Source organism: Paramisgurnus dabryanus, chromosome 22, assembly GCF_030506205.2.
Source record: "Paramisgurnus dabryanus chromosome 22, PD_genome_1.1, whole genome shotgun sequence".
Taxonomy (NCBI): domain Eukaryota; kingdom Metazoa; phylum Chordata; class Actinopteri; order Cypriniformes; family Cobitidae; genus Paramisgurnus; species Paramisgurnus dabryanus.
This window is the reverse complement of record NC_133358.1, coordinates 24,099,867-24,244,045: the sequence shown is the minus strand read 5'-3', so window position 1 is coordinate 24,244,045 and position 144,179 is coordinate 24,099,867. Positions and strand designations below refer to the sequence as shown.

The 144,179-nt window shown below is 35.9% G+C and overlaps 10 protein-coding genes and 3 long non-coding RNA genes across 16 annotated transcripts; 9 read left to right on the top strand and 4 right to left on the bottom strand.

Moving 5' to 3' along the window:
- Window positions 1-2,210: 2,210 nt before the first annotated feature.
- Window positions 2,211-4,392, bottom strand: ccl32b.3 (chemokine (C-C motif) ligand 32b, duplicate 3). The gene is made up of 3 exons (XM_065259031.2): window positions 4,113-4,392; window positions 3,681-3,798; window positions 2,211-3,502 (listed from the first exon to the last, which is right to left on the bottom strand). Exons 1-3 carry the CDS (start codon window positions 4,171-4,173, stop codon window positions 3,319-3,321), a joined length of 363 nt encoding a protein of 120 aa, XP_065115103.1. The 5' UTR covers window positions 4,174-4,392; the 3' UTR covers window positions 2,211-3,318.
- A 20,665-nt stretch (window positions 4,393-25,057) lies between these two features.
- LOC141281440 (C-C motif chemokine 4-like) lies at window positions 25,058-26,350 on the top strand. Its single transcript, XM_073813206.1, has 4 exons — window positions 25,058-25,327; window positions 25,619-25,739; window positions 25,853-25,925; window positions 26,297-26,350. The coding sequence occupies exons 1-4, from the start codon at window positions 25,249-25,251 to the stop codon at window positions 26,342-26,344; spliced, it is 321 nt and encodes a 106-aa protein (XP_073669307.1). The 5' UTR covers window positions 25,058-25,248; the 3' UTR covers window positions 26,345-26,350.
- Window positions 26,351-28,224: 1,874 nt separating this feature from the next.
- LOC135740571 (uncharacterized) lies at window positions 28,225-31,236 on the top strand. Its single transcript, XR_010529209.2, has 3 exons — window positions 28,225-28,550; window positions 29,371-29,539; window positions 30,888-31,236. It is a non-coding gene; the product is annotated as an uncharacterized lncRNA (long non-coding RNA).
- A 21,583-nt stretch (window positions 31,237-52,819) lies between these two features.
- LOC141281387 (uncharacterized) lies at window positions 52,820-54,517 on the top strand. The gene is made up of 5 exons (XM_073813128.1): window positions 52,820-53,064; window positions 53,152-53,222; window positions 53,338-53,452; window positions 53,560-53,637; window positions 53,765-54,517. The coding sequence occupies exons 1-5, from the start codon at window positions 52,967-52,969 to the stop codon at window positions 53,808-53,810; spliced, it is 408 nt and encodes a 135-aa protein (XP_073669229.1). The 5' UTR covers window positions 52,820-52,966; the 3' UTR covers window positions 53,811-54,517.
- A 3,341-nt stretch (window positions 54,518-57,858) lies between these two features.
- LOC141281424 (uncharacterized) lies at window positions 57,859-67,080 on the bottom strand. Its single transcript, XR_012335749.1, has 2 exons — window positions 66,968-67,080; window positions 57,859-58,117 (listed from the first exon to the last, which is right to left on the bottom strand). It is a non-coding gene; the product is annotated as an uncharacterized lncRNA (long non-coding RNA).
- Window positions 67,081-70,308: 3,228 nt separating this feature from the next.
- On the top strand, window positions 70,309-71,741 carry ccl34b.4 (chemokine (C-C motif) ligand 34b, duplicate 4). Of its 2 annotated transcripts, none has more exons than XM_065259028.2 (4): window positions 70,309-70,467; window positions 71,116-71,242; window positions 71,323-71,390; window positions 71,480-71,741. In XM_065259028.2, the coding sequence occupies exons 1-4, from the start codon at window positions 70,386-70,388 to the stop codon at window positions 71,500-71,502; spliced, it is 300 nt and encodes a 99-aa protein (XP_065115100.1). In that variant the 5' UTR covers window positions 70,309-70,385; the 3' UTR covers window positions 71,503-71,741. The 2 variants fall into 2 exon arrangements, with proteins under 2 accessions (XP_065115100.1, XP_065115101.1); XM_065259029.2 differs by lacking the exon at window positions 70,309-70,467 and adding an exon at window positions 70,646-70,807 and having other exon boundaries at window positions 71,480-71,738.
- A 2,570-nt stretch (window positions 71,742-74,311) lies between these two features.
- On the top strand, window positions 74,312-80,904 carry LOC135740618 (uncharacterized). The gene is made up of 10 exons (XM_065259081.1): window positions 74,312-74,414; window positions 74,566-74,671; window positions 74,774-74,848; window positions 74,965-75,077; window positions 75,365-75,425; window positions 75,708-75,714; window positions 79,026-79,152; window positions 79,741-79,852; window positions 79,960-80,037; window positions 80,167-80,904. The coding sequence occupies exons 1-10, from the start codon at window positions 74,333-74,335 to the stop codon at window positions 80,318-80,320; spliced, it is 915 nt and encodes a 304-aa protein (XP_065115153.1). The 5' UTR covers window positions 74,312-74,332; the 3' UTR covers window positions 80,321-80,904.
- A 4,099-nt stretch (window positions 80,905-85,003) lies between these two features.
- LOC135740640 (uncharacterized) lies at window positions 85,004-86,176 on the bottom strand. The gene is made up of 4 exons (XM_065259099.1): window positions 85,747-86,176; window positions 85,331-85,486; window positions 85,214-85,260; window positions 85,004-85,116 (listed from the first exon to the last, which is right to left on the bottom strand). Exons 1-4 carry the CDS (start codon window positions 86,162-86,164, stop codon window positions 85,039-85,041), a joined length of 699 nt encoding a protein of 232 aa, XP_065115171.1. The 5' UTR covers window positions 86,165-86,176; the 3' UTR covers window positions 85,004-85,038.
- A 1,627-nt stretch (window positions 86,177-87,803) lies between these two features.
- On the bottom strand, window positions 87,804-90,043 carry LOC135740569 (uncharacterized). Its single transcript, XM_065259027.2, has 5 exons — window positions 89,911-90,043; window positions 89,389-89,736; window positions 89,067-89,189; window positions 88,916-88,968; window positions 87,804-88,822 (listed from the first exon to the last, which is right to left on the bottom strand). Exons 1-5 carry the CDS (start codon window positions 89,942-89,944, stop codon window positions 88,748-88,750), a joined length of 633 nt encoding a protein of 210 aa, XP_065115099.1. The 5' UTR covers window positions 89,945-90,043; the 3' UTR covers window positions 87,804-88,747.
- Window positions 90,044-106,237: 16,194 nt separating this feature from the next.
- Window positions 106,238-107,731, top strand: LOC135740568 (uncharacterized). Its single transcript, XR_010529208.1, has 3 exons — window positions 106,238-106,326; window positions 106,414-106,460; window positions 106,664-107,731. It is a non-coding gene; the product is annotated as an uncharacterized lncRNA (long non-coding RNA).
- Window positions 107,732-112,192: 4,461 nt separating this feature from the next.
- LOC135740567 (uncharacterized) lies at window positions 112,193-115,245 on the top strand. Of its 3 annotated transcripts, none has more exons than XM_065259024.1 (6): window positions 112,193-112,332; window positions 112,816-112,871; window positions 113,575-113,865; window positions 113,998-114,039; window positions 114,209-114,250; window positions 114,360-115,245. In XM_065259024.1, exons 1-6 carry the CDS (start codon window positions 112,328-112,330, stop codon window positions 114,569-114,571), a joined length of 648 nt encoding a protein of 215 aa, XP_065115096.1. In that variant the 5' UTR covers window positions 112,193-112,327; the 3' UTR covers window positions 114,572-115,245. The 3 variants fall into 3 exon arrangements, 2 of the variants coding, with proteins under 2 accessions (XP_065115096.1, XP_065115095.1); XR_010529207.1 differs by lacking the exon at window positions 112,193-112,332 and adding an exon at window positions 112,342-112,495; XM_065259023.1 differs by lacking the exon at window positions 112,193-112,332 and adding an exon at window positions 112,342-112,499.
- Window positions 115,246-127,163: 11,918 nt separating this feature from the next.
- Window positions 127,164-129,650, top strand: LOC135740617 (uncharacterized). The gene has a single exon (XM_065259079.1). The coding sequence runs from the start codon at window positions 127,164-127,166 to the stop codon at window positions 129,648-129,650; it is 2,487 nt and encodes an 828-aa protein (XP_065115151.1).
- Window positions 129,651-130,391: 741 nt separating this feature from the next.
- LOC135740616 (uncharacterized) lies at window positions 130,392-131,825 on the top strand. The gene is made up of 2 exons (XM_073813127.1): window positions 130,392-130,435; window positions 130,836-131,825. Exons 1-2 carry the CDS (start codon window positions 130,392-130,394, stop codon window positions 131,653-131,655), a joined length of 864 nt encoding a protein of 287 aa, XP_073669228.1. The 3' UTR covers window positions 131,656-131,825.
- The last annotated feature ends 12,354 nt before the right edge of the window (window positions 131,826-144,179 follow it).

Here is a 144,179-nt window from a genome sequence, read left to right as displayed (position 1 = left end):
ACATAATCAATGGCGGCAGAGAGACTCTTAAAGTATAGAAACATCATTTAATGAAGCCGTTTAGGCAAAGAAATTGAAACTTTAGGGGTTTTGAGCTAGTTTTTTTGCGAGCAGAGGTTTGGCGGTTCTGGGATACAAATGCATGCATATATCTATAACTTCTACCTGAGTAAGCTGGGAGAAAATGATGAAGATCACTCATGTGCACTGGATTATACTGCATCTTTTGGCCTGTGTGAAAGGTCTCTGTATTGATCTACTATAAATGATTGGTATTCATAACCTTCAATGAAAATGATCTCTCTGGGGTCTAAGATATCAAATAGGGCAACCTATGTCCTTATGGTGGTGGTTAAACGGGGTTTTATAACTGCAAACTCTGGATGGATGGATGGATATGCTCTAAAAATGCTGGTTAATTTTTAATCCAACGTTGGGTAAAAAAGGGACAACCCAGGCCGTTGGGATGTAATTTAACCTATGCTGGGTTGTTTTAACCCATTGTTGGGTCAAATACACTCTTTGAATGGATGTGTCAAAAACAACACATCAGTGTTAGTTTAGGAACAACACACTGAATAAGTGGCCCTATAATCCACACATCTCTATCACTATTACTTTTAACACAACTTGTGTTTTATTTCAACACAAAATCAAAATGACACATAATGTATTAAAAGTATTAGTCCATTTTCTTAAAAAAAAAAATCCAGATCATTTACTCACCACCATGTCATCCAAAATGTTGATGTCTTTCTTTGTTCAGTCGAGAAGAAATTGTGTTTTTTGAGGAAAACATTCCAGGATTTTTCTCATTTTAATGGACCACAACACGTTACAGTTTTAATGCAGTTTAAAATTGCAGTTTCAAATGACTCTAAAGGATCTCAAATGAGGCATAAGGGTCTAGCGAAACGATTGTCATTTTTGGCAACCACAACTTCTCGTCTTCCTCGTGTGACGAGCCAGGAGAGGTCAGGGACAATGTATGCGAACTATGCCCCAGTGTTTACAAGTGTGGAGAAAGAGGACCGTTCGGACGTTGTTGTATGAGGAATGATACTTATTAATGTCTTTGTGTCAGTTTATGGTTTAAAATGGTCTGCAAATGTGTGTTTCACATATGTAACACGTGACTTTTCCATGGCATTATGCAATTACATGAGGCTTGTCACACAATCGGAGGAAGACGAGAAGTTGTGGTTTAAAAGTGCATATTTTTATTTTTTCTTGCCAAAAAAGACAATTGTTTTGCTAGATAAGACCCTTATGCCTCGTTTGAGATCGTTTAGAGTCCTTTGAAACTGAAATTTTAAACTGCATTAAAACTGTTAAGTGTTGGGGTCCATTTAAGTCCATTAAAATGAAAAACATCCTGGAATATTTTCCTCAAAAAACATAATTTCTTCTCGACTGAACAAAGAAAGACATCAACATTGTGGATGACATGGTGGTGAGTAAATTATTTGGATTTTTTTAAGAAAATGGACTAATCCTTTAAAAAGCATAACACAAAAGATGTGAAAAAATCAATACATCTTTTCTTTCAAATATATAAAAATTTCTGGGTAATTTAACCCAACGGCTATGTAAAAGTGATCTTATTATAAAAGTTTTGTACTGTATAATCCTACCTTCTGGTATTGTAAAAGAATCTTGCAATGCTAAACTCACCATCACCCATCTACTTTCTTTATTTCTGAGTGTGGCGGCCATATTGTCCCTCTGACGGGGAGCAGGTGTGTTTTCTAGTGCATTATACACACACTGACGAGTACACAGTGAAGCAGCAGGTGTCTAATTTCACCCAGCCTTCCTTCTTCACACACACGCACACACAAAAAATGTACGCACACACACACACACGCTCCAAACACCAGTGAATGCTCCACACAATGCATCCATACCAAACCCATACAACTTTCTTTCACATGGTTAAAGAAGATGTATCATGAGATGGAGACAGACAGGAAAGCAAAAGGCCAATAGCCCTGAGTCATAAAGAAACTCACCACAAACCAAAACAAAAACCATGAGTTGCTTTAACTTCCTGTTCAATATAACGTCTTCTCAGAAACCACTTGAGAAAGGATGTGTTACATAAAGGATTAATTTTGTCACTTTATTGCATAATTGATTCAAACATTAAATCATTATATAACATTGTTGACATTGCATAGCATTCTAAACAGTTGTTATAACACATTTAATACTTCTGTATTACTTGACTGCGGTCAATTAGGATATGATAGTGCTGTTGTGCAATGTCATGCATTATAAACTAGTCGGACTAGGATCTGGTTTGGCTGGGTGCATGATTATGAAGACCCAGTATCAGTTTTAAATCGTCTTAAATTATGACTTTTGACTCCCCAATCCTGAAGATGTATTTACACCCCGTTGTGAAAGTTTTTTTTTTTATAAAAATCTATTAGCCATACAAAATCAACAAAAGATGTTCATCAATATCTTGGCCTATAAGTGTGGTACCAAATAGACCTCTGTTAAGAGATATAAAATAGCATGACACTAGGTAAAGGAGTTTTCTTTGTGAATTTTTTATCATATATCCCCTCCTAGTGGTCAAAATGAAAGCATTTTTGGATATGATTGATAATAAACCTAACAGTCCAAACCCTGCACTATGTTCTGCTTATTTAGGTGGCAGGCCGGAAATGCCGATTGAGATTCAGAGATAATCCATTTTCTGCTTTAAATGAGTCCTCCTAAATTAAAAAGTATTGCAAGTGTACAAAAAACAGACCTGACACAGCGTGACTTTGTAAACCTTTTTTTTTAATACCAAAGTGTCTGCACAGTTCTGCACAAAATAAAATGTATTAACTTATAATATAATTATATATGACATACAATACGTAAAACAAACAAAAAACATTACATAAAACATTAAGGGGCATATTTCCCTAACAGATTTTAGATTAATCAACTAGGCCTTAGTTATAGGACATTTATAGCTTATGAAAAACATCTGTGGTGTGCATCTTGAGACAAAACAATGTCCTTGAAATATGTTAAGATATGGCAAGATGGTTTTAAATTAAGGCAGTTTAAACATGCATTTTAGTCTGGGACTAAGATAAGCCCTGTCTGGAAAACAACCTCTTAATTCCGAAAACATGTAAAAAACATAAAATATATTACTTTCAGATAGTAGAGGGAGAAAACGGAGCAAAAACATCTACAATTTTTAGCATAAAACACTATTTTTTAAATATTTTATATAGGATATTATAATTTTAGGTCAATTTATAAACCAGCTACACAGACCAAACTATACTTAAAAAAATATTATTTTATTTATGTCTTTTTGTTCTTCCTCTGTTTACGGCCTTTTCTACCATTTTTCTTCTGACGTTGGTCCGGCGAGGCTTTTGGGTTTTGTGTTGTCCGCGTTTTCCTTTCATCCACCGTCTTCATGACATTTTTGGCCCAGTCTGACTTTGGATCAAAACATTTTTCTTTCCCCTTTACTGTCATCAAGCTAGAGTAAAAACAAAATGAAACAGAAAGGTAGAAATGAAGCAATCATCAGATTAGAAGGGGAAGCATTTCATTCTGTATGACTTAAATGCCTTCATTTTTAAATCAATGTAAGATCCAGAGCTCCAGGATCTGAGCACTAGTTTTACAATCACGTCTGTTAGTATCTGTTAACTTACACAATGGCATCGATCGGGCAAATTCCTGCTTTCTGGATCCTATAATCCTTCACTCTTCTCATGTGTATTTTGTTGTTATTTGTCTTTAAACAGCAGCTTGAAGAATGTTGGCTTGTTACTGCATGGCAAAAAGAAAAGTCATGTTATGTATTTTTTTTAAACTAAAAAATGTTTTAAAAAGTCACAGTATTATTTATGCATAAATCATGTTGACTTATTTACTGCAAACATTTTTTTTTTCATTTTATATTTTTCTTTCCGTAATTTTTTTATATTGACTCCTGGTCTCATTATGGTCTGTGTGCCTTAACAATAATAATAATATTAAAGTAATAATAATATAATAATAATAATAATAATAATAATAATAATGTATTATCCTCTTACACTTACACCTGGCAACATCAATAGTTCACACAAAGTTAGACTCACCTGCATTGAGACAAATCAGGATAAGCGTCACGCAGAAAGGAAGGCAGATCGTCGGCTTCATTGTAAGTGTGAAGCGAGCGGATAGACACTGACTAAAAACTACTCCTTTCACAACCTAAATATTTCACACTTTCATTTCCTCTGTTCTGACGTGCGCACACACATAGCCCTCAACCCTCAACACAAAAATGGAGAAAGTATATGTGTGTTAAAGTGAGGCGAGCTATCCGATGAGCGGAAAAAGCCGTCACTATTCATCTCCCGGCCTGTGGTCCTCTACCCCCGAAGCCCACCGCAATGTGGGTGCATCGACATGAATTTCGTTGCATTGCAAGAACAAGTGTCCAATAATAGAACAGCACTGTAGACACAGGGGAAGAGTACATGCATTTAAATGTGTGTTGTGGCTGATGTCAATGACTCATAAAACATCCAACAAAAGCTGAAGACACAAAGCAGTAGGCTCTACACCTTCAATATGCTGTACTGTACAATAATTCCTTGCAATAGAAACTTTAAAGCTCTACTGTGTACTTTATTGAGTTAATTCTTAACAAAAACCCATGTTTTCTTTCAAAAGTATGTGCTCATTCATGTGTAATTACTTTCACCCCACTAATCAAAGTATTCTCGTAAGTGTAGAATCTGCTATTTAAAATGCATACCGTCGAAGCGCTCTCTAGCTGAATCCATGTTGTGCCTCCATCTTTGAAATACATTCGCCGACGAGGGACATTCCTGAAATTCAAGCTCCGCCTTTCGCGCTTTCACTCTACACTCACGCTGGCCGATAGATGAAGCCTCCGGAGGTTGCATGTGTAGGCGGTATACGTCATCAAGACAGTCTTATTTCAGAATATTAACAATTATAAAGCTGACAATTATTCTTAGTTAATTGTAAATTGATGTAATATGCGTATGACTTGCAAATGTAATGCTCAGTTGATTTAAATAAACCAGGCTTGATGACGTATGCAGCCTGTGACCTGCGTAGCTGAATCCTTCGGATTTTACAACAACCGCACACCGTGATGAACCTGCGATCTAAAGCTTTGATTTGAAAGCCTGTTGAAGACATATTCTCGAGGACATTAAAACAAATCGCCAAGGAAGCGAAACGGGGATTTTAAACGACAACGTGACAGGAAAAACATCAAGACTAAAGTCACTATTGGAGTTAGTTTTCCAAGATGGGGCTCAAGGGACACTGAAGTTGCACTTTATATCTTCTCCACAGGTAATTCAGCATATTCGTTTACATCTATACAGTCTATGTTGTAAACTTGAAGTTTTATAGTTCCTTGGCTAACTTTAGCATGATTATGCATAACACTTGTTAGTGTAAACATGCATGTGGTTTAATGTGTTCAAACCGACACACGCCGTCTCTCCCCCCATTTATGTAATCTGAGGTACTGAGATAAATGTTTTTCATCTTTTCTGACCTCTAGCACAAACACACGGTGACAGCCCTATTTTTAGCCTTTCATTGATAAAAGTGTCTGATCTGCGCGTCTTTCGTTTCATTTTACAAGCGTGTGAAAGTTGCGCGATTTTTTTTCACCAATATGAGAGAAAGCTCTTACATATACACGGACATGTAACGTTTACTTAAAACATAAGCATTGTACTTTGACATAATATTAGTTCGCGTCCATTTAAACCCGTCATGGTTGCTTTTTGTATGTGATTTTAAGCGGACATATCATGACAATCAGACTTTTTTCATGTTAAACATAAATCTGTGTGCTTTGATGGATCACAGGCAAAGGACATTGCAAATTGTTCATTTTTTTCTCATTGCTTTTGCTATGTTAACCTTGGCATGACACGGCCGGGCCACCGTACGAGTTAAAACGCGTTCCGAATGGGGGGGGCTAGAAAGTAATATTCAGTTGGTTGTCATATAGACGCTCACCGCTAGATGGGAGTAGATCCTACACAGTGGAGCTTTAATGGAATACTGGTTGTAATGGAAATTAATGGAAACTATAAAGTTTTATGTTGGGGTCTACTGGTATGTGTTGGGTTATATTGGTGGGATGTTATCTGGTTAATGGGAACCAACAGAATACAATTAAATTCTGCAGAATAAGAACCAAAACACACTACATGAAATAATTTAGTAATAATTTTAATGGTCTATTGCTTTTCATGATGTTTCTCAATATTACAGTACCTTGACTGTGTTTGATATAAAAGAAGAGGATGTGGTCCAAAAAGTTTCAGGTGTTGCTTTATTTTAGAAATACGAACCAAGCGAACAAAAATAAAAAAACTGTTGCCGATAATATTATACCTTGCTTCTCAATATTACCTTGACTGTGTTTGATATAAAAGAAGAGGATGTGGTCCAAAAAGTTTCTGGTGTTGCTTTATTTTAGAAATACAAAGTAAACAAAAAAAGCTGTTGCCGATCCCAATGTCAGAATGTGTACCACTTGAGTACAGATCTGGTACCATTATTTACCTTTGAGGTACTAGCACTCTTTGGCACCAATATGAGGAACTTTTTAGGTACTTTTTGAAAGGGTGCTGCCCCAGTGACCTACAGACCCTTTTTTTCTTACTGTGTACTTGAGCAAACAAACAAGAGATCTCTTATCTCTTATCATATATATGTTGCTATGATTGGCTGTATTGAATATAACCTATTTGTTTTCAAGCGTTTCAAACTGACAGTAGTGTTTAGACAAAATGCTTTATTTTAAAAATATAAAAAACTAAAAATCTTTCAAATGTCTAAAAGCAAGGCAGACAGACGTCAGATCATCACGCCTGATAAAAAATGAATGATGTCAAGAGATTTTTTTCTGGTTTGATTTGTCACCGTCATCCCAGACCACAGAAACCTGACCTAGCTTTCATTAACCTCACTGACTTTTGCCCTTATACTGTTGTAAAACAGAGATACATGCACAGAAATAGACAAATAGACACTGTTAACTTGACTAAAGGCTTACATAATGCTTTAATTTACATGTATTCATTTCGAAAAGGCTTTTAGCTAAAGCCACTTCCAAATGAGCAAGCGTTTAACCACAAATTTTAAAACGTACCACTACAACTGAATTTGAGACACAATGAACAATGACTTTGTATGGAAAACACTCACGTAACACATTGCCCACCAACCTTTTCAGTGGCCCCCACATTTTCTCACCAATGTCATTCTGTCATCTACCCCACCTGTTCTGAAACCTGACTGTGGAGAGCATCATGCATCGTACACGGGGACGGGCCCTCGCAGAGGAGTTGCTTTCAAATATACAAAATTCTTTATGCATTGAATTTGATTTTTGGAAATGTAATACATTTTAAATGCATTCATTTATTTAAGTGAATTCTGGTTGCAACTGTTGGATTAACAGTAGAGTTAAAGGGAAAGAGTATTAAGGTGTTTAATACGCCTAAACCCACAGTTGTTTCACACTTAGGTTAACAGCATGTGTGAACAAGTTCTATATACATGCTGACACACACACATAGTGTACACTAACCCACACACTAACAGAAAACTTGATATCTCTTTATTGGTGGTCTGTTTTGACTTTCCATTGATATAAACTGTTAAAAAATTGTCCCTTAGCTGTCACTGGGGCAGTACCGTTTCAAAAAGTACATGTTTGCACAGACATTCATATTAGTACTTCTAAGGTACAGAGAAATATACAAAATTGTACAAAACCCTTAGGTTCTGTTTTCGTACATGTATACAAAACATAATATAATGTTGTATCTTTTTGGATAAATTACTGCAACTTTAAGACCTAGGGCCCTATCTTGCACCCAGCGCAATTGACTTTGTCAGTGACGCATGTATCATTCGTATTTTGCACTGGCGCACAGCGGGTTTTTCCCTTTACAGACGCATGTCGGCAAACTAGGGAATGAACTTGCGCTCACTGGGTGGTTCAGCTCAAAAAGGAGGCGGTGTTCCGGCGTTAACCATCCCTGATGCTATTTTGCAGTTTCAAAAAACAATTGCGCCACTGACCAAAAAAGACTAGTCAGTGGCACATTGCGCGTTGTTCATTATGCTATTTTAAGGGCGCATGCTTGACCATAATGTATAGAGTGCACAACGCGCACACACCTTGCTTATCTAATCTACACAGATGCAACAGTTATTTTTGCAAATCATAAATTGTTACAATAAAAAATATTAACACATGAGATAAGAGGAATCATAGTGGTGAGCATTGTGGTGATAGTTGTTATTTATTTTGTGAGGCTTTAAAGGCGTTAAAAAATTCTCATGCAAATAACGATTAAAATATTTTCATAAGTTTATTGTGTGGCTGTATTACGTTTATTTTATGTAAATAATAATTAAAATGTTTTCATAAGAAACCTGAATGTATGTGAACTTGATTTGTAAGTGTAGTTTGGGGTTGGAATGCTTGCGTTTTTTGGCTTTCAGCAGTGAGGGTGGACGCAGCGATGTCCTCTGCTGGCGTCAGGTCCTGTGTAGAGGCAGATCCACCTCCCGTTACACGGCGTGCCCGATTTATGCTGGCAAGCTTGGGATTCCCCCGTCTCCTGACATCATTGTAGCGCTTGCGGCACAACGTCCTGGGGATGCCAGCTGATGAGACAATTGTGTCAATTTCCTCCCACACCTGTTTAACCGACGCTAATTTGGGCGGGTTTCTCCCATCCCCATACAAAACAACTTCTCTGTCTTTGACTGCTCTTACAAGAACGTCGGTCTCCTCGGCTGTGAACCGCTCCTGGTGTGCGCCTGGTAAATCCGTCATAATAATAGCAACCCACCATGGAACTTGCGCACTTGCGTTTAAAGGGAATGTTGCATGACGTTCTGATTGGTTTATTTGACGTTACGCCCAAACCACACCTATGCATAATGAACCTACTTCAGACAAACCCCTTATTGATTTGCGCCTGGCGCAAGAGTTATTTCTCCCGCTGGGAAAATAGCAACAGCGCCCAAGATCCGCCCACAAATCACTTGCGCTTTGCGTTTCGCACTTGCGTTTCAGATCGTTAAAATAGGGCCCCTAGTGTGTACCTTTAAAGGTAGCCTACAGTTGAATGTTGTGTACCCCTTACATTTAACCGGTACAAACCGGTACAAAAAGTTTGGGTTGCGTCAGCTTACTTTTGGGAGCTTTTCCATTGGGTGCAGTACGTAGTACCCGATACTTTTTTTAGTACCACCTCGGTTGGGGTTCCAAGCGATCCGAGCTGATACCAAACGTGATGCGAAAACACTGTAGATCACTGATTGGTCTGAGAGAATCGTCACTACATCGTCATCGATATAATGTAATAGATTAGCTTTACCTTAGTGCTTGCGCTGTCTTGAGCAAACATGTTGTCATCTGTGCTCTGCTATAAGTTCCCAAACTCCCTTTTAGCGATGAAAAACATCCACAGGTTGAGAATCAGGAACACCATACCAGTTTTTTTCATAGCCAGTTTGTGGCGGAACATTTGCGACGAGCACGTCAGCATTATATGCTTAAATGCAACTTCAGTGAGGCTGTGCGGAGTGCTTCAATCATCAACGAACACCACAAACCACTCGGTGAGTAGTACAGTTTTGAAAATGAACGTTAAGTGTTGTTTTAATGACATGTTTGGTGCATGGTCATTGACTTCCATTCTGAAGCAGTCAAGAGACGCTTCTAAACGAGTCAATAAGTCAAGACACGACCCATTGTCAAAATTTCTGTGTCCGTCACTGTAGTTCATCCAAAACAAACCAGAAATGAGACTCAAAGTGTTAAATACCGGAATTATCCTTTAAATTTCACATACAGTACTTACTCTGGGTACACCAAAGATTTATTTTACATCTTAAAAAAAGTCTTGTGAAATGTCCCCTTTAAAGAGTATTTTCTTACAAATAAGGACATCTGAATGTCCTTCAAAATTTTGTCTGTTGATTGTGTCTGTTGTAGCCCACTTACGGGAAGAAACTGTCGACAAAGGATGGTTGAGTATACAACGTTTATTGAATGAGCTCCCAACAAAACGCATACTGTGCACACACAACTAGGCCAAAGTTGTTTGTGAAAGAACACTATATTGTATTGTAAAGCCAGTTATCAATTTACTATTTTAAAATAATTGATCTTATTTTCTAATACACATCTACTGGCATGCACATTGCATAAAGTCGGATTATAACTCGAGAGTTGCTGGTTCAAGTCTCACACCTGGCAGGATGCGACTGAGGTGCCCTTGAGCCCCAATCGCTCCCCGGGTGCTGTAGATATAGCTGCCCACTGCTCCGGCTGTCAGTGTTCACTACTCACTAGGATGGGTTAAATGCAGAGTACACATTTTTGCGTAAAATAAAATGATACATTCACCTATACAGCCTAAATTAACCAAGTGCAAATACATTAAAGATCAGCACAATATATATGTAACAATAAATGCATATTCATGCATTATGAAATAAGATAACTTCGCATTATTATTGCAGACACCATGCACCACAAACATGTTCATCAGTTATTAATAACTGATGATTTTGACATGTAGAGAAGAACATAAAGAACTAAAAGAGAAAATACATTCATGAATATGATTTAAATATTAACCAAGTGCAAATACATTTAACACCAGCACAATATATATATCGAACAATATGTTATTTATGCTATACGTTAAAAAATTTAATATTTCAGGTAAGACAACTCAATTCTTGCAGTTCTTAGTTGTACTCCTTTGTGATGCCGTGTTCAACCCTAATGCTGTTTTTAATGTTGATGTGGAGTTTACGGGACGTGCTGTGGGTTTGACTGGTTTCTTTTTGTTGTCCAAATATTCCACAGCTTTCTTCACCCAATGCTTTTTTGAATCGGAGCAAACTATTTTGTTTTTCACTGTTGTGAATCTGTGAATAGAGTAAAATATTAGTTAATAATTGAAAAAAAAAAGGATAGATTATAGCATCAAAATGTAATAATTGACTCATTTATTGAGTTAGTGAGTCATTAATATGGTTCCAGAAGTATCCTTAAATTGGTATCTTGGTATCAAAATTATGATCAAACTGAACATAATGCTTGAGCAAAATAACACAGATTGTGACTAGTCCAGGTCTACGACAAAAACAAATATCGCAACGTATATATAACTTACACAATGGCATCAACATGGCAGACACCTGCTGTTTGTCGCTTGTAACTTGAAATGTTTTCCTTGCGTAGAACAGTGTTCGATGTTTTAAGACAAGGGCAGGAGGAACGATCATTCCCTAAAAACACCAAAATAAATTTTTCAGTTAAAAATTCAGTTTCAAATATCATCATATATTTCATTCAAACAGTAATAAGAATAGAAAAGAAAATCAGTAATGAAAATATCAACGCAAAACTTCTTACTTTGGCAGTTGGCATCGCCAAGCAGCATTGCTGCCATGCACAGCAGAAGAAATATCGACGCAGACCTCATCTTCTCTCTTTCGAGCTTGATGTGTAATACCTCATAGCCCACCACAACTTGTACTTTTATAAACACTCACAAGGGGGAAAATAATCATCAGAACTTCCTCCCACAGCACTGTCACCTGTATGCATGGAAACAATAGCCACCCCACGTCTACACTTATTTACACGACCACCATCTCACAGTCTTCCGCTATCAATGACAGACACACATCATTTTGATTAAAGGTCCACTATTGATCGAGAGGATGAGGTCACTCTAAGTATAGGCGTACTATACAGCGGAAAGTACCAAGATGTACCACAGTGCAGTGAAACGAATAAGAAATTAGCTTCACACATGACAATGGACAAACAAAGCCTTATTATAGAATAAATTAGCTCTGTTCTTAAGGGGCGCATTGCATTTAAGAAACACACTCGCGGATCAAATGCATATCTTAAATGCACTGTAAATTGCTTGGGATGAAGTTGTCTATCAAATGCATAAATGTAAATGTGGATAAACTCAACGTAAAGCATGCATCTATTTATTTTTTCTTAGATGTTTTTCATCAAATGTCTAAGAAAAAATAAAAAAGACCATAACAAAACAATTCTTGACATGCATTAAGATTATAAAGTTAAATATTTAGCTCAAATAATTTGCATTGAAATGTTTGAAAATATTTGAGGTAACTGTAACTGTCTAAAATCTTTCTAGATTTTTTATTGAATATTTTGCATGAAGGGTTATTGGAACAAGGGTCAAACATTGTTGAGATCTCTTTCTAGAGACTCCGGGTCTTTACTACAAGACTTTATTTACTTTAACATCAATTAAATCTCACTTCCGTCTAAAAGAAACAATTTATAAATTAGAAAGATTTTATATTGATAAAACATAATTGTTACAAAAAGTTCAAAACGATACTGTAACCATGTAAACATTGTAAAAGTGGTCTTTATGTGTTCATTTTGACTTTTAATACTGAAAGTGAACATTGGTTTCCTGTAGCAAAGGTGTGGTTAGTGTTTGAGAGGGGCTGCTGTGTGACAAATTGATTGTGGTCATTCGGTGAAGTGGGGGAAAATACGTATTTAACCTACAGCCTTTTTCCAAGTACAAAGGACACAATTTCTAATAATCAAACCAGGCGATAGGTTATTTGGAAATATTTAATGTGATGGTTATTTGGAAATAATTCATGTGATGATGAATGTTCACCTTCATCTCTGAATGTTGCATCAGCTCTCAAAAAACTAAACTCTTTTAGTTCGACATTAATATGCACTTAGACTAACATTAATAGACTTTCATTTCTTATACTGTATAATGCATCAACAAGGCCTTTAATCCAGAATAAAAAGTGTTTTCTGTTTTCGTTCATCACCTTTTTTAACACTCTAACACCTAACAAGTCTGCAGTGCGTGAGGCGGGTGCATTAACAGCGTAGCATCTTTTCACATGCACATCTACAGAAGCTGGGGAAAGTCATTGTGGTGTACTGCAAAATCACATGACTTTTAGTGTGCCATGTGTAAAGATCCCTCGATGTCTGCCAGGGGCTCTAAGGGCCTTTATGAAACCTTTCCTCGCTGTACTTCTGACTACAACCGTAAGAACAACATATTCATCACCAGAAGAAACAAGCAATAAACAAACAACGATTCAAGCGATCATCTTATAAACTGTTGAAATGATGCGAGGCCTGATACAGTTCAACACCACCACAGATCTGTTATTTCCGGGGGTTTCAATTGCTTGCTTGATGATGGATCCAAAGATAGATATGCTTTATTGACAATTCAAGGGAAATTCTTGTGAAGCAATACACGCAATATGCAGCCAACAGGTGCACACAGTTAAAACTTGACTCATGGAATTAGGAAGGATGTTTTGGACTTCTCATACCTGTAATTTAAAGACTGTCTGATGTTCCTGGCTTATCAAAGTAAAAAAGCACATCAATTTCAATTTCAATTTTATTTTTGCCAAATATTCAAACTACTAACCAAATATTTAGTTGTCAAGAGGGACTGAAATTAACCAAGCCTTCAGGTGTCAAAAATGCTTCATGTTTATTGATGTCTTATTTAACCAAATGTTATTTAATATATTAATTATATTCCATTTTATTTTTATTAGTTTAGTGCACAAAACTAGTTATGTGATCATTTTTAAATGTAGTTATTTAAAATTGCATGGCCTAATATGATACGTACATTTTTTAAGTTGATTTCAAATAAAATTGTGTTGATTTCATACTTAACGATCATAGTTCTTACTTTTAAATATTTATACCTACTGTAAGAAAGAATCAAAAGCAAGCAGACAATGCGTTTCATTGTTTTCAACAGGTTGTCACCATGCTGACACTGAGCCTCCAGAAGAGGGTGGCATACACCAACTACTTGGTAAATAAAACATCACTAGGTGGCGCTAATGGCCTCATAGATGCTGCTATCCAGACATAATAGTGCACAAATCTAATCATCATTCAATGACCACATTTTTAAATGTAAAAAATGGTCAATGATAAAATAATACAGTTTAATTCACTGTGTATGTTTTGTTCTTATGTCTTGTAAGGATTTCCCTAATTTAGGCTGCAGGCAGTGTATACATTACAAAAAGTATTTCTTGTAATTCTGTTTGCTGACACTAATGGCACTAAAACTTAAGGACACACTTTATATTTTGTTGTATATATGTAAGGACACTAAATTAGCCTGTTTTTAAGTATCAATACTGTAATTTCAATATAACATTTAAATTGTGGTAATTTGGTAGTTACAAGCACATTCAAAAGAAACGAAATATTCACATGCAAGTAGAGACAAAATATTTTTTAATAATATCCACCATAGGTGAACAGTTTTTTTGGTAGTAATAAATGTAATACAATATATGTTAAAATACAATTATATAACAACCTAACTGTTTTAGGTCAGTCTGAGTAATAAACTGGTTTAATAGTTTATCAATAATAAAGAAAGGGATGTATTCTTCAATAATGACGACTTGACTGCAAGGTCTTTTTCACTATACATAATCAGGAGGAGCTTTATTTCAGATTAACTTGACAAGTTTAAAGCAAGTATAATACAAGTTTATCATCTGTTACATGGACTGTACATCTACACTTGCTGGGAAATCACCTGACTATTTCATATATTTTATTCTGATGTTGATTTCATTCCTAAATTTGACTGGAAGCCAACGAAGGGACGATAAAACCAGTGTTAAAGACCAGTGTATAAAGACCTTTCATTATGAACCATTATGGGTTTTTTTTACCTAGAATGAGATCTTTTTAGTCTACATACCCCGAGGGTCCCCTTACATGGAAGTCGCCATTTTGTGCCGCCATGTTTCTACAGAAGCCCTAAGCCGTTGGTTGCAATGGGCAACCTCACCACTAGATGCCACAAAAATGTACACACTGCACCTTTAAACTTTTTCCAAGATTTCAAGACACTATCACTTCAGTCTTGGATTTATCCAGGTGAAGAAAATTAGCTGCCATCCACTTCTTTCTATCATTAATACAATCAAAGAGAGGATGTAAGGCCGATTTATCTTCCATTTTTATTTATCAAATAAAGCTGAGTATCATCAGCATAAAGGTGATAGCATACATTATGTTTCTGACAAATCTTCGCCAAAGGAAGCACATAAATAGAAATTAAAACTGGACCCAAAATTGACCCTTGCAGAACCCCACACTTTATTAAAGCAGAAAAGGATGAAACATTTCCTAAGTCAACAGAAAAGGTTCTCTCAGAGAGATATGAACTAAAGCTGTTAAGAACTTCCTCCCACAGCGATTTCAACTGTATTCATAGAAACAGGTCCCCACATCTACACTTGCTTACTAGACCACCATCTCTACCATCTACCCGTCGGCGCTGGTGTGCGTATACTCATAGAAAACAATGTGTTTGGTTTTTTAGAATGACGCTGGGCGGCGCTGAGCTGCGCGTCCGGTGTGCGACCCCCTTTAGACTAGAACCCTGAATGGCTCTAGTGGAAACTTTTATAATAGAAACTGATATATTCATAATAGCCTAACTGTAAATAGAGTTAAAGTTTGTGTGGTTTTCATATTAAGTTTTTCCTAATTGTTTTCTGTAGAAACTAGGTTAACACAATACCTTTGCCTAAAAATTGACGTTTCATTTTTATGTATTTTTTCCCCCACTATTATTATAACACCTTTGGCGCCGTCTGACTCTGGATCAGCATATTTTCTTTTCCTTTCTTGTCAACAAGCAAGAGATAATACAAAAAATGATCAGAAAGGTAGAAATTAGAAGGGGAAAGTGATTAGATGCGACTTTGTTTAAAGATAGAGCACCAGGATCTGAGCACTAGTTTAGTTAGGTTTGATTATCTGTTAAAGATGCAATTTGTAGAATCTGCCGCTAGAGGGTACACTCAAATTAATAACAATGACATACACTCACCTAAAGGATTATTAGGAACACCTGTTCAATTTCTCATTAATGCAATGGTGTAATGGTGTGGGGGATGTTGTTCTTTCTTCACACTTTAGGCCCCTTAGTGCCAATTGGGAGTCGTTTAAATGCCACGGCCTACTTGAGCATTGCTTCTGACCATGTCCATCCCTTTATGACCACCATGTACTGTTTAGAATGGCAATTTTCTCATAATTTACAAGTAGTTGAAAACATTAGAGATATTGTAAGTAATCAGCTGGATACATTTTTTTAACACTGGCCTAGTGGTTTTTTGATATGTTACTGCAAATATCTTACAAATTGTACCTTCAACTTACAAAATAGCACTGATTGGGCAAATTCCTGCTTTCTGGATCCTATAATCCACCATTATCCAGGTATTATTACATCACTTGTTTTCATACAGCACCTTATAGGAACTTGACTTACTTCAGTGTGAAAACAAACAGTGGTCAATAAAAACTGTATTTTTTTTTAACAAACTTCACAATCTATATTTTACAGCATGTACTGTGTGCTTCCGAAAGCACATTGAAACTTTTATCCAAGCATCAGGAATATGAACAAAACATGTGAGACTCACCTGCATTGAGACAAATCAAGTTTAAAGCCACGCAGAAAGAAGGACAGATAGTCGGCTTCATTGAAAATGTGAAGAAAGCAGATAGACACTGACTGATCTTAATATTTCACAATATTTCTCTTCCTCTTATATACGCGCACACGCATGCACAAGCATACAAGAACACACAGACCCCCCAATGCAGAAAATATGTGTGCACAAAAGTGTGTGTCTGTCTTAGAGAGAGAAAGCCTTGATCCAATGAGCAGATAAAGTCATCACTGCAGATTCACAGTCTGAGAGATCATCAGTTGGTTCATCTACATGCAATATAGTTGCACTGCAAGAATACTTTTGACAGCATTGATCTCTTATGACACTAGAAAAAGGGATATGAAAATTATATAAAAAGAGCCATCGAATGAACAGGTTAAGAAAAAACAAAAGAATGTATGCAGCTCACTCATCTCAATAAAAAGACAGAAAGCACTGTTTCTATTTTTTAAGTAGTATTAAATAATAGAAAAACAGTACAGAAATATTGTGTTTTTATGTTAAAATAGCTCTGCAGCCCTCCGACAAGATCAGAAATGGCCTCAAGCCAGTTTGAGACCCCTGATTTAGGAAACACTCGTATCTAATGCTACTTATAACAAGTTGAACATTTAACAATTAAAAGACAAGTCTGAAAGAAGTAAAATTTACTAGTATGAATTTGAGACCCCATGAGAATGACTTTGTATGGAAAACACCCATGTACACACATTGCCCACCAACCTACAGTATTCAGTTAGACTGTGAGGGCCCCCATATTTTCTCACCAAAGATATCCTGTCAGCTAACCCACCTCTTCTGAAACCTGTGGTGAGCGCAGAGGAGTAACACTAAAATGTATCACATTTACATCTGATAGTTATGAATTAAAATATATTGATGATTGTTTGATGACTGGTTGCTACTGTTTAAATGTAGTGAAAAAATAAATACTGTATATGTAGATTCAGTACATATGTATACATCTACAACATACAGCGTCGTGACAGAAGTATCAAATGAACTATATTGAGGGCAAAGAAACAAATCAACAGAAAACCAAATCTAAATCCCCAACTGTTTCTAACATGTATACACGTCACACATTGCAGACTTGTACACTCATTCACTCTAACAGAAAAAAAACGTCATCTCATTGAAGACCTTCTCTCATGTGAGCTTGATGCGTAATACCTCATACAGTAGCTCACCACAACTTTAAACATGAGAACCTTCTCCCACAGCGATAAAAGCAGCCCCCTTAAGCCACATCTACTTTTGTTGAATCTCACAGGAACATTAACAGCCCTCAATCCTCACTTAAAGTACTCCTGTATACAGTACACTGTAAAAAAATTCCGTAGAAATTGCAGCTGGGTTGCCGGTAATTTACCGTAGATTTACATTTATGTTATTTACTGGCAAGAGTTTGTTCAAAGTTAAATGAACATTAAACATTTACAAGTCTTTGTCTTTACAGAGTAAAACTAAAAAAACAGCATCAAGCAAAACATTCTGGGAAACAAAATCTGAAGCAAAAAACAGAAAAAGGTTGATGATGATTTCTGGTTCCCAGAATGCTTTGCATGAGGCTGTTATTGTATAGTTTTATTCTGTAAAGATAAAGACTTGTTGATATTTAAAATGTATTTAACTTTGAACAAACTCTTGCCAGTAAATAACATAAATGTAAATCTACGGTAAATTACCGGCAACCCAGCTGCAATAACATTGTAATTTCTACGGAATTTTTTTACAGTGTAGCTCAGCGGTAAAGCACTGTGTTAAACGCACAAAAGATCATGAACACACATACTTGTGTATCAAAAATGTATACCTTCTATTGCATTGTTAGTCATTTTGAATAAAAGTCATTTTGAAAAAAAATTGATAAATGTAATGTAATGTAAATGTTAAAGACACAGATGACTCATTTCTGCACTTGACCGCAGGTAAAAAACATAATTTATAATAATTTATGGTGTATATATGTCGTTCTGGGAAAGCAACAGTAACTACATCTAGCAGAAAAAAACTTCTAGAATAAGACAGAAAGCTACAAAACTGTAAAAAACATGCTTGTTTATAAATAATCAGATAAGCAGTGACAAACAAAGTCTCAAAAAACTTATCAAACTAAAAAAGCTTTGAGAAATATGCAAACTAAGAATTTGTTATCAAGAAATTAACAAAGCCTGGAAAGGTGAAAATATGACATAGTGACAAATTATAAAATGTAGATTTGATTTTTTAAGTTTTTTAAGTAAATATTTAACATATTCATCAGATTCAATACTGTACTTATTTATAGGTTTAGCTTCCCTGTGGCTGTAATCGTAATTTTTTTTATTTTAAATCATCCATTCTGTGAACATTCTGTGAAAAATAACAGATTTATTGCTTTCATTATTCATGCTGGAACTGAGTCTCCAGCAGATGGCGACATACACCAACTTTCTTGGTAAATACGATCATAAGGGGGTGATATTGAGTCATTTGATATTTTGGTCATCGTTCTGCACAAATTAGAATAATGGGCGTCAGAGCAATTTTTTAAGGTGAGAACATCTGTCATCAAAGTGATAAAAATTACAGTTTATAGTCACACAGTACAGTATGTTCTTATGTTCGTGACTTACTAAAAAAAACACCAGAATATTTCACACACAGCTTTACATAAACGACATTTAAGGAAAAATATGGGTCGAGTGCTTCGAAATTTTAAAAACTATTTTTGTAAATCTGTTTATATTAATGGCAAAAAGTATTTCTTATGCAAAATAAATAATTTCATTTTTTTTTTTTTTATGTAAGAACAGCTAAATTGTATTCCACAAGGCTCCATTTACAGCCCTTACTGTATGTGACACAAAAAATTAAAAATTATGTAAACAAAATTACTGTCACTATACAGTCATTTTTGCAATATGCTGAAACTGTGTTAGAAATAACTTTGTTTAGCCTACTTTTTAATAAGATTCAAGATAATAAACATATGATTTGAAGAACCCATAAATAACTATCTTGGTAACTGTAGTAAATATTGTAAATAATTGTAAAGAACAAGATGCCTCAGATTAAATGTATAGCTTATGCAAAACTTAATACTATGTCCACCTGCGGTCAATACAAATAAATCTATTAGCATGAACAGCCTGATGCCACTGGATGTCTTTTTGTTTCACATAGAGATTTGTATTCGCTATTACAAAAACAATTTTTTATTCTTATTCTTTTAAAACCATTGAGTCATAGTAATAATGCTTATTAAAGGATAATTATGTTGATTACTAAAGCCTTTGGGAAATCTAAAATAAAAAAGTAAAATATTTAAACCTGTGAACACCATTTACACTTTTTCATGTAGGAATATTTCCGTTTTCTTATCATCAGTCTCATCTGTGGTGTAGATGTGCTAACCACTAATCTAAATATCTTTCCAGATGTGTTGGCCTGCCACGTGTAACATGTGTTTGATGTTTAAATGGGTTAATGCACAATTAGGAACTGACAAATAACATTCACAAACATCCTAAATACTGTTACTATTTTACTAACATTGTTAATCGCTAATATTGTTAATAACCTTATCTAATCGACACATTTACAAAGTGTTACCGTAAATTTACTGTCACACACCTGATGACTAATGTTTAAACAATTTAAACACTTTTAAATATCTATAAGGTTAAATAGGGTGTGGGGCCTTATAACTGCAGACACAAGCACAGCATTTATAATGTCTGGATGATTTCATTTCGAATGCGTTGACTTCCTGAGCTGTGGTTTTTTGTCTCGTCTTGCTATCTTTGCATGCATCACCTAAACTTCAGCTGGTTTTCCAAGAACCATTACATCTCGGATGAACACAAGGGTCACTCACTAAGAAAGTCTGGTATGTTATTTTTCCAGAACATCACTTTATTTGGCCATGTGAAGTTAGCGTCATGCTTAAGGGTGTAGCATATTACCCAACAACATGACTGAACACTTTAAATAGCTGAATAAAATATGTAAACCACAGTGTGACCCACACATTCCACTGCTACTGACCTGTACAAGGTGAGATCAAGTAGATGGGGAGAAAAAAAGATAAAGATCAGTGTCCTTTCACAACATAATCATTACATCTTTCATCATCCATGTTTCAAGAAGCACTGCAGAGAAGGTAGACATAGAAGTAAAATTGTTTACAATTATTTAATTTCAGAAATATGTACTGTTCACAACTAAGGTATGTGAACTATGTGATTATTTTTATGTTATTTATCATACTGTAGCAAATGTACAGGCAAGTTTAAATAAGCCAGGAGCAGCCCTTAATCTTTATTAGTTAATTTAAGTAAAGTGGGTTAAAAAAATGGGTTTCTAAAACACAGATTAATTATACAGATTATTAAAAACATGGACCATGGAGACCTGAACTTGAGATTCATTTCAAACCACTTATGTTAATCAGAATGAGATCAAAGTTGCATATAAAACTAAAAATAGAAATGTTAAAAATTATATCTAAAAAGCCTTGTCTGGAAAACTGCCCGGTTGTATAGTAAGTACGCACTGCCAATTGTCATTATTAATTTGTTGGTAACCTTACTTGATTCTGAATAACTTGCCGTTTATCATTTACAAAAAGTCTGTGTAAGAGTTTCCACACTCTAGGATGTGTAATTTTTGTCATGGGTGTCAATAGGCCCTGTCCCAAATGACGCACTTTCGGTCTCGTAGCCTTAAATTGCGCATGCTTGCTCAGTCTACGAGTCCGGAGGGTGTCCCATGTGTCATTTTTACGCTCCGAAGTGTGCTCGTCAGCGCCCCCATTGCCCCCTTGATGCTATCTTCGGCGATGCCCGCACTGCAGCAGACTTCGCGCGCTTAACCAACCTAGAAGTCCTTGTGATTTTCTTTTTTTTTGCTTCTGATGCTTATGCAATGTGTTATGCTATTTAACACATCATTTGTCATTTTAACACATTATGTGCCTTCCTGTGTTGATTTTGTGGTAAAATAAATAAAAGTGACAACACAAGTTGTGGTAAAAGCAACCCAAAATTTCTTGTTTTTAACACATTCGTTTTTAGAGTATTGATGATGTGTCATAAATGAGACAAAATTCTCTTGATATTAGAACAGTGATCACCAACATGGTGCCTGCAGGGAGTCTGTGAGATGCCCGCAAAAGCAAATTTTATTGATAGCTTCAATTTTAAAATGTATTTATAACTTTTTTTAGGGCTCTCAAAAGATTAATCGCGATTAATCGCATACAAAATAAAAGTTTGTTTTTGCATAATATATGTGTGTGTGCTGTGTGTAATTATTTTGTAGTAAACATGTATACACACGCAAGCATGTATTTAAGAAACATTGTATGTATGTATGTATGTATATATCTATGTTAGATTTCAATATATTTTTGTATTCAAATTAAAAATAAATATTCATAAAAAGCATTTTTCTTGAAGATATATATTGTATGTATGTATTTATATATACTTAATAATTACACAAAACACACCCACAAATATATTATGCAAACACACACTTTTATTTTGCATGCAATTAATCGCAATTAATTTTTGACAGCCCTATTTTTTATATTAGCTTATTTGATATCGTCAACTAAAATCAACAAGTAAAACAAAAAAGTTTTGAGTATAGACTATATAAAAAAGTTGCCCTCCAGCCCTGTTTTATCCATTGTGGTAGCCCTTGCTCACAAAAAGGTTGGAGACCCTTGATTTAGAAGTTATTTATTGTTTTTTTGTTTGTTGATTAATCAACACAAGAAAATAATCTTGTGCTATACACTCTTAAAAATAAGGGTATGCCCCCTGGTACGGAGCGATCACACTAGCAAAACCTACTATGCTTTGAGATTAAGCGTACTCGGGTATGGTATAGTATGCATAATGTAAGTACACCCTTCATAACCTTGTCATTTTGTGCAACAGAAAGGTGTTAACGGTTCTTCATGAAACCACACAAGACATTTATTTTTAAGAGCGTAGGAGCAAGAGGATATAGTTGGTATTTTTATTAATCATTTATATAAACATTGAGGGAGTTGTAATTGCTAATTGTGACTCGGGGGTTACCTCCTCTCAGTCTATGTTGGAAACTATGCCTCGGTATAACAGATGAAGCCTTTCCCAATTCTAAATATGTTAAAGCTGTGATGTTGCTACATGCTGTAGAGGAAATAAATGTGAGGACAAACTTTATGTGACACTTTTTGCAACACATTGTCATGTGACCAGGGGGTTTTCCTGTCCTGACTGTGACTAACTCACGAAAGCTATAACGGTCCATTACTAGACATAAAAATAACTCATGCCTGGAATATATTGCACCTGTGGCTAAATTTGTATCCGTCATGGTTCCTTGTTCCATATATGAAGTTGACGGGGAAGTGACAAGATATGTTAGCACCCCTTATAACCTTACAAATAATACTTGATCACCCAAATAAGGTAACATTGTGTAATGTAGACTAAGGGTGGTTGCTATACACTCATTTATTTGTTTACATGTTGTTTTGTTATTTGTAAGGTACTACTTACATGTTTATGTGACCATTTATTCCATATAAGGTATTGAGGCATGTTGTCAAAAAAGGACATAGTTCAAAAGCTTTGATGTATGTATCCATACAAAAATGGCTTAACAGAAATTACCATACCATAAAAATTATTCACTGCTGGGTTTAATATTAAACATTTACTTTTTACTTAATTATTTAAAGCAGAGGCGCTCAACCTTTGTTAGGCCAAGGACCCCTTAATGGATAGAAGGGGACCAGGGACTCCCAGTACATTTATCAACATAACCTTTTGAATTTAATGATTAGAGAAGCTTCATTTTTATCAAGTTTTATTTTTTATTATTAGCCCATTAATGCATTTTTGTTTGAAGCCTAATTTCATTTCTTCAAATATTGTTTGACTTCAAAATAATTTTTTTTTAAGGACACCAGGTAATACCACCACGGACCGCCAAGGACCCTGTATAAAAGAGCCATGTTTTAAAGGTCCAGTTCTTTCTGTGTTTTTGAAGCTTTGATTGTGTTTACAGTGCGCAATATAACGTGTTCATGTTTCATGCGTAAAAAAACGGCCTGATGTCTTTCTTGTTCTATGAAGTTCCTCCTTCAGAAATACGTATCGAGTTCTAATTGTGTAGTTTGTTTAGTGTGTTGTGATTCGATACCAGCTTATCTTGTCGTTAGCTTAGCTGGCGACTGACGTATTCATGTGGGCGTCATTAAAGCAGGATGTAGAGGGCTGCAGTCCAAACCGGCTGTTCGCTACTTTGAAAGGTGAATTCTGTTAAAGAAAATATATCACCTGGCAGTGAAAATATATCGTCTGGCAGTGAAAATATACAGCACGGCAGCAAAAATATATTGCCTGGCAGTGAAAATATACAACACGGCAGTGAAAATATATATATATTTTTTTTTTATTTAACCTTTATTTAACCAGGAAAGAAATCCCATTGAGATTCAGAATCTCTTTTTCAAGGGAGTCCTGGCCAAGACAGCAGAATAAAAGTTTCATAATTAAAAATATACAGCAAATACAGACAACATAAAACAGAGAAAGAGAGAGAAAAAAAATGGCAAATTAACATAATCTCCACATCATCACCAGCAGCACTCAGTATCAGCACATGTGCATATAGTCCTCAAGTAATCCTTAATCCTAATTTTAAACTGCATCAATGTTGGAAGATGTTCTAATTTAAGATATTTCTGCAGTTTGTACCAGGTTGATGGGGCAAAAAATTTAAAGGCACTTTCACCGAAAACAGTTCGCGTTCGGGGAATGTCATACATGATTTGTCCATTAGATCTAAGATTACATTTCCCAGTAGTGACTTTAGGGATCAGGAGAGAACATAAATAAGAAGGCAGTTTATACATTATGGCCTTATAAAGAAAAACATACCAATGCTCCAACCTGCGATTATGCAAAGAAGGCCAACCAACACTCTCATATAAGTTACAGTGATGCGTACGAAAGCTGGAATTAGTTACAAATCTTAGTGCTGCATGGTATACTGAGTCCAGCATTTTCAAAGAAGATTTCTTGGCATATCACCTGGCAGTGAAAATATACAGCACGGCAGTGAAAATATATCGTCAGGCAGTGAAAATATATCGCCAGGCAGTGAAAATATATCGTCTGGCAGTGAAAATGTATTACCTGGCAGTGAACTTTGAGCTTTATCATTTAACATGTATTATTTATGCTATTATAGCAACATTACACACTAACTAGGGTTTAAAAAATGATATCAGGAAGAACGTGACCTTTAAAGTAATCTAAATAACAGAGTGACTGAATACAGTTTTCTTTTCTTCTGTTACAGGTAAATGTTTCATCGTCAGAAGAATTGTCAAACATCACACCATAAACCTAGATCAGTGAAATTAACACACTTTAATATTACTCATAAACAACCTCAAAAACCATGCACATGTCATTGAAAAGTGATTAATCATGGCGTAAGTTATTCCAAACGCTTTATGCATAAGCATGACCAACGGTGTTGCGAAAGCTTCCTCTTATTAACGTATAAAAAGCAACAGACGTCGACAAGCAGCACAGAATTTGAGGATTTTAACAGCATTCGGACTTTACTGCAAAGATGCGTCTGTCATTGGGATCTCATCAAGTTTTGTGCCTGTTTTGTTTGGTCATGTTGCTCTGTGCTTTTACATCGGGAGGTGAGTGTTTTTCTCTATTATATACTGCTAGAGACATACAGTAGGGGTGAGGACTGGGCCAGCAGATCTGGGAACACTACAGTATTTCTGTAAACTATTTTACAATGTACTGTAATGGCATTTTTATATGGCAGTGCACATTATATACAAGATTGCATTTGCTAGAATAATTTAAGACTGTGCAGTGTCATTTTTAAACTTGACGGTCACTTAAAATAAAAAATATTATTTCAAATTTAATTAAATAAATTTTAAAACAAATAGCAAACATATTTTTTATTTGCTCTGCAGTGATTTCTCATGACCCACGGAAACCAATATGTTGTAAAGTGCTCAGGAAGAAACCTGTTGAGAGCAATGTCACAAAGTGTTTCTTTGTGTCGGCAACACCGAAATGCCTTGAAGCTGTAATGTAAGTCTCTTCTCTTTATCTCAAAAAGGAAAATACATGTGCTTCTGAACTTTTTCTTTCTCTCTTTCATGTACAAAATATGAAACTTAATCTAAAAAAATTGTACTGTACAGATTCACAGATGACAAGAGAAGGATGCACTGTATCGATCCAAAGGCTCCATGGCTCAATGAGTTTCTGGAAGAGGTTTGTATTTACAGACATTGTTCTCATAAAAATCTTTATAAATGGGCACAGTATGTACAGTAATTTTGTGTTTGTGTAGCAAAGTACACTGCATTAACAGCTCAAAGGTCATGGGTTTCATTCCCAGAAAACAAATCCAAATATGGATAAAAGGTCATTAAACCATTTATTAAATGTATACTTTGTAATGTACTGTAAGTAACTTCAGATAAAATGTCTGCAAAATGTGTAATTTTAAAACACTTCCAGAGTACCCAATTTAGGATGGACATATTTTAAAGTTCAAATGAAAAGAACGTGAGACATGTATTAATGTATTTTGGACATACATTTCATTTACAATAAATTTCTTCTGTTCTTTAAATCTACAGAAAAAAGATATAAAATGCCAAAACAAAAGGAAAGTCTTTAAACCCTGATGTCAGCACGGATTATGCGGCTCTTCTCTCTGAACTTATTCTTCACAAAACCACAACAGCAAGATCTTGATCCTCTAAACAAAGACTCAAACTCTGTATTACATACTGTAGCTAACCGTAAACATACAAGACTTTACCGCACGGGAAACGGCAACTGAAATATGTTGCAAAAAGGAAACCCGCTATGTTTTGCTTTCACACTAATTGTAGATGCTGAGCAGTTTACATCTGTTTATTCCTTTTTTATATATTTTGATTTATTGATTAAGCTTTATTTAATGAAAACATGTATTGTTTATTTATTTATTTGAGTATTTTAATACATTTAATACAATATTTATTGTAAAAACAATATGCTATGACTTGCTAAATAGTGCGGTTTACGATATGCAATAAAATAATACTTTACAGGTTTGTACAATTAAATAAAATTATATATTTTAAAAACAGAACATTTCAGATTCTTTTTTTGAAAGATAACATTATTCTTGCTCTCTCTCTCACCAGTCTGCATCAACTGGCATCAGCTTGTAACCCATGGTTCTAGTTTAAACTTTTATTTTGAAAGATTATAAGAGGACGAAAAGTTTAGGTTTATGTTGGATTTAAATTAAGTTTATTTACGTTCTTTTTTTGTGAAAACCTTTGACTATTGTAGCTGTAGTTTGTTATCAGAAACTACCTTAGTACATTTATGTAAGGGCTGCTGTGTGATGTTGTATTCAGCACTGATGGTGTATCAAATGTTGACAGGACATGATTCAGAAACCTAAAGGGTTTCTTCAGGTTTTAAATAGTCTTAATTCACCTTGACATAATGCCCGATGTGAAAATCCAACGTTGGCCTGATGTCAAAATCAGACGTTGATCTGACATCAAAATCCAACACAAGTGGATACAGTAATCGGACAACATAAATGTTTTTTCAAGTATAAGTCTGTGGACATTTATTATGAAATATTAGCTTACAACCTAAAGGGTTTCTTCAGGTCTTAAATAGTCTTAATTCACCTTGACATGTGCTCCAAATTTGGTATTGATGTCAAAATCAGTTTATTAAATCAAAAAAGTGTATCAAATCAAATCTCACATGGTGCCAGTACTGTGCCTCTCCAAGTCAAAAGAGTCAGTAAATGGGTGAATAACAGTAATGACATCACACTACAGGGAGGGGGCACTAAATGAATTATCTGATTTGTCGAGTAATAGCCATTCAAAGGAAGATTTTTTTCTAATTTGAAAGGGGACCAAGGGGACAGTAAACACTGTTTGTAAGAAAACCTGCGCTTGCGGTTCTACAGGTAGTCTGCAATAGAAGCACAAGCAACATTACCGCTGCTATTACCTCAGACAGTGATGTTAACGATAACTTGACCAATAGTGGCCAGTACTAGCTAACCCTAATACCTTCACAAGCCTTTTGATCTTAAACATTTTAGAACAGATTTTAGTTTTTATCCTCTATCTTTTGATAATTTCTGTGTAATAAATCACAAGTGAAATAATTTATCATATAATGTGACAAATGTATGCCCAAACTGCTAAGTGATCTTCTACCTCTAAAGCACGCAGGCACACACACTTTGTACTACCAATATCTACGGTCTCCAGTGTATGTCCAGCAGATGTCGACATACACTAGTTGTCTTGTTAAACACGATCATTAACACATCTTCATGCAGAATATTTGACACATAATTACAGCATATAAGGAATAATGTGCACTGTAAAACTTTTCTGTAAATTTACAGCGAATTTCTAACAGTATTGTACTGTATTTTCAAAAAACAGTGTTAGACTGTATATTTACAAAATATTTACAGAATGTCTGTAAATGTACTGAATTGTCCTGTTTTCAGCATGCAAAATTCGTAATACAGAATAATACTGTAAAAGCATTGCATTGTGGGATTGATTTCCTTCGCGCTCAATATTTGAATGTAAGCAGAGCTATTGCTTCGGAAGTTCGGACGCCCTTTATTTGTTAGGATTGGTTATTCATATAAACAACGACGATATGAAGACAACGCGTTCAACTTTTAATCTATAGCTGCCTGTGATGTGAAAACGTACACGGAACATTTAAAAGTTACTCGACGAAGCGGCAGACATGAGAGGATTGTGCATGCAACAAGAAGACGGAGAGAATACAATGTGTCTGTGATGAAGATAAACGAAGATTGACTGAATGTGCATCATTGACACGGTAAGACACTGTTGTTTTATTCGATTGCATTTCTGAACGGTTTGCACGAGTGGGCTATTTTTAGGAGCTGCGTTAAGTTACGCTAACTTGCTAGACTCTTAACAGACAGCACACGACACGTTGATAAAGATGTTTTTGTAACTTATCTGTCTGTTAATTCTTTCGTTTTAGACGACTAAACATGATAATGTGAATTGCCCTAAAACAACACAATGTTGCTGTCTGTCGGTGCGTTGTGATTTAGCTTAAGTTAGCTTGTAATACACGTAAAGAACTAAACATTTCAGCTTGTTCTCAAATATACACCAAGTTAAGTTACTTTGATATGAAAACGTTGTGGTTGTAGCCTGGATTCATCACAAATATAGTTTTATTTGTATTTTAAAGTTATTATAAGTGAAATGATGTCAGACTTATCTCAGATATTAAAGTTTAGTTAAATTGTAACCCCCACCTCCATTACTTCTTTGTCACGTCATTTAAAAGTGTTTGATTAACATATTTTTGCAATTATCACTCAAATTTGGTGATGTATAGTATATGTATGTAATATACTTCTATATACAGTACCACTCAAAAGTTTGAACTTACTTCCCATGTCCAAACTTTGGCCTGGTACTGTATACAGTACCAGTACAATATACTGTAGCATATTTGTATTGTCCTGTAATATACACATTTTAACCTAATATCTGTATTTGCATCGGTTGAGCTCAAGTTATGTTTAATAGTTATATTTGTAAATGGCTAAATAACATCACAAAAATAGAAACAAATTTTATTTTAAATATTTTATCTGTTTTGTTTTGGTCGATTTCAGGTCCATCTCTAAGCAACCAGCGCTGGATGTTGAGCATGGACGGTCAGGTTGTGTGTGAAGGAGAGCAGCGCAACTTTGTCTCTGGTCTTGCAACGCTGATTGCCTCATTCTACAATTTTAACCTCCCGGATCTGGAAGCGGTGGCATGCACCCTTGGGTTTGTTCAGAGGTTAGATACACATTTCCCATTCATATGTTAAAATTACTTTTTTTTACATATTGTGAAGGTCTGCATCAAGATGCAAAGCGTAAAACTGAAACTTCATATTTACATTAAATAAGTAAGTATGAACTGTATTCATCTGACCTCAGTTTTTCTCCGCTTACACTTTTGGCATGGTTTTTGTGCTGAAATACTGCCAAAAGCATTGCAAGTTTGCAAACACAATTTTATGAACGACAAATACAAATTAATTGCACAGAATCTGTCTCGGTGTGTAAAATAAACCACTTTTAAATGTGTAAATGACTTGTTGCATACAGAGGGTAGGGTGGCCATTTGTGAAAGTTCCGCCGGACACGTCCCGAACATGTTTTTGGGTGCTTTCTCCGGAAGTCGCGTTGCTCGAATGCATACGTCACAAAGGTCCTCACATTTCAGTTAAAATACATTAGAAAATTAAGATTTATTTCTTTTAAGATTGCTTTTCTGAAATTAAACCCAAAATATTAAACCTTGATGACGTATGCGGTCGACCAACACGACTTACGGAGAACGAACCCGAAAACATGTTCGGGACGTGTCCGGCGGAACTAGCACGAATGGCCACCCTAACAGAGGGTAAAACTATTTCCTGAAATAACCTGACATTAACAGTTTTGTCATAATTCTCTCACTCATTTGAGCTTGCTAGCGCGTGTGGAAAGGTGTGACTCGTTGTTTTCTCTTTTATGATTGGTTGAATAACGGCAGTAGTTGTCTCAGTATTCGGTAGCCCAGTAGATATTGAGGTATTTCAGGAAATTGTTTTATGAAAACTGGTTTATTTTACACACTAAGACAGATTCTGTGTGATTCATTTGTGTTTACCGTTCATAAAACTGTATTTTTGAAAGAATGCCACTGTTTGCACACTTGCAATGCTTTTTGTAGTATTTCAGCCCAAAAATCCATGCCAAACGTGTAAATGCAGAAAAACTGAGGTCAGATGAATACAGTTCATATTTATTTAGCCTAAATATAAAGTTTTACAAGACATGAATTACGCTTAAGATTAACAGTTCAATGTTGCCAAACCTTTTTCTTATGCCTGCAACTTGATTTTACACCTTTACAAAACAATGTCACCTTTATGCTTGCAATGTCACATTTCCATTTTGACCAGTGATTTGTTGTTTTTAACAGAACATTGATCTTCCCCCATTACTTCTGTTTAAACCAAATAATTCAATTAAATTGCACAATTATTAATACAGATTTATTTGTTGTTTTTTAATTACTGTGTAAAATAAGAAGACTTATTAAATTTTTTTATCAACATAATAATAATTGTTTTTGTTTGTTTTCTGCCTGGCAGATGATTTCTCTACATCAACCTGAAACGTGGATCAAAGATGAAGAAAGGGAAAAAGAACACTACAGTGAATCCACAGGTTTCCACTCTTCTTTGAAAACTTACGGACTTTAAATGGAATTTTGTTTAGACACTTCCACTATCCAGTGTAGTTGAATTAAAAGGAATTAAAGTTTCCTACATTGTTAATGATGTGCTGTTAATTGAAATACAAACGTACAGCTGGCATTTCATCCAATATGCTTATGTTAAAGAATTAATCCACTTTTAAAATGATGCAAAAAAAGAAAGTCAGGAGGGAAAATACAGTAAAGGATTAGTCCACTTTCTTAAAGGAGTAGTCCACTTTAAAGATGGGGTCCATTGACTTTTCATAGTAGGAAAAAAAAGTAAGTCAATGGGCCCCATCTTTAAAGTGGACTACTCCTTTAATACAAAATCCTGATAATTTACTTACCCCTAAGTCATCCAAAACGTTTATGTGTTTCTTTGTTCAGTCAAGAAGAAATTAATTTTTTTTGTTTTTTTGAGTAACACATTCCAGAATGTTTCTCCATATAGTGGACTTTAATGGACCTCAACAGTTTACAGTGTAAATGCAGTTTAAAAGGGTGCATACAGCTTCAAAGGGCTCTAAACTAGGGCTGCATGATAAATCGCATGTGATTGTCATTTCGCATCTTGTAAGTAAAGCAGCATGTACTACACAAAGCCATAGATCACTGACAATCATGGCAAAATTTGCATTAATAATATGTATGCGATATGGCCCTGCTTGTCAGTGAACTACGTCTCTGTCTAGTAAAAGCTGCTCCATCTGAAAGCAGGTGATGAGATGCGCATGACTATCGCATGTGATTTATCGTGCAGCCCTTCTCTAAACTATCCAAACTGATGCATAAGGGTCTTAACCAGCAAAAATCACAACTTTCGGCAAGGAAAAAAATGCACTTTTAATCCACAACTTCTCATCTTGCAGTAGCCGTGTGATGCGACAACTTGACGTCATGTAATGCATAGGCATGTCGAAAGGTCATGCATCACAAATGTGAAACACACACTTGCAGACCATTTTAAACAACAAACTAACATAAAGACATTAATTGTTATCATTCCACATACAACAACGTCTGAACGTTCCTCTTTCTCCACGCTTGTAAACACTGTGGCGGTAGTTTTGCATGCATCACGTGTGACCTTTCAACATGCTTAAGCATTACGCCAGATTGCGCTGGTGGGACACAAGGCTAGTGCAAGATGAGAAGTTATGGATTTATAGTACTTATTTTTTATTTTTCTCAATAAAAATTATGATGGTTTGCTAGATAAGATCCTTATGCCTTGGTTGGGATCATTTAGAGCCCTTTAAAGCTGCATCAAAATAGCAAATTTTAAACTGCATTTAATCTGTAAACTATTGAGGTCCAGTAAAGTCTTTAAAATTGAGAAAAAGCATGGAGTGTTTTCCCTAAAAAACTTAATTTCTTATTGACTTAACAAAAAAAGACATCAACATTTTGGATGACATGTGGGTGAGTAAATTATCCAGATTTTTTATTAAGAAAGTAGAGTAATACTTTAATGTATTTTCCCTCCTGACTTTCTTATTTTACATCATTTAAAATATTTTGAAACATTTCCATTCTTTAAAAGTTAATAAGATCACTTGATTGTTAATGTTCTGATAATTCATAACTGTTCTGTCAACTGTTTATTAATTGTAATGCATACAGCTGACATTTCAGCAAACAATGTTTATGTAAATTTTATGGTCTTTGCTTTTAAAAAATAAAGTTTTATATTCTAAGAATTTTGTATTTGTGTATTATGTATTTAATTACCATTTGAGACTATTGTTACTGTTACACATATAATATAAATTCCTAATTTAAAAGTGGCATATCAGTAAAATACAGAATGGGTTATAGTTCTGTAAAAATACAGTAATTTGCTGGCAATATAGCTGCCTGTATGTAAATTTACAGTGTAAAGTTTTACAGTGTATACTGTAAAAATAAATAAATTACAGCGTTATACTGTATCTGACAATTACAGTGCAAGACTGTAAATGTTGTTTACAGTAGTGGTTCTGTAAAAATACAGTAAACGGCTGGCAACCCAGCTGCCAGTATTTTACTGTAAATTTACAGTGAAAAGTTTTACAGTGTGTTTTAAAATGTAAAAAATATTTTTGCAAATGTTATTGTTATGCAAAAAAAAAACATTAAATTTCATTTCTATTTTTCTGAAAGAACAGCTAACATTTTATTGCATAATGCTTTATCTACAGCCCTTATTAAAAATGTGACATGGTAACCAAAGTTTCTGTTACAACATTCAGTGTTTCAATACTCCAACTGTGTTACTAGTTGTATTACAATGTTACAATGTAACATCAAGACATTTATTATTCTCTTCAAACCCTTGATTCAACCTATAAGACCTCTCAAAAAGGTTTAGGATAATAATGTTGATTGATGAAGCTCACTGTAAAAAAAATCAGTAGAAATGACAATGTTATTGCAGCTGGGTTGCCGGTAATTTACCGTAGATTTACATTTATGCTATTAACTCGCAAGAGTTTGTTTAAAGTTAAATAAATGTTAAATATTAACAAGTCTTTATCTTTACAGAATAAAACTATACAATAACAGCCTCATGCAAAGCATTCTGGGAACCAGAAATCATCTTCAACCTTTTTCTGTTTTTGCTTCAGATTTTGTTTCCCAGAATGTTTTGCTTGATGCTGTTTATCTAGTTTTACTCTGTAAAGACAAAGACTTGTAAATGTTTAATTTTCATTTAACTTTGAACAAAATGTTACCAGTAAAAAAACATAAATTTAAATCTACGGTAAGTTACCGGCAACCCAGCTGCAATTTCTACGGAATTTTTTTACAGTGTTCCCTAAAATAATCATTAGGAAACCTAAATTAAAAAAGTAAAATGTATGAACCTACGCATACTTAAATGTGTAGACTTTTTCATGTAGGAACATTTCCGTTTTCTAATCATCAGTCTCATCTGTGGTTTAGATGTTCTAACCACTAATCTAAAAATCTTTTGGCCTGTTGAGTAAAGTTGATGAGGTTTACATTCACACCAGCTTCCATACATTTCATTTTAAACAAGCATCTGGACCCTGTTTCTTAAAAATATTTATAAAATACACTCTTAAAAATGAAGGTGCGTTAAATGTGCTTTACAACAATGCCATAAAAGAACAATTTACACTCAAATGTTCATAAAATAACCATTTCTTTTATATTTTTGAATAATGCAAAGAACCCCTACTAATTTCACTACAAATTATCTTTTTTTGAAACAGAAAAATCTTTAAAATTTACAAGGTTTTTAAATGGAACTATTTTAAGAGTTAAAATAAAACTTTTACCCAACCTTTAGCTTATTAACTTTAGCTTTTTACAAATTTCACAAAATAAAATTACTTTGATCTCAAACATTGGTTAGTGAATCCCTGCAATACCGTTACACATCCACTAGGGGATTGCAGACCCCCATTAAGAACTGTTTTTTTTTCATGCTTGTTTTCAAGGTGGGCAGTCAATTAAAAAACACTTGAATTTGTTAACATTAGTTAATACATTAGTTAATCTGAACTAACAGTGAACAACACTTCTACAGCATGTATTTACTTAGTTCATGTAAATTTCAGCATTTACTACGTTTTAAAATCAAAAGTCGTAACTGTTAACATAGGTTAAAGCATGAGGAACCAACATGAACAATTGTACTGGCATCAAATAACATTCACAAAGATGCTGAATAGCTATTTTGCTCATAAGATTAACTTTAACAAATACAATCATATTGTAAAGTGTTACTGTAAATGTATTGTCACACACCTGATGACTAATGTTCAAAGACACTTTAAAAATACATATATGGTTTAATAGTGTTTGGAGTACTATGACAGTGCTAACACAAGCAGAATATTTATAATGATTTCATTTTGAATGCGTTGACTTCCTGAGCTGTGGTTTTTTGTCTCGTCTTGCTATTTTTGCATGCATCACCTAAACTTCAGCTGTGTATACCAAGAAACATCCGGATGAACACAAGGGTCACTTACTTAGATATTCTGTTCTGTCATTTTTCCAGGACATAACTTTTTTGCCCATGTGACATTATCGTCATGCTTAAGGGTGTAGCATATTACCCAACATCATGACTAAACACTAAAACGCTGCTACTGACCTGCACAAGGTGAGATCCAGTAAATGGGGAGACAAAAGATAAAGATCAGTGTCCCTTTAGAAGAACCAATTTGGGTGCTCCAAAGAACTAGGTCAAAGGTTCTTATGTACTCACATTATACTTAACTGGGCCGAACTGTACCCGTGACTGTCCCCCTCACTCGCTCGTCTGCACTCACACTGTGATCTATTCCAGAGTATGCTTACTTCATTAAAAGCTGGCATTGTTTCGAAGAAAACAGGAAGACATGTGAGGTTTGGAGTTCATTGTAATTATTAGTTTATGAAATCATGTGCGTGTGCAGAAGGAATCCTGTATGACATTAAAGCATCATGAGAGGGATTGGAGAGCAGACTTTTCCTAATGCTTTTAAATCTCTCTTTAAGGGTACCGTATCCTGGTACAATACAGAGTGATCACACTAGCCAAACAAACCGTACTTTGAGGTCAAACGTACTCGGTACACATAACGTGAATAAATCCTTAAGAAAAGGTTCTGTGGATGTTAATGGTTCTTCTCACATGAAACCACACATTTTTAAGAGTGTAGGAGCGAGAGGATATATTTGGTATTTGGTTTGAACATTAGGGGTTTTCATTAATTATTTATATAAACAATGAGTGGGTTGTATTGCTAATTGTGACTTGGGGGGTTACCTCCTCCCAGTCCATAGTCTCGGTATAAGAGATAAAGCCTCTCACATTTCTAAATATGTTAAAGTTGTGATATTTCCGCATGCTGTAGAGGTAAAAATGTGAGGACAAAGTTTATGTCACTTTTTTGTCACACTTTGTCACGTGATCAAGGGGTTTCCTGTCCTGACTGTGACTAACTCTCATTTCGGAAAGCTATAGCTGTCTATTACTTGACATAGAAATAACTCTTGCCTGGAACATATTGCATCTTTGTATCTGTCTGTCATGGTTCCTTGTTCCATACATGAAGTGAACAGGATATGACAAAATATGTTAGCGCTTTAACCAATTAGGTAACAGTGTGTAAGGAAGACTATAGGGCTGGTTGCTATACACTCATTTATTTTATCACATGTTGTTGTTTTATTATTTGTATGGTATTACTTACATTTTTATGTACTACGTGGTCACTGTATATGTGACTCATTTACTCAATGTAAAGAATTGGGGCATGTTGTCAAAAAAGGTCAAAGTTCAAGCGCTTTCTTGTACTGTAGCCAAGATATATGTATCCATACAAAAATGGCTACATAAATAACAATACCACAAAAAATGTTCACTGGTATGGTTTAATATTAAACATTTACTTTTTTACTTAATTTTTTAAAGCAGATGTCTAAGGTTTAACCTTTTTAAGGCCAAGGACCCCTAATGGATAGAGGAGGAGCAGGGACCCCCCAATATATGTATCAACATAACAGTTTTATCCAGTTTTAATTTATATTATTAGCCTATCATTGCATTTTTTATGCCAAATTTTTTTTTTAAGTCAAACAATATTTGGATTAACAATATTATTATCACCACGGACCCCTCAGGGGCTCCAGACCCAGTGGCCTAGCGTCTGGGCATGCTGGGTATGCACGTGCAAATGGGCCAGGGCCAATAGGGGGCCCGGCCCTGGGCCCGCCCCAGCTTTTAATAAAAAAAATGTTTATTTGAATTTTATTTGTGGATAAATATATGCATATCATGTGTAGTGATTTCTGATTTCTCCGTAATGTTTAATTTCTCCATCATTTCTTGTTTGCGTTTATTTATTTATTTTTGCACTCCACGGCTGCCGTAAACTACTACGCCATAATTTTTTTACATGACGCATCGCCGCACCAAAAAAAAGAAAACCGTGTGAGAGGTTACTAAAGCGGCTATCTACATGAACATTAAGGATGGACAAATATAAACATAAAAGTGGGGCCTTAAAGAGAAAAGAAAAGGCGGAGAAGTTTTTCTTTATTTAAATCTACCCTTTAAAGTAAAAAAGTAAAGTAAAAATATTTGACTACCTTATTAAAAGTATATGTTGTTAACAGACCTGCGCGCCACAGTTAACAGTGCCAATGGGCAAGGTTGGGGGGGGCTTTGGCTTAAGGGGGCCCATACATTTTTTTTGCATATGGGCCTGGGACCGACTTGCTACGCCTATGTCCAGACCCCATGTTAAAGACCCATTATTCAAAGTAATCTATATAACAGGGCGACTACAGTTTCCTTTTCTCTTGTTACATTTCTGTGAATGTTTCATCGTAGAAGACTTGTCAAACATCACACTATACACGACGTCACTAATATTTCATAATTCCAAAATATGTCAAATATCAAGCATTTGACCACCAATACAAAGTAAACCTACATGAGTGAAAATAATACACTTTAATATTACTCATACATCAACTCATAGACTCTTGCGCATGTCATTGCAAAGTGATTAATCATGGTGTAAGTTATTCCAAACGCTTTATTCATAAGCATGACCAAAGGTGTTGCGAAAGCTTCCTCTTATTAACGTTTAAAAAGTAACAGACGTCGAAAAGCAGCATACGATTTGAAGATTTTTACAGCATTTGGACTCTACTGCAAAGATGCGTCTGTCATTGGGATCTCGTCAAATTTTGGGCCTGTTTTGTTTGGTCATGTTGCTCTGTGCTTTTGTATCGGGAGGTGAGTGTTTTACTCTTTTATATACTGCTAGAGACATACAGTAGGGGTGAGGATCTGGGGACAGTACAGTATTTCTGTCAACTATTTTACAATGTACTGTAATGGCATTTTTATATGGCAGTGCACACTGGATACAAGATTGCATTTGAATACTTACAGACAGTACAGTGTGTCATTTTTAAACTTGACGGTCAATTAAAATAAAAAGTATTATTTCTGATTTAATTAAACACATTTTAACAGATGTATTTCTGATTTGCTCTGCAGTGACTTCTCATGACCCAAGGAAACCAATATGTTGTAAACGGCTCAGGAAGAAACCTGTTGAGAGCAATATCACAAAGTGTTTCTTTGTGTCGGCAACACCGAAATGCCTTAAAGCTGTAATGTAAGTCTCTTCTCTTCATCTCAAAAAGGAAAATACATGTGCTTCTGAACGTTTTCTTTCTCTCTCTTTCATGTACAAAATGTAATAAAAATTGTACTCTACAGATTCACAGATGACGAGGGAAGGATGCACTTCATCGATCCAAAGGCTCCATGGCTCAATGAGAAAATAAAGGATCTAGAAAAGGTTTGAATTTACAGGCAATATTTTCATAAAAATCTTTATAAATGGGCACAGTATGTATGTGTTCCTGTAGCTTAGTCCACTGCATTAGCAGCACTGAAAGTAGCTTTAGATAAAGTGTCTGCCAAATGTGTAAATGTAAAACACTTCCAGAGTTTACAATTTAGGATGTATAAATATGGACTTATTTTAAAGTTAAAGTTTCATTTACAATACATTTCTTTGTTCTTTAAATCTACAGAAAGGTATAGAATGCCAACGACAAAAGGAAAGTCTTTAAACCCTGATGTAAGCACGGAATATGCGGCTCTTCTCTCTGAACTTTATCTACACCAGCCACAACAGCAAGATCTCGATTATTTAAACAAGACACCCTGTATTACATACTGTAGCAAACTGTAAACATACAACGGGAAACGCCAACTGAAATATATTGCAAAAAGGAAACCATGCAGCTATGTTTTGCTTTCACACTTATTGTAGATGTTGAGCAATTTACATCTGTTTATTCCTTTATTTATATATTTGGATTTATTGATGAAGTTTTATTGAACTAAAACATATAGTTGTTTATTTATTTATTTATTTAAGTATTTAAAAACATTTTAAGGAACTACATATTAATTTTTTTACAAATCAGCATTGTGGCAGTTGTTGTGAAATAATCCAACACGACAGGAAGTTAACTGGATGAACTGTGAGCAAATAAAACATTTATGAATGCAAAAAAATAAATAAATATAAAAATCAAAAATAGTATCCTGGTCTTCTTTTATTTCAAACTAAAAATAACATGGTTTAAGATGTCTAAACTAAAGATGGTTTATATAAATTTATTTCTGGATTCCTGATTAGAGTATATAGCTGTAATTGAAATTTGTCTGTGGTCAATAGGAATGAAAAGAAGTAAAAAATCGTACAGAATGTCTTAAAAATCACAAGACCATTTACAGTAGGCGGAGTCCTCGCAGAAACTGTGTTTCATCAGCACTATGACACCGAATTAACCTAAAGGTCACAACACGCACACGCACACACCCACTCACAGACCCACACACACACACACAACACACACACACACACACACACACACACACACACACACACACACACACACACACACACACACACACACACACACACACACACACACACACACACACACACACACACACACACACACACACACACACACACACACACACACACACACACACACACATACACACAGGCTTACAGTATTTTTTTCTGTAAACCTGCAACAACATTATTTACTTTTAAAATGTTGTCATTATTTACATACCCTCATATGTTTTTAGAACCCAAATTCAGATTTTTTTAAAGTGATAAAAAGTGCACATTTAGTGCACATACAGTTTTTTTCGATTGCTAAACGACAGTTTTCAATCCATGTGCAAAACACTAACTACAGTCTGCAATACCAAAAGTCACATGAGCACAACTCTACACACATGGCTCAAAACACCTCCGTGCAGCCAAACACTAAACACAACCCTCACTGAGATAACACACACTGTCACTCACAACATACTGAGAGGAAAAACACTAACATCAAACACCAATACACAAAATACAAACTTTATATCTTTACAGTTTTAACAATTTCAGTGATGTCACACCAAGTAATGTTTTCTTTAAAGAATGATTTATTTATTGATTTATCACATTATTTTTTTAGAACACCATAATTTTTTAAGGTAAATGAAAATTAGCAGTTTGCTTCAGTTGTCTGTAGTAATTTACGGAATTACAGTAATGAGAAAAAAAAGGTAGAAACTTAAAGTACATGAAAGGTACCCACAAATAAAATGAATTATTATTATTATTAAGGTAATATTATATATAAATGAAATACATATATGAAATTGAAATTTATATTTATATGAAATTGCAATCAGCAGTGTTTGAAAGGCACAAGGCTGAAATCTTTTCTGTTTTGAATGTGTGGTTCACAGTTTTGACAGCAGTGTGTTAGCATTTGAACAAAGTGCTGTAAATCCACAGTGTTGTGCAGGTTGTGGTTAAAGTCATGGGATAAGTGTGTAAAGTTTTGAAAACTGTGTTCAAGCAATGAAAAATGATCTAGAGTTTGGTCCACATGAACTGCTGCTGTGCAGACTGTAGTTAGAGTTTTGCACATGTGACTCCAGTTGTGCCCACTGTCGTTTAGCAATCGAAAAAAACTGTAAGTGTCTGAACTTATGTGTAACAACTGAAACAATAGTGAAAGCCACAACAAGAAAGTAGAGGAGTTAATGTCTTTGGGACACTTAAAGTACAAAAAAGTTATTTATTTAACACGTGGGTCATTTTGAAAAGTTTTGTGATTACTATGGGAGTGGATGGTGACCTAAAGTATGTGGTCACTATCCACTCACCAGAAAACCCAAACAACACTTTTAAAAAAAAATCTGTGTTTGGGTTCAAAAGAACAAGAAAATACTTGAGGGTTTAAATGACATGAGGGTAAGTAAATAAAGACTAATTCAATTAAATAAAAAAAAATTGTGTGAACTCTCCCTTTACAGTTTTTTTTATTCGCTTTGGTACTATTTTCACAAGTAAGGTGTACATTTTCAAAACTCTTAGTACAAAAATCCAAACTGATCACACTTGTAACGCAGCTAGTCATTCTTTCAAAACCTGATGTAATGCTTTCAGTAAGTTGCACATGTTTTCAGTCCACATAATCATTGTTTCAAATACAAGATTATTGTAATATGTAATGAGAACATTTGGTTTAATCACCGAAACACAACGGTATGATCTTCTTTCAGTTTAGTACTTTTAACAATCAGTTCATCCAACAGCAAACAATGCAAGATACATGTTTCAAATCAGCCTTCAAAGTGCTGAAATAAATATGCTACAGTACTATAAAATACATATTACACAGTTTCACATTAGGCAATACACTTACATTACTTACATAATCTATAATTTCCAAAATATCCATCCTATGTGTAATCAAGTGAAGGATCAATGAAGACATCCTCTACAGTCATTTGAGCAAAATACAGTAGTTTTTATTTTTCAGATATAATTGTATAGCTATACTTTCTATAATGTAACTGAATGAAAACATAAAATTTAGTGCACACATTACATTACAGTAATTTGGATCAAGCCTGTCTTGAGCATTTGGCCGTAGATTTTCGTTCACCTCTTTGACCTCTCTGTGGGTGCCCATGCCCACCTCTCTGACGGATCCCTTGTCCAAAAGATCTTCTTATTCCTTGCTGTCTGTCCTGCTCCATGTTGAAATAAATGGCCAGTGTTTCACCCCCACTTTTACAGTAAACTGTTTCTACAGGACTGTAATGACCAACTTTGGTTACCACTTTGTAAAATCAATTTGCAATAAAGAGTATTTTATCATGTGTGGTTACACATAATTTATATGTTCGTACAAACAGAGGTTTTATTTCTGTAGTTCTCAAAATCCATATACTGTATATTGCTAAAATGAAAATATATAGGTTTACCAAATGGTTCAGTGATTAACCATTAAGATCATTTGGATTTAGTGCTGGTCAAATGTATTTACACAAATGAGATGAGAAGCATATCAAAAGTATTGAGAGCATTGCATTGTGAAAGACAGTTACTTCATATGAAAGGTATTTCTTTGATGACACAATGATTAAGTGTGGTGAAAAAGTGAATGTATAATTTTGTGTGTTGTACTAAGTCAATTGAACATGTGATTAAATGTTTGAAAAAACTGACTATTTGATGATCTGCCTTGAGTTTTGTACTAACAGTTTTGAAGTTTTACCACATACTTGTGAAAATAGTACCAAAGCGAATAAAAAAAACTGTAAATACACACTGACAGAGCCTATGATAGTCTGATGAAACAGTACTGTTATATGTTCAGGTTACATAATACTTTCTAATAGAACACATTATAACACAAATAAGGTTAACTGTGCTGTTGTGTTAGAGGTTTGTTTATTCTTGCTTTTTAGAGTGTTTTCAGATGTACTTCAGATATAAGAGCAGTGATAATTGTTCAAACAGGTTGATTTAAAAGTACTTTAGTAGTATAGAGGCACTTTAGCTAATAGTATCAATGTGATTTCAACAGAGAACAATGAATTTGATTCCTTCAAAGAGAAATGCGTGTCTTGAGAACCTAAAGGAAATATTTGAGTCCACAAATATAATGAAATGGAAAGTATCAAAAAAACCCAAAGGTTCTTGGTGATTTAGATTTAGGAAGTCATCAACAACTTCTTGTTTCCTCAGTTCCAGTCCCAGGAAATAGCAACTATACTGATCATACAGTAGATAGTTTTTTTTTTGTTAATAAGTATTTCTAACCATATCTTCATTGGTTAAACTATTTTTGTGGCTAACCTTTTAGTGAACTCAGTTCAACCTGATGATTTCTCACAAGATTCTTGTTTTAAATACTTATATTATGCATTAATTTTTCTACCTGCCTGCAGTCATGTTTTGTTGCGGCATACAGGCAAATCACATAAAATATAAAACAACACATAAACACAACATTCACAACTAGTTCACGCTTTATTTCTGGATAAATGTACAAAGCTGAGTTGGAGAAAGCTGTTCTTAAGAAGTTTTCAGATTTAGGCAATGAAAACACAAAGGCACGACACTATTTTATTGCTTTATGTAGCCTAATGTTATAAGTACACATATACGCCGTAGAATGTACAGCACTTGACCCCTTTACCTATAATGCATTGCCATTGCCTTGCTATTGCATGTTTTTGTGAAAATAATTGTATTTTTATTATTTAATTTGATATGTAAATAAGAGATAAATATAAGACGTGAACTTAAGAACAAATGTTCTGCGCATGTACACAATGTATTTTTGCATCCGATTGAGAAAATACTACGATTCATGCGTTTACATGCATACTTTTCTCCTGCTGATCGGATCACACTTCGCAAATCTTCCAGCATCTGTCACTTGCAATAAAAACTCACGCTCGACATTCAAAAAAACAACATATATGTATGCATGTATGTACACTGAGCAAAATGATAAACACAACACTTTTGTTTGTGCCCCCATTTTTCACAAGCATAACTCAAATATCTAAGACTTTCCCTATCTTCACAAAAGGCCTATTTCTCTTAAATATGAAATAGACAAATCTGTTTGAACACTTCTCCTTTGCCAAGATAATCCATCTACCTTACAGGTATAACATATCAAGATGACTATTACACAGGCGTGCTTTAGGCTGGCCACAAAAAGGCCACTCTAAAATGTGCAGTTTTATCACACAGCACAATGATACAGATGTCACAAGTTTTGAGGGAACTTCCAATTGGCATGTTAACTGCAGCAATGTCCATCAGAGCTGTTGCTCATGAATTTAATGTTCATTTCTCTACCATAAGCCGTCTCCAAATGCATTTCAGAGAATTTGGCGGTACATCTAACCGACCTCACAACTGCAGACCACCCCTTGAGAAAATTAACCATTGTTTTATTGTGGTAAAAGTGTAGTAACCATGGTTTTTTGACGTATTGATTACAATCAGCAAAACCATGGTTTTACTACACTTACCATGGTTTAACTATGGTTTTTTAAAACAATGGTTATAAAAACCATGATTATTTTGTGGTTACCATAGTTTTACTACAGTAACCATGTTTTTTTTATTTTAACTGTAGTAAAACTGGTTAATTTCCATAAGGGACGTTTAACAACATCAGCCCAGGACATTCACATCCAGCATCTTCACCGCCAAGATCAGCCACCCGAACAGCTGCTGCAACTTATAATTTTGCATAACCAAATTATTTCTGCATAAACTGTCAGAAACCGTCTCAGGGAAGCTCATCTACATGCCTGTCATCCTCGTCGGGGTCTCGACCTGACTGCAGTTCATCTTCATAATCGACTTGATTGGGCAAATGTTCAAATTCGATGTTGTGCCATTCTCACTGTTTTGCCAATCTCAAATCTTCATTTTATAGGCAAGATCATTGAAAAGGTTGTTTTCAAATCAGCTGAACAAATTCTTAAACTTAAATGGCAATCTGGACAATTTTCAATCTGGCTTCCATCAACATCACAGCACAGAGACAGTGCTACTAAAAGATAATAAATGATATTCAATTAAACTCTGATTCAGGTAAACTATCAGTGCTGGTGCTACTAGATCTAAGTGCTACCTTTGACACGGTAGATCACAGCATACTCTTACATAGACTGGAAAACCAGGTAGAGCTCTCTGGGATGCTCCTCAAATGGTTTAAATACCTAAAAGGGAGAGGTTACTATGTGAACATAGGTAACCATAAATCTGAGTGGACATCCATGGCATGTGGAGTCCCACAGGGCTCAATTCTTGCCCCGCTCCTGTTTAATTTGTATAATGCTCCCACTTGAGAACTAGAACTACAAAAACTACAGCTATGCAGATGACACCCAGATATATTTTGCCCTGTCACCCAATGACTACAGCCCCATTGACTCTCTATGAAAATGCATTGATGAAATTAACAGTTGGATACGTCAACAAAGACAAAACTGAAGTCATTGTATTTGAAAATAAAGATGAAACTCTCAAGGTTAACGCATAACGACTCTAGGGGTCTTAAGACACAAAATAAAGTCAAAAATATTGTCTAGTCTGACCTTAAAGGTGCAGTGTGTAAATTCTAGCGGCAGTGGTGAGGTTGCGAATTACAACCAACGTCTCAGTCCACGGCCCACTCCTCGCTTTTGAAACAAATAGAGACATTACGGTAGCCACCACAGGAAAACATGTCATTGTCAGAGACAGCTTAGTAAAAAAGATTGTCTGCTAAGGGTGTCTGTAGAAACATGTGTGGCACAAAATGGTGACTTCCATGTAAGGGGACCCTCGGTGTATGTGGATAAAAACGTCTCATTCTAAGGTAATGAAAACATAACAGTTCATCATGAAAGGTCTTCATACACCACTGATATTATAGTTATGTATATTATATTGCATTTTTGTCATGAGATCCTCCTAAAAGTTACACACTGCACCTTTAATTTCACTAGTCATGTGAAAGCGATAAGCAAATCTGCTTACTACCATCTAAGAAATATAGCCAGAATTAGATGTTTTGTTTCAAGATAGGACTTAGAGAAACTTGTTCATCCTTTCATCACCAGTAGGGTGGATTATTGTAATGGACTCCTTAATGGGATCCCCAAAAAGACCATTAGACAGCTGCAGCTCATACAGAAAGCTGCTGCCAGAATTCTGACCAGAACCCACTTTTACTTGTGTGATTTTTATATCAGTTTTATTCTTTTTCACACATTTAAACTGTTTTTATTAAAATCACATTTATCTTCTTTTAATTGTTAAGGGGGAAACCAGCAATTCTGTCCAGGGTGTCTAGACAAACACGGCAGTAACTGCAAAATAGTGTGGTGCAGGGCAGAACGAGAATTACATTCCCCGTCAAAAATAAAGGTACAAATCTGTCACTGGGGCAGTACCCTTTAAAAAAGGTCCTAATATGTACCATTTAGGTACAAATATGTACCTTTAAAGGCAGTTCAGTACATATTGGCACTAATATGCACTATTTGGGTACAAAGGTGTACCTTTTTGAAAGGGTACTGTCCCAGTGACAACTTTTGGACCTTAATTTCTGAGAGTGTTCCAAAAATGTTCAGTGTGATGGTCCACATGGCAGTAATTGCAAAAGAGTCTGTAAAAAAGTGTAGTGGGCAGCAAGGGAATCCCAAAAGTGCCCGGTGCGTGGGCCACATGGCAGTAATTGCGAAAGAGTCTGTGGAAAGTGTAGTGGGCAGCGTGGGGGAAAATTTTGAAGATATCTTATACATTGTGACTTTTCTTCCTGTTTTATTCTTTTCACACATTTATTAAAATCACATTTATTTTCATTTCATTGTTATTTTAAATTCTCATGCATCTTTGTTTCTATTGTAATTTTGTCGTGTGTCTCTTATAGGGATGGGATGGTATGAAAATTTCATATCATAATTATAGTAACTAAAGTTATCACGGTTATCAATATTATCATGGTTTTGTTAAAATGAGATGGAAATGTTCAAAAATAACTGATACACACACTGAAAACATTTGAACAAGTTTTATTTTTGAAAATCTAAATTTTATATTTCATGTCCCTGAGATTATTTCTGTGGTAAAAAAATAAACAAATCTGTCTAATAAGTTTACTGTGAATGAATACAATACATTATTCGTTAAATGCCTTCTTGTGCAAAAACTATGTTGCATGTGCGCACCTGCGTCAAACTGATTTTGGCTGGATTTACCGCAAGTTTTCAAAATCACGGTAATCAAACACGGTTGTAATGATAATTACATTTTAAACGATAATACTAACCGTATCGTGGTTAATCGTGAAACCGGTAATCGTCCCTAGTCTCTACTTTTTTATCGCTTATATGTTGTTTTCTCATTTTTATGTAAAGCACTTCGAATGACCTATGTGTAATAAATGTGCTATACAAATAAACTTGCCTGGCCTTGCCTAACACAGATTTAGACAGATTTGTGAACAATATTTGAAAGAAATAACTACATAGAATAAGTCTTAAATCTTTGAGGTCAGCTCATGAAAAATGGAGGCACAAACAAAAATGTTGTGTTTATAATTTTGGTCAGTGTATATGAATATATACAAGAAATCATCAATTTCCTTATAGCTGTTAAAGTCTACTTTCATGTTAAGTACTGTTTGAGATGAATATCTTGATTTTAGCAAGATCTACTACTGAATTATAATCTCCATTATTGTGCCTATAAAAAACATGTAATAAATGTACTAAAAACAGTTTAACAAACTGATCAGCAGAACAGTAAATATATTTGAAGAGTTTGGTTCCAAAACGCAATAAATCCATTTTGACTAATTTGGGTAAAAATGTGTTTTCTATACCAAGAAAGTGACAAGATGAAAACCACTATTTTCTGTTACAAACTTTCACATAGCATCTTTAGGCTATAAAAAGATAAAAAAATTCAAATCCATAATTTAATTTTCAAAGATTTATTATAAAAACGGATTATTTTTCTGTTTGTAAGGTTTTTTTTCAAAATACTATAAATCTATTGAATCAATATATAAATCTGCATTCATCTTTGCCATGTTATATACATTTAGTTGACTAGTGGTATACACTGATAAAACATTATAGGCGTTAATCAAAACACTTACTTTGTCATATTGAGAACACTGTCATTGCTGCTTTTTTCACAGCAATCAGCTGTAAAATGTTTTGGTCCTGCTCGATTTTCGTTGGCTTATCGTAAAATAATGAAAAGTTTTTAATAAGATCCCCTGGGGTCAATGGGTTAGCATGACTGAAGCTTGATGCTGTCGGGAGAACAAGCAACCGGCATTTTCCGTCTCCCGAGTGCTTCTTGTGTAAATTATTAGATGTTAATGGCTTACGTTTCTTTCCCATCATTTTTTTAAAATGGCGTTTATTTTGGAACCAAACTCTTCATTTATAACCCCTATTAGTTAACAAAACAACCGTTTACATTCCCATAGGCCCTATAACTTGCTTGGGCCTATAAAATGAACATTAGTTATGACCATGTCTCCTGAAGCGCAATTTCCAGCAGCCCCAGCACCACAATGAAATACATTTGGAGGTTAAAATTACATGGGGATGAGTTAGCACTGACCTTACATCTCATAGCTGGAGCCCGGCCTGAATTTCAGATAAGCAGACCTCAGCTGAAACAACAGTTTTTTCTGATTAGATTTAATTATTTGACCTACAAGGTAAACACATGGTAAACACAACAATGTTTCTTCAATATTTCATTGGAATGTCACTCAATGAATGTTTAAAAAAATATTTTACAGCATATTATACAAATAAATTTTTTCTGCATACATTATTAAATCATACAGTGCAGGCTTAAATATAAAATAGCATTTTAAAATTGATAACATTTAAAACTGGACTTAAGTGTAATTTAAGTTTAATAAAAAAATATTGCAAACACCTAACAGTTAATCTCCTGTGGAAATTCCCTAATCCCCCAATCCCCCTCATGTGAAACCAGAATAAAATACAACGGAACAATGATGAAATCACTAATAAAAATAAACATGCTTTTAAAGCACACAATGTGACCACTGTATTTCCTCTTAATTTACTATTTAAGGCAAAGAGGCAAGAGCGTTGATTATATTCTCTCAGATCCAAGAGTACAAGAGCTGTCATTACTAGAGATCATCTGTCAACATGAAGACACAAAGACTTTCTACGAGAACTTTGGCCGTGATGGTGGTAATTGCATCTGTGATCTGGACACTGAGTGCTGGTAAGAATATGTTAATGTGCTTTTAACTGAATAGTATTTGTGACTATCTGACTACCTTTATCTAACCATGGCATAATCTTGAGCTATGCTTGGCTGGACTACATTATTTATCTTTGGTCTTTTGTTCACCCTTATGGTAAAATGAGTACAATATTTTAGCATTTTAAAGTCAACAATACTTCTGTTGTTTATCTGCAGCTGGGGGAAATATAATAGGACACCTGTCAAGCTATCACACAGGCATAATGGGCTTGTGATAGCAAATCATCATGTTATAAAGGCTTATATAAAAGAGCATGAGCCTAATTTATACTTTAATAACTACATTTCTTTATCTGGCCTTTTGAAAATCTTATCCCAGCATCATGAACCTCTGATGGAAAATTTACTATGATGTTAACAGTTCATGTCAGTGTTTATGAGCAGCAGAGTCTGAGTCCTTTGGTCTTGAAAATCATTTTGATTTTGTTATGGTGGTTAATCTATTAATATTGAATGAACTATGCTAATGCATTTGTTCATGTTTTTGTCAGATAAGCAAAAGAAGGACCCGTGCTGTGAAAAAGTCTCCATGAAAGAGGTGAATGATAAAATCATCGGTTACAGGCTACAAAAACTTCATTTACCATGTGTCAAGGCAGTAATGTAAGTATTGTGACATATGTCACAATTAAAAATCAGATCCATGTAAAGTTTACTTTCTGTGTCTTCAACTATTGTATTGTTCATTGACAGCCTTAAAACTCAGAACAATACATTTTGCATTAGTCCAAGAGCACCATGGGTACGAGAGAAAATTCTCCAGTTTAGGTAAGTTGAAGTCAACAAATGTAGTGACAAGTTACTGAATTTAAAATGACAGTAAATGCTTATGTAAATATTATAATGTATTTTGTATAGCATTCTAATAATAAGATGGTATTTTATTGTGTTACAGAGCTCAAACAGATAAACTAATACTGTCAGGACAGTCCAACATGTAACTTCCACACCACCACCAACATCATCATCCTCCATTAGTAACATCACTTGTGGGAGGTTCTAATCAAACAGGCGATAATGATTTCATAAAAGTGTCAACTTATAATGAACACATATATATCTAACCAGTTCAATGTGTTTTAAACCTATTTTTTACAATATTACATAGTGTCAAATACATGTAGCTATTCATCAATAAGAAAATGCAGTCTTAATGAGGTGAACTCAAAAGGAAACTGCTTTGAATATCAGTATGTATAAGATTTCATATTGAAATTTACTTTTAACTCCAGAAGGATGGTATAAATCTGAAAGTTTTTTTAGAATTTGAATGTTATAAAATATTGAAGTTGTGTCTGTATCATGATGAGTGCTGGATCTAAATAAACTGATGAGTACCTACAAGTTTTGCTTGTTGATTTTTATTTCTGAGTTTGCACTACAGGCCCTGTGATTCAGGCATGAAGACCCTGCAGTGTCTTTATTTTGTTTTCTGGCCTCTTACTTTCCATGTACTGTATATTATGGACTCAATTATTGTTTATCTATTATGAGTTAACTGCTTTTATTACACAGCTCTATAAAATACTTGAATCTGATTGGTCAGTTACAATATGAAGTCAGTTATCCCTCAGTACATTTTATAAGTTAATACTGTAGATCACTCTGTTGTCTTATCTCTCATGCAAGGTTTATATTGGTTACAAATGAGCCAAAAAAAAATAAGATGAAGATAACCTGTATTGAAATACTGTATCATCATTTTATGAAGAAACCAAGGAGTTTGATTTACTGTGCTGTTCTGTTCGAGGTTTGTTTATTGTTGGTTAGCATTTACACCTGCGGTCAGCATATTTTATTTATTTATTCATTCATTTAGCTGACGCTTTTATCCAAAGTGACTTACAATTGCTATATATGTCAGAAGTCGCATGGCTCTGGAGCAACTAGGGGTTAAATGTCTTGCTCAGGGACACAATGGTGTGTCACAGTGTATTCAAAGCCAGGTCTCTCACACCAAAGGTGAGTGTCTTATCCACTGCGCCATCACCACCCTTTATATTTTCAACGCTTTTAAAAACACCAGCAGCTAGCTGGTTTTGTCTGCACTGAGTGCCAGCGTGCAAGTTTTTTTGTTGCACTCAGCGCTGAGTGCCCAGAGTTGAAACATTTTCAACTTTGAGTGAAACGCTCAGCTTGTCACTTTTTATTCGACAGTCCAATCACAGTGGAGGAGGAGCGGGAGAAATACCACACCATCCAGTTGGCGCATCGTACAACGACTGATAAACAACACAAAAGTATTATAGCAACCAAAAAACCTAGCTGAATCCTGGCTATGTCCCTACTACAATCTTTTATTTGGACATTAAAACCTTTGCGCAACCAACAACAGCCAAAAAACAATCAGGAATTTGCCAGAGATTATATTTGGCACTTGGCAGTGTGTTTTATCATTCATCAGCTGAAAAAGTTGCTCTGAAACTGATTGCAACAATACTGTTCCTCTTGCCTTTATTGTTATAGTTGTGGTGTGAGCTTCTTGTCACAATGTCACTAATTCGCAGGATGTAGAAAACGCTCATTTTTAATCTTATGTAGAAAATAAGATGTACACATTCAAATTAATATAACTCTGGCGTTATTTGGTCTGGAAGCCGAATTTTGGTCTTGTTTTAAAGAATACACTTGAAAGTTATTTACGGAATTGTCTGGAAGTGAAAATATTAAATAAAATAAAAATGTGTTATGCAGTTTAAATGTAGTGTTGTAGATAAAAATAAAAGCCATAGTATTATTTTATACATAAAATTATCAGAAAATGAGGTTTGTGTTGGTTTGCTGTGAGGTTTGCTCTTGTCACAAATTAATTAATATATCACGGTCACTGCATTATTACTACTGCTAAAAGGTTTTGAAATATGAAAACTACATTCTTAGACCTTTTCAACAATATATAGTTTGTCGTAATAGATTAAATTTTACATGCAAAATATTGAAGTAAGCTCAGGTGTCCCGCTCACAGGACAGTGCGGGTTAAAAAGCACCCAGAATGATGTCCTGTGTAAATTCCCCCCATATCTGCTGCACGAGTGTAGAGTTAAATCCCAGTGGAGTACAAGTGAAACCAGACTAAAACACAACAGAACAATTATGTAATCATTCATAAAAAAATAAATATGCTTTCAAAGCACAGGATGTGTCAACATTGCATTTCCTCTAAATTCACTATGCAATGCCAACAGGCAAGAGTGTTGAATATATTATTTCCAAGAGGACAAGAGCTAGAGATCATCTGTCAGTCAAAATGGAGACACAAAGACTTTCTTTAAGAAATATGGATGTCATTTTCTTGATAACAAAAGCTAAGGTGGACTTCAAGTTAGATTATTCATCCTTATTGGATGTTTAACCGGTGTATTATGTTACATTCAGTATATAATATTTTAGCATTTTGAGTCATTCAACATTACTCCTGTACTTCATGTATTGCTGGGAAACACCTGTCAAGCTATCGTAGGCATAATGGCCTTGTGATAGCAAATATAATGTTTCTATAATAACTTATGTAAAAGAGCTTGAGCCTAATATACACCTTCATAACTGGCAGACACACACATACACACACACACACACATAAATTTGTACATATGTACATACATATATGTATATGAAAATACATGATAAAATACATTTGGGGATTCAAATGACAAGACACACACAGAAAATACTGACCTTATTTTGACATCTTAAGCCGTGTCTGATTTCCTGATAAGCACGCACGTCTCAGCTGAAACGACTGAGTTTTTCTAAATGGGTTTAATTATTTGACTTACAGTACAGGGTTAACATGGTAAACACAGCAATGTTTTATCCCCATTTTATGGGAATGTCACTCAATTAATGAATGAATGTTAAAAACAATCTTCTTTATGGTAGACATTTAACTGTGACAGCATGCATTAGCTTTTTGTCTGTATACATTATAGCTTTAAAACATCCATTGTAGGCTTAAAACAAAAAGCATTTGATAAAATTCTAAACGAAACTAAAGTTTTATTTACAGTTAATTAAAAATATCAAGAACAACTTATAGATAATGTCATGTGGAAATTCCCCGTATCTCCTACAGAAGGATTAACCGCCTCAGTGGAGCACATGTGAAACCAGATTTAAATAAAACAAACAAATGATGAAGTCATTTATAATATAAACTTCTAAAGCACAGGATGTGACATTTTGTATTGCGTATTTCCTTTTAATTCACTATTTAAAGCCAACAGGCAAGAGCGTTAAATACTTCTCTCAGATCTAAGACAAAAAGAGCTTAAGATCGACTGTCGAAATGGAGACACAAAGACTTTCAATGGGAAATTTGGCTGTCATGATGGCAATTGCATCTGTGATCTGGACAACAGCATATGCTGGTAAGAATATGATAAGGTGCTATTAACTGTATAGTGTTTGTCCTTAAAAGTAACTTTTAACTGACTAACTAACAATGGTTAGTCATTTGATCTTGACACCAAGATCTATGCTTGGCTGGACTTTAAGATTAATTATTTTTGGTCTTTTGTTCACCCTCATGGGCCATTTCAACTGTGCATGACCTTTGGTCTTGAAAATCGTATGCACTGTATTTTATTTTGATTATGGTGGTGAATATATTGATATTCAATGAAGTATGCTAATGCATTTCTTCATGTTTTGTGTCAGATATGTATGTTAAGGCGAACACCTGCTGTGAAAAAGTTTCCAAGAATGAGGTGACCGACCCAATCATCGGTTACAGGCTGCAAAAACTTCATTTACCATGTGTCAAGGCAGTAATGTAAGTATCAGATTCTCTCTATACAGAACAGACGTCACAATTAAAGATCAGATCCATGTAAAGTTTACTTTTTGTGTCTTTAACTATTGTATTATTCTTATCGACAGCCTTGAAACTCCAAGGGGAAAATTCTGCATTAGTCCAAGAGCACCATGGGTACGGGAGAAACTTCTCCAGTTTAAAAAGTAAGTTGAAGTCAACAAATGTAGTGACAAGTTACTGAATTTAAAATGACAGTAAATGCTTATTTACATATTTTAATGTATTTTGTATAGCATTCTAATAATAAGATGGTATTTTATTGTGTTGCAGAGCTCAAAAAGATAAACTAATACCATCAGCCCAGTCCAACATGTAACTTCCACACCACCACCAACATCATCACCTATAAGTAACATCAGTAGTGCGAAGATCCAATCAAACAGGCGATAATGATTTCATAAAAGTGTCAACACTTATATATCTAACCAGTTCAATGTTTTTTTAAAGCTATTTTTGAAGTCTAAAATGATTCTCTGTTATATATTTATAATTTCTATATAGACTCTTTTACAGCCCACGTGATCAAATAGCCTACGTGTGCATTTTGGCAACAGAAGTGGTGTTATTTCCCAGTGGTTTTAAAGTGTTAGCAAGTCAGAAAGTTTATTTTAATGTTTTCCTAGCATCAAAATGTCTGGTTGTTGCGTTTGGTTGAACTAATATACGTATATACGTACATATGTATCTGGCCACTTTATATTTGGCCATTTGCTAAAGTCTTCTATACACTATAGTACACGGATCTGGTAGCTGTGTTGAAAAAGTTGATAAAGTCAACTTTGTAAAATAACTTTCTCTGTCTGTGTTGCTTCACTGCTAATTCTTGCTATACTTCCGTTGCCAAAATGCACGCGCATATGCTGCCAATTCATACTGCTAAAATATTTAGATCAGGTCAGGTTTGAATAAGTTATAAGTATGCATAATATTTCACATTGAAATGTAATGTTACAACTCCAGAAGGATGATGCAAACCTGAGAATATTTAAGAATTTAAATGAGATAAAATATTGTTTTATTGTATTGTAAGTTGTGTCTGTGTAATGATGAGTGCTGGATCAAAATAAACTGATGAGTAACTGCAAGTTTTGATTGGTGGTTTTATTTGGTATATTTCAGTTTTTTTTTATGACAATATCCTGGCCGGACCACTGTTGTCAGTGATAAAAGTATTTGAAATGAAAATGATTTCTTAATGCTTTACGTTTTCAGTCCCGAACATCTTTTCTTCAAAATCTTTATGTAAAAACTCTCTTAAGGCTAAAGGTATGCTGGTTACTGGAATGCAAAGCATACTGTGAGGGTTTGCAGGACAGATAAACCCAAATGCAGACGATGTCGGGGGAAAACAGAAAACACTTTATTCACAAAACCAAAAACCCACGAGGGGGTACACAACATGAAACATGAACTTGACAAATAACACTAAAACTTTGACTTGGTATCTTGACTAGATACGAAACACGGGAACAGAACACAATGAACCTGCACAGAACTAAAGATACACTGACATTAAATAGAGGAAAGCAAACAAGATAACGAGCGGGAACAGGTGATGGGAGAAAACCAATGATTACTAATAAGCAGGAGAACAAAGGGGGCGGGGTCACAAGACAAAACACCGGAGGCACATGCCACACAAAAAACAAGGCATGAACCTCCACAAAAGGCCAGGGACTGTCAGAACTCTGCCACCATGACAAAAGACAAATATAACAAGACTTCAAGGCAGCTGCTACAATCTTTTACTCGGACATTAAAACATTTGCACAACCAACAATAGTCAAACAACAACAATCAGGAATTTGCCAGAGATTATTTATTTCATTTGATAATTTATCAGCTGAAAAAGTTACTCTGAAAATGATTGAACAATGACTCCTTTATTTGTCACAATGTCAAATATTTGCTGAATGTAGAAAATTCCCTTCTTTAATCTTATATAGAAAATACTGTGACACCTACAGTATAAGCTTTTTCTGCATCCAAAACATTCAATGCAGGCTTTAAAAGCATTTATTGATCATGTTCATGGCCAGAATTTAAAAAAGCACCTAGAATAATGTCCTGTGTAAATTCCCCATATCTGCATAAATCCAACTGGAGTAAAAGTGAAACCAGACTGAAATACAACAATGACAAAATTGATAAAAATCAAAGCACAGGATGTAGATAAAGGACACACGTCACAATTAAAGATTAGATTCATGTAAAGTTTATTTTTGTGTATTAATCATTAATTCTGCATTAGTCAAGTGTAGTGACAAGTCACTAATGACATTAAGGGGTGGTTTTCCGGACAGGGATTAGACTGGTCCTAAATTATAAATATAAAAGCTGTCCAAACTGAAAACAACTTGCACTGACATATCTTAAAACACATCAGTGCCCTTAAATGCACACAAGTAAGGCATGTTTTTTTAAAACTAGTTATATTTCCTAATTAAACTAAGAGGTAGTGCTGGATTAAGCTACAACAAAATGCAGGACGAAGTTAAAACAACTTGGTTTTGCAAGTCAATTTAACATTTAAAAAATCAAGTTGAAATTGTTTAACTTAATTTTTTAAGTTAAAGTAACACAAAAATATGTGTTGATTAGACAAAAATGTTGCAAATTTTTTACAGTGTAATCACTGTCCGGGAAACCACCCCTAAAAATAAACCAGCACTGTGGTCAAACATATGACTTCCACTTCACCACCAACATCATTCTCCATTAGTAACATCACTCATGTGGGAGGACCTACACAAACTAACCACACCTGGTAATGAGTTTATAAATGTGTCAACTCATAAGGACACACATACATATCTACTAATATATATATATATACAGTCTTGTTTTAAAATAATAGAAGTACAATGTGACTTACCAGAATAATCAAGGTTTTTAGTATATTTTTTATTGCTACGTGGCAAACAAGTTACCAGTAGGTTCAGTAGATTCTCAGAAAACAAACAAGACCCAGCATTCATGATATGCACGCTCTTAAGGCTGTGCAATTGGGCAATTAGTTGAAAGGGGTGTGTTCAAAAAAATAGCAGTGTTTACCTTTGACTGTACAAACTCAAAACTATTTTGTACAAACATTTTTTTTTCTGGGATTTAGCAATTCTGTGAATCACTAAACTAATATTTAGTTGTATGACCACAGTTTTTTTTAAAACTGCTTGACATTTGTGTGGCATGGAGTCAACCAACTTGTGGCACCTCTCAGCTGTTATTCCACTCCATGATTCTTTAACAATTCATTCACATTTCTTGGTTTTGCTTCAGAAACAGCATTTTTGATATCACCCCACAAGTTCTCAATTGGATTAAGGTCTGGAGATTGGGCTGGCCACTCCATAAAATTAATTTTGTTGGTTTGGAACCAAGACTTTGCCCGTTTACTAGTGTGTTTTGGGTCATTGTCTTGTTGAAACAACCATTTCAAGGGCATGTCCTCTTCAGCATAGGGCAACATGACCTCTTCAAGTATTTTAACATATGCAAACTGATCCATGATCCCTGGTATGCGATAAATAGGCCCAACACCATAGTAGGAGAAACATGCCCATATCATGCTCCATGCTTCACTGTCTTCACTGTGTACTGTGGCTTGAATTCAGAGTTTGGGGGTCGTCTCACAAACTGCCTGTGGCCCTTGGACCCAAAAAGAACAATTTTACTCTCATCAGTCCACAAAATGGTCCTCCATTTCTCTTTAGGCCAGTTGATGTGTTCTTTGGCAAATTGTAACCTCTTCTGCACATGCCTTTTTGGTAACACTTTATTTTACGACCCGCAAAGTACCGCGTAATTAAACCGAATTTACAGCGTACCTATTTGTAACAACAGAGTACCTCTACAGTACGTACTTGTAGTTATAAGGGAATAATATTTTAAGTTTGGGGTAATAAGGGGGTAAGAATATATGGAAAATTATTCTCTAAGTATTTCATAACTACAGGGTACCTATTGTAATATTACGTGGTATGTATGACTTACGTCTATGGGTAATATGGTCTATGTGTAATAGGTTTTTTTTTCATATTTGCTACTTACCTGATGAAGTGTTTTGTATAGCCTACAGTTGATGTCTACAAGCCACGTCGGCAAATAAAATATAACACACAATAAAGATAATAGCAACTTGTACCTCTTTGATCTGTATATGTACAGTACACCGGAGTTACCAGGTAACTCTTATATTTGCGGGCTGTAAATTGAAGTGGGGCTTATTCCCCGATTGTTCTGTGTATGTACCAGGTAACTCTTATATTTGCGGGCTGTAAATTGAAGTGGGGCTTATTCCCCGATTGTTCTGTGTATGTACCAGGTAACTCTCATATTTGCGGGCTGTAAACTAAAGTGGTGCTTTGTTCACCTCTTGTTAATAAATGTTATAGGGTAAATACCATAAACATACAGAATATTGTTATTTTTATTTTAAAACAACTTATTTCAAAACATCTTTAAAACACTATAATTAAGCCAACACTTAATGTTTATTATCACATAACTTTTATTTAAAATAAAAAGTCATGACAATTTTTCATTGTTTTTGCGGCTTGGCTTCCTCTGTTGGTGTTCTTGTCCACTCGGATGATGAGTTGATGTCGTCTCACAAATGCTGTTCTGCATTACATATAAAAAACATAAATGAAAGCCTTCAGTAAATGTTTCTTCACTGTGCCTTGACAGAAACAGAGTTTTCTAAGCCAGTTACATTTATAAATTTTAGGCTTACTTACAGATGTGGCCTTTAAAAATGCGCGTCTCTGAGACCAGAATGCCGCGGAGACTTCCGAAATTCTGCGAGATCCCGCAAAAGGGGGGTTCGGTGGGGGACGCAGGAAATATAAAAACCTGTAGAGGGCAGGCGTGTTTCTTGTAGGCCATACTGACGACAATGTGTGTGCTCGACTTCATGCTGAGCGTATACTGTATGATATTGAAGTAACATGACACGGATTATCGATAGACTTTGATGTCATACAAATGCATGCTTTTTGGCAAACATTTTGTTGGCGAAGTTTTCTTTTGCCAGTTACATAAACAGTCACATATTCTTCATAAAAATCCGACTCAAACGCGCATCATTTGTCTTATTTTTTTCCGTGTACTTACAGTGAAGAGACGTGATGTATGATAATCGAGTCTTATAACAAAATAATTCGCGAAGACCTTTGAAGAGACCGAGCGCATTTACGCAATATCATTAACTAGTTTATCTAATTTTACATTTAGTTCATTTTTGCATCTGAACGTTTTAATAGCTTTAACATGGTTGTGGTGCGCTTTTCTGCATTACTGAACAGTAGGCTACTTTTTATATTATCATGTTTCCCTTTACATGGTATGAAACACGATAAAAAGTATGCATTGGTGTTTAATACATTTCACTGAGAATTTGTATAATATGTTATACTTGTACTAAGGAAATAAAATCATATTGTGAGTGTAAATATTCATAAATTCGAGGAGTTTCTGAGGTGTTTGTCATCGGCAAAATGCGCAGTTTCTTTGTTGCCGATTAAAAACCGTTGGCTATGTGATTGTTTAAAATTGACATTTTTTCTACTTATTATTAATTAATTTTTTGCCTACATTTACTCAAATAATATCAATGTGAAAATATAAGTAAATCATACTTCAAGTTAGGCGTAAAACTAACACATTTTTTATGTCAAATAGAAATAATAATAATTTGAAATATGCAATTATTACAGTTTTAAAAACTTAAATATATTACTCTGACCTTTTTAAATATATTGACTAAAATAATCTGTAAATGTAATACTTATATTATTAAGGCGTATACATCAAATAATATATGTACATTTTACAGGGGCGTCATGCACCAATTTTTTTTAAGGGGGCACAGTGTCAACAGCTCACAGAAATTTGTGCATACACAGACATCAAACGAAATATTATAGAGCTTTCAGTCTTTTCCATGGCACTTACATTTCTAACAATCTGAAAACCCCTGCTTTCATGCAAAAACCTCCAAAATAAAAGTGATGACTACTTTCATATCATATACTATTCAATCGGAATAATGACACATTTGCATCATATTCACATCTGAAACGGCATGTTTTATTTAAGTCTTAATGGCTTGTTTAATTGTGTCATTAATGCATTTTGCACAACAACTACATTATCATATAAAATTAATGTAATTTTAAATCCATAAAGTATATAAACAACGAAAATGACATAAGCTATAGCCACGTGATTGATTTTAATGTTCAATAATGATTTTTAAAAATATGTTTAGATAAAATTATTAGAGGAACGGATTTTTGCATTAAATTTTACCTCATGTGAGCATGTGAGATTCCGCGCCCGCGTGAACTTTGGCGAACTTTGGCGTTGTGCCAAGAAGATGAATCTCTGCTAATATAACGTTGAGACGGTCACATTTAAAACCATACATTTTCTACACAGAGAAGGTTAACTGCACATTACCGTACTGGGGTTTGGAAATGTTGTGAGCGTTTCTAACACGTTTTAATTCCTCAGATAGCCAAATGCAGCAGCAAGCCAGCAACTTCTGAGAGCTCGTGAGCGCGCCCAGACACTGATGACGTCTGCGACTGCGCTCTGACTGCAGCGCCAGCTGCCGCCAGAATAAAAGTAATGTAACATGATCAAAACACTATCAAAACGGCGAAAATCTCCGAAAAGTGACAAGGATGCAGCACAGAATGTATAATATTGTGCATATTAACAGATTAAAAGTCAAATAACAGATTAATGGACGCTTATTTGATTTTGAGGTTGGATGAAAAATCCATTGGCTCAAAAAAACCAAGGGGGCAGGTGCCCCCTCAGTTTGAATGGGCATGACGCCTCTGACATTTTACACAAAATATCTGTTCTATTTTTAGTAATTTATTTTCCAACTAAAAAAATCGCATTACTGCATTAAGAGATTTTATTAAGTTACTTTAATCATTTATTTTAGAGATATTTACAAAGCCACTGAATCAATTTTAACAGTGTGTACATTATGACCTTACGGTAGACTATTATTAAATGCATATAAATAAAAATATGTAAAACTAAATAAAAAAGATATCATACACGGACTGTATGTAAGCATACGTTTTCTTGTTCGGTGCACGTGGGTTTAAATGCCGTTTTTCTAAAGAAGAATTTTAAAACTTTATTGGTGGTAGTTGAGAAGAATTCCTTTTTCCATTTCTAAATCATTTTGAGCGCAATATAAATATATCATATTGTTATTCTTATTATATAAGAATACGCAATTTTTACAACATTTTTAACATATATAAAATATACGTTAAGCATGTTGTGTGTATTTCCTAATTACAAGCTTTTGATGAAATTGCACCAAAACTAAACGTGCATAAAAACATAAAAAAGTCATTTTAATAAGCGAAAAATCTTTTTTATGAGCTCAAAATTTTGAATATAATGTGCTATTGCTGAAAATTGCCCATCTCTAAAGGAGAATATTCATCTTTAAAGTTTAAGAAACAAAAAAGTACTGATAAGCATTCTCAAACATATATATTCTGCAAGCACTCATTTATCCATAATGATGTTATTTATTTTTTAATAACATATTGTCGCTGTCGGGCAAAGATACTCTCTGGACACCAAGACCATGTCTATGGGTTCAAGAATAACAAAATATTGGCCATTTGAAACTCGAAAGTCATCACTTTATTTTGTCCCATTGTTTTCCATTTTGCGTGTGGTAAAACTCCTGTGCGCGTCGTTCAAATTCATTGAAATTTCGTTCACTTGTAGTTTAGCAAGTATGTGTAATACAATTTCAATAATGTTTTTACACTGCACATCGTCTGAGGAAATCCGAAGTTGCGTCGAGGGGAACCAAGCTGACAGCCGCGACAGCAGAGATTGTCACGTACCTACAAAAGGGTACTGGAAAAAGTTTGCATCTGACCTGCAGCGATATCATTCTGGCTTGGTGGGATGTCAGCCAGCGAGAGTCCTCTGATTCTGACCTTGTTCTTTTACTCCTCAGAGTCTAAAACCAGGAGGCCATATTAAGTATTAGAGCAGCTATGGTTGCGCGTTTCACACACCTCTCCAAACCACGTTGTTAACACCATGCTTGTTCGACTTCATGCGGCGCCGCAAGAACCGACAGCCGGATGACGTCAGAGTACCGCGAGAATGATTCAAGAAATCATATTTCGCCTCGCTCTCGCGATACTGTGACGTCTTCCGGCTGTCGATTCTCGGGGCGCCGCATGAAGTCGAACAAGCCTATTGACAGCAGCAAAAGCTACGCATGCGCTTTTAACTTGTAAAACTCAATGGTGTATGGGTAATGTAGTCTCTGCTCTCGGTGGGACGAATTAGGTAGCTATTGTGAAGGGCGCTTTGAAAAGCGGCAGCGCAGCCAAATAATTAAATTAAGCCTCTGATTTAAACAGATGTGCAAATGAGCGTTCTGGTACGCTAGAAGTACGTTCTGGACGCAGGGAGAGTGGTACGCTCAAGAGCTATATTTGGAAGTGGCGGTACTGAGTACTGGCGCCTACCGGCCCACATTAAAGCACTGGTGGTAGCAAAGGTAGACGGCCCTTTAAAAAGCAAAAGAAAGCTGATAAAAATGAGAAACCTACACTGAAATAAATTGGAGTAGGATTTAGGCTACTTAACAAAATCTAAACATTTTTCACTCAGAAAATGCTAGTAAATATAAACAAAATTATCAGCAGCTTTAACTTTATTACTTTTTTAATTTTAATTCACTCTTTGTTTCAGCGATGTTTATAAATATACTATATTTTTGCATTTTGATGACAAACTGTTCAACACTGAAAAGAAACTAATGTAATCTTCCTGATTTAATCACGTAAAACACAAGTCTAAACACAAGCACCACTTTTCTGAATGATGATAATCACAAACATCCCAGAGTTTGTAAACCAATTGTTTGTAAAACATATTTAATGCTAACTTTACTTAAAAATTCAGAAAATATTTTTTACAGTGTATAAATAAAAAGACATGAAGGAAGATAATTCCAAAATGTAATTAATTGTACATGGTTTAGCTGCTTGTTTTAGCAGCTACCAGTGACACAGAGTCAAGAAATTAAAAACCACCCACCCCTAGGTCTGCCAATTCTTTGCCAACCCCCAATGCTAATCGATCACCTCATCAAAGAAAACCGGTTTATCCAGTTTTCAGCAGCGTGTTGGGTTTTAATATCAACCCTTGCAGTTTCTTTGTTAAAATGTAATTTAAGCAAATAGGCCGAATACATACGCTGTATGTTATTTTAAATGAATGTTTATAACTTATAAAATTAAGTGGATATCAGGTAACTTAATTTGACATATGTTGATATAACCTACACTGTAAAAAATCCAATTAATGAAATGTTGGACGGGCAAAAATATATAAGTTAAACCAATTTTTTTGTTTGAGCTAGTTGAGAAGACATATTATTTTAAGTCTAGATAAATCTGTGTTTAAAACATTAAATGAATGGTTATTTTCAAATCCAGTCAACATTCAGAATGGCTAATGTTGACTGAACTAATTAAGACAAATCAGGTAAATATGTGGAGTTATGACAGCTATGTTTTCTGACAGCAAAATGCTCCTAATATTACTGTTATTTGGTCACAACATGTAATTGTAAGAGTTGTTCAGGCGTGAATGTATGTGCTTAAAGTTTAAATATGCGGTCGGTTAATAAAGATAGCGTCTATTTAAACGTGTGCTCTGACACTTTCGGACGGAGATGAGCTCCATATGAGCTCCAGAAAATCACCAGCGCTTAAGCGCTCACACCCCGCCCAGCGCAGCCTCGCCTCGGCAAGCGCATCAGAAATCGACTGCTGGCTCTGATATCTCTGTGGCGTTTAAACGTGATTTAATTCATTTTAATTTCTCATACTTAACAATGAAAGGGTTATGTTTTAACCCTTGTTGCTCATGTTGCTGGTACTTTGCCTTAAAGAGTCAAAGGGCGTTTCTATGTGGCGCTGCGCAGACAGTTCGGCAACGAAGACATCAAAGTACCGCGAGAGCAAGTCGAAATGTTACAAATGGTCCGACTTTACCTTTGCTCTCGCGGTACTCTGATGTTATACGCCGACAAGTCAGCGCCGCACCATTTAAAGTCGAACACACAAAGCGTCAAGGCAGGGCCGCTGGAAGTCATTTTGAACAGGGGGTGCTGTGAATTTTTTTACCAAAAAACCTATGAGCCTATAGGCCTATTTAAAATACATTTTAAAAATAAATATATTGAGATTTACTACTTTATTGTCATATACACTTCAGGGCACACAGCCAGGGTCTGAAACACACAGACATCATCAGTTCTCAGATGAATATGCGCTATTAATCAGAAGCAAAAATACTTATCCCAGGGGGAATTACTTTCGTTACAATTTACATACAACATATAATATTATAACAACATATAATATTAATTAAACTTCACAATTTTCAATGTCCATGCGGACGAACATATTTTACTTTCGTTTTTAAGTTAGAATCACACGACAGATGTAAAACATTCTCACATTAACATACCTAGTATATTTTTATATAGATCTTTTTTTTACTAAATAGTACTATTACTGTCTTTTTTAAACTTATAAATAATTCATAATTTGAACAAAAATAATGATGGGTTTAGTTCTGATATTGTATACTTTTATAAAGAAATACATGGTGTATAATTACATTTTTAGAATAGGCTTTATATAAGGTTTGTACTGTAAAAATACTCTATTTGTTACAAACAAAAGATAAAGAATTTACAAACGTGTGGAGAGCCATTTCAGCACTTGGACAGCGAAATGTTTTTTTTTAAAGAATTACTTAAAATGTTTTCTCATCTCACCATATCTACAGGTGCAGAGTCATTATATACAATAAATCCGTTGGGTAGCATTTAAAAAAAAAACATTTAAAAGTAGATGCATTTGTTTAAAGCAAAGCATTTATTTACTTAGCTTACAGATGAACTTACAGATGAAGCAGCTATTTAAGCCTTCTAACCTCTCATAATTGGTCATCATTTATGTCCAAGAGACTCAATAATAATCTGTTACATTTTAATCCTTTAATTTTTCATATTAAAAAGCGTTTTTGTGCTGCTGCGCATCCATGTATGTAATAAACAAACCCGCGTTGTCATTCCGTTAATACGCATATTATCAATGCGCTCTTTACTCGCGCAGAAAAAACTCGCGTTTTCATGAGCTAGGGGACGAATGTCCAGGAAGTTCAGTATTTCTGTGTGGGCATGCATCAGGGGAAGGTGTGTGAGTCTTTTCTGGGTCATGGTGCTGCTTACCAATTCAAAAGACGCAAGGCAAAGAAAGTGCGCTCGGATGAGGCCACGGATAGGCACAGACAGTAATGAAATTAAAATCCAAAATACACGTAATAACCTACGTGTGTCAAAAATAATTTCCTAAAATATTCATAAGTAATATATCAATTGTGCAAAATATTTGTACTTAAAAAAAATATATTTCTCGCTTTCCCGCGACCATGCTTCAAGGTCTGAAGGAAAGGATACCTGCCCGGATCCCACGCACGCATCTGCAGTTATATACATTTTACAAAACCAGTATTCATTAGATTTTAAGAACTTTTTTGCCACTTTTAAAACTGTAAAACTAAATAAAAAAGATATCATATGCCGATTGAGCATGTAAGCATATGTTTTCTTGTTCGCTCCACGCAACACGGGTTTAAACGCCGTTTTTTTTCTAAAGAATAATGTTTAAACTTTATTGGTGGTGGTTGAGAATAATTTATATTGCAGAATAATGTATATTGCATTTTAGCGCAATATAAATGTATCATATTGTTATTCTTAATATAAAAGAATACTAATATATTTTTTACAACATTTTTAACTTTAAAACATACATATAAAGATGCTTTGTACAATAGCTTTGCTTCTGACAACAATTTTCTGTAATAAATCAGTAAATCAACCACAAAATGTGTTGAAAGTGGCGAATAAAATGCTTGTCAATTCAAACAAAGGTGTATAAAACCGCTTTAATTAACAATAACTAAACTGTGCTCTTTTGCATACCTCTACTTTTCTCATGTCTTTCTTTATACCACCTTTATCTTTTTAAAATCTTGCCGCTTTTAGAAATAATTTGTTTGCATTTATTGTATACTGCACACTTTATTTGCATCAACTATACCCATAATAACATTTTCTACGTTTTTCTTTCAATAAAAATAAACATATTTATTATTGTCTTAACTTAAAACTTTGTTTTTTAATATATATATCAGATTTTATATAAATATGTTTTAAAAGTGTTGACTGCGAACGTCTGAGATAAGATATCTGGAAGGACCTATAATATACGCCTATAATATATGTACGTTTTAAATTAAAATGTCTGTTCTATTTCTAGCCATTTATTTTGTTTTGACCAACTAAAAAATACATAAGTGACATTAAGAGATTTTATAAAGTTACTTTAATCCATTATTTTAGTAATATATTTACAAAGCCACTGAATATTTTTACTGTTATGAATAACGGCTAAAAGGATTAAAAAAAATCATAACACTGACTGCCTATATGCGCAAGAAAGGTATTATTAAAGTTTTAAATATGTCAAACTAAATAAAGATATCATATGCCCACTGTACAGTATGTAAGCATAGGCCCATGTTTTCTTGTTCGCTCTGCGTGGGTTTAAACGCCGTTTTTAAAGAATATTTTTTAAACTTTATTGGTGGTGGTTGAGAAGAATTCCTCTTTCCATATGTAAAGCAATTTAGCGCAATATACATGTGTCATATTATTGTTCTTAATATATTAAGAACAATAATACTAATATATTTTTACAACATTTTTAACTTTAAAACATGTATTTTTATACCACATGAATCTCTTTAAAATATTAATACTTTTAGAAAAACTGACATAATTATTAATATTATGAACAAACAATGAAACGGTGTCAAAATTCGACAACACAAATAATTAAGATATTCATTGTAAATAGAGTTAAGTGTATTAGGCTCACACTAAATTCTTTGTTGCACTTAGTATAAATGCCCATTGCACGTACAGTCATCTTAATATATGTATGCGCTGTTATGCTGGCAAGAAGTGGTTGACGTCACTTTGCTGTTTTAATAGAAATGTTAAATATTCAGCAATGCCCTTATTAACTTCTGGAAACAACCGCAATGACAACGCATATAAAAATGTAGTTTTTTATGCGCCACCTGGTGGATTTTCTGTGAAGCGAAACACATTAAGGGAAAAGGGAAAGTAGCCCCCCCGAAAACACTTGCAGAATTCTGCGTGACTCCGCGAGACGATTTGGCGAATGCCGCGGGAGAAAACGCGCGTTTTTAAAGGCCACATCTGTATGTGCTAGCTAACCTGCTACCGTTAGCTAGCAACTTTCTTGAAAAACATTGTTTGAAATGCGTGAGTCATGTATTAACAAAACCAGTCACCTTATCCAGCATGCGGAACCTGCTAACATCACTCGCAGCTGTACTCCACAGTGTAGAACGTTTTTAAAACCTCTTAAAGAAATTTCACCTCAGGATCGCGTTCCAGCAAACCGGCCGCGCGTTCTACACCTGCGCAGTAGCCTACGCATGTAGTCGTCTTTTGCTTTAGCGGGAGCTGATATCTGCTGTTGTTTCATTCTGGTTTGCCATTGCATAAATTATATTTGGCTAAAATACTTGTGTTTACAGTAAATAAATTGCAAAGCACCACTTCAAATATGTCCGCAAATGTAGGAGTTTCCTGGTAAATAGGGAATAAGTTGCTATTTTTATTGTACTTACCTTAAAAAAAAGATAACCACATTAAATCAGCTTGACTTTTGTTATTAAAAGCAAGTAATATAGGCTACTAAAATAAAAGTGATATGCTGTTATATTTATTTGCCGATGTGGCTCGTAGACATTGACTGTATACAACATTCAGTAGTCAATATGAAAAATTCACAATAAAAAATAAATAAAACATAATTTCCCCATAGACTTGACTAAGTCATACATACCACGTAATATTACAATAGGTACCCTGTTGTTATAAAATACTTAGAGTATAAATAATTTATAATTCTTCATATTCCCCCTTATTACCCCAAACTTAAAATATTATTCCCTTATACCTACAGGTTACCTACCCTGTTGTTACAAATAGGTACGCTGTAAATTCGGTTTAATTACGCGGTACTTTGCGGGTCGTAAAATAAAGTGTTACCGCCTTTTTTTTAACAAAGGGACTTTGCGGGGGATTCTTGAAAATAGATTAGCTTCACACAGACGTCTTCTAACTGTCACAGTACTTACAGGTAACTCCAGACTGTCTTTGATCATCCTGGAGGTGATCATTGGCTGAGCCTTTGCCATTCTGGTTATTCTTCTATCCATTTTGATGGTTGTCTTCCGTTTTCTTCCACGTCTCTCTGGTTTTGCTCTCCATTTTAAGGCATTGGAGATCATTTTAGCTGAACAGCCTATCATTTTTTGCACCTCTTTATAGGTTTTCCCCTCTCCAATCAACTTTTTAATCAAAGTACGCTGTTCTTCTGAACAATGTCTTGAACGACCCATTTTCCTCAGCTTTCAAATGCATGTTCAACAAGTGTTGGCTTCATCCTTAAATAGGGGCCACCTGATTCACACCTGTTTCTTCACAAAATTGATTTCTCAGTGATTGAATGCCACACTGCTATTTTTTTGAACACACCCCTTTCAACTAATTGCCCAATTGCACAGCCTTAAGAGCGTGCATATCATGAATGCTGGGTCTCATTGGTTTTCTGAGAATCTACTGAACCTACTGGTAACTTGTTTGCCACGTAGCAATAAAAAATATACTAAAAACCTTGATTATTCTGGTTAGTCACATTGTACTGCTATTATTTTGAACAAGACTGTATATAAATCTTGAGACATAATGGTACTGATGTATGTTAAGATATGTCAGTGCAAGATGTATGTAATTTAAGACCACTTAAACATGCATTTTAGTCTGGGACTATATTTAAAGACCTATCCGGGAAACCGCCCCTAGAAATCTAAGAGAATTTTTAAATTTGTATAAGATAAAACATGGAAACTTTGTGTCATTATGAAGATGAAGTGCTGGATCAAAATAAACTTATGAGTAACTACAGGCTTTGCTTGTTGATTTTGCATCTGAGTGTTAAGACTTCTTAACCACAAGGTGAGAAGAACAGCAGGCAGGATGCAAAGTGATGACTGAAAAAGGCGAGCAAAGTTTACTACTAAATTAATCTTAGTTGCGTTCTTAATGCTCTATCTGACTTCATGTGAAAAGAAACAGATTCAGCAGGTGTTATAATCTTGACGTTGTCTTGTGACGTTATTAAAAACCTTGAGATGGCGACCACTTGTGAAGACAATACTGCCAACAACAAACATAAGATTAAACAACAGTAATAAAACAAGTAGAATGTAATAATAGACTCTTTTACTGTTTGTTCACAATGATGACATGGCAAGACAAAGTTATATTAAAAAGTTAACTTTATCAACTTTTTCAACACAGCTACCAGATCCGTGTACTATAGTGGAGTGAATAGAAGACGTTACCAAATATAAAGTGGTCAGATACATATTAACGTGTATTATAGTGCAACAACCAGACATTTTGATGCTGGGAAACCGTTTTGATAAACTTTCTCACTAGCTAACACCTTACAACCACTGTGAAATAACACCACTTCCGTTGCAAAAATGCACACGCAGGCTATTTGATCACGTAAAAGGGTCTATAGGTAGAATGAAAAATGTTATAATATGATATATAAATGATAAACTATATATGCGGAAAAATAGTAAGGAATATTAATGATATGGAAATAAGAAATAAATATAACACAAATGTTTGTCTGTACTCTTGAGTCAAAATCTCTCAGATGCACATACACACAGGATTTTTTTTTAAAAACTCAGATCGTAAGATCTTTCACCTATGTATTTGTTTTCTGGCCCCTCACTTTCCATGTCCTATATATTATGGAGACTTTATCTATAATTAATTATTGTCAAATGTCAAATGTTAATAGCTTATTATAACACAGTTCTCCAGAATGCTTAATTCTGATGGGTCATTATGTCATTCTGAGGTCTGTTATTCCTGATAACAACCACTAAAATGGATAACACCGCTCATCCAGGTACTGTGAGTCATCATTAACGTCATTGCTAGTAAATTTAATGCATTACTCCACTGTCTCTTTTACTCTTTGCTACTGTTTTTAAATATTTCAAATGAAAATTTTGTGTCCAATTATTTACTCATGTGTCAAGTTGCCACCTAAGCAGAATTATAAACGTCCCTTTACATATACGTGTCCTTGTCTGTGCAATCCTGGTTAAAGTTTCATCATCTCATTATGAGATTAGAAGCAGTTGAATATCACATTGATTTTAATCTTAGTCTCAGTTCTTACTCAGTCAATATTAAAAATATCAAGGTTATATTTTTAAATATTAAATAAAGACTTTAGCTGGGTTTTCATACTGGGTCACACATTAACCTGTCAACTTTAGTGTGAGAATGAGAACGGTTATAATTCAAGTCCTGTTTAAACTGATGATTTGATGCTTTCACTATGATGTTTGGATTTTCTATTTACGATGCAATTATGTTTCTCATAAATTATGCTGAGTCTGTGTAAGGCTGGCGTGTGTTGTGGGTGAGAGGTGTGATTTTTAGTGAGGGTACATTTCTCACTTGATGCAATGGCTTGTGGTGGTGAACCTGTGACGCATTATTTTCCATATGAATAGTATTTCTTATAAACGACCTCTATGTAAGACACACTTCATCAGAAGCCAATTAACTAACCAAGACACTAAACATCTTTGGACAACGAGAGCTATGATGGGCTGGACATCTAAATTATTCGTCTTTGCTGTTCTGATCACCCTCATGGGATGTTTCACTGGTGCATTAGGCAATTGTAAGTATAGTCAAACATACATATACAATATTACTAAGTTTGTATTACTGCTCTCTGCAACTGGTGGATGTAGGATACGTGGCAAACTTTCGAGAAGGGCATGACGAGCAATCTTACGATACAAAATCTTGCAAAGATGCTGGTTTGTCGTTCAAAGGAAGTGCATATCCTGTTTCAAAAAAACATATAAAAGGGTTCGAGTCTCTTGCGCCTTAAAAACTAGTCTGCAGACATCTTTCTCTTCGGGCCTTCTGAGAGTATCTCAGCATCATGCACCTCTGCTGGAAAATAACTTTGATGTTGATGGTTCTTGTGTGCGTTTCTGAGCAGCAAGGCAATTGTGAGTCTTTGGATTTTGAATAAACACTGCATGGGTTTTTTAACGGCCCATATTTTTATTTAAATGGATCGGTTGATTTAAATTATTCCTTTAAATCTGCATGCATCCGATAGCCAATGTAATGATTGTGATGTTTACGAATTAAAGGTTGCTGAATTGTGTTATAGTGCATTTGGCTGTATCGTGATTTTTGATTTCATTTCCTTTGGCGGAGATCTTATCTAAGATTAAATCAGGTTAACCTCTGGTTTTCACACCTCCAGTGAGGTAGTTGGTAATCAATCTCTCGTTTTCACTCTTTTTTTCAGTTCGTCGGCCAACTAGAGTCGGAGTCAACTGCTGCAAAGAAGTGTCAAATGCAAGGATCCCGGCTAAAATCTCACTGATTGGATACAAACATCAGAATGCTCTGGATCCATGTGTCGAAGCCATTATGTAAGCTTTCTTTACACATTCTGATGGTTTATATTTGTGCTATTGTTTTGTTTATTTTATTGGTTTGTCCTGCACAACAGTTTCTACACAGCGAATGAAAAATACTGCTCTGATCCAAAGGCACGCTGGATTTCTCATAGGATGAAAGGTACAGGTCTTATTATTATAACACTCTTCCATTATAAACAAACATAAACACCACTCAAAACATAAACTTAACTTTCATCTTTCCCTCAGGTCTGAAGGAGATAAAGGACTGAGTCAATGGAGGTCTATATGGGCTGCATATCTGAATAATAGCTTTAAGGCACAAATATATTTATCTGCGCATCTATCTGAAGAAACAGGAACTATATTTAGGCTATTTACACTTATTATTTGTGTTTATTTAATTGTAAAACTTAATGTATATCCTTTAAGCTTATGGGTGAACGAAATGTTTCACTTATAGCTGTAATGCTTTGTTTTATCTGCTAAAATAATTAAAATCTTATTAAATGAACAAACATATGTTTTTTTTATTTACACAAAAGTAGGCTACATACGTTTTGTAAGGATTTGATCTGTCTTTAAGCATATTTAAAATATTTATTAAAATATCTTGTGTAATCATCAGTTATATCTAATTCAGTCAGATTTGGTCGGAAGCAAAAATGACCAAAAACTAGCCACAAATAAATGTAAATATTAAAAAATATATTTTATTGTCACTGTGAAACCATAAAAAATATATATTGCCATAAATAAATTAATTAATCAATTAATTATTAAATATCAGATTTCAGGTATCTTTACTAGCAACTTAAAAACCCAGGATCATCACACATTCCATATTTATTAAAATCCCAAACTGCTTTATTTAGATTTTAATAATAATTCTGTGATTGTGTGCTGCAACAATCTGCCTTTAATCGTTTTAGGCTTATTCATATTTGTAGTTAGTTATGTGACCCACCAGGGGAGGTTGTAAAAAAATGGAAAAAAGGCAAATGTAAAAAATTTAAATCAGCACTTAACAGATGAAAGATTAAGATATGAACACAAACTAAGTTTTGGGCACATGCGATCTATAGCATCACTTTTGTTTATAATTTCACATTACAGGGTCGCTGTGCTTTAACAAAGTATGATGTGATCCTGGATCAACATTTTTTTTATCAACGTTTATGATATGCACATTCATTTTTGTTTATGATAGGATTATAAAGGAGCTTGTTCTAGTATGCTGGTGAATGATTTTAGCTTCAGGGTGGATATTTGAACGAGGATTCCTGATATCAGCTTCAGTCCAGTTTGTAGACATTTTTTGTTGTGGATGTTAATCTGCATGTAAATCCTCATCACAGTTTAAAAGCTTAACCATAACTTCATGTCTGATTGTCCTCACTATGGCACTTACAGTATTGTTTATGGGTCTAGTTCACACACAACGCTTTCTGTGTATCTTACGGCAATGTTACACGGTCCTCTTTCCGGGAGCAATCCCATAACATTTACGGGAAGTGTTTGTGTTCACACAGAAGCCTGTCTGCCAATTTTACGAAAATTTTCTGTGACCAAAGTGCTGTGTGAATGAGGTTTAATCATAGACTATAAAAAAGATGGACAATGTCCGTTCGCTCTCTTCCATAGGTGAAAAGTGAAGCCGCCAGTGTCGCAATACGGCGCTGACATCTTGGGTCTTGTCTGTGCAGTAGCAATTTCGGACCAGTCCTGCGCAGTAGTGAGCAGGAAGTAAAGCCCCGCACTCGCAGAATGCGCATATCACAGCTGTCAATCATGACGTGACAACACCACCGTTTTTAAAACTAAAAACAAACTTATTTTAAAAACAAACACTTGAATTTACATTAGCGTTATAAAAACTACACTACTGTAAATGAGAGAAACAAGCTTCAGAAAAAAGATAATTGAAGTGTTCTTAAATTGTTTAGTTGGTCTCAAGTCCCATTGAATAACAGAGGGGAGGCGGGGTTATTGACATATACTGGGACCAGTCACTGGGGGGCGATCGAGACTTTTCAGGGCTTGTGCAGCATGCTTGGGTTTAATGAACATAATATGACCCAACTTGATAACAATTGTTAAGATCTGTCAGTGGAAGTTATTTTCAAAAGAGACAGCTCAAACATGTGTCTTAGTCTAGGACTAGCCAGTATGTATAGGCTAAACAAAAAAAAATCACTCACTTCTTTTCCTGCGGTGTACAACAGCAGATAGCGCTCTCTTGCCCTCCAGCGGGGCGTTCCCCTAAGTGCAAAACAAAACACATAAAAGCTTTCAATTAGGAAGTCAGCTTTTCCTTCCTGTTTCATCTGTTTGAGTCACAGGAAATAAATGAACAACTATACATAACTTTCTTAGTGCATTCTTATTGCTTAAACTATTAGCTTTAATTAGGCTTTTAAAACTTAGACTTTGTCTTATTTTGTATACAGTACTTGTATAGTAAATTTACTGTTATTGCAACAATATACAGTAGGCAAACAGTGCCAAGTATAACTTGTGCCAAGTCAATTTTTTTGCAATAATCTATTTTTGAAATAGATGAAATAATGAAAACAGCAGCAAAAGAGCCCATCAAACAGATGGAAATTTCTAAAAATGCATAATGAGACCTTACAAAGCTTCCTGATAAAATGCCAATAGTACATACAGTATTTGCAAATGTAAGGCAAGGGTGACTATACACTGAAGATGCTGAAATATAACATCGTTTTTATTTATCGTGGAGGCTTAATGTTTTTGTGTTATTACATAATTTGGTGAGTTTACTATTATTGTAAAATGTGGAAAATATAAAACTTTTGAACGTATAGTGTATTTTAAATAACCAATCTTGATGACTGAAAGCAGGCTGAAAAACGTACATGTCATTAATAGACTTAGGTTTAATGATGCTGAAATATGAAGTTCAATGAACAAGGCCATACTCGTTTACAAACATTTTCAAATGACAGGATGTGACTAATGCATTTTGCAGGTTAATTTTAAGTATAGGAAGTTAACAGGCTAGATCTTTAATTATATTCTCTCAGGAGGCAGATAAGGCAGGATCTAAAGAGACGGAGCAAGAGGCCGACAGTAAAAATGGAGACACAACAAATTCTTAGAAGAACTTTGTCTGTCATGGTGGTAATCGCGTCTGTGATCTGGACAATAACATGTCAAGGTGAGATAACGTGCTTTATTTGTCCTCATAAGTAACTTTATTTGTTTAAACTGACTAACTGACCAAGCCACTAAACTCTAATCTTGACACAAAGATCTGTATAGCTGTGAATGTAAACTATGCTAAAGCCTTTGTTGATGTCATTTGTCAGCTAAGGTGAGCAACTGCTGTACACAGGTCACCATGAATGAGGTGACAGATCCAATCATTAGTTACAAGCTGCAAAAACATAATTTACCATGTGTTAAGGCTATAATGTAAGTATCAGATTCTCTCTAAAGCATAAGTCACAATGAAAGATCAGATCCATGTACTGAAAAGTTTGTATTCTTCAACTATGTTATTATTCTTTTCGATAGCCTTGAAACACAAACAGGAAGGTTCTGCATTAATCCAAAAGCATCATGGGTACGGGAGAAAGTTCGCCAGTTAAGGTAAATTGAAATCAAAGTGAAGTTGAAAAGTCAGAAAATGTATAATGACATTTTTGCATGCACTATGATATATTTAGTATGCGTGTAATAAAATCTAGTATTTCATTGAGTTGCAGAGCTCAACAAAAAAGCAAACATTTAGAAACCCTTGACACTTCCACACCATCATCATCCATTACAAAATGCTTAACTTCAAACACTCCTCAAGGAATAACTTCAAACACAGCAGGTGTGTATAACTTTATGTAGTGCTGCACAAAACGAACTCACATCGAACTCACAAACGCTGATTGTTTGCACCACTGTATCTGCACGAAGCTGTCACTTTAAATAGCTAAGAAATCTAATTCCTGTGTTTCTAGCAGGACGTTGTGAGTCGTAGTCATGTGGTTCTGAAACCTCATTGCATTGTCTTTTGTTTTGATTATAGTGATGAATCTATTAATATTTAATGAACTATGCTAATGACTTCAGTTGGTGATATATTATGTGACCTATGTTCATATTATTTGTCAGAATTGCAAAAGGGGAACACCTGTTGTACAACAGGTCTTATGGATGAGGTGACTGATTTAATGTAAGTAATGTAAGGATCAAATTCTCTCTAGACAAAGCACACACATCACAATGAAAGATCTGATCCATTTAAATTTTACTTTCTGTGCCTTTAACTATATTATTATTCTTATTGACAGCATTGAAACACAAACAGGGAGGTTCTGCATTAAAACATGAGCATCAGGACGGGAGAAAAGTCACCAGTTTAAGCTGAAATCAACAAAGATTCACAGATTTTCTAAATAAATAAAAAAGCTGTCTAATATGTACACATTACAATGTATTATGTAAATTATTTAAGTAACAAGGTATGATATTTATTGTGTTGCAGAGTTTACTAGAAATTACAGCATTTTTAATCCACCTGCATTACAATATTTAAAAGTTTGAAATATTTATTACATCGCATTACCACTGGTGCGATGTAGTACATTGCCCTGTGTGTTGTGTTTGAGCAAGTTGCAGGGGTGACACATGGTCTCTCTCCCTCTCTTTATCTACCTTAGCTACCTGTCCTATCTTACTCCTGCATGCCCTAATGCGTTCTCGGGTATCGAAATTTAAGACCCCATTGATTTAATGTGAATCAGTCAGTAGTAATTAATTTTGGCCGGTACCTAACCCTATGCACCACCACCAACATCATCATCCTCCATTATTAACATCAGTGGGAGGATCTACTCACGCTAACCACAGCTGATATTGAGTAATAAGTGTCAACTCATCTCTAACCAGTAAGGCCTATGTGTTAGAGTTATATAATTTGTATTAATCACATATCATGTCTTACGATTTAGCAATAAATTATGTGTATTACATTTTAATATTTAAAAAATGACATATAAAATACAGTACACATACAGTGTATCAAATTGGACACAAATTGTTTGGATAAAATATAAGGTTACATTATACTATTATTATTTCACATTTAAATGTCTTGTAAAAACCCAAGAATGATGATACAAAAAAGGATTTCAGAATGATTTTTTGATAAACAAATCTGGAAATTTGGTATCAGTATGATGATAAGTTCATGAATAACTGAAAGTACAAAATAAACTGATCATTAACTAAAGGTTTTGCTTATTGATTTTATTTCTGCACTGTCAAAAAAAAGGTACAAAAGCTGTTACTGATTTGTATTCTTTCACTATGACTTTGGATTTTCTTTGTTTTTGGGGAACTAATGTTTTCTCGTGCTGACTCTATGTAAGACATGGCTGTGTGTCAGTGAGAGGTGTGAATTTTAGTGAGGGTATATTTCTCACTTGATGCTGTGGTTTCTGTTATGGTAAATTTGTGACGCATTATTTCCCATAGTATTTCTTATAAAAAACCTCTTTATAAGAAATACCAAAGTAATATTATCTTACTGACCAAGTCACTAAAGATGTTCAATTTATACAACAGGAGCAATGCTGGGCTGGAGTTACTCATACAGTATATGTAAATGTTTTTTTTAATATATATATAATATAAAAATATCCAGTACCAGATTTCTATATTAAGTCTGTGGTTGTATTGCAAAATAAATGTTGGATATGCACAACTCTTTAGATTCTGTAATGTAATGCGCACCATCTAGTGGAGAAAATCCGCACATACACAAAGTACAACAACCTATTTTATCAAACAACAGAGAAAATTATAAAGATTATCATATATATTGTCAATGTAGAAAACACTGTAATAACACTGTTATAACACTAATAACACTGTAATAAAGTTTTCTGTTTATGGAAAATAATACATTTGGACATACAAGGTTTCTGAAAGGACAGCAACCATTTATTTAACAAAAAGAAATTGACTTTAAAAATTTACAGTTCCAAAACACTTTATTTTGCTATATTTCTCATGTGAACTCACACTTTGGTCTTTAAACACAAGTTATTTCCAGCACTTTTCAATGTAGCTCATCCGATTAGAATTAGAGATGAGACCACAGGTTTCAAAACATGATGCTGAAAAAGAGAGCAATTGAACAGTTAATGAAGTATAATTTTTCAGCTGTAAGTTTATAAATTTTTTTATGTTTGCCCAGTCGAATGCAGTCATACATCCTAAAATCCAAAAGTACAAAATTGCAGCGTTTCTTTTCACACAACTTTGCAACTCTCGCCTGGATCTTATACGCCAGGGCTGCCAGATCTCTACAAAAGCTGAACGGTGGCTTATATGAAATTTAATTCCAGTTGGTGATATATTATATGACCTGAGCAGTCATAAGAGCTGTTAACACTAACAGAAGTCAGTTATTTGGTGAATAAATCTGCTGCCTGCAAGATACTAACTGCACAGTGACCTGCCTGTAGGTTTATAATTATTAGTGTATGTTTTGTTAGTGTGATTTTAGTGTATCGTTCATGCTTCCTGTATAAAATGGCTTTGAGGTAGATTCAGTGTGAAATGACTATTCCCAAAGTCCTTTACAGAGCTAAACTGTCAACTTTAGAGCTAAACAGTATATAGGCATATGATATTGTAGTGAGTAGTAGATGATATGTTGTAGATAATACTTTATTTTAAACAATTGCAATTTTTTTGTAAAACCAGTGAATGTTTTTGCATTATTTTCATTTACATCCCTTTAACCAGATGTCGCCACATTGCGCATGCTCAGGTCAAGAAAGATTAGGAGAAAAGAGAAAGTTTCTCTTTATTGTGACTGTCAACATCGTTATTATGACAACATTTTTTATTATTATATGAAACTAAGTCAAAATTATAAAGTTTATCATTGCTATCAAGTTGTAATTTTATAGATATTATTCTGGCATAGTTTTTTAAAGTAGCTTACATTATGAAAATAATTTGATTACTCTGACACATCCGTGCTGAACCTTAATTATAGGTTTCCAATTGACATTGCAAATTGAAAATACAACCAATGGAAACACAGCCTCCGCACGTGCCTGATTAAAAGCCTTACAGTTAATTGCAAGTTTTTATCTGTTTGTCATATTGCCAGCAATGCCATGTTTTCAAAAGATTCCCTGTGGTGTTGCAATTGCCTGTTAAACATTTAAAATGCAAATGTAAATAAATGAATTTTTTAAGTTTTGAAATTGAAAACATATTGCATCAAAACATCTGACTCTTTTTAGGTGGATAGATATTAGGAAGTCAGCTCTTCCTTCTTCTAATTCGGTGTAAAATAGGTCCCTCTAACCACGTTCACACTATTGAAACAGTTTGCATTTATTTGGCTTTTAAATCTTGGTTCTTTATGATGATTTGACATCAGATTTGGTCTTATTTTATATTCTTTTACAGTAAATGAATCATTTTTGCACAGATACTTTTATTTTAATTATATAACCGTATCTGTTATAGTCTATTCTGTTTATGTTCCGCAAAGGCCCTCATAACGTGCCAGGTTAATAAATATTAACACTGCTAAAAAATATATAAAAAACTACATTACTTTTTCAGACATTATATACACTGTCTTACAATTGTTTTGAAACACAGAAATGTTATAACCATGTTTTCAATGATGATGCAACCATTCCCAAAATAAACATGCTTCTAATGGACAGGATGTGACCTTTGGATTTTTCCAGTTCCTTTTAATTCACTAAAGGCAAACAGGCAAAATCTCTGAATATATTAGAAGGCAGGATTCAAAGAGAAAGAGCAAGGATCGACAGTAAAAATGGATACACAAAGACTTTCTATGGGAAATTTGGCTGTCATGATGGCAATTGCATCTGTGATCTGGACAACAGCGTTTGCTTATGGTAAGAATATGATAATGTGCTATTAACTGTATAGTGTTTGTCCTTAAAAGTAACTTTTATAATTAAAACTGACTAACTAGCCATGGCATATCCTTTGATCTTGATTCCAAGAGCTATGCTTGGCTAGACGTTGGTTTTTTTATATTTGGTCTTTGTTCACCCTCATGGGCCATTTCAACGGTGCATGATACAACATATAGTGTACAATATTTTAGCATTTTGAGTCAACATTACTCCTGTACTTTATCTGCAGCTGGGGAAAATATAAGAAGACACCTGTCAAGCTATCACACAGACATAATAGGCTTGTGATAGCAAATCATTATGTTATAAAGGCTTATATATAAAAGAGCATGAACCTAAATGTATATTTTCATAACCAGCAGACCATTTCTTTTATCTGGCCTTCTGAATATCTCATCCCAGCATCATGAACCTGATAGAAAATGATGTTAACGGTTCATGTATGCATTCTGAGCAAAGAAATTTGGTCTTGAAAATCACATGCGCTGTTTTGTTTTGATTATGGTGGTGAATCTATTGATATTTTTTTAACTATGCTAATGGCTTTGTTCATGTTTTTGTCAGCTCCAATAAAGGCGCCCAAATGCTGTCAAAAAGTCTCCAGGAGTGAAGTGACCTACCCAATCATCAGTTACAGGCTGCAAATAAAGAATTTACCATGTGTCAAGGCAGTATTGTAAGGATCAGATTCTCTCTAGCCAGAGCACACGTCACAATTAAATATCAGATCCTTGTAAAGTTGACTTTTTGTGTCTTTAACTATGTTATTATACTTATTGACAGACTTGAAACTCAAGGGGGGAAATTCTGCATTCATCCAAGAGCATCATGGGTACGTGAGAAAATTCTCCAGTTTAAAAGGTAAGTTGAAGTCAACAAATGTAGTGACAAGTTACTGAATTTAAAATGACAGTAAATGCTTATGTACATATTATAATGTATTTTGTATAGCATTCTAATAATAAGATGTGGTATTTTATTGTGTTGCAGAGCTCAAAAACAAAAATTAGCACCAATCACTGTGGTTCAACATGTGACTTCCACACCACCATCAATAGTTAAAACAAAAAATTGTTTAGCAGTTTATGACTATATTGTTATATTTTTCAAATGTCTATATTTTTTAATTATTTATGTGGATTGATTTATTAATATTACAGTGTCAAACACATAGGGCTATTTGTCAATAAAAAAGTCAGTCTTAATGAGATAAACTTAAAATAAAACAGTTTAAATAGCAGATCTGGTTTGAATAAGATATCCGTATGTATAATATTTTACATTGAAATGTACGGTTACAACTTAAGGATGATAAAAGTTTTAAAGCTTTTTAGAATTTGTATGAGAAAAAATCTAGGCACTTTGTGTCAGTATGATGATGAGTGCTGGAACAACTGTAATCTGAAACTATAAACTGATGATGAGTAACTACAGGCATTGCATGTTGATTTTGTTTTTGAGTTTGCACCACAGGCCCTGTGAATCTGGCATGGAGACCCTGCATTGTCTTTATTCTGCCCTAAATATTTGTTTCCTGGCCTCTTACGTTTCAAGTATACTTGTTTTATGGCCATTAATAATCATAATATAACTGCCATGAGTTAACATATCATGTTTTTACATATATACAGTATTTACTGCATGTCTTTATGAAATACTTGATTCTGATTGGACAGTCTCGACATCCTGCTGTCTGTTTTCATATAATAAAAATCATGGTCATCCAGGTGATAAGAGTCATCTCTTGAACAACACTAATATGTTTAAAGCATTACTTCACGGTCTCTTTTCACATGCCAGGTTTAAACTGGTTACAGAGGAGTGGATATAATATTTCAGATCAATATTTCATCCATTAAAAATATGCATGCCATCAAAACATCTGACTCTAGGTGAAGCAGTATTAGGAAATCAGCTCTTCCTTTCATTTGTTTCAGTCGCAGGCAATAAATAAACAACTAGACTAGCATAAATATTGCTTTTTACCAATATAAGTTTAATACTACACAGTAAAATAAGAATTTTTGGCACATTGATATTGCTTAAACAAAAAACTTTAATTTGGCTTTTAAAACTCAGTTCAATCTGATGATTTCACATCGACTTTGTCCTGTTTTGTACACTTGTAAATTAACCATTTTCTCACAAATACTGTTATTGTTAATGTTTGCAAAAATATATCCAAAAATATAATTGTGCCACATAAACTTCTTTCATAGTTTTTTCCCAAATATATATCTTTAAAATTAATGATTTAATATAACAGAAATAATGAAGGGGGCAAAAAATGTATAAAAAAGCTGCAAAAGAGCCCTCAAACAGATGGAAATTCCTTCAGTAGGCTATTGTTTAAAAATGCATCTCATAGTGAGATTTTTGATAAAATGCCAATAGTACATTTTTAAAAAATGTTGATTAATGGTGACTTCACTAAATACGCTAGAATATAACATAGTTTTAATTATTTATGGATGCATTTAGTCACAACATAATTCATGTAGTAGTTACATTTGTGTTACTCAATATTTTGGTGAGTTTACTATTATTTCCAAAATGTGGAAAAATATAATTAAGGAAAATTTGTTTTCAAAGTTTTGTGAGAACTTGGGAGTGTCTTTATTCATATTTCAAATATTTACTAAATATCTCGAGCCCTCTAACGTCCAACGTTACAAACTGCAGGTTAGTTTAGACCCGTCTGTGTGATTGTCACAAAAATCCAATACCAGACAGATGCCCGCAAATATATTTAAATGTTTTATTAAATATTTTGTTGTCACCGTGTAACATCTTTGTAGCTAATAAGCACCAACACACATATTTCAAAATATCCAGTAGGCTACCAGCCCAGAACTTTATTTAGATTTCTATATAAAATCGTAGAATGTCGTGCGCGCCATCTAGTGAAGGATATCCGCACATACACAAAGTCCAACAATCCATTTTATCCAACAACACAAAAACATCATATAAAGATTATTAGACGAAAAATTCAAGCAATGTCTGCAGATTAAGTTGGATTTTAAGGACTTTGTGGAAATATGAAGTTTACTGTTTTGCCATAATTTTTTACCGCAATCTAATGTGTTGTAAAGTTCTTATTTCTGAGTACAAGTAACAGTATGATTCTAGTAAACATACCTTCGGTCAGTTACCAGCTGGTTTGATTTTAGCTTTAAGACTTCATGAAGTCTCAAAACTTTTACGAATCTTTTTTTTAATCATCGGTTCGGAACGTGTTGGTTTCAAACTGGCCAAGTCACGTGATTTTAGCAAATGAGGTTTTATTACGTCATAATTGTTCGAAACGTTTTGGTTTTGAATATCCACTAGGGGGAGTTGATCACAAAGTGAACTCGGGTCAGTTTTATTATGCGAGTTCATAAAACATACATTTTTTCTGATAACACTACCATTTTGCCTACTTTTTGTTTATAGACATATTTAATTACAAAAATGTGCATAATTCAAATGGGGGTTAAAGTGTTATCTGCCCTAAATCAAACTTAAAACACAGAATACACTTTTACTTAATGGCTTTAAGTTAAAGGTGCCATAGAATGTAAAACTGTATTTACCTAGGCATAGATGAACAATAAGAGCTTTGTACATGGTAATGACATATCGTGAGCCTCAAACGCGATTGTTTCCTCATTTTTATGTAAACCTTGTGCATGCAAAAGACTGATGGAAAACAGGCCAATCTTAACATAACACCAACTGTGATGTCACAGTTGAGATGTACGCCCCAACATTAAATTACACATTCAGTTAAAAATAAAAAGTTGTTAAAATGTTTACTAATGTAAGTTGCTGACATGAACCTCAGAGCAGAGCAATCAGAGCACAGCTCAATATTATTATTCATGACCCGTCCAAATAGGGCAAAAATTGAGCATTTCGTTTAAAGGACAAATCCTAGGGTTGTAAATGGACATGTTAAACCGTCTCTGGACCGTTTTTGCACTTAATAAAGTTAGAAAAAAAGTTCCATGCCTTCTGTGTAAATATAAAAAACCACTTTAACTTATTATTTCAATGCATTTTTAAATAATTTATTTTTCCTTAATCTTGTGGCTTTTACAATGTTTTCACCAGCAGGTGGCGCAACATTTAGGTGTTTCAAGCGCTTAAAAACGTGAATAATTTTTCGAAGTAATTGGTCCAATAAATGATTTGAAACTTCGAAAAGCTTAGTTTTCCCATCACTACCTTAAAGTCGCCATACAACGGAAGTAGCGACTGTCTCATTTTCCCCGTCGTGACATATATCTGAGTGAAATGGCTTATGAAAATAAATTAAAGGTTTGATTGGATTGTTTGAAGTTTGGTGATGTTGCTATTTGCTATTCCCTGACATCTGCTCATCTGCCATATCACATGAACGGAAGTAAAGAGAGTTTGTTTCGAAGAGGGGAGGAGATTTGCGTTTTTGATGAAAGATTATGAGGGCACATGAATTTAAAAAAATAATAATAAAGAAATAATAATGAAGATAAGTCATTTGTAAAAAATATATATCACAATAATCCAAAACAAATTACGTTTATTTCGTTTAATTTAATTGTGACTTTATTAACTTCATTGTGTGTAGAAACAAGTTGCGCGATTAAAAAAAATTCTCCACAGTAAGGAAACCTAAAAGAAAATTACATTAATAGTTATTTTTTTAAATAAAGAAAAACAATGACAGATACAATAAAAAAATTATTTCTTATCTTTCATTTGTTTATTTTACAGCGTGTTTGCATTCTCTCACATCATCTTCAGCCTGTACTGAGTTTTATATCACATTTGTAGGTTTTTAAACAAACATTATTGTGCACTATGAGGACTTGTGTGTTTGAAGAATCATTTAGCACATTTAAGTCAGCGGAGTTCATACAAACTCTAGTTGTATTTTCAGTGGTTTGACCATTTTTCCGTCTGTTGGTCTGTGAGATGAACATCTGAGCTCTCTGGATCTGTTGTGGCCTATAGCACAGATACCACAGGACATTCTCCTCATTAGTGGGTCATTGTGGTAAAGCATTTGTTTTGCCAGATATGAGTGTAGGCAGTGAGCAACAGCATGTGGTTAATGGTCACTAAACTGAATATATGTTTGACGTGAGAAAAGATTTAAGAGTTTCAAGACCAAGGTCTTCATCACCAAAGTTTTTACCTTCAGACGTCACCCAAAATCATGGACAAATGTGTTTAAGAAATGTTTTTCCATATAGCTATGAAGTTTCTTTATTCATGAAGTTTCTTTTTTAAGATCTGTCGTGTTTAATTGTGTGTGAAAAACGTTTTGCTCTTTGTTTCAAGAGATCACAGTTAGGGTACATATTTAGAAGTGAACATTGTTTGCTTTTATTGATAAAATTGCTTAATATTGCAGAAGAAACAATGAATTTGCGAAATGTAAATAAATCTGGACTGATCAAATTGTAATGTCATAATTTACATAAACAACTCATTGATATAACATTGATATGCTTTTTTCCAAAGTTATACAAAGAATAACAATTATAAGACATAATAAGACTCTAAGATTTTAATACTGCACAGTAGTACAGACGCCAATTAAGTACACTCTAAAAATGGCTGGGTTATTTTTGACCGAAAATGGGTAAATATTGGACAGAACACGTGCTGGGTTGAAAATTACCCCGTCCTGGGTTAAAAATGACCCAATGTTGGGTTGTTGTTATGCAACCATGGGGTATAATAACCCAGCAGTTGGATTAAAATAACCCAGCATTGGGTCAATTTTTAACCCAGCATGTGTTCTGTCCAATATTTCCCCATTATGGGTCAAAAATAACCCAGCCATTTTTAGAGTGTATAATCTCAGATGTATATAGCTGGAATAATGATTTATATTTGTGCATACAGAACCTCAGCCAGAGTCCAGTCATCTTGTGTCTTCTTAATATCATTCAAGTGTTTTTCATTCTGAAAGGTATAATATGTATATGTATTAATAAAAACAGAGAAAACTGCAGTTTCACACTTTCGTGTTGCTAACTAATACAGTACAATAGATTCTGACCTGTACAGTATTGTGACTCCTGACTGTGTCACTGGTTCTCGCACAACCTTTAAAGAAACATATTATAAAAACACAAAAATACTAAACCCCAAACCACATAAATGCAAAATTATTCACCTGTTTTCAATCTTTTTCCTGTCCAGCACAGACAGATATTTGCCAATAGTAACAGTGATATCAGCACACAGAGTACAGGCAGCAATGGACTGATAAAGGAATCGTGAATGATGTCTTCAGTGTCCCGGTGCTCTACATCTTCAGCGCTCTCATCACCTAATTCAATTAAAATTTATTAATATTGTCAATTGTTACAAAACACCTTTTTTGTGGAATAGAAACAAAGAAAATATAGAAAACAGTATTTAGAGTATTAAGAGTAAAGAATTTAAATTATTTTCCTAATAGAATGTAATACATAAAACAAAGAACAGTGTAATGACAACAGGACAGGATTTAAATATGTTGTTTATGTTATGTAGAACATTTAAAAATATCACTGTGAACTTACAAATAAATAAATAAATAACTTGTACCTTCAAAGTCCAGTTTTGTACAGTAAGTTTGTTCATGTTTACAGTCAGTGCAGCAGTAAAGCATCAGATCATTGCTGGTGATGTTCATCAGAATAAGTGAGTGAGTGTGTGTGAGAGAACTAACTGCTATAATCCTCCCTTCATAGTCTGGGTGAGTAAAGGATGGATCTGGTTTATGTTTATCTCCATACAAATGTTCTATCCTCAGTATTCTAACAAATGTTTGGTTTCCATTTGTAATAATCCAGCTGATCTCTCTATCATCTTTAATGGTACAGTGGAGAGTAATGTTTCCTCCTGGATGAACTTTCACTGACGCTCCCTCAATGAGAATCACCAAGACCACTGTAAAACCTGAAGACAAAACAGAACAATTTGTTTTTTTAGGAAATGTGAATTCATGACAAATTAATGTCATGGCAGCAATAATTTGGATAATCACAATCTTAGTGAGCGTTCAGATTTCTATAATTGCTTATCGCATATATTTTTACTTACAAACAGAATGACTAATTTTCATCATGTTTTCTTTGTGTGTGTGGTTTAGTTTACACTGCAGTTAAGATTGTTTAACCGTTGGTCTTAGCATGCTAGCCCACTACACATGTGACTTCTGCCACCTTATTTCTGGCCTTCTGAGATCCTATAGATCCAGATTTGTGTTTTTAATTACATGTAAAGTGATGCATATCTCCTGATGCATACATACATATCATTTAACTGTTTAAAATAAAAAAATTAAACATGTCCCAAATCATCACCTGTTTTGGTAGCAGTGGTGTTATGCATAAATACTACTATCATACAGATCTTCTATTATGTGGTCATTATGGTAAAGGCATGTGAAGCATATTTACCATATATGGTCTCTGTGACTGAGGAGTATTGTTACTGAAAGGGGGAAATAGTGAGAAGAGCTTTTCATTACAGAAAAAGCAGGAAAGACAGAACAATCTTAACAGAGTGTGTGCACGTGCAATGTGTGCAAATTAAAATATTTTTAAAAACATAACATTCATAACCATAAATGTGAAGGCTAGCACAGTACTCTATTATGTTCTGGTCAAAAATTGTACAAGATTGTTTGATATGAAACATTTAAGTTGGGGATAGTTAATGTAAATATGCTCTCATATTGACATATAACTGTTGTCTTTGTAACTTTTACTGAAGCAGCGTTACTGTTTGCTCAGCCAGGAGGAAACCCTACAATCCCCTAAAAAAAAATGCAGCATTTTTGTCAAATCAACATATATTTTTATGTTACTTTAACTTAAAAAATATAGTTATACAATTTTAACTTTATTTCAGAAGTTATGTCAACTTTTTACAAGCAAAACTTAAAATAGTAGGTTGAATTGTCTTGCAATACCAAGTTGTTTTAACCTTATGCTGCATTTCTTTTTTACAGTGTAGTTTTTAAGCTAAAGATGAAGTAGGTTGGTTTATCATGGGCTCTGTTTATACATTTATCCATGTGCTTAAAATGGAGGTCCAGTTTTAAAAAAACAAAACAAAAGCGTTTTTATAAATTGTTTGTGAGAAAAACCAAAGCAATTGTGTCCTCTTCAAACTCTAGGGTAAAGGGGTACAAATGTGTCACTGGGACAGTACTTTTTAAAAAGTACACATTTATCCCTAAAAATTGTATAGCCTATAAGTACCTAAAATATTTATTCTGGAACCTCAAAGGCACATATCAGTACATTACACTTACTGCACAAAGCTGGACTTTATAGTATTCATCATATTTCTTTATTTTACAAGCAACAAACTAAATGTATGTACAATATGAACAGAAGGAAACTGAAGAATTTCTGACTTGACAAAATTTCGTTATAAATTGTACTTTATTGGTTGATAAAACAAAATATTCCCTGAATCAGGATTTTATTAACATGCTTTATGATGTTATATAATTACAACAATAACCATACACTCTGTTCTAAATAGCACTAAAAGTGGTTCACTGGCTCATAATCATACACTTAATAAAAGAATTGTTAGATTTACTTAATTCAATTAATTTTAACAATTCTATTATTCGGTGTATTTAGTGCTATATAGCACATATGTAGTGCCTGTGTAGCAGGGGCGGAGTGGGACCAAAAAATCGACCGGAATATTTCGTAGACCTCCGGCCCTGCATGTTTAAAAAATAATAATAAGTACTAAGGTCTCGTATTTGTAGTCAAGGTATGGTAATACAAATCGTAATCAATCTGCCAAGAAAAAAAATCATAAAATCATGGCTAATTTTCCTTAATGAGTAACTATACAAAATGATAGGCTTATAATGTGGTATACTGCAAAGTTACCCTGCAATTTTTTATTTATGATAGGCTATATGTGGAGAGATAAATAAACCTTTGCAATCCATTCATGTCCTGACCACCAGGCTAGAGATTTTAAACATCCTTAATCCACACTTACTACTAGTCTATAAAATAGTCTATCCGCTTGATGGATCAGACTGCATATGCACTGCAATAAACAGGCGTTCGGCGGCTTTTACATCAAAGGCCGACAGGCTATGCCATTTGGGGAGAGCCGCTCACTGATCCCCCTATATTTTTGAAAATTCTAGACATGGTTGGACCTGCTGAACGGGTTGAGCACTTTTATATACTGTGTTGAGCTGAGAGGCTGCACAGTTTGACCAACGAGAAGCGGCCGCACATCAGGCTGCCAGACGGTGTTGGTATATACAGTAACTCGCAATGTATAACTATTATCAGACCGGCCCTCGCGGCCTCAAAACACTACCGGCCCACCGGGAAAAGTCCCGACTCTCCCTATTGCCACTCCGCCCATGCTGTGTAGAACCATATGGTGCTATATAACCACTTATGGTTCTTCATAGGTGCTATAGACGATTTCAGTGTCATAAACAAATGGCTTTTATGGCCCAAACTTAAGAACAATTCAAATCCACAACATACAATTCTTTGTATTGGGAAAAGTTTCAAAAGACTATGAAAAGGTAAATTTTTTTTAGAAATTACAACATAGGTACATACAGAACCTCAACCAGTGTCCGATCATCTTGTCTTTTCGAAATGTGATTAAACTCACCCTGAAAAACAATATTGACTTTAGTGCAATCTACTGTAAAACCAAACACAGAGTACATGAGCCATAAACAAAATCATTTGTATGTGATTCAAACCTGTGCAATATTGTAAACACTGTCTGGGTGCAGGTCCTTACTTGTTCCACAACCTATAAACAGAACACAATTATACAGAAATGATTTAGAAAATATGAATATTATTGCTGCATAATTATGTTATATATAATCTGGTTTATGTAAAAATCACCTCTTTGCAGTCCTGTTCCTCTCCAACACACACAAACACTTAAGATCAGCAACACAAGCACACAGAGGACAGGCAGCCATATACTGCTGATCAGATCATGACTTAAAGCTGTAACTTGCTGCTCTACTTACAGTATACAAACACACACAAAACAGGATATTACCAATTTTAGGTCTGTATACTGTAGGGCATGATTTATAATTTCAGTTAGTCATTAAGTTTGTCAAGTTTATAACATGAAAGTGATAAACTCCTTTGCTATTTTGCATTTTATAAAAATGTTATTTATATATTGTATAAATAATAAAAAATAATGACCAACCTTTAAAGTCCAGTTTAGTGCAGTAAGTTTGCTCAAGATGACATTTCATGCAGCAGTAGATAATCAGATCAGTGCTGGTGATGTTCATCAGAATCAGAGAGTGAGTGTGTGTGAGAGAACTAACTGCTATAATCCTTCCTTCATAGTCTGGGTGAGTAAAAGATGGACTTAGTTTAACTTTTGCCTCATTAAAAAATTGTAGTCTCAGAATTGTAACAAATGTTTGATTGTCATTTATAACGATCCAGTTGATCTCCTGATCATCTTTAATGGTACACGATAGAGTAACATTTCCTCCTGGATGAACTTTCACTGATGCTCCTTTGGTGAGAATGATAACAGTGAAACCTAAATATGAAACAACAACAAAAATGTAATTTGCAAATAATATTAATATCTGGTTGTGGATTTAAAACCGGTTTCTTTCAAAAGATAAAGATCTGCATGTGAGGGAGATTAGTAATATGTCTATATGCTTTCAGATTCTTACAAATTCACAAACTTGAAAATACACATACTCACATATCACCACAAGTTGCATCATGATCAAGGACATTTTCACTTTTTCTTAGTGGTTTACAGCATTGTAAGTGTAAATGCATTTACTAGAAATATCAATAGCCACATTTGGACTTCAAAATTCATAAACGTTGTGTTAATCTGTAAAGATGGAAGAAACCCATGTCCCTAGTCCGACCCGCTTACTAACACCTGGGGTTGGCAGACAAAATTACGTCATCCCTGCTGCAATCTATTCATGTGATGGCCAATAGAGGGAGACAATGAATTAGAACAAATAGTTTAATTATTTTCTTACAATAAGCTTCAGGCTTTAAAAATAAGCATTGTTTTTATGTGCTTTAAATAAGCAATACTGGTCTAAACTACCCATAAAACTTTCTACTTTTCATCAACAAGTCCTATTATACTGGAAATTGATTTTCAAACATAATTTTAGCCCACAAAGCATGTCAATTTGGAATAACAGATGTATTTTGGTGAATAGAAAATCTATCTTCATTGTTGGAAGAAAGGCATATGGTCACTAACCCATGTTATGGACAACTCTGGGAATATTTTAAATTATGAAAATTTTTGCAGTAAATACAATATAAATTGTTCCCCTAAAATATACAACAGAATTATCAAGAACATACCATTACAAATGTTTAATTTACTTAAGGAACAAGCAAAATATACAACAATAATTCCCAAAAACCCTGATAGAAAATGTCGATTTTTCTGATAAAAAATGTTCTAATAAATTTTTAAGAAACTGTTTATTACAGCGCTGTTTTCCAGGACCAGTAAAGAGATCTTATATTTTTCGTCATTTTGATAAAAAAGAAAAGTCTATAGTGAGAACAAATTTTCTTTCCTTTCCTGTCAACCCTAAATGTAAAGAGGTTCATTTTAAAATTATGAATCACATTTACCCTGCAAAATAATTTTTGAGAGTAAGATTTAATGTTGGAGACTCAAATATATGCCAATTATGCAATGTGGAGATAGAAACGGTTGAACATCTGTTTTTCAGTGTAATTTAGTACAAGCTTTATGGAATGATGCCTTCTGTTGGATTAACCAAAGATTACCTGTGTGAGTCTAACTAACTTTTTTACTTGTTATGTACTGAAGATGAATGTTAATTTAGTCTTTGTGTGTAAATCTCAGTCTTGTTTTGTAATTCTCATAGTTATAAATGCCTTTTTGTATCTTCTTTCAAAGCTTTGAATAAAAAAGCAACACTGTTCACGATGACTTTTAAATAAAATAAAATAAAAATTATTACATTCACTAAAAGTATGTTCCATTTATTTCTGCCTCTGTATGTAATTTATTTCTCAGACTGAATTGACTTGATCAATTAAATATATTTTATTAAACTATATGCATGACTGAATGATATATCACAGAACAGAAGACAACCCACTGAATGTATAGTACAAAAATATGTTACACATGTAAAATCTGTTCTGGTACTTGATGAGCAGGAATGTCCATGGTAATGACATATTGTGAGCCTCAAACGGGTTTTTTTCCCTAATTTTTATGTAAACCTTGTGCATGCAAAAGACTGCTGAATCTCAACATAAGACAACTGTGAGGTCACAGTCGAGATGTACACCCCCAACATTAAATTACACATTCAATTAAATGCAAAGTTGTTAAAATGTTTACTAATCTAAGCTACTGACATGAGCCTCAGAGCAGTGCAAAGCAATCAGAACAGAACTCAACATTATTATTCATGAGTTTATTTAAGTTAAATAATTCATTTTTCCTAAAAAATTATGTTTAGAAAAATCTTGCAATTATTGTGTAAAAAGTGTAAAATGTTTGAACTGAGATCTTGCTGCTTTTACAATGTTTTCACCAGCAGGTGGCCCCATATTTAGGTGTTTCGAGTGCTCAAAACAGTGAATCATATTTCAAAGCAACTGTTCCAATTGATTTGAAGCTTCGAAACGCTTTGTTTCTCCCATCACTACCTTAAAGTCGCCATACAACGGAAGTAGCGATTGTTTTATTTTCCCCATCGTGATGTATATCCGAGTGAAATGGCTTCTGAAATGAAATAAAAGGTTTGATTGGATTGTTTGGAGTTGGGTCATGTTGCTATTTGCTAATCGATGCGATCTTTTCAGCTCATCTGCCATGCCAGGTCACATGAACGGAAGTAAAGATAGGGGTTTTTTTACATTATTGAGAACATACAAAACCAATGCCAGGGGTTACAACGCATGTTACAAAATCAGTAAATGTCATATATAAACGACACAATGAGACAGGAAGTAAAGATAGTTCGTTTCGAGGAGGGGAGGAGATTTGCGCTTTTGAATAAAGATTATGAGGGCACATGAATTTTAAAAATAATATGAAGTTCAAAGATGAGTAATTTGTAAAATAGACTTAATTAACTTCATTGTGTGTAGAAACAGGCGGAGCGATAAAAAAATCTCCACCAGGTGGCCGTAAGCAAACTTTAAAGATTAACTAGAAAATGCATTTCGGGACGAACTGCAAAAGTGTGCTTGCTCTGGTGCCGCCGATTTAGTTTGTGCATCCTCACATTGGAGTCCCAAGTTCATGTACAAAGTTTGGTTTCAATACGTAAAAGCGTTCCTGAGATATAAACTACTTCCTGTTTGGCGGCGTAAAATTTTAGGAAAAAAATTGTTCTTTTGATGTTGTGCATCCTCACATTGGAGACCCAAATTCATGTACAAAGTTTGGTTTCAATACGTGAAAGCGTTCCTGAGATATAAACTACTTCCTGTTTTGGCGGCGTCGACGCACATTTAGTTTGGGCTGTGACGGGCAAACGCTTCCGAAAATCAAAAATCCTTCTAGTAACTTTTGTGAGGCTTGGTCCAAGGATCGTGTACGTGGAACTTCGTGAAGTTTGGAAAAAATTTGTGACCTGTGAAACTTTTTTAAGGTTTTCTGTTCTATCCAATATGGCGGACGAACGACATGGATCTGTGACTTCATCTTCTCAAGCAACTTACACCGGTACTGGCCGAACATTTTAAAGTTTGAACGGTGTCTCTGCGTCAAACGGTCTGGTCGCTAGAGCTGACACAAAAAATCTACCCGGAAATAATAATAATAATAAAACTTAAGAAGAACAATAAGTGTGCTTTTGCAAGCACACTTAATAATCTAACTGACAGTCTTTCATTTAGTTGAATATTAATATAGATTACATTAATAATTATTTTTAATAAAGAAAAACAAGGATATACTGATACACTAAAAAAATGATTTCTTATCTTTCATTTGTTCATTTTACATTTTCTCATTCTCACATCATCTTCAGCCTTTACTGAGTTTTATATCACATTGTTACACTGTAGGTTTTTAAACAAACATCATTGTGCACTATGAGTACTAGTGTGTTTGGAGAATGCATGGATGGATGGATCATTTAGCACATTTAACTCAACTGAATTCATACAAACTCTAGTTATATTTTGGTGGTTTGACCATTTTTCCATCTGTTGGTCTGTGATATGAACATCTGAGCTATCTGGATCTGTTGTGGCCTATAGCACAGATACCACAGTACATTCTCCTCATGAGTGGGTCATTGTGGTAAAGCATTTGTTTTGCCAGATATGAGTGTAGGCAGTGAGCAACAGCATGTGGTTAATGGTCACTAAACGGAATATATGTTTGACGTGAGAAAAGATTTAAAAGTTTCACCCAAAATCAAATGTGTTCAAGAAATGTTTTTCCTTATAGCTATGAAGTTTCTTTATTCATGAAGTTTCTTTATTTAAGATCTGTCATGTTTAATTGTGTGTGAAAAACTTTTTGCTGTTTGTTTCAAGAGATCCCAAAAATCACAGTTAGGGTACATATTTAGTGGTGAACATTGTTTGCTTTTATTGATAAAATTGCTTAAAATTGCAGAAGAAACAAAACAAAATAAAAAATAATCTGAGCAGAGTGATATTTAAAATACATTTGCTTTAGATGGTAGCATCTACATTTGCAAAATTTAAATAAATCTGGACTGATCAAATTGTAATGTCAATATTTACATAAACAACATTGCTATACTTTTTTTAAAAGTTATACAAAGAAAAACTATTATAAGACATAATATTTTTTTATTATTACTTGCACAATAGTACAGACGCCAATTAAATATAATCTCAGGTATTTAAAAAAATGCTGGAATAATGATTTATATTTGTGCATACAGAACCTCAGCCAGAGTCCAGTCATCTTGTGTCTTCTTAATATCATTTAAGTGTTTTTCATTCTGAAAGGTATAAAATGTATTAATAAAAACAGAGAAAACTGCAGTTTTACACTTTCATGTTGCTAACTAATACAGTACAATAGATTCTGACCTGTACAGTATTGTGAATGCTGACTGTGTCACTGGGTCTCGCACAACCTTTAAAGAAACATAGTATTAAACCACAAGGACACTAAACCCTAAACCATATAAATACAAAATTATTCACCTTTTTTCAATCCTGTCCAGCACACACAGATATTTGCCGGCAGTAACAGTGATATCAGCACACAGAGTACAGGCAGTAATGGACTGATAAAGGAATCATGAATGATGTCTTCAGTGTCCCGGTGCTCTACATCTTCAGCGCTCTCATCACCTAATTCAATTCAAATTATTTATATAGCGCTTTTCACAATTGTCATTTGTTACAATTACGTACTGTAATACGAAGAACAGTGTAATGACAACAGGACAGAATTTAAATATGTCATTTATGTTATGTAGAACATTTAAATATATAAAACATCACTGCGAACTTACGAATGAATAAATAGCTTACCTTCAAAGTCCAGTTTTGTACAGTAAGTTTGTTCATGTTTACAGTCAGTGCAGCAGTAGAGCATCGGATCATTGCTGGTGATGTTCATCAGAATCAGAGAGTGATTTTGTGTGAGAGAACTAACTGCTATAATCCTCCCTTCATAGTCTGGGTGAGTAAAGGATGGATCTGGTTTATGTTTCCCAGCATTCAAATGTTCCAGTCTCAGAATTCTAACAAATGTTTGGTTTCCATTTGTAATAATCCAGCTGATCTCTTGATCATCTTTAATGGTACAGTGGAGAGTAATGTTTCCTCCTGGATGAACTTTCACTGATGCTCCCTCAATGAAAATCACCAAGACCACTGTAAAACCTGAAGACAAAACAGAACAACTAAATTAGTTTTTTAGCAAACGTGAATCCATCACAAAACTAATGTTATGACAGCAAAAACTTGATAATCACGACCTTGGTAAGCATTCAGATTTTTATACTTGCTTATCAGATATATTTTTACTTACAAACAGAATGACTAATTTTCATCTTGTGTGTGTGTGGTTTAGTTTACATTGCAGTAAAGACTTTTCACCTTTTGGTCTTAGCATGCTAATCCACTGCTCATGTGACTTCGGCCATCTTATTTCTGGCCTTCTGAGATACTATAAATCAAGATTTGTGATTGTAATTACATGTAGAGCGATGCATATCTCCTGATGCATATGCATACATATGATTTAACTGTTTAAAATAAAAAACAAAGATAATTGCACATGTCCCAAATCATCATCTGTCTGGGCACCAGTGGTGTTATGCATACTACTACCATACAAATCTTCTTTTACTTGGTCATTATGGTAAAGGCATGTGAAGCATATTTACCATATATGGTCTCTGTGACTGAATAGAATTGTTACTGAAAGGGGAAAATATTGAGAAAAGCTATCCATTATAACTACAGAAAAAGAAGGAAAGACAGAACAATCTTAAGAGAATGTGTGCATGTGCAATGTGTGCAAATATATATAAAAAAAAAAAACATAACATTCACTTTATGTGTATTACAATAACAATTTAACCCTCATAAGCCCCTATTTTCCTGTATACGTTAGCGTTCCCTGGGGGTAAAAATGACTCCAGAAATTAAAAGGGTTTAACTGTATTATCTCATTTCAGTATTTGTAGTAGTTTGTTTCTGCTTTGTTTATTGTACCATATTATTTCATGTAATTCTTTATCTCCTCTATTGTATTATCACTATTTATATTATTTTAGTGTTGTTGTCATGAATTGTAAAAATGCTGTTTAAAAGAGGCTTTACAAATAAAATGTATAATAGATGCTGTTTTTAGCAAGATAATAAAATTTTACTGAAATTACAGGTTTGTTTCAGACTGATGTTTTTCCTTTTCGAGCTGTTTAATGGTAAAACATGAATTTTGTAATTCAGAAGAATAACTCTGGACAGAGTTGGTTATTTTTTTTTAGTTCACTCATAATTGATGAAAAACAACTCAGGAGGGGAAGTAAATTGTGGCAGAGTAAATCTGAAATTACTCTAAATAGGGTTAAATTGTAACGGAGTCAATTTCTTTTAGCTCTGAACCGAGTAAAATGGTACTAGAGTTGTTTTTAAAAAACACTACATAGAGTCAAATATCACATGACAGAGTAAAATATTAACACTACATTGAGCATAATTAACTCTAAAAAAACAACTCTATCAAAAGAGTAACTTTTACTCTTTTTAGAGAGGGACCAAATGTTATCTGTTATAGAGTAAAATTTTCTTCAAATTGAGTAAATTTTACTCTGGCAAATTTCCTGTGTATAGGATAATGTTGTGCTAATGTTTTTGAATGTACGCTTGCATTGTTGATCAAAGTCACAGTGCTTTCATTGCCACACAACGAGTTGGCATTTTTTCTTAGTAGAGCAGCTAACTTAAAGGAGTACTCCACTTTTTTCAAAAATATGCTCATGTTTTGAAAGAAATAAGTTATTATGTATTTTTCATTTTTATCTGAAGTTCATACAAAAGTGAAAGTTCTGCTTTTTTATTTGATGTCAGCTCTAAAAATATGCTGTTTGTGTCACGGGGTGACGATCTTTCAGGGCGGAACCAAAAGTTGAGGAAGTTTTGGTTCCGCCCGGATGTTTCCGTCCAGACCGGAAAACGGAAACACCGGACATCCGGCAGATTCACGGAGGCTGTAATCAGCCGATTGGGCACAGCTGTGCCTAGTTGAAGAGATCGCCGGGCAATTGGATGATTATAGTACAGAGAGGAGTATATAAAGCACAGTTAGAACACAGTTAGAGGTGCTTAGTGTGTGCTGGGAAACGGAGCTGTGCTCATTGTTGGACGTGGTGGCTGTCTGTGGTTCTCTCTCTCTCTCGTTGCAGTCTTGATTGTGGATCTGCTGGAGTAAACAGGAAAATCCTATGGGTAAAAAGGAACTTGTTCTAACCAATATTGAAGGAGTAAAGCAGGAAGAAAATTGACCTTCTGGTACAACGTAAACAAAGGCTATTCGCCGTGAGTATACCCTTTTTGTGTGGAGTAACTGGCAAAAGTTAACTTGTGTAACTATTGGAAACCTCCAGGAGAAGGAGGGCGGCCCTACCCCTATAAGAGTGTGGTGGGCGAGCCGTTAGAAGTACAACTTCAAACAGCCGCCGCAACGAGACTTATTGTGGTCGTATTTCCCATCGCCTTATCGTAGCCCAAGCGCAGTGGAGGACACCGGGCGCTTCCTTTGTTGTGGTGCACTTATAGTGTGGTGAGTGAGACTGTGTAATAAATCTTTTTCACGTTTGGAGTGGTGCTGTGTATTGCTGTGGGTTGCTGTGTGTCTTGTAGACGAAGCCCCGCATCATCCATTTTCTTCCACTGGGCAGAGGACGGAGAGGCCAACGACTACAGAAATCACTGTTACTATACGTAGTGTGCTGTTCGGAGTACGAAGGGACGCAGACTAAGAGCTGTCCGTGACCGTGAGTAAACCATTGGAAACATTCGTGGTGTGAACTTACCTGTGTCTGTTTTGTCGCAGAGTCAGAGGCGAAAGGGTCCGCCGCCCCGTGGTCTCTACGAAGAGGGCGCCCCCGTCTAGGAATCGATCGGCCTATGGGCCTTGGAGATAGGGCAGCGCTCGACCCGGTGAGGTGGTGTGTGACCTTCGCCCCTCTGTTGACCTACGGAGGAGAACCATACCTACCCAGAAAGCTGTAAACAGCAGAGCCGGTGAGAAATACTCGAAGTCTCAGTAACAGTGTCTTTGTGTCCTAGCGGCCACCTGTGGAGAGAGAGCAGAATGAGAGTGAATCATTGAAGAGCAAACTGTGAACGTGATACCTACCCAGAAAGCTGTAAACAGCAGAGCCGGTGAGAATTACTCGAAGTCTCAGCAACAGTGTCTTTGTGTTCTAGCGGCCACCTGTGGAGAGAGAGCAGAACGAGAGTGAATCATTGAAGAGCAAACTGTGAATGTGATACCTACCCAGAAAGCTGTAAACAGCAGAGCCGGTGAGAAATACTCGAAGTCTCAGTAACAGTGTCTTTGTGTCCTAGCGGCCACCTGTGGAGAGAGAGCAGAACGAGAGTGAATCGTCGAAGAGCAAACTGTGAACGTGATACCTACCCAGAAAGCTGTAAACAGCAGAGCCGGTGAGAAATACTCGAAGTCTCAGTAACAGTGTCTTTGTGTCCTAGCGGCCACCTGTGGAGAGAGAGCAGAACGAGAGTGAATCGTCGAAGAGCAAACTGTGAACGTGATACCTACCCAGAAAGCTGTAAACAGCAGAGCCGGTGAGAAATACTCGAAGTCTCAGTAACAGTGTCTTTGTGTCCTAGCGGCCACCTGTGGAGAGAGAGCAGAATGAGAGTGAATCATTGAAGAGCAAACTGTGAACGTGATACCTACCCAGAAAGCTGTAAACAGCAGAGCCGGTGAGAATTACTCGAAGTCTCAGCAACAGTGTCTTTGTGTTCTAGCGGCCACCTGTGGAGAGAGAGCAGAACGAGAGTGAATCATTGAAGAGCAAACTGTGAATGTGATACCTACCCAGAAAGCTGTAAACAGCAGAGCCGGTGAGAAATACTCGAAGTCTCAGTAACAGTGTCTTTGTGTCCTAGCGGCCACCTGTGGAGAGAGAGCAGAACGAGAGTGAATCGTCGAAGAGCAAACTGTGAACGTGATACCTACCCAGAAAGCTGTAAACAGCAGAGCCGGTGAGAAATACTCGAAGTCTCAGTAACAGTGTCTTTGTGTCCTAGCGGCCACCTGTGGAGAGAGAGCAGAACGAGAGTGAATCGTCGAAGAGCAAACTGTGAACGTGATACCTACCCAGAAAGCTGTAAACAGCAGAGCCGGTGAGAAATACTCGAAGTCTCAGTAACAGTGTCTTTGTGTCCTAGCGGCCACCTGTGGAGAGAGAGCAGAACGAGAGTGAATCATTGAAGAGCAAACTGTGAACGTGATACCTACCCAGAAAGCTGTAAACAGCAGAGCCGGTGAGAATTACTCGAAGTCTCAGCAACAGTGTCTTTGTGTTCTAGCGGCCACCTGTGGAGAGAGAGCAGAACGAGAGTGAACCATTGGAGAGCAAACTGTGAACGTGATACCTACCCAGAAAGCTGTAAGCAGCAGAGCCGTGGCCGCCTGTGGAGAGCAAGGAGAAACAATTGGAGAACAGACTGTTGACTATTTGTGGGGCACAAGGAGAACGTGGGCGGACGTACGACAGGGAACGTAAAGGCACGTGGGGCGAGGACCCCCTGCCGACCCGAGGAAGGGTACACCGACAGTGGAGATCCTCCTTACCAGCCACACCAAAAATTATTCTGCCTCCAGGACGGAAGAAGGAGGGCGCCACGGTTAGCAGGGTCCAGGCCGGAGCCTGACGTTTCCCCTTCTCCCCCGGCTTATGGTGGTTGGCACCCCTGTTGCCCTTGGCCTGTCTGCCCGTGGCTGCAGTCTCCCTGGAGGGCGAAGAAGAGACCTATTAGTTTTAATTTCCCCTTTCCCCAAATTCCCAGTTCTTTTAAATATTTAAACTAAATAAAGCTTGTTTTAAATTTTACTTACCTGTTCCCGTGTTTGTCTGGTCATTGGGTTGGCTTTGGGGACCTCCTCGAGGTGGGAGTTGCAAAGGGGCGTGGCTTTAGTTAAAATAGCCAGCCCCTGGTGGTGACATTTGCTCTTTGAATTTAAGAGAATTGTGCCTGAGAAGTCCTGGAAAAACTGATTTTTATTTGATGATTGAGATTAAGAAGATAATGGGAACCGTGAATATGCTTTACTATAAGAAAGCCACAATAAAGTTCACAATCAAAGTTCTAACCGCTTGCTTTAAAAAAAAAAAATGTTTTACTTTTACTTCAAATACTTAAGTACATTAAATATCAGAAAATTACTTTTGATACTTAAGTACAGTATATATCAGATACTTTAAGACTTTTACTTAAGTAATATTTTAAAAGACAACTTTCACTTCTACCAAAGTCTTTTTCTAGTACAATACTTGTACTTTTACTCAAGTATTGCTTTCAAGTACTTTATACAACACTGACTAGACCTCATATTGATGTCATTCAACCAGGAAGTAGAGGGCTGTAGTCCAAACTGGCTGTTCTCTGTAGGTTTTGAAAGGGGAATTCTGTAAAAAAAATATATCGCCTGGCAGTGAACTTTAAGCTTTATCATTTTGCAGGTATTATTTATCCTTTTACAGCAACATTACACACTAACTAAAATTTGAAAAATGGGATCAGGAAGAACGTGACCATTAAAGGGATAGCTCACACTCGTAAGACCTCCGTTCATCTTTGGAAACACAGTTTAAGATGTTTTAGATTTAGTCTGAGAGCTTTCTGACCCTCCTTTGAAAATCTACGTATGGTACACTGTCCATGTCCAGAAAGGTAATATAAACATTATCAAAGTTGTAAGTCAGCAGCAGTGTCAGGCACGCGGTTCACAACAGAAGCGGAAGAGAAGACAATGCTAAATAAAGTCATAATTTTTGTTATTTTTGGACCAAAATGTATTTTCGATGCTTCATCACATTCTTACTGACCCTCTGATGTCACATACTTTGATGATGTTTTTAATACTTTTCTAGACATGGAAAGTATACCGTACACAGATTTTTAATGGAGGGTCAGAAAGCTCTTGGACTTAATCTAAAACATCTTAAACTGTGTTTCCAAAGATGAACGGAGGTCTAACGAGTTTGGAACGACATGAGGGTGAGTCATTAATGACATTATTTTCATTTTTGGGTGAACTATCCCTTTAATTATAATTATTTTAAACGTATAGATTAAATAGCTTTCTTTTTAAAGGACCTCAACTTGTAAAATGTACAGGCCAGCATGTTTTATAACTACCACTTTTACAAAAAGGACTTCTGCCTTTGAGTTTAATACAACATCATTACACCATCAGATCAACTCTCGGAAGCATTTGGAATTTGCAAAGCCATTCAAATGCAATCAAATAGGCCTATATTCAAAATGTGTTCGAGTGCGTGTGTTCAGTTGGGAAGGGTTACATGCAAAGCGTAAATTTTGAATTATGGTCTACCATACTAAACAAGTACACTTCACCAGTGGCAATCTCTAAACTATTCCAATGCTTATTTCAGTCAAAAATTTAGTTCTTTATATAACTTGGGTGGATAATCAAGGGCTCTGGTTCCTTTTTTTGCCCAGAAACATAATATTTTAGTTTAAATTCTAAATAATCTGTCTGATCTCTGATTTTTAATGCTGTTTAAAGTGAAAGCGAAACTCTGGGTGCATTTGTGATGTTCCACATGTCCTTTCCATTTAATTTCCATTTTCATCTTGAAATGTAAATTAGAGTCAAACATTTGTTTGGAGGAATTTTCTAGAATTGTTTCCGGCCTGCCAGCCGCTCCTAATGTGTTCCCTAACTTGGATGTGCTGAGTAGGCCTATACTGTAGATCTTTGGCCACTCTCTGGTGATGATCTACCAAGCTTGTATTGCACACATTTCAGCTCCAGCTTATTTACATTTAATTTCTTTGACATACAAAATGCATGCTCAAGTGAATTCAGATCAGGTGACTGACTTGGACATAATTCTACTTTTAAAAAAACACACACACATTGTTGCTACTCTAAAAATGCTAATAGCACTAAAAGTTAACTTTACAGTAACTTTACAGGTTCATACTCATAGGGGAACCAATTTAATTGTAGCACCTACAGTATGCAGAACCAAGCGGTGCTACTGTATAACACGACTATACCACCACTTATGATTCTACATAGCACCATAAGATTCTACAGCCAGTGAACCACTTTAAGTACAATTTAACACCATCATTTTAAGTAGATTTCATATCAGATCACAATAGTTTTTAGGTAAGAAATATTTATGCTGTCTTTATAGCGTGCCCAAACATTACTTCTGCACTTATTTCTGTTAACAGTTTTTTTTTTGTTGAGCTGTGAATATCTATGACGTTTGAAGATGAATGGAGGAAAAGACCACAAGTGGCTTTCATTCTGCTTTAGACCACAGAGAGAGAAACCTAGAGAAAATGATGCTAACACAACTGATAAGTGAGTATGCCATTTGTTTATGTGTCCTTAATTGAGATTTTTTGTTGTTTTAATATAGTAGATGTCTGGTCCTTCTGTAAATTGCTGTTCATCAACATTATGCTGTTTAAAGGATATTGTCATGCATTTATTAACCTATCAGGAAATTATAAGTTATAAAAATATTATCTCAAGGTACAAAAGTTACCTTTGCAACTCTGTCTGATTTTCTATCATTAACAACCCAAGGGGAAATGCTGAACTCACTGATCATACTATAGAATACACTGATCAATAAAGTCATCAAAAAGTCTTAGCACAACTTTACAACATATTAAAAACCCAAAGTTTTTCAGAGTGATGAGTTCTTAATTTTGTGGCTAATTTTGACTTGATGGATTCAGTTTCTTTCTTGCTTCTGATGATTGACAGAATGCGGAGATCTGATGACATGCATATTACCCCACATTAGATAAATATTCCTATAGGCTTGTGCACTGACTGCAGGGATTACTGGCAAGTAAACATAATGTAAGGCTGAATTTTAAACTTCTCTATTTGATTAGCTGTCTGTTAATGAAACAAAAGGTCTCATGTTAACTGCAGTAACTTCAACAGGTAGGCCAATAAGATTAAATGTAATAAGATTTTTTATATTATCAATTGTTTATTATGATACTCTCTAAGACAGCTATTTTGAGACATGCTAATATGTATTTGTCCATAAACCTAAAAGACGCGAACATAAACTCATTTAGCTCTCTGCAAGCCGCTATTGTTGGGTTGGAAGTGCCGTGCTGCACACACAATGCGTTTTCAAGTCCAGTCCCTTAGGTGAAAAAGTAGTATACTTCCATAGTGTACTTAAAGTGCTTTATTTTTGCACACTAATTTTGTACTTAATATACTTAAAAATTCATCTTAAGTACTTCTTAAGATGTTCTTAAGATCATCTAAGTGTACTTCACTGATTTTGAGACACCATAAATATGAACTAAAATGTGCTAAAAATGTATTTAAAAAATTTATTTAGGTACCACTTGTAGTAAACTTGAAACCATCTTTGTATCAAAGTTGAGTTCAAGTTTAATACAAGTGTCAACTACAGTGGGGCAAAAAAGTATTTAGTCAGCCACCAATTGTGCAAGTTCTCCCACTTAAAAAGATGACAGAGGCCTGTAATTTTTATCATAGGTACATTTCAACTATGAGAGACAAAATGAGAAAAAGAATCCAGAAAATCACATTGTCTGATTTTTAAAGAATTTATTTGCAAATAATGGTGGAAAATAAGTATTATTTTTAAAAATTACAGGCCTCTCTCATCTTTTTAAGTGGAAGAACTTGCACAATCGGTGGCTGACTAAATACTTTTTTGCCCCACTGTAAATACATTTTTTAATACAGAGATGGTATTTTAAAAGTACATTTTAGTTCATATTCATGGTGTCTCAAAATAGCACAGTGAAGTAAACTTAGATAATGTTAAGAACATCTTAAGAAGTACTAAAGATGAATTTTTAGAATATTAAGTACAAAATTAGTGTGCGAAAATAAGGCACTTTAAGTACACTATGGAAGTGTACTACTTTTTCATCTGGGCCAACAGTTAATCTCATCAACACAGTAAAAAAATACTTCAAGAATATAAACATGCCGTCAAGTTTTGTTGTAAAACAGTACAAAGAAAAAAGGAAAGCACCCCTTAAAAATGGCCTAACGACGCCCCTGCGCACAGCAAAATCACCAGTGTTATATCTACAGATATTGTAGATTTACCACTGGTAATATTGCTGTGCTGCTGAAAATGGTTGCCTTGATTACAAACTTTTAATACTATTTAGTGCCATTTCTTGTTTGTTTTAGAGTGTAAATTTCATCTTTGTATATATTTCTCAGTTTTATTGTAGCTGTAACCCTATTCAAGTTATTATATACTTTTTATTGAAAGATCAAATAATGTCAGTGACAAATTTAAAGCCTATTACTTAAACACAAACCTTTCTACATTTATCACAATGAAACTTATATAATCAATAATCTAAATACTAATTTTGTTTTCTAATGCAACATTAGATTGCACTGTTTGTGATAAACAGAATGTTCCATCATAACAATCCTGGCCAAGCATGAAGGCATAAAGGTGTTGTGATCATATTTTCCATAAGATGGCCATTAAAACAGTCACATGATCTTTGTGGTTCTCTGTTGATATCTAGCATTTGACCACACATAGCTTCTATTCACTGGTGATTGTGGTACTGTAAAAGTGTTTGCATTGCTCTGTTCTTTGTGACTGAAAAGCATATGAAGCTAATCTAAAACAAGAAGTGGTTATCTGGCACAAAATATATGTCTAAAATGAAAAGTTACTCTTCCATCCTCTCGTGAGGTTTAAAAATTAAACATAAATATCTAGAAAAAAACTTTGTTACTTTTGTTCCTTTACTGTGACACATAAGAGTAAATGTGCTCATGTAAAAATCATGCAAATATAATGGCCATGTAAAACTTCCTTATATAAAGCTTTCAGCATTTCTGTATGCAGTGATGTTTCTTCTGTGAGAAACCCCAAACCAATTGTAAAATTCTATACTGGTTTAAAGGGCATCTGTTAGGTTAGCTATTCATTATTTTTGTACACTGTAAAACATAAAAGCCTCATTAAGTTATGTGTACTTATGCTTTCTATTTAATTCAAATAATCATGGAAAGTTTTAGATATTAAACTCATGTTCGTAAGTTTAAAAAAGTTAAACGTATAAAGTTACACAATGTCTTAACTACTTGTGAGCTGAGACAAAGCATATCTTCAAGCATATTTAACTGCCATTTTTAAGGCAGCAGATGAACTTTTGTTTCTACGTTTAACCAGCTTGAAATGTTTTACAGTGTATGTATGTCAGACAAATCTTCCCATATAAGGTGAAATGAATGTTTAGTGATTGTCAATGTATCAACCCATACTTGAAATGCGACCCCTGTATTTAACTCATTCAGTGAGTAGAACACACACACACAGCGCCCATGGAGTAACTGGGATTAAGGTGTTTTGCTCAAGGTCACCTGCGTTGCTTCCAGCCAGCTGTGAGAATTGAACCGGTGACCTCTGGGTCACTCTAACCATTAGGACACAACTGCCGCAGATAGAATGAAATATTTTCTCTTTCTCAGTTACTTTACATTTTTTGGTAGCAAGGATCGTGTGCATATACTTTGCATTTAAAATAGGATGATTAAAATAAAAAGTTAAATATTAAAATTAAAATAAAAACTCAGCAAAATATTTTGTTTATGTTGTGCTTATGTAACTTGCTCAAAAGCCTCTGAAACTAAATGCTTTAGTTTTATTTGTCAAAAAAAGAAATGTAAAAAGTCAGATTAATTATATAATACTTTTCTATTGTTTGACTTTAGGTTTTACGATGGTCTCTGTGGTCCTTATTGATGGAGCATCAGAGAAATTTAATCTAGGAGGAAATGTTACTCTCTCGTGTACCATTAAAGATGATCAAGAGATCAACTGGATCATAATAAATGACAATCAAACATTTGTTACAATTCTGAGGCTTGAACATTTGTATTCAGGTAAACGTAAACCTGATCCATCCTTTACTCACCCAGACTATGAAGGGAGGATTATAGCAGTTAGTTCTCTCACACACACTCACTCTCTGATTCTGATGAACATCACCAGCAATGATCTGATTCTCTACTGCTGCACTGACTTCAACATTAATCAATCTTACTGCACAAAACTGGACTTTAAAGGTAAATTCTTAAAATTACTGACCACAGGTGAACAGTTTAAAATAAATGTAGGCCTATGAGCACAAATTTGACAGTCTTCAGACTGAGAAACATTTGGTTAACATAGTTTACTGTGCATTTTAATGGTTGGAACAGCAGGAATTTAAATTCTACAATCCTTCTGTCATCATGTAGAGTCGGGTAAAGATGATAGCAAAAATATTATTTGTACCAGCACATGGCTTCCTGTCCTCTGTGTGCTTCTCTCACTCTCACTGGTGACAAACATGTGCATGTGCTGGAGGAGACCAAAACAAGGTTATGAGCACATAAAACATAATTCATATACACAACAAATCATTTTTTTTATTGTTAAATACAAATGTTTCTGTTTCTTTCATCCAGGATGTTTAAGTGCATCAAAGAAAGTAGAAAGTGCACAGACTGACCAGGTATCAACCTTTTCTACTCCTAGAGGACTTATAATTAGTCATTATCAACAAATAATATTGAATATACTGAAAACCTGTGATATATGCAAATTTACAATGTTAAAAAATCATTATCTCCAGAAAAAGAAAAGGCAAATTCTGTACATGCAAACAGTTCTCTAATAACGTTATCATGACCTTTTAACCTTACCGATTTGTTTCAGGGGGATGAAGCTAATGAGATTTCATATGCATCTGTAATAATCAAAGCACAAAATAGAAGCAGAGAACACAATCCCACACAGGACACAGTGTATGCAAGAATTAAATGAGGAAATATTTTTTTACTCCAACATGTCAAAATATCAATTAAATTGTATTCATTCTGTAATGTGCAGTATTGTCAAGCAGCTTTACAAGAGCACTAAATAAAACTTTTGACAAGCAAGAAAATTTGACCAACGTGAACTTTGTCAATCTCATTTACCACATGATATGTTATAGGCTACTGTATGTGGCTTGTGTGTCCTATCCCCATTTAACAAAATATTTTACTAATAGAGCACAAAATTGTTTATAAGAACATAAAATTCCTCATATCTAGAAATTTATTTTTACTCTCAAAATGCACCATATTGATGCATTACATTGTGGCCCCCCAACCTCACGGCCCCACCCCCAGTCTAAGGAGGGGGAAAATAAATTTTGCAGCAAACACCACTCTCATGCAGTGAAAAATACATCGCGGAGCAGAGAGGAGAATGACAATGCGCTGACAGACAGGACAGACCAGCAGGGGCGTAATGTGTGTAAGGCCCTCGTATCTGGCCACAGTGATAAGTGATTATGATTTGAATTTTTTCCATGCACATCACTCTCTAGAAGGTTTGGTTTATTTCAGTTAACTGAGCATTGCATTTGCAGGTCATACACATACTTCAACAATTTACGATTAATTAAGTATAACAGTAAACCTTATAGTCGATAATAATCTGAAATAAGACCGTCTTTATGACGTATGCAGCCTGCAATGCGAGGCCAACAAAAACATGCTGGCCGTCATCAGCAAAAAAGCAGCTGTGGGTATGCTGTGAACAAGCACAAAAATTAAGACTATACAAGTAAAACATTACAGTGTTTTTAAATCTTATTGTGATTACGTTCATTAAAAAATTTATTCATATTAAATCTTATGCATATTTTTATGAAGTAATGATCGTAACTTTTGCAGGCAGCCAACATAAGCATTTACAAACATGGACATACGCACATATTTCAAGACCAAGACAGATCAGAACAACAACGTGTCAAAAAGTCGGCAACACCAAAGCTCCAAAAGTATCAAAAATATTTATTGTTTAAAAACAGTGCACGGCATCGATATATTTGTTTTTAATCATCAACGAACACCACGAACCACTCGGTGAGTAGCACAGTTTTGAAAATGAACGTTAAGTGTTGTTTTAATGACATGTTTGTGCATGGCCCTTAACTTTCATTCAAAAGCAGTCAAGAGACGCATCTAAACGAGTCAAAAACTCAAGACACGACCCATTGTCAAAATTTCAGTGTCCATCACTGTAGTTCATCCAAAACAAACCAGAAATGAGACTCAAAGTGTTAAATACCGGAATTATCAATTCACCCTTCACTGTCCTCATAAGTTTGATTCTGGCATTGGTGGGAACATAAATAAAACTGCTAAGCAGAGTCCCATTGAAAAACTGTTTATCGCCATTTACTTGACTTAAGCAACAGACAACTTAGTATGCAGTTTACGCAGTGAAATCTCACTCGTAAACCCCGTGCCATCCCAAATTTAATGTACTATAATAAACAATTATTTGTCCCAGAGCCTAATAAACAGTACCTGTTAAGTCTTTGTCAAAAAAAAGAAAAGAAAATCACTTTGTAACAAATACGAATCCATTTTACTTTATAACATTGAATAATATGTATTGTTATTTTATATTTAATTCTTAATTTAATTTTGCCAAAAAAATTCCCAATGTATGTATATCATGGTGTTTCCTGAACAACTTTTATGAAAGTTTCTGTAGTCAACATTAGATCTTCTTTTACTTCATTAACAATGTTAATCTGTGTGAAAAAATAGAAGTTTTAAATGCAACCTTATATTTTGTCTACCAGGGACGTCGTTAGGCCTATTTTAGGGGGGCTGAAGCTACCCCAAAATGTTCCTAAGCCCCCCTAAATGACAGGGCTCTCAAGTGTCACGCATTGAGCGTGACAGTCACTCATTTCGGTCTTTTGTCACGCACTCCCGCCACACATTGTATTTCTCACGCAGAAAACTATTTATAATATATTTAATATATGCCGCAGGCCCGCAGCGCACAAAAGTTATCTGGTCGCGCCGCTCTCACTATGGAAACCGGCAGGAATCAAGCGCGTATCCCCTAGAGCCTGCCACTTATCAGCCAATCAAAAAAAAAGAAATAGGCTACACAATAGCCAATCAGAAAATAGCACTATTGTATCTGGGTAAGATTTAACGCAACAACCAATGAAAGGCGTCATGCTGCGTCAAGTTTCGGCTCCTCCCCTGATCTGAGTCAGCAGCATGGATTTAGCGCGTTTATCAATCCGCAGGGGGCCGAGCAGAGCGAACATCAGTAGTACAAGGTGTGTGCAGGGCGGACTGGCCATGTTGACCTGGCGGCTGTTCTGACCCGCCGTGCAGTCGTCTCAGGTTGACATGTGAAAGAGAGAGAGAGACAGACGCAGCGAGATGCTGCAAAATCAATCACAGAAATATTCTCCAGGAAGGGAGCAGGTCAGTCACCAGTAAAAGCACGCGTCTATATATTGCTTATTAACGTAACAGGTTTTAAAGTCATGTGCTGGCGTGATGCATTGCATTATGTACAGTTGTTGTACTGAACGCATCAGGCAGATCATTTCATGCAGCGAAACACCAGGTGATTGTGAAGTGTATCCTTTTATAAAACTAGTTTTTTTTGTGGAAAAACTGGATCAAACGTGCAAATTGAGCTTTTAATGGGCATTTCACCTTATATTTGCAGTAAAATAGCTTTTTTAAAATCTAATAATATAATTAAATTATAGCTTATTAAATATGTTTGTTTCATTTCATTTAAAATATTAATATTTTAACATTTGAACTCCTTCCTTTTAAAAAGTGTAAGGCACCTGTGTATTTGTCTTTGGTATGGTAGTATAATGTGTATTCCTAGTAAGTTTTTGAGGGTTCAACATGGTATTTTTAATATTAGCTTGGCTTGGTTTACCTATCTTAACATTTTAAACAATACTAAAACGTATCAACAAGTAAAGTAAAATAAAACAACAAGTAAAAGAAAAACGTTTTGATTAAACTATATCAGAAAGTAGTAAGTACCCATCCAGATTGTTTTATCCATTGTGGTAGCCCTTGCTTATAAAAAGGTTGGAGACCCCTGACCTACAGTATAGACATAGGGGCTGTTTCCCAAACAGGGCTTAAGTCTTGTTCAAGACTAAAATGCCTGTTTGAGTTTTAGTTCCTAACTAAAAGTAGCTTGCACTAACATATCTTAAAATACATCAGTCACGTTGTTTTGTCTCAAGATGCACACCTGTAATATTTTTGTGCTTGTAAAAACTACATAAACATCCTAATATAACTAAGGCCTTGTCCTGGCTTAATCTAAACCCTGTCCTGAAAACCACATCATAATGCATCTTGACAACTCAGTATTAAGGTAGATCACTTGTTGGTCATTCCCCTTTTCTAAATTTTAGATCTGTATAATTTCCAGATTAACACAGTGGCTATCAACTAATAATATTAACCTATAAGATTAGCAAATCCGGTTTATGTTTACATTTATGTGAACACACACATTTATCTTATTTTCTGGTTAAAAGTTTATTTTGTCAAAAAAAAATCCTTGGCTAAGGTTTCTATGTGAGCATAGAAATGCAAACAGTAAAATGATGTGTTTGTACTGGAAATGTGTACGTGTATTTACACAGTGAATAATGAATCAGGAAGTCTTCATTGTAAAAAAATCTCCATTCCCAAATGAACATTTTCTAGTCCCATATATGACACACAGGGAATACAATGGAATAGTGGATTGCAATAAGGTTAGTAGTATACAACCTAATAGTTAAATAATATTTGGGGTGGTGGGGGGGGGGGGTATTTGGAGGGGTGTCACTCTTGCCTGTCTTCAAAACTTGAGAGCCCTGGTCAATAGCTTACCTGGTAAAGTATGCAGTGATGCCAATTTTTTTCTATTTCTTGTACTGCTTTTTCTCATTTGTTTAACTTACCAACTTTTTAGCTGTCTGACCTCTGTTTATGGACATTTTGGATGTTTCATGTGACCAATTTGCAGATAGCATTTAAGTCATTGCTTATAGAATAACTAATCAGGAGCAAAGTCTGGCCTAAATTCCCCCATGCAGCTTTGATGTGTCTAAAAGCTAACATTACAGTAACTTTTATTTAACAGAGTAGAAATGGAAGAGGAGGATATGTCTGTCATGTTTTACTTGTTAACATCTTGGTTTCTTGACTGGTTGTTGACATAATTGTAACTCAGATGTGAGTGCAAAAATTTTGCAAACACAAGTTACAAATACTCTGTGGGCTGAGCCCCCCCTGTCTTCCAATCCTAGTGACGTCCCTGTTGTCTACATGTGCAAGTAATGAACACAGTGTAGACAGTATAGGAATATTTTCTATGTGGGTTAACGTTAATGTAAAGTATTCAGCAATCATGACATTAATTCATGCTTCTACCATGTTGGGTTTATTTTCTTTCAAGGACCCCCTAAATAGCCTTGGCCACCCCATTTATAAAGCTTTACAGTTACTTATAGAGACACAAGTTTGCAACTCCTCGGGTTAACACGGGATTGTCGTGTACTGGGGAAAACACTGTCTCTGAATCATTATGTGACACAACTTGTTCATTATTTTGTGCATGAAACAGTTACAGTGAGTATAATGCATTCTTCCTCACTTACCTGTACCCTGAATAATCATGCGATGCGCGTCTTGTTGAGAGCTTTGGCGCACCGCCCTGTAGTCAATGCAGCCTACGTCACACGCTAGCGAGTAAAGACAAAGCCAATCATAAAGCGATGTGAGTTAGAGGCGGGACTAAAGAAATAAAAAGCCAATCATAAAGCAATGTGAGTAAGTGAGGCGGGACTCAAGAAATGCTAATCCAATCATATTAGCGATGTGAGTTACGAAGGCGGGACTCTTTGCAGAGAACGAGAGCTGTTAACCGTTTGTGTACCACATAGAGCGTTATTTTACAGAACGGAATTGTAAAAGATTTCTAATCACTTTAAATAATTCCTGAATGAATAAATTAATATAAAATATAATAATTAGTCCATACATAAAAAACACTGCCTGTTTTATAATATGTGTTGTGTAATATTGTAATTAGTTTACTGTAACGACAGTGTTTATTTAACTTGCTCATTTAGCTCTATTCCCTTAGTTTTATATACTTATACTAAATACAACTTACGTAAATTACTGCTAACATGAAAATCTTAAGATGGAACAAAGCTTTTTCTTATGTACGCGGTGTGAGAACACATAACGAAACAGAGTCCGCTTCTGCAAAAACGAAACCTCACTGATAGCTATGCCTACAATCGAGAAAACACGTTTACCATCCCGTATCCCGTATGAGAACACATGAGGAAACAGAATCCGCTTCTGAAAAAAAACGAAACCTCACTGATAGGTATGCCTACGAGAAAATATGAGCACCATCCCGTATGGCACCTCCTACAGTAAAATAAAACCTTTCGAACCCGAAAGAAAATCACGGAGCTTATGACCTGAGCTGGTAGCTGACAGTGAATTGAAGTGAACTTCTCAAGGGCGGATAATGCTGTGAGTAGTCAGCCTATGCAGTAGTACAAGAGTGAATCAATTCTGCCGAATTGCTTACAATGTGACATTAACTGAAAACTGGAGAGGAGGCTAGGCAAGGCTGACATGACTAAATAGTTATATGAGAGGATGACGTTTACTTTAGCCTACATAGATTACATGTGTAGGTATAGTTTTTTTTTCGCTTTTTCTCTTAATTTAAAACATTGCCTATCTTGTTTCAAGTCCACGTTTAAGTAACTTATTTCTTTACCACATTTAGAAAATCATATGCGGACTGCTGTGACACTGTATTTTATGCTTTATCAACCAGTTTTTCTGGTTTAACTAAACCTTACTGACTGAAATATCCTTCTGTCCAGTTTTATGCCTGTAAACTAACAATAGAAATTCAGGATTAAGTTTTAGCATTTTGATATTATGAACAAAACATTATTTTTCTGTAACTATTTGAAATTAAATATAGCCTAAATTTAACCACAGGTCAACGAGCATCTCTTGGATTTTTTTGCTGATTCCCCTTCGCACAGTGAATGGAGGCAAGTATTTTATACATTTTCCTAAAGAGTACTTGAAGAGTACTGAAGAGTTTCCATAAGTGCATCTGACATGTTTTCTTGTAGTCTAAAAATTCTATCAGGCTCTTATGTTTAATTTCAGTAATTTCACTTTAATGGCAATAAAAATGTAGTCAATAAGTGAAACACCTTATTTTTACAAATATCACTTTAGTCATTCCATTGGTGGTAACAAATTTTACTCTCTTTTGCTGCAAAACTCTCTTAATGCATGCCTTTTTTGGCGTAACCCTTTACAGCTTTAATCTTCTTTATTGCCTTTACTTCTTTAGACCAATTAATGCAACTGGGAACACTGCAAATAATGAAAGTCAGAATGTAAAATGATCTGTGAAAAACAGTCTGCACTGTTGCCTCACAGCAAGAAGGTGCCCGGTTCACCCCCTGGCTAGGTCAGGTGGCCTTTCTGTGTGGAGATTGCATGTTCTCCCTGTTTAAGCGTGGGTTTACTTCGGGTACCCCGGTTTTGTCCTACAAGCAAAAAACATGCAAGTTAGGTGAACTGGAGATATCAAATTGCATCTCCCTCAACTTTTGTGTGGGTCAACTTGTGTATGGAGTTCTCGGTATGAATATAGGCATAGATGCTGGAATGGGATGAAGAAAAAAAGAAAGAAAATATGTTCCAGTTTATGCTAATTGTTAACTTCTGTTTTGTCATTAGGTTTTCAAGTGACAGGGTGTAAGGGCCATTATACAAAATTGTCCTGTCCAGTTCAAGCTTATATTAAAAACAACACTGAGATTAATATACTTTGGAAAAAACGGTCTGGTGAAAAGGTGATCGGGCAACGGTCTGGAGTGAGTGAAACAGGTGACAAATTCCAGAAGAGAACTGTAAAGATTGAAGATGACTTTTCTCTTTTCATTGAAAAATGTGACAAGTTGGATGCAGATCTGTATATTCTCTGCATCGATGGAAAACCAAGATGTGAAGTACGACTATATGTCAGTGGTATGTACAGTGGAATTTTTGAGCAGACTGCATTTTTTTTTGTGTGTGTGTGTGTGTGTGTGTGTTAAATGCTAATACTTTAATTAAAGGTATATAAAATTGTAATCATTGTTTTTATGCTCCTTTCTTCAGAGTCAAGTCCACAATGCATGCAATCAAAACAAAACTCAACAGGTTTGTTAAATAGGTTCTGTTGTTTTTGTTGAATTTAACATCATTCAATCTGTGATTACTGTGCTACTGCTTCTACACAAAGTTTCTTTTGTTTCATGTTTCAAGCAATATTACTTTTAAATGTAGTGAACATCGCTTAAAACAATCTTTATCTCTTTTTCTACATAAGAATCAACTAAAAGCTCCAAAGTCCCTGCTGTGCAAAAACAAGGTACAAACATTATAAACAAGATTATTTTTTAGTGTGCTAGGAAAATCTTTCTTGATAAGTTCAGCCTTGACTTGGCAGTTGTGAAAATTTACATTTTCTTCATCCTTAGTTCTCACAGATGAAAAACACACAACAAAAAACCACACAAAAAAAGAAAACATTGCAACTGTCGCCAGATGGACTGTTTTTATTCCAGTGTGTTTGTTTGGAATGGTTTGTTTGTTTGTTATATTTTTGTTCATTAAATTTCCCAAACAAAAAGATACTACTGAAAATGAGAAATCAGAATCTAAACTTCTTAATACAGTCATACATACCTAAGTGTCAAAACTTGTCCTCTGAGTTTAACTTTAGTTATGACCCAACAGCTTCCCACAAGGATGAACATCTGAACCACTGTACTTTTACTTTCATCTTTATGGGAAACTCTTCGTTCATGACAAAAGTCAAAATCAGAGGACAAGTAATGAACATAAAATTTGTAACAGTAGGTCATATTTTCAGAAGACTTTTAAGGTTGACAGAAATGTATGTCCCTAATTCCCATGACAAAAAACAATTCAAAATAACCACAAGTCATAGAAGTAGACAGGTTCAAAGTATTTTAAGTGTAACCAAATGTAAAAATAGTTCAGATAGTTTGCCCAATGAAAACCTGTGCATATATCTCTGTGAATCTGTTAGAAAGAGAATTGTAAATAGTCATGTATGCTTAGCTCTGTATATTCTGTGTATTCCATCTGAGAAGAAATCAGCAGATAATTATAACTTACAATTTTGTTATAAAATGTATGATTTTGGGGTATTCTATGGGATTTGGTATTTCTATTTTATAAATAGGTTAGAAAAATACATTTACATTTATATATTTTATATATTGTATTTGAAAATTTTATGTGTGAACTACATGTATGTGTTTTCTATACATGTTAAATATATACCAATGTGTATAATATATATTTTTTACTTTAATAAAATATTTTTTATAAAACCTTTTTCTGACTTTTTGATGTTAGGGGTGAATGAAATGCTTTTTTCCCAACTGCGTCATCCCAGTGTGAATACAGAATATTTACTAAACATTCGTTTTAATATGTCTCTTTTGAACCAGAGGGTGGAGGTAAGTATTTAATGCATGACATACAGCCAAACCTTAGTCAAGCAATAATTAGCTATATATCTGGAAAATGTTAATAATTAAAGTTTGAAGTTTTTTAAGTGCTGTCCTTTTAAGCTACATGATGTACATAAAGTCCACAACACAGAATAATAAATAAACAAGAAAAACAAAAACTTCTGAACAACTATCACAAAATATGAAAATAGATTGTCCAGATATGTTGCATGACATTACTGACAATTACCTTATCAGCAAATTTATCAAACTTATTTATGCCCCTGCTTGTTAGGGTCTGGTACATTTCTAGCTGACCACAGATTGTGGCTCTGTGAATTTTTGGTGGGCAGTAACTTATCTACGCCACGTAAGTACACAAAGTGAAAGTGAGGTTTGGGAATCACTGTACCTTCAATTAAAAACTTTGTCTAGGCATGCCTTTAAATACATTTGTCACATGTGAACTCATTTGAAGGTTAAATTGTAATTTTGCCAGTTTATAGTACCACAGATAAATAACTACAAGGTTGACACTTTACAATAATATTAGTAAATTAATTAGTTACCATGAATTAACAATGAACAATATTATATCAGCATTTATTAATCTTTGTTAATGTTATTTAATGTCAATATACTTGTTCATGTTAGGTCATTGGGCATTATAATGTTAACAATTACAATTTGATTTTAAAAATATATTAAGAAATGCTAAAATTTACATTACTAAATTTACAAAAATAAGTTTAATGAACCATATGTTGTTCATTGTTTATTCGTGTTAGCTAATGCATTAATGTTAAAAAAAATATCCTTGTTGTAAAGTATACCGTTTCACTTTCACCTGCATGTTTAGACGCAGGTGCAATCATAAAGCATTTCTTGGAAACCAAAACTCAAACACTGCAAACAGCCCTTGACACTGTTTGAGGTTATACAGCCTCTTTATGAGGTTTTTGTTTCCTTATCATGTAATATCCTGGGACTTTTTTGTTGCTCTGGGTTTTAAGCCCAGTTAAAAAAAAGCAAAAAACTGAACTGTGAGGAAGAGTCACAACCTGTAGACAGTAATGTTTAAACATAAGGCTTTACAAAGAGTGTGTGGACGTGGACAATTTGGCTAATAAATAGTAAACAACCGTTTTAAACAACTCTTGTGAAGAGATTTGGGCTGCGTTCCCCGAAACCTTCTTAGCTCTACGTCGTTCTTAAGTTGTACCTTAAGCTGTACCTTATCGTTAATACGTGTTTCCCGAAACGTTCTTAGTTACGTATCCCTTCTGTAAGTCATTCGTTCGGAAGGTTGGTCTGGAGCACTCTTAGCTATACCTTATCCCACTTGACTCCACTAGGGGCCATGACTGTGATAAAAGTTTGTGTAGATTGCAGTCTATATAACTAAATATCTGTAAAAAAAAAAAGTTGAAGTACACTCCGTGTTAAATTATTTTTAAATTTAAAGAATAAAACATTCACATAAGACATCATTAAACTGATTGTTAGATTTTTAATTATTTTTTTCCAACTAAACATCAGCTGCGAACTATTATTACAGGCTTAAGAAACTATATAAAAAAAGGATTTTGGGTGGAGGAGTTGGTGAAACTATGGCAGGCAGCAATACATTCATTTTTGCATTACATATCCGTTAAATCTGTACTTTACCGGCTATTTTAGCTGCAATAAAACAAATCAAGTAAAATTGCATGCCACGGGAGCACATTCATCACGAAATCATAATTTTTGATTTTCCATAATATTATTATTGAGGTTAAGTCGACTTTGCAAGTTTTTTAATGTTTTCTAACTTTGAGGCAACTGCATGCCATATTCTTTATAAGAAACTGCTCCGATTAGCTACTGCTTGTATAAGGTCAACAAATTTTCCACATTAAAACTAATCAAAGCTAAAATCTAAAGCAATCATAATATATATTTATATATCACATAATATATATTTTTATGTTATATTTAAGGTAAACAGACAAAATATTTTAAGTGTAATGCACAGCCAACCCAGGTGACTTGCATGACCCACCTTTGCCCTGTGCAACGCATTTATTGGGAACCCCTAATATAAATTATCCTTTAAAGTAAAGGAATAATGGATGCATTGGAGCAGTTTATGCATGATACTTTTGGACATGAAGTTGCGGGTTTTGCACGCGTTTGATGTAAAATAAAATATACAAGGTTTATATTTAGTTGTTTGCAGTTTGAAATATTTTTACAAGATATTCCTAATAAATGTAACTATTTCTGAAATGTTTCTTTAATAAAGAACACCGCTATCTCATAACGCAGCGAAGTTACATAAAGTGAATAATTGATTGTCGAGCAATCGATATCAACCTATTCAGCACCATCGCCATGGACAGCGCCACCTGGTAACATCGTACGTAAGAAAGAATCCCGCTAAGGTACAGTTCGGGAAACACGCCTAGAAAAGGTATACCTGTAGTTAAGGTTTAACTTAAGAGTCTTCGTAGCGCGCTAAGAGACAAAGTTATCGGGAAACGCAGCCTAGGTCGATTTAGCACTTTATGTGTGTTCAAAATTGGCACAAAACTATTTATCAGTATTTTTAAAATGGTCCTTTTCACACATGAGCTCTTAACCGCAATTTACCAGTAATTACCTAAGAATGTATATGTGTGAAAGCAGTTTGACTGTGCATGACTTTAAGAGAACCAAACTCAGGCTCCTTAAAAAGATCAGCCAAAAAGAAAATGTTTTCATCATTTTTGTAAAACTATCTGAACCGATAATGAGCCCTTTTGACTTCCATTGGAAAAAGAATATGCTGTGGAAGTAAATGGGGCTCATGAACAGTTTGGTTACAAACGTTTCTTAAAATATCTTCCTTCGTGTTCAGCGGAACAAAGAAATGTATACAAGTTTGTAACATAAAAGTGAGTAAATGATTTTTGGGTAAAATATCCCTTTAAAGTGCATGGACCAAGAGGTGAACCAATTTAAAAAGGACTGAGTTGTCTTTACGTTCACAAGGGTGTTTTCACATATTTTGTTTTAAAAGAACCAAACCCAGTTCACTTAAAGTGAACCAGAAAAGGAACTATAGCTGAATATGACCTCAGTCCTTTTGGACTGTATGACAAATGGATCTTCAGTTAGAGGTTACAGTACATGAAAAAATATTATAAACTGCAGTAGTATATTATCGTGATTAGACTTCACTAGAATTCCTATAGTATTCCAAAGTACACTATTGACTACAGTAATTTTAAAAACACCATAGTATTCCATTTACTACAGTTTACTATAATAAATACTACAGTAATACAGTACTATAGTATTTTTTCATGTATAAGCTTTATTTCTCTTTACTTTGTAGACATGCCCTATTACTGCTGCGGTTCTTTCCAATCTTCCTTCTCAAATGTGTTTGTATTATATGTGAGCTTCAAACTACATCACTCCATCAGCATGGGCTTTTAATGATTTCAAATTTGGATGAAACTGTATGCTGTCATTGTGTCAAATAGTGCTTTACACAGTGGTCCAAGTTCAAATAAACATCATGCTTTATTTGGACATACAGCTCTTTACACATATTGAACTTATTGGGAGAGGCAGACTGTTACGTTCTAGCTCCCAAAAGGTGGGAAGCCCGACAACCCACTGCTCGGGCCCACCGATGCCAGCAAAGGTGGCATGGAGTCACACTATTTTTTTCCAATAATAGTGTGAATAATAAACAATAATAACTTCCTGGGAAAATGGGAGGCCTGGATAGACCCAAGCAAAGACATAAATAAAAGGTCCCCACCCCTAACCTGTACTAACCCCCAATAGAAAATACAATCCCTGCCTTGCACATGATCAAGGCGCACTAACCAAACTTAGCTATTGGTCCGCCCAGGTCTAACTGGTGTTTCTAGACAGAGAACTATACCTATGGGTGATATATATATACCCCGGGGTAGCTCTAAATCTACTCCCAAACTCCCTGTGAACAAAAGAGAAAAAAGAAAAGCACTGGCTTTTTAAAGAGCCCAGCCAGCTGCAGCCACTGACGAGTACTACAGTCTCACACCCATGGCGTCAATATTTGACGACACTTGACCATGCGTCAATATGTTGACGCGGAGGGTATACCCTCCGCGTCACTTTTTGACGAACTGGGGACTTCAATACTATTAGGTACGCGAAATTAAACAGTTGTCGCCTGACATTGGGGTTAGGGATAGGTTTGGGTAGGGATGTCATTATGTAAATCTAACCCTAAACCGACGCGAAAATGGTAGAAAATGGTAAGAAAATAGGAAAGAGAATTTCGCGTACCTGATAGCATTGAAGTCCCCAGTTCGTCAAAAAGTGACGCGGAGGGTATACCCTCCGCGTCAACATATTGACGCATGGTCAAGTGTCGTCAAATATTGACGCCATGGGGTGAGACTGGGTTGCGAGTACAGACACAGAAGCCATCTTGCCTGGTAAGTCCCAAATGGCGCACTTCATGTGGACTTTCGGTCTCGTTACCCTCCGAAGTGTGCTCATCAGCGCCCACTTTGCACCCTTGATGCGATCATCGGCGAAGCCCGCACTGCAGCAGGCTTCGCGCACTTCACCAACCCAGAAGTCCTTGCGAAAGAGCAATCAGACCAATCAGTCGACGAAGGGAGGAGATCACACTGATGGGCAACTTCTCTTCCTAATTCCGGCATGAAGCTCGAGTCTGTCCCAAAATACTACTCCGGTGCAACCTCTTGGACTCGCGTCAAGGGTCCCTAAGGTCTGCACAACATGATGTCATCAAAGTGTGGACTCTGAGGAGGTCCACGAGTGTGCAATTTGGGACAAGGCCTATAACACAAACACACAAACCACAAGCAATGCCGAAACAAAAATGGCTATAAAACAAACCAAGAACACTGGGGACGTAACACAGACAGAAAAAAAAACAAGTAAGCCAGGAGCTCTGTGTTCACACATGGCACGTTTTTAATGAAATGCTTTTTTTCATCTGCGTCATCCCTGTGTGAACAGTAGGCTAAATATTTACTACATTCATTTTAATCTTTCTCTGTTGAACCAGAGGGTGGAGGTAAGTATTTGATGTGTGACATATTGTGTACACCAGTAAATGTCAAGCAACAACCAAACCGTAGACATAATTTGCTATATATCTGGAAAATTTGGTACATTTTTACACGTGTCACATGTGAACTCATTTGAAGGTTAAATTGTAATTTTGCGAGTTTATAGTACAAGCATTTCTTGGAAACCGAAACTTGCAAACAGCCCTTGGCACTGTTTTGAGGTTATACAGCCTCTTTATGAGGTTTTTGTTTCCTTAAAATGTAATACCCTTGGACGTTTTTTGTAGCTCTAAAACAAGGCTAATTTTGGGCTGTCAGTGAAAGTCTAATAGACGTCTACCATGGCCCAAGAATAGACGATACATATACATTTAAAACAAATGAAGGCAAACACCTGAACACCTGTTGTCTTTGCTTACATGTTGGAATATCATACATCTTCAAGTTATTTAGGCAAAAATGGCATGTAAATAAATTCAAGGTTATTTAGGGTAAAAGTGGGTTACTAGGACTAAATTGGGTCTATAGCCGTCATTTCAATATCTCGGTTTTTGCTTGCCAATAAAGAATGTATGTGTGAAAGCAGTATGACTGTGCATGACTACCTATTTGACAGGCTGACAACAGAAGAATGAGTGTGTTTTCACACTTGAATCCTCTTTAAGAGAACCAAACTCAGGCTCCTTAAAAGGATAGTTCAGCTAAACAAGAAAATTATTTCATTATTTTTGTAGAACTACAGTATCTGAACCAATCATGAGCCCATTTACTTCCATAGGAAAAAAGAATATGCTATGGAAGTAAATGGGGCTCATGAACAGTTTGGTTACAAACGTTTCTTAAAATATCTCCCTTCGTGTTCAGCGGAACAAAGAACACCATAGTATTCTATTTACTACAGTTTACTATAAATACTACAGTAATACAGTACTATAGTATTTTATTCATATAGTATTTTATTCAGGTTGTTTTCAATCAGCTGAACAAATTCTTAAACTCAAATGGCTATCTGGACTATTTTCAATCTGGCTTCCGTCAGCATCACAGCACAGAGACAGTGCTTATAAAGATTCGCTTAAACTCAGAGTCAGGTAAAATATCAGTACTGGTGCTACTAGATATTAGTGCTGCCTTTGACACAGTAGATCACACCATACTCTTACATAGACTGGAAAACTGGATAGGGCTTTCTGGGATGGTACTCAAATGGTTTTAAGGTGTTCTAAGCGAATCTGCGAGACGTTAGTTTTTGTTGACGTTTGAACTGTTTTCAAACAGACGGAGCGTAGCTAACTCCTCCCCCTCCCTTCCGTGCTTTCATGAATGCGCCCAACCCCCACCCCCAAATCCTTTTTGTCGTTTATTGGCTGGAATACTTTGTTTTGTTTTGTGGTGCTAGGTTTGGCCACTATGTTGATATTGCCGTTTGTGAAGCCTGGGCTGTCTACAGAGATCACGTTTTTTTTTTCAGTTTGATCAGCGGACAGGCAGCAAGCAGATAGTGAGGAGATGTTTCCGGTATGTAACAAAAAATGCTTTTTTGGTCTAAAACGCATCAATTCGCTTAGAGCGCCTTTAAATCATACCTAAAAGGAAGAGGTTACTATGTGAACATATAACCATAAATCTGAGTGGACATCCATGACATGTGGAGGACCACAGGGTTCAATTCTTTCACCGCTTCTGTTTAATTTATATATGCTCCCACTTGGTCAAATAATGAAAAAGAACCAATTTGCTTACCGCAGCTATGCAGATGACACCCAGATATACTTAGCCCTGTCACCCAATGACTACAGCCCCATTGACTCTCTATGTAAATGCATTGATGAAATTAACTGTTGTATGCATCAAAACTTCCTCCAGTTAAACAAAGACAAAACTGAAGTCATTGTATTTGGAAATAAAGGCGAAACTCTCAAGGTTAACACATACCTTGACTCTAGGGGTCTAAAGACACCAAATAAAGTCAGAAATCTTGGTGTAATTTTAGAGTCTGATCTTAATTTTAAGTAGTCACATGAAAGCGATAAGCAAATCAGCTTACTACCATCTCAGAAATATTGCCAGAATTAGATGTTTTGTCTCAAGACAGGACTTAGAGAAACTTGTTCATGCTTTCATCACCAGCAGGGTGGATTATTGTAATGGACTCCTCACTGGGATCCCCAAAAAGATCATTAGACAGCTGCAGCTCATACAGAACGCTGCTGCCAGAATTCTGACCAGAACCAAAAAATCTGAGCACATCACTCCAGTCCTCAGGTCCTTACACTGGCTTCCTGTTACATTTAGAATAGATTTTAAAGTGTGGTTACTCGTTTATAAATCACTTCATGGCTTAGGATCCAAATACATTACAGATAACTGAATATAAACCTAACAGATTACTCAGATCCGGTCAGTTAGAAATACCAATGGTTCACTCAAAACAAGGTGCGTCTGCATTTAGTTATTATGCCACCTCTACCTGGAATCAGCTTTCAGAAGAGATCAGATGTGCAGTAAACACTTTTAAATCTAGATTAAAATCACATCTCTGCATTTACTGAATGAGTACTGTGCTGCTTCACACTGACTGCACTTTTAACTCAAGTCATTTTTACTCCTGCTTTATTCTTTTTAACATTTTAAAGTGTTTTTATTAAAATCCCATTTATTTTCTTTAATTGTTATTTTAAATTCTCATGTATCTTTGTTTTTATTGTGATTTTATCTTGTATCTTTTATTTTTACATTTTCTTTTTTCTCTTTTATATATTGTTTTCTCATTTCTACGTAAAGCACTTTGAATGACCTCTGTGTATGAAATGTGATATACAAATAAACTTGCCTTGCCTTGCCTATGAGCTTTATTTGTCTTTATGTTCTGTAGACATGCCCTACTACAGTTCTTTCTCATTTTCCTTGTGTTCGTATTACATGTGAGCTTCAAACTCCATCACTCCATCAGCATGGGCTTTTTAAAGATTTCAAATTTTGTGGCACTGTATGCTGTCATTGTGTTGAATAGTGCTTTACACCTTTACACAGTGGTCCAAGTTTAAATTTACATTATGCTTTATTTGGACACCTAGCTCTTCACACATATTGAACTTATTGGGAGAGGCAGACTGTTATGTTCTTGCTCCCAAAGGAGGGAGGGAAGCCTGACAACCCACTGCTCGAGCCCACCGAAGCCAGCAAAGCACACTATTTTTTACAGTAATAAGCGATGTCATAGTAATAAGTAATGTCCCATCTGTCATTTTTACCGGCCGAAGTGTACTCATCAGCGCCCCCAATTTGCACCCTTGATGCGATCTTCGGCGAAGCCCACACTGCAGCAGGCTTCGCGCACTTCACCAACCCAGAAGTCCTTGCGAAAGAGCAATCAGACCAATCAGATGGCGGATGGGAGGAGTTCACACTCAGTATGTTTACATGCACAAAATTTTGTCAATCCGATTTAATTTAATATGATTGAAGGTTACGACGATACAGTTTACATGCACCCTAAACATTGCAATCTGATTAAAATGTTCGTTTACATGTACATTCCATAAAATCCGAACCGAACGTCTACGCAAGCGCACAGCCAGGGTTGCCAGAATCACGTATCAGAACCATCTTAAAAGGACATTCAAACCTAGCCCAAAAGCATCCCAATGACTATTCACAGTCCAAATACTAATAACTAATGAACAAAATACTTTCATCTTTAGGCTAACCCGCAAAAAAAAACTGTAAAAACAAGTAGCAAGTAGCTTAAACAGTAGCTCAAATCTAAACTCGAAAAAAGCAGAGGACTTGGCAACACTATGCTGATGAACAGCATCTCTCGTCGAGTTCACGCCTTATCTCCAGATAAAAGTCAAAACGGAGTTGGAGAAAGTTGTTCTTAAGAAGTTTTCAGATATAGGTAATGAAAACACACTTTTCAAAAGGCACAAAGCTATTTTTTACTTTAAGTAGCCTAATGTTTTAAAAGTATGCATAAACGCTGCAGAATTTAGTCCAGCGCGTGACCCCATTAACATTACCTTAAAATGCATGATGCTTGCGTGTTTCTGTGAGGAGAATCATGTGATATAAGATGAAGAGGAAAATATAATACATGAACTTGGAGCACAAATGTTCATGGTATTTTTACATCCGATTTAGAAAATACACACGTTTACATGCGTACTTCTCCTGCGGATCAGATCACAGATCGGAGTACACCACCCCCTTTAATAAGATCCAAATTTGCATACGATCATCCTCAATCATATTGATTAAGGTTTTACAGGCTTTACAAGGCTTTTCAATACGATTCAGCCATCAATACGATTACAAACGGAGTAGTTGGTTACATGTAAACGTACTGATGGGCAACTTCTCTTCCTATTTGTGACATGACGCTCGAGCTTGTCCCAAAATACTACTCCGGTGCACCCTCTTGGACAAACCACAAGCAATGCAGAAACAAAGATGACTAACATTTGACTAATGACGTAACACAGACGGAAGCTCTTTGTGTTCACACACGGCACGTTTTTAACATCAATCCCAGTTGTAAAAAAATTAGCAGGTAAAAAATGGGTTTTGGGACAGCAAAAGTAAAAAATAAACCTATTGTGACTGTCAAGACTTATGGCGGTTTCACATTTGGTGCAATTGTCTGGTCCGAACCAGAGTTCGATTGCTCCCCCCTCCCCATGGACTGTGTTCACATATTAGTTCTCTTTCAAACATTCGCTCGGTATCTCACTATGGGAACGCCTCTGGCGTGACAGATCATGGAAGCACCAATCACACCACGTCTGTCGGTTGACAGACCAATCACGGCAGTGATGCTGGAGTCCCGCCTCCCCACCTTAAATATCACTGCCTTTGGTACCTTACTTCATTCTCGATCTCTTCCCCGTGAAGATCTTTTTTTGGGAGCTATCCGTCAGCAGGCACTGTAGGAAATAGCTGTTTAACGGTTCTAGGACGAGCTGTCAAGGTACGTCGTTGAGCGCAGCTGTTTTTTTTTTTTTCTTACGGGCGATTTTTCACTGTCACGGTGAATTCTGCTGCGGTATTGGACATCGATTGTACTAAGTAACACGTTGTGGTGAACTTAGAATGGCTAGTACTTCAAAGGCTAGTTCTTCGGACGACGGGGCAAAAGCGGCGACCCCGCGTCCATGTGCGTGTGGATCGATGATCTCGGCCAGAGATTCTCACCCCTTATGCATCGTCTGCTTGGGGGTGAAACACGCGCAAGCGGCCCACGCTAACCCGGAATGCTGCCCGCACTGCTCTCGCTTCCCGTCAAGGGTGCTAGAGAGAAGGGTGCGAGTAGCGGCCGCTAACAAAGGAGACCCCTGTCTTTCCCAGTCAGTCACGGGAGAGACTAAGAAGCCCCCGGAGTCAGACAACTGGGGCGACATGATGGATGAACTCTCCTCTGACCTACCTCCCCTTTTTGGGTCTCTGCCAGACGATGGAGAAGAGGAGGACGATTACGACGACGAAACGATCGCTCGCTTGTTAGAGGAGGGTGAAGAGGATGAGGATGATGCCATCCTCCCACCGAATCCTTCCCGACCGGACAGCGCGTTAAGCGAAGGGTCCCCCCCCCCGGCCCAAGCGGAGTTCGACCTGCTCGAAGTATGTCGAAGAGCGGCGGAGAAACTTAGTATTGACTGGCCGTCTCAACAGACAGAGCAGGGAGCAGAAAGGGACCTTTATGACGGGAAAAGGCTACCGTCGCGAGCCCCGGCGGCGAAGCAACTTATTCCAGCGGTCCCGGCATGCATCTCGGAAATGAAACGATTCTGGGATAAACCATTCTCACACAGGGTCCCTGTTAAAGGGTTTTCGAGGTTGGATGTCGGGAATATGGAGGAGTTAGGATTATCAAACCCCCCTCCCGTGGAGCCGTCGGTGGCGAATCATTTGAATCCCAGCCGCAGAGCGGCTCTGTCCTCGGCTTCAACCTCTCTACCGGGTCGTACTGAGCGCCTAACAGCCTCAGTTTTTCAGAAGATCTACCGTTCCTCAGCCCTGGCGGTGCGGGCTCTTAATGCCACTTCTCTTATCACTGCTTATCAGGCAGAACTCATGGAGGAGTTAGGAAAGCAGATGGACGCCGGCGCTGTTAACCCAGGTCTCTGGGAGGAGGTGTGTGTTATTTCAGATCTTAATCTGAGAACGTCTCGGGGCGCAGTCCAGAGCTGTGGCCGTAGCATGGGCCTGGCGGTGGCAGGGGAGCGAGCTCTTTGGCTGGGACTGTCGGGACTGTCAGATAGAGAAAAACTGGACTTCCTGGACGCCCCGGTTGAGCCCAAAGCCCTCTTCGGAGCTTCGGTCGCGGCTATGAGGCAGCGGTGTGACTTAAAGAAACAGGAGGGGGAAGCTTTTCAAACATGCCTTCCCCGGAGGCATACCGCTAGGGCCCCTCCGCCGGCTAGACCCAGTTTTGATGTCCCTCACCGGGGTGGCCAGGTAGCATTTAGAGGTCACAGCCATAGACCTGCACAGCCTCAACAGGCAGAACCGCAGTCAAAGCCCGCTCCGCCGAGAGGAAAACCGTCTTATGCAGCGGCTGCGGCTAGACACCGGCCGGCTAACCCTCAGGGCGGCAAGAAACGACGGGCAACCTAACATTTCCCGCACAGGACGACGGGATGAACGGCAGCACTCACGGAGTCTCTGTCACGTTCCTCCCCTCAGAAAGGTTATTTTCTCCCCCTCCCACCAAGAGAAGGTGTGGGAATCGGGAATGGTTCAACGAAACAGGTTTGTGTTCAACCAGGTCAAGCGCGAGTTCGGCACCAGTTCCCCCAGTGCCCCGCTTAAGAAATTCCCTTCCTCCACCCACGGGGTTGAAACGGAGGACAGAGGACAGTTTGCACAAACACAAGTGTGGTGTGAGTTTAATAAAATCAGTCCCTGTGCATCCAGGCAATGCGCCGAGGGCACAGCAATGTTCAAATATAAAAATAAAAAGTCATATAAAAATAAAGACACAAATGACAATGAATCTGTCTGTTTCGGAGCTGCAATCCCCAGCTCTCCCACTAGATGGCGCCACCGCGCCACTGGTGAACGGGAGTTTCAGCGGCCCCCTTGCTGTTCAGTCGGCGAATTGGCGCGCATGCGCAGTACACCCCTGGGTTTTGTCCACGATAAAAAGGGGTTACCGGCTGCAATTTGCTGTAAAACCACCACGTTTCAGCAAAATTCTAATGTCAACAGCAGAAGGGGCCTCGGCTCAGGTTTTAGAAGAGGAAATAAACTCTTTATTGAGCAAAAGAGCCATTCGGGTGGTACCACCGGAGCACAGCCATCAGGGGTTTTACTCCCGGTATTTTCTCATCCCGAAACGAGGGGGGGGTCTCCGTCCCATCTTAGATTTGCGGAGCCTCAACAAACACCTCAGGACGTACAAGTTCAAAATGCTCACACTCAAAACACTGTGTCAATTTATTCGTCCAAACGACTGGTGTACATCAGTAGATCTGAAGGACGCTTACTTTCACATAAGCATTTACCCAGCGCACAGAAAATTTCTCAGGTTTGCCTATCAAGGCACAGCCTACGAGTTTTTGACGGTTCCATTCGGGCTCTCTTTAGCACCGAGGGTGTTCAGCAAATGTGTCGAGGCAGCGCTCACGCCGTTAAGAGTAGCGGGTCTCAGAGTGACAGCTTATTTAGACGATTTGCTCCTTTGTGCCCCGTCACGAGTACAGGCGGAGAGGGATACGGGAAAGCTCGTGTCTCATTTAGTGAATTTAGGCTTCAACATAAACGAGGCAAAGAGCTGCTTAGTACCCACACAAGAGATAATTTACTTAGGGCTCAGACTGAACTCAGCCCGGTATCTGGCTTTTCTATCGGAGGAACGAATCAAATCGATTCGCGGTTGCCTTGCCCTATTTCAGAAGGGGAACAAGGTGTCATTCAGACTGTGTTTACGCCTCCTGGGGCTTATGGCCTCTACGATATCAGTCGTTCCGCTGGGATTGCTGCGAATGAGGGAGTTTCAGCACTGGATAGCGGCGCAGCGCTTGTGCCCGAAACGTCACCTCAACCGCAGGGTGGTAGTGTCGTCACAGTGCATGGATGCCCTCCGTTACTGGAGACAACGCTCTTTTCTCGAGTCGGGAACCCCGTTAGGGACGGTCTCACAGAGGAAAGTGGTGACGACGGACGCATCTCTGTGGGGTTGGGGTGCAGTGTACGAGGGCAGAGCAATAAATGGAAAATGGCCCGACACGCTCCAGAGCGCGCACATCAACTTTCTGGAACTATTAACAGTTTACCTTGCACTAAAACATTTTGTGCGGTTCCTAAGAAACCACCACGTTCTGATCAGATCGGACAACACAACGGCGGTGGCATACATAAATCGCCAGGGGGGCACTCGGTCTCCTCAGCTTCATTATCTAGCACAGAAGCTGATCGTTTGGGGGACGAAGCATTTTCGTTCACTACGGGCGACACATGTCCCAGGGATATTGAATGCGGGGGCGGACCTTCTGTCCAGAGGGAATCCCCTGTACGGGGAATGGACTCTCCACCCGGAGGTGGTGAGTCAGCTGTGGCTGAGGTTCGGCCGAGCTGCCGTAGATCTCTTCGCCTCGCACGAAAACGCTCATTGCCCTCTATACTTCTCTCTAGCAAGAGAAGGTGCACCTATGGGTGTGGATGCTCTAGCACACCCGTGGCCAAAAGCTCTGTTGTACGCGTTCCCCCCACTGAGCCTGATTGTGCCAACTCTAAGAAGGATAAGAGAGCACGGACATTCGGTAATTCTGATCGCTCCACGCTGGCCAGGCAGGATCTGGCTGGCGGAGATAATGCAGTTGCTATGCGACCAGCCGTGGCCTCTCCCGCTGCGCAGGGACCTTCTGTCACAAGCGCGAGGAGAGATTTTCCATCCTGCCCCAGACAAAATAGCTCTTTGGGCTTGGCACGTGAAAGGTTAAACTTAAGTGCCACCGGATTGTCGCCGGCGGTTATTGAGACGATTCAGAGCGCACGGGCGGCGTCAACGCGCTCTGTGTATGATAAGAAATGGAACGTTTTTGAGCGCTGGTGCGCTCTCAGGAATACGGTTCCTTTTATTTGCTCGTTGGCAGAAGTGTTGTGTTTCCTGCAAGATCTTTTAGACAAGGGCAGATCTTTTTCTACGATAAAGGTATACCTAGCCGCAATTTCGGCGTGTCATGTGGGTTTCGACCGGAATACGGTTGGTCAGCACTAGAGCCCGACCGATATGCATTTTTTGGGGCCGATGCCGATACAGATATTAGGGAGTAAAAAAACACCGATAACGATATATCGGCCGATATTCTTTATGTGTATATTATAGTACAGTACACATATACTACAGTATATTATACTACAGCAGGCTACTGTACATATAATACACTATATACATTAACAGAATATACTATATATAAATACTTTTTTTGCAATGATCACTCACAAATGTGGTGATCAAACACTTAAAATGACGTGACAAAGATATGTAATATAGGCAGGTGTGTTTTACAAGTTAACAATAAACTTTATTATCCAAAATGATTCTGATATAAGTGCACAAAACAGTAAACTTGACTAATTATAAATAACTTTAAAACACAAACAAAACAAAATACATATAACTTAAATGATTGTCAGTTTTGACAAGAATAATGTTATATTGGGCTTATTTTGAAAATGGAAACTTATAAAGTCATTGTTTTTTTTGCTTTACAGTAAGTTATGTACTTCACAAATTAATTAGAAACTTACTGTTAAGATGACAATGCTTGACTTGCTGACAACATAATGATGTAGGCTTATGTTTAATGTACTGCACAACGTTTTTATAACACGAACCCACAGTGTTCTGCCGGGACTTTAAACTTTTATAAAACTAAAGCGTCATCTCTCCGCCTCTTTAATTTAGCGAGGGTGTAAAGTTGCGCAAGTTTATTTAATCAATTGCTTTGAAATGAGCATGTTCAGTAACAACACAAGCAGCTGTACTCCCACAGACTGCGCGTCAGTTTAAGCGTGTCCTTTCTCCGCCTCGCGTCATTTCTTCCTCTTGCGTTTTAAACAACTCGCAAGTGGACAAAAGAGACGGATTAAAAACACCAAATGTAAACCGGAATGTGTCTTTCTCGCCCACTTATAATCCAATCGACCAAAGCGCGTCTTAACACCAGGTGTAAAATGTTGTGAAGAAACCGCGTGACTGCCCCCACCTGAACTGAGAGACTGACTGAAGTGAAGGGGGGTTGGCTGGTGTCACTACAGTGAGTGACCTGGGTCACCATTAGCAACCAGTAGGGCGCACTCTGCTGGACAAACAAGTACTTACATCTTTCAAAAGCATTTAATGTCTTCTGTAAGGAACGTTCATATCGGCTTCATATCTGCGGCTTATACACCGATACAGATATATCTGCGACAGGCTCATATCGGCCGATAAAATCGGCAAAACGATAAATCGGTCGGGCTCTAGTCAGCACCCGTTAATAAGCAGGTTTATGAGAGGTGCAAGGCGTTTGAAAAGGGTTGTGAAGCCCTTGATTCCGCAGTGGGACCTATCCGTGGTTCTGAATGCATTATCTCAGCCCCCTTTCGAGCCTTTAGAGGATATTGATTTAAAGTTCCTTTCGCTAAAGGTGACTTTATTGTTGGCTCTCTCAACGGCAAAGCGTGTTAGTGAACTTCATGCTTTGTCTGTTCATAGCTCTTGTATGGTGTTTGCTACAGATCTCTCTAGAGTGACTTTTAAAACAAATCCAGCGTTTATACCTAAAGTGAGCGAGTCAGCTCTCGCGTGTAAACAAGTGGATTTAATGGCTTTTCACCCGCCGCCTTTTTCCTCACCAGAAGAAGAGCGACTTCATTGCTTGTGCCCAGTTCGTGCATTAAGTTGCTATGTGAACAGAACTAGGGCGATAAGGAAGAATAATCAGTTATTTGTTTCATGGGCTGACACTCACAAAGGGAAACCTATTTCTCGTCAGCGCTTGTCTCACTGGGTGGTAGAAGCTATTATATTAAGTTATAATAGCAGAGGTCTTACTCCCCCAGCGGGGTTGAGAGCTCATTCTACCAGAGGTATGGCCACTTCTTGGGCACTTTTTAAAGGTGTCTCAGTTCAGGACATATGTGCGGCAGCAAGTTGGGCTTCGCCTCACACGTTTGTTCGATTTTATAGACTAGACGTCACAGAGCCATCGCTGGCTCATTCTGTCTTAAGTGTGTAAAATTTGGCCATAATATGAGTATGCTATTAGGAAGGTAGCTGCTCAAATGACTTTAAGTTAAGTTGCATAATCACGGGTTGGTTGACAAGCCTGCTTCGGACAGCATATCTGCAATACGGGAGTTGTCTATATCCCATAGTGAGATACCGAGCGAATGTTTGAAAGAGAACGTTAGGTTACTTACGTAACCCCGGTTCTCTGATAACATGAGTGAGGTATCTCACCACACCACCCTCCTTGCAGTAGCTACACGGAGAAGAGATATGCTGAGAATGAAGTAAGGTACCAAAGGCAGTGATATTTAAGGTGGGGAGGCGGGACTCCAGCATCACTGCCGTGATTGGTCTGTCAACCGACAGACGTGGTGTGATTGGTGCTTCCATGATCTGTCACGCCAGAGGCGTTCCCATAGTGAGATACCTCACTCATGTTATCAGAGAACCGGGGTTACGTAAGTAACCTAACGTTTTCCATCTGAACCGCGGTACGCTTGCATCATCAAGCTGCAGCCGGCGCGTACTCATGTTGCTTGGCAACCGCTGTAAACGAGAAGGCGACAAGCGTGATTGATGAACTGCAAGCAGAGAGATGATTTCTGAATGCCTCCGCAAAAATTGACGTTGGCAGACAGCCCGTTTTCGTCAAAACGACTTTATTATATTTGCGGCAGACATTTTCAGTTTCTGTATTATTTCTTTGAAAACAAAACCAAAGGTTTAAAAAAAAATAAGAACAAAAGTCATGCAAGTATTCTAAGCATTTTGTTGTCAATGTAAGTGTGCACACACACACACACACACACACACACACACACACACACACACACACACACACACACACACACACACACACACACACACACACACACACACACACACACACGTCTGTTTTGGTATCTTAGTGGGGACATTCCACATAATACGTAATTAACAGCGATTCACTTACGCGATCTGGAGTTCACATGAACCGGACCCCAGACCACCCTTTTTAAGTGGACTCGAGTACGTTTCGTGGGTGCGCACTCGAGCTCGGAAGACAGCATTCACATCATCCAAATGTACCGAACTCTGACGTCAATCGAACCCGGGTGCGCACCAAGTGTGCTAATGTGAAAACGCCCTTACTCTCACTATGGCCACCCTTAACAAAAACAACTCCCTTGCCACAGATCTCTTAAAAGTGGAGAGTTTCAGGGATTAATCTCACATAGTTATTCCATTGTGCAGAGTCAATACTCTGGCTACACCCAGCCAGCCTACACCCAGCTTACATCCTTTGAATCACAATAGGGTATGGTATTTATTTTCATTTTCATAAAAGACATATGCCATTTATACAGACAAGCCTAAATAAAGCCAGATAAACTATATTCTATTAAGATCAGATGTATATTATATATTCTAAACAATATATTTAAAACACATTTAAATTTCTGATTAACACATTCTTATAAAAAAATCCCTTTACATTTGACCATAGTGTAAATGTAGAGTAGCAGACATGAATATCCTGGAGATGGAAAAATGTAATAACATTTAAGGCAAAAATATTTTTCCTAATAATATGCTAAACATTAGAAAAAAGTCACACTATCTAACATTTAGGGGATGTTTCTCGGACAGGGTTTACATAAATCCAGGACTAGGCCTTATTTATAGGTCAAGTTTTTACAAACATATCTTACAAAAAACACCACAGGGGCCCATTTCAGAAAGGTGGTTATGTGAAAACTGAGTATGTTAACCCTGAAATGAGGGAAACTCTGAGTTTTCCGTTTCAAAATGGGAGGTAGGTTAAACCCGAGACAGCGGAGATAGTCAAGCCAGTATCAGAAGGAGAGGTAACTTAGACAACATTCACACTGTCTTCAAAATCCGATTTTCTGCTCATATGTGACCCATGTCTCTTTGTATGACCGTGTGAACAGCACAAACCACATGGAATCGGATCTTTTCGATTCTGATTTGAGCCACTTCCATATGTGGTCCTAATCAGATACAGGTCATATCGGAATTCATGTGACTTTTACGTCATTCTAGATTGATATGCGCCACAATTGCGGAAATATGCACCAACGGCATGTTTGCAAAACCACTTAAAAACATTCAAGCCACAAAATATTAAGCTTCTGTTGCACATCGCCTTATACATGAAAGCCCTAACACGCAAATAAGTGTGTTTGACTTTCCTGAAGCATTGTCCAGATGACCGACCTGCACGTGACCCGGTGTACCCATATATACACCAAGAGTAACACTGGTGATTTTGATGTGCACATTAATTTCCTTATTACTGCGTGCTGCGCGTAACGTAGTATTGATCTTTTGCGCATGCACTGGAGTTCAGGACCACAAACAGTTCACACAGCTGTCTGATTTTTGCCACATAGTGTGAACAGTCAAAGAAAAAATCAGATCTGAGCAAAAAATCTGAATTGAGCATTAATGTTTGCAGTGTGAACGAAGTCTTAGAGTCTGTTTCCGGAGTAACTTACTCTCTGAACCTAACCTGTTTGGGAGCAGGTTTTATCCTGTAAACTCGAGAGTTTCTTGTGGTCTCCTCCCCATTTTTAAAGGAGTAGCGGTGTTTAACTCTTGTTAAAATCTTGTTTATTCAGTTAGTACATTAATTCATTGCGCACATTTGTATTATGTTCACATTTGTATTATGTACACTGTAAAATATTTTTTAGCTGTCTTTAAGTTATAATCAAATTGCAAGTGCAAATCATTTTACCGTATATATTTTATAAATTACAATTAAATTTAAACAAAAAAAATTTAGACAGTATATTTATATGACTTGTAAAGCTAATATGATATACTTATCATAGACCGTTTAAGTCAGTGTTTCCCAAACGTTTTCAGCGTGCGGCCCCCCTTGTGTACAGTGCATTTCTTACATGTACATCTGAACAGTTGCCTTTACATTTCTTATAAATGCACTCATCAGAACCGCTGGTTTAGTGGGTAGTGCTGTGCGCAGTGGTCAGGGCAGACGTACTGTCAGCAACCTGAGTTTGAATACCGTCTTTATTTCAGTTTTATTCATGACAAACATTTGTAAAGTTTGTAGCCTTTAATGCCAAAGTCTTAGGCCTAATTTCATTTTTAGCTGAGCTGCTGTCATATTCTTTTTGTCCATGGGATTGCATCTGCATGAAAATGAATAAGGTGTAATAATGTACAGTCCTCCTCAGTTTATTTACTTCTGATATTTTAACCGTGATGAAAAATTTAAAGTACGCCTTTACTAGAGTAGCAATTTCCAACAACTCTTTTCTTTAAAATATATGCTGGTAGTTGCTGTACACTTGCAGCAACACTTTCAGTTTTAGTAATAAAAAGGATTTAGACCTCTTTTTTACGTGCTTTTGCCATGGTGAATCGTAATATTGGAGCTTCATTGATGATGGCTTTTCATAGTGGTTGTGCATGCGCTTAACTCAGAGTCAACCTACTCAGAGTTGATTAAACCAACTCAGATCAGCTGTTCTGTAACCGAAACCTATTTCAGAGTAAGTCAACTCAGAGTTCAAGTTTAAACTCAAAGTTGGTTGAACCTCTTTATTGAAACGGGCCCCTGGTGTGCATCTTGAGGCAAACAATGTCACCGATATATGTTAAAATTAGTCAGGACAAGATGTTTTTAAACTTAACCACATTTAATAAACATACATTTATTCTTATTTTACAAAAACTTTTCTTTTTCATTTATTCCTATTGTTATGTCTTATTTTGGTAGAAAGCATTTAGTTAATACTGTACTGTTAGCCTGACATTCCAAACATAAATGCCAGTGTAGCTTTGTTAATTGACAGAGAGAAAGAAAACATTTAATAGATTATGTCAATCAAGTTCAAACTACCTTTTTTTCAAACACATGGGCAGTTCTATAAACATTTAAGACTGTCTTAAGATTTAGTCTGACCAACTAGCAATAAGTTGGGGCTGATCAATCTTACTTTTGTGATTCAAATAAGACCAGTATACCTTTTAATGTAACTGACATTGAAATGTTATGACCAGTAATGAAGATAAAAAAAAAAGATTATAACCTGTAAGACTAGTCAAAGCAGTTTTTCAATGTTTTTATTTCTGTGCATGAAAACAGGAAGTTTCACACAAAGTTTCTTGGAAATGTTGACAAAGCATTCCTGACAGTACTGCATACCTTTGTAATCGTGAAAACACAACAAACTGACATTTCACATATATATCTGTTGCAAAATTCTGTAATGTCCATCAGCAGTTAAACTTCATTATGATCTACAAAAAATATGACATAAAAAATAACATTGCAACAACTTCATGCCAACTAATTTCATTAATTTGAAACTACATGTCAACTAACTCTTTCTAGAGTATTAGTAGACTGTAAGGGGTTGGTTGGGTTAGGAAAAGGGTTAAGGTCAGTGGAATTAGTTGACATGTTAAAAAAGGTACTTATATTCTGTTGAATGTCTCTTAAGGGATAATCACTATAGTAGATATAAAGCAAACACTCTAATGACTGGCAGCTGACAAGTAGTTGGAAAGTTATTTATGCACTCTAAAAATATTTGGTGCTACCGTGCTAAATAGCACTAAAAGCTTGTAATCATAGCGGAACCATTTATAGTGCTATATAGCACCTATTAAGCACCTATGAAGAACCATACGGGTTGATATAGCAACACTATACACAAATATGGTTCTATACAGCACAAAAAGGGACTTAAAATGGTTCCCCTATACTATGATTACGAGCCAGTAAACCACTTTTAGTGATATTTAGCATCGTTTGTTTTTAGGGTGTAGTTAGTAAAATGTCTAAAAGTGAACTATCGAAATAAAGTATCACTGTTGACATGGTAGTTAGTTTAACATCAGCTCTTTCCTATGACACAATACCACCTCAGGTACTATGACCAACCTCTAAAAACCATATTGAAAATAATTTGACATTCTCATGAGCTATCTACCATGCTAAACTCTCAGAAATAAAGGTACAAACCTGTACCTTTTCTGTCACTGGGGCTGTATCCTAAGTTTCCGTTTGGTACATTTACAGGAATACAAAACAGAATACAATTTTGGGTAGATTACCGTATACCTTAAGGACCTACATTGTTAGAAAGAAGTCAAGATATGTACCTTAGCTTTAAGTAGGGCAGCACCCTTTAAGAAGGTAATTGTATGAAACATTAGGTACAGATATGTAAACATTTAGTACCAGTATGTACCTCTGAGGTACTTAAATGAAATCCTTAGGTGCAAAGCTGTGCTTGTTGAAAGGGTACAGCCCCAGTGACAGAAAGGTACAGTTTTGTACCTTTATTTCTGACAGTGTATTATTGTTTTGTTTAACTCAATATATGCTATACGCTATTCTATATGTGTACAAGCTGCAGCTGTATGTGATACACAACATAGTATATCCTTATACACTCATTGACAATGCACAAGGGAGGGGAATGGGAACAGTTTTTGAATAATTAAAATAAGGAAACTACTGATGAATGATAAGCATATTATAGGTAAGCTATGGTAAAACAGGTGGTAACTGTACATGGCACTTATAAGTACAAAGAATGCGCTCTCTAATAATAAAATACTAAATTTGATCTAATCAATTATAGTATTAAGACTCTGTTTGGCAAGTCCTTCATGAAATCATGCCCTCCACTCCCTTAGCTAATTAAATGACAGCTTAATGCTGAACAATTTTAACGTTAGTTCATCAACATTAATCGGTTGCCAAATGCCACTGCAGTGTACAGTAAAACATGGGCTAATTCATAATCTTGTGCTGCCCCCTAGAGACAAATATAGAAAGGTACAGTATGGATGTTTATTAGGTGAGTTTTTAAAAACAGAGAATTTATATTAATATAGTCAAAGATTTGCGTAAAAACTGCGATCCCCCAGTCACCATATACATATATGTAATTATAGCGGTATTATATAATAACTGCTTTTTAACTGCATGACTTTATATATAGTAACACAAGTGCCATTCCCACCACTGCAGAATACTCTTGTCCCTTATAACTCACCTTTTTTAAAATCTTACGTCACGCTTTCTATTTTCTGCACCTCATAAGCACAAGTGACTTAACGTTATATCAAAACCTGACAACAACACTCACAGAAAACAGCTTGATGCTTCCCAGTTATGTATACTAGGGATGGCTGACGCGAAACAGTCGTTCCGAAGCTTTGCGAGATCCCGAAGCGCAGATGTGTCGAAACACTGATCCGAAGCGTGATTCAAAACACCCATGTCACGTGACTATGACCAAACGAAGCCTCGAAGTGTTTCACTAAATGTTTCATCAGGTGTGGTCTGCCGAATCAGCGTTTGATTGGCACGGTCGGGAACAGACAACACAATCGCACATCTGTATAAAAGTGAAATAAACGCATATTGACCTTGTGGGTTTTTGTGAGAGGAGTTTTTCAAAGGCTGGAGAAATATCCGTAAAAAAGAAGTAGGCTAAGTCCTTCCACACACAGCAGATGTGACATGGTGGCTTGATATATTTTATTAATTTCTTATTGTTTATGTGGTATTTATCTCTATTCAATTTATTTATTAAATAGACCAGCTTATAGTTATTGACAATGATGAGCCTAAAAGCTCATGTAGTTGTCAAACAGATGTTAAAACAACAACAAAAAATATGTAACTTAATTGTGACGACGGTAATAACAATGCGTTTCCCGGCATTCGATCCAAAGGGCTTTTGCATGAGAGTCTAGGACACTATCCACTCTCCCACCTGATCACTTATTTCAATTACACAACATGTGGGATACAATTTGTCAGTGCTCGTCTAAAACCTTGTCAAGGCTGCTCTATGGCAATACGTGCAAATGACCACTAGGTGTCACTGTGGAGGCGGTTTCGATCCATGTTTCGAAGCCTCGACACAATTGATTCAACTGTTTCAGTGTTTCACGAAGCCTCGCTCTGCCCATCACTAATGTATACGTTAACGTTACCATTCAAACGATGTCTTATTCTTAAATTCCATCGCCATCTTCTCTTCTAGTCCCTCACAAAATAAACCATATGTTGAATAGCATGTCTCCTATTAGTTTCATTCCGTTGATGCTTCCATTCTCCAACGGCGTCTTTCCAACTTTTACTTGAGCGATGAGTGAGCGATTTCGGCCAGTGACGTAAATACCATGCGTCAGAGAGCTTCTTCTTCTTCTTTCTTTTAATGGCGGGTGGCACCAACTTTAAGGTACATTATCGCCACCTACTGTATTATAATATTGACCAGAGTTTCAGCATTACATTATGTAAAAAAAAACAACACTAAATTCTCCCAATCAGCCCTGTTGTTTTAAGATAAAGAAATAAACTTTCTAATCCATTATCTATTATATTTTTAGGCTTTAATTCCACCACTCCAATCTTTCTAAGCTCATTCTTCATTATTTCTTGTTCATTAATATATATTTGACATACACAAATAACATGCTCAACTGATTCCTCTAATCCACAGTGCTCACATTTTCCTGTAGGATGTTTATTTATTAATTTTAAAGTTTTGTTCAACATAGTATGTCCCAATATTAATCTTGTTAAAATAGTTTCCTCTTTTGACTATCCTCACTGCTGCTACTTCTTGCTGTATTTCATAAAGTTGATGTCCTGTTGTATTTCCTGTATCCCACTTTTGTTGCCATTCCCTAATAGTATAGGCTTTAATTATTGCTTTCCCTTCAGATTTACTAAGTGAGATATTAATGATATCCTCAACTTCCAAAGCCTGTTTTGCTAATCTATCAACCTTTTCATTACCTTCTATTCCCTTAGCTGGTATCCACATAAATATTATCATGATGTTCCTCGCGTTAGAGAGCTGTCGCAGAGATTCGTCATAAAGCGCCCTTTACACATGTGTGGCTGACTTTAAAACGGTAAAGTCCTCTTTCTTACTGTTTGCCACGTTTATTGTATTAAGAAAGAGTTCAAAACAACTGCTTGTCATATTTATTTACTGTTGTTTATTTTATTTATTTTTTACTAAAAATTGTGTTATATTGTAAATACATTACAAGATATGGCAATTTTTATCTTTTTTTTTTTCTAAAAAGGAGAAAATAACTGACAACAAGAATTTAAAACATTGTGTATAAATGTACATTTTTGGTGTTTACTGTCAGTATCCTTCAGGGTTCCACAAATCTTACCCTGGAGGCCCGGAGCACTACAGAGTTTAGGTCCAACCCTAATCAAATACCCACCTGTGATTTTCTAGTGATCACGAAGACCTTGATTAGCTTGCTTAGGTGTGTTTGATCAGAGTTGGAGCTAAATTCTGCAGTGCTCCAGCCTTCCAGGGTAAGATTTGGGGATAGTGATGTGAGACCCTATTGCTTCGAAAATTTATGGTTTTGCGAAGCAGTTCAAAACACCACACATGCTGGCGACACCTGCTGGTCAAAAAAGTGTAAAAGCAGATCTTTCCAAACATTTGACATATTTTTTTACAAAATAATAGCAAGATTTTAATAATAATGTAAAAAAAAAAATGATTTAAGACGTAAGTAAAAGTGTATCATGTGTTTTTAGTTGTTTTTAGGGCAGGGGTTCCCAAACTTTTTTTTCCTGCGCAGTGCACACACCCTTCTATGTCCCAACTGGGTTGGCGCACCCCAGTCCCCATTAAAAAAAAAAAAACGCAAAAAAGCTTTGTTTTCTCGCCATCAAGACTCATGTTTAATCATGCCAAATAACCAGAGGCCAATTGCACCAGCCGGACGTTTATTTAATCCCACATTTTTCCTTGGAATCTGAATACATGCAATTTACTCCTTAGACCTCCCTAACACACAAACTTTATGCCTTCTTTGATTTTATGTTGGTTAAGTTAGTGAAATATTAGGTTTTATACTCGGTCACAATAGTGACCGGTGGGAAACAGCATAGTCGGACTTCATACAAATTCAATTAGACATATTTACATAAACAGTAGAGCCCGACCGATTTATCGTTTTGCCGATTTTATCGGCCGATATGAGCATGTCGCAGATATATCTGTATCGGCGTATAAGCCGCAGATATGCGCCGATATGAACGTTTGTTACAGAACACATTAAATGCATTTGAAAGATGTAAGTACTTGTTTGTCCAGCAGAGTGCGCCATACTGGTTGCTAATGGCGACCCAGATCACTCACTGTAGTGACACCAGCCAATCCCCCACCCCTTTCACTTCAGTTCAGTCAGTCTCTCAGTTCAGGTGGCATTGAAGCAGTCACGCAGTGTCTTCTTCACAACATTTTTACACCTGGTATTAAGACGCGCTTTGGTCGATTGGATTATAAATGGACAAGAGAGACGCATTCCCGCTTACATTTGGTGTTTTTAATCCGTCTCTTTGTCGACTTGCGAGTTAAAACGCAAGCAGGAGAAATGACGCGAGACGGAGAAATGACACGTTTAAACTACGCGCAGCCGTGCACTTATATATCACTATATAAGATTACTGCTGCTTGTGTTGTTAGTTAGCAATTGATTCAATAAGCTCGCGCAACTCTACACCCTTGCTAAATAAAAGAGGCGGAGCGAAGACGCTTTATTTTTATAAAAGTCTAAAGTTTGCACGGAACCCTGGGTTTGTGTTATAAAAACGTTGTGCACAACATTAAACATAGCGTACATTAGTATGTGCTCCGTCAAGCATTGTCTTCGTAACTGTGAGTGGCTAACTAATTTGTGAAGAACACAACTTACTGTAAAGCTAATATTAATCAATGACTTCATAAGTTTCTCTTTATAACGCTATTCTCGTCAAAACTGCAAATGATGCAAGTTTTATGTATTTTGTTCTCTTTGTGTTTTAAAGTTATTTATAATAAGTCAAGTTTACTGTTTAGTGCACTGATATCCAACTAATTTTGGATAATAAAGTTTATTGTTAACTTCTTGCCTATAGTACATATCTTTGTCACATCAATATAAGTGTTGGATCACCACATTTGTGAGTGATCACCACATATGTGAGTGATCATTGCATTGCATTGTATTTATTCATATACAGTATATTATGTTAAAGTATATAGTGTATTCTATGTACAGTACTTTAGTATAATAGTAGTATATACTGAACTATAATATACACATAAAGAATATCGGCCGATATATCGTTATCGGTCTTTTTTTACTCCCTAATATCTGTATCGGCATCGGCCCGAAAAAACGCATATCGGTCGGGCTCTAATAAACAGTGTGTTATACTACCGGTCACAATTGTGACCATTAAAAAAATCCTCAAAATATATCTGTAGTAGACCCCACCTACAAAATTTGATCGTTCTATTTGTCAGTTAAGATGTTTTACTTCTTTTTGTAGTAGTCTGAGGTAGACATCGGCTGTGTCCGAAAACTCTAAATTGCTGCCTTCTGAGGCAGCTTTCCAAGGCAGGAACGTATCAAGGCACAAATTTAGTGTAAATAAAGGTATTTTTTTTTTCACTTTTTACACCTTTTAATTGCATTTCTAGCGAGAAATTAGTATTGTAGTTTTCAAATATCTCTCCCTAAAGATGTGTGCGTCACGTGCAGACCCATCAAACACATTGACAAAGCCTTTACTGTTGGCACAAAAGGTGTATAATAGTTTGCAGATTCATTATAACAGCTCAAGTTTCAAACTAAATTAAAGGTATTGCAGAGGATTTTCTTTTCTTAGTGGATCATTAAGACTATTGGTCCTCCTAGTTGCCAATCAGGAGTGTTGTGCAATTGCATTTTTTAAAAAGTGGAGAAGGCGGTTCTTTTCTAAAATTCGAGAAAATCCTCCGCTATACCTTTAAATGAAAGCTTAATAAGTTCTCTACAGTGTCTTTGTAAGTATTTATGTATTTTATTATATAATTAATTGTCGGTCTCTTTACCATGCATGAAAACACATTGCTTGCGTATCCTGTACATTAAAGGCTGTTTACACTTGGCATTAACATGCGTTTTCATCCATCGGATCACAAGTGGACGACGTTAATGCCAGGTGTAAACGGTGTTCAAAACGTTTTGAGCTCGTCCACTTTCGACCACATTCAGAGGTAGTCGAAATCTCTTTCGATCGGATTGCTTTTGTAGTGTAAACGTACATGTGGTTGAATGTGTTTGAACAGCAAATTCATTTTTGCTAATCTGAGGTACTGATCTGCACTCAATTGGATAGACCTATGACCAACCAGAGCAACTGAGTGTGTGACGTATGTTGAAATGACGTCTTTTGCAGCCTGACCGAACTGCTAGTTATTTCGCTACAATGACACTAACATTGTGATAATACTAAGTATGAGTTAGCAAACGTACATCAACACCTACTATGTTTACAACATTTCATTTATATCACAACATTAAGTATTTACTAAGTCATACAGGAAGACTATCTCTTACCATTTGTACGTTAGGTGAACTTCATCCATGATGATACCCATTACGTTGGCTTGAAAAATATCGGAGCCTAGAATGTCCCTCCACTTATTCAGCCGCCACGATACGGGGTTCCGAAAATAAGCTGTCAACGACCGCTAATTATATCCATCTCGTCGTGCACGCCGAGTTGCATCGCTGTGATACCCATTTCAGTTGCTTCTTTAACTTGGTCCTCCATAATTGCGACCAACGTTTGATCCCGAATCCCATAGGAAGGACTGCAAAAACATCTTTCCGATCAACAAATGCCTTGATCGCGTTTCTCTGTTCCTCTTTTAAAATCAATGCTCTGTCGATATCTTTTAAAACAGACTCAATGTCAGAATCCACACATCTGAATTCTACAACGGCAGCCATTTCGTTGTAAATAGATTCAACACACGCGCTCTTTGTATGTGGTTGATTACGTTCCTGTTGATCATCTGTCCATCATCGTATAAAGCCTGCCCTGACAATTTGATTGGTCGACCAGCTTTGGGTCTAGCATAGAAGATCCTCAACGGAGAAACCCCAGATCGATCTTCCCGTCCTCAAAATGTTGTGGGCGGGGCTAAGATCGGCTGGCACCCAGGCTTCTGTCGCGTGGTTGGGTTGGAGCACACAGGCCGCCTTTCCACTGCAACACGACAAATGACGGCCGATAAACCGGAAGTCATTTATTTCCAATGGAGAGTCGCAAAGGGGCTGCTTGAGGTGCCGACCATCTGCGGATGTGTAATTTTCGGATCCGTTTTGAGAGTTGGATCCGTAAAAAAATTTGAACTTGTGCGACTACTGCCAATCGGAAGTACTGTATTTCAGTGTATTTCCATCAAAAACAGAGTGTGAGGTGAAAATTATTAATCCTTTTTGTTTAACTTTATCAGTATTATTTGAATCCTTAAAAAAAGTAATACATTATTAATTTAATATGTAGGTTATTTTAATCTTGTCTCCATATAAAAAATATTATTAGTCTTTGTTCATATATGCAGCGCTGTTTGTTGTTTCGTTCATTAGCGTTCATTTATTTATTCCAATATGGTAAATATTGGAATGAAGGCTCTTGCCCTGGAATGATCTTCTCTCCCATGTTACGAT

Excerpts from the sequence above, each read along its gene's own strand:
- ccl32b.3 (XM_065259031.2), bottom strand. The coding sequence starts at position 4,173 with ATGAAGCCGACGATCTGCCTTCCTTTCTGCGTGACGCTTATCCTGATT. Across the intron at positions 3,799-4,112 it reads CCTGATTTGTCTCAATGCAG|TAACAAGCCAACATTCTTCA; the intron begins GTGAGTCTAACT and ends TTTGCCATGCAG. Across the intron at positions 3,503-3,680 it reads TGCCCGATCGATGCCATTGT|CTTGATGACAGTAAAGGGGA; the intron begins GTAAGTTAACAG and ends TTTTTACTCTAG.
- LOC141281440 (XM_073813206.1), top strand. The coding sequence starts at position 25,249 with ATGCGTCTGTCATTGGGATCTCATCAAGTTTTGTGCCTGTTTTGTTTG. Across the intron at positions 25,328-25,618 it reads CTGTGCTTTTACATCGGGAG|TGATTTCTCATGACCCACGG; the intron begins GTGAGTGTTTTT and ends TTTGCTCTGCAG. Across the intron at positions 25,926-26,296 it reads TCAATGAGTTTCTGGAAGAG|AAAAAAGATATAAAATGCCA; the intron begins GTTTGTATTTAC and ends TTAAATCTACAG.
- LOC141281387 (XM_073813128.1), top strand. The coding sequence starts at position 52,967 with ATGGAGACACAAAGACTTTCAATGGGAAATTTGGCTGTCATGATGGCA. Across the intron at positions 53,065-53,151 it reads GCTGGTAAGAATATGATAAG|ATCTATGCTTGGCTGGACTT; the intron begins GTGCTATTAACT and ends CTTGACACCAAG. Across the intron at positions 53,453-53,559 it reads CCATGTGTCAAGGCAGTAAT|CCTTGAAACTCCAAGGGGAA; the intron begins GTAAGTATCAGA and ends TCTTATCGACAG.
- ccl34b.4 (XM_065259028.2), top strand. The coding sequence starts at position 70,386 with ATGATGGGCTGGACATCTAAATTATTCGTCTTTGCTGTTCTGATCACC. Across the intron at positions 70,468-71,115 it reads CACTGGTGCATTAGGCAATT|TTCGTCGGCCAACTAGAGTC; the intron begins GTAAGTATAGTC and ends TCTTTTTTTCAG. Across the intron at positions 71,243-71,322 it reads CCATGTGTCGAAGCCATTAT|TTTCTACACAGCGAATGAAA; the intron begins GTAAGCTTTCTT and ends CCTGCACAACAG.
- LOC135740618 (XM_065259081.1), top strand. The coding sequence starts at position 74,333 with ATGGAGACACAACAAATTCTTAGAAGAACTTTGTCTGTCATGGTGGTA. Across the intron at positions 75,078-75,364 it reads AATAACTTCAAACACAGCAG|AATTGCAAAAGGGGAACACC; the intron begins GTGTGTATAACT and ends ATTATTTGTCAG. Across the intron at positions 79,153-79,740 it reads GACAACAGCGTTTGCTTATG|CTCCAATAAAGGCGCCCAAA; the intron begins GTAAGAATATGA and ends TGTTTTTGTCAG.
- LOC135740640 (XM_065259099.1), bottom strand. The coding sequence starts at position 86,164 with ATGACATTAATTTGTCATGAATTCACATTTCCTAAAAAAACAAATTGT. Across the intron at positions 85,261-85,330 it reads AGGAAAAAGATTGAAAACAG|GTTGTGCGAGAACCAGTGAC; the intron begins GTGAATAATTTT and ends GTTTCTTTAAAG. Across the intron at positions 85,117-85,213 it reads GGAGTCACAATACTGTACAG|AATGAAAAACACTTGAATGA; the intron begins GTCAGAATCTAT and ends TATACCTTTCAG.
- LOC135740569 (XM_065259027.2), bottom strand. The coding sequence starts at position 89,944 with ATGTCCTTGATCATGATGCAACTTGTGGTGATAT. Across the intron at positions 89,737-89,910 it reads GATGCAACTTGTGGTGATAT|GTTTCACTGTTATCATTCTC; the intron begins GTGAGTATGTGT and ends TTTCATATTTAG. Across the intron at positions 88,823-88,915 it reads GTGTTTACAATATTGCACAG|GGTGAGTTTAATCACATTTC; the intron begins GTTTGAATCACA and ends ATTGTTTTTCAG.
- LOC135740567 (XM_065259023.1), top strand. The coding sequence starts at position 112,462 with ATGACGTTTACTTTAGCCTACATAGATTACATGTGTAG. Across the intron at positions 113,866-113,997 it reads AGTACGACTATATGTCAGTG|AGTCAAGTCCACAATGCATG; the intron begins GTATGTACAGTG and ends TCCTTTCTTCAG. Across the intron at positions 114,040-114,208 it reads ATCAAAACAAAACTCAACAG|AATCAACTAAAAGCTCCAAA; the intron begins GTTTGTTAAATA and ends TTTCTACATAAG.
- LOC135740617 (XM_065259079.1), top strand. The coding sequence starts at position 127,164 with ATGGTTCAACGAAACAGGTTTGTGTTCAACCAGGTCAAGCGCGAGTTC.
- LOC135740616 (XM_073813127.1), top strand. The coding sequence starts at position 130,392 with ATGTTCAGTAACAACACAAGCAGCTGTACTCCCACAGACTGCGC. Across the intron at positions 130,436-130,835 it reads TGTACTCCCACAGACTGCGC|ATATATCTGCGACAGGCTCA; the intron begins GTCAGTTTAAGC and ends ACACCGATACAG.